Source organism: Eschscholzia californica, unplaced genomic scaffold (assembly GCF_041429995.1).
Source record: "Eschscholzia californica isolate CP2 unplaced genomic scaffold, dmEscCali1.0.p SCAF_2, whole genome shotgun sequence".
Lineage (NCBI taxonomy): Eukaryota > Viridiplantae > Streptophyta > Magnoliopsida > Ranunculales > Papaveraceae > Eschscholzia > Eschscholzia californica.
In genome coordinates, this window is record NW_028238309.1 from 2,781,304 (window position 1) to 2,912,553 (window position 131,250).

Genomic DNA, 131,250 nt, shown 5'->3' on the forward strand with positions numbered 1-131,250 from the left:
TTTGCAGAAAGAAAAGACTTGTTTTTTCAGTTAAAAGCCCATCTATCGCAAAAGGCAAAAGCCGAAAATTATTGGCTTCTTGCTTTAAGCCATTTACGTTGTAAGTCTTCAAGAGGAAATTATCTTGTCACTCTCTAAAATTGTTTCTCATTAATCACAACAAAATAGTTTTTTCATTGTTTTCTCTATATATAATGACACAAGTCAACCGAAAAGTCTATTTGTACAACAAAAGCATTTGCAATAATCGTATAACCAGTGTAGCGTTTTTCTAAGTGATAGCCGTAAGTGGTTAATTACATATTTCCCAAGGATATATCATGGTTAAGGTCGGTTTATAGTAATGTAATTTCGACATAGATTATGTATCATTAATTTGATTTAATTCAAATGTAACTTGGGTCCTTGCATTAATTTTCAGAAAAAGATATTACATACTCCAAGTATACATATGAATATCTCAAAAAACACATCACATACTGGTTATACTACAAGATTTGCTAATTATATAAACCCTAATTTCCTAGCTTATTTTTGCACCAAAACTTTCACTTTTTTGGAGTATTTTTGTATAGAAAATTGATACATTGAACACAATGCATCTATAATATCCGAAAAAGTTACTTGTCCGATATCGATCGATAGAGTTTCAAGATGTTAAGATGACTGCTGAAAATAAGCAAAAGCCATAGATTGAAGGTCTTGGTGATGATCATCATTTTGTTGGAAAGTCCATTTCTTGTTGTTCATTTGCATGTCATCAAAAGAAGCCATGACAACATCAGAAGAAGAATCTTCATAACTAGTACTCATGAATTGATGCTGATAAATATTATTTTCTTCATTAGTTGTAGTTGATTGATGAGAATATTGATCACTCATTTGGTTAGAATCCACCATGACTTCATTCTCATAGTTAAACATTATTGTCTCATCACTATTGAAGTCATTAATAGAAGGATTTTGATCGAATAATTGATGCTCGATGGACATTTTCGACTCATTTAAATGAATCAAACCTTGAATATCTTGTGGGTAATTAGTAGGAAAATGATCTGACCCATAGAATAATTTTTCTTCTTGGTTAGGTATTGCTATAGTGATATTATTTGACCCACCATTTACCATTCCTTGAGTTGCTTCTTGTGCTTTCAGAGTAGCTATTTGAGCTTGTAAACTAACAACCTAATAAAAAATATCAAAGAAACAACATTAGAACGGCGATATATTATTAGATAAATAGATGTTTAAATTGATACTTCACCTACATTTTTATTGCAATAATACACTGCCTAAACGACGTATTTCTAATTAATCATAATTCGGGTATGGATGAGAAAGAAAAAAAATATTTACATGCAAGTTCTTTTGAGGAGATTATGACTAATGAATATAGTGAATTTAGGCCCAATGAGAGATTCATTATGGATTAGGGTTATGACAATTGGGAAATGACATTCTAACTATACTATATAGTCATATAGAAATATTGCATGTAATCTTATATTGGATATGAAAACTATGTATACCTGTTGTTGAAGTGCAAAAATATGAGCAACACATCCATAAATAGGATCTTGAATCCTAGCTTGAGCTTCATATGAGATTGTGACGGCGGCTTCACAACGGTCGGCGATGGGAAGATGCGAGAGAAGTTTCGAGACATTGCTTGCACCGAAAACTTTGTGAATGGCAGCGAAATGTGTAGCTCCTTGTTCATGACAAAAATATGGAGCAAAAACACAACCTCTCACACACTTTCTCCTAAGGAATTTACAAGCTCCACAAGGAGAACCAAATCCTGTCATTCTTACTACTCAAATTAGGGTTAGGGTTTCTTAGGTCTAAATGTGATGAATGTTTTGCTTTTAACTGAATTTGAAGTGCAAAGTAAACTCAATGGACATGCTTATATAGGAGTTGGGTATTTGAGGAGTTTGATTATATCATTAATGAATACTTAATTAGTGTTGGTTCCCTTAATGGGTTACAAGTTAGATTAATTTATGTAAACATCTCATCCATAATTTTTAATACCCACATGAGAGATTCCATTTAAACATTCTTATAATGATAAGTGAGCTAATTAATGTTAAACAAATCTCACCCATATCTATTTTCTTCATAAGTTGGGGTTAAAATTACCTCTTATATTGTGTTGTATCCCTTAATGATAAATGACGAGACTTGTATTAATTCACATAACTATATCAAGGGGAAAGCTAGTCCAAGTATGAGATGTACAATATTGTCTATATAAATACTATGTTGTCTTATTATTAACAAGTAACTATTCGGTATATGCACCACTTTCTACTGAGATGTCATTCAGTAGGTTCGATTTTTTTTTTATATCACCAGTGTGAAATTTTCTAATGATTATTGATATTAGGCAGTTGTCTGTGTGATAGTCCCACATGGCTCATAAGAGCGTCCGGAGTTTGGGCTATAGGCAGACGTTCAAGTTTAGTAAGTGTCGAAGTTTTTTGGGTGGTCTTGACTCTTGTGGAGCCTTTGTCAAAATTGAATCCCCGTACCTAGGACATGTACCTCCAGACTCCGGTGTCGAAAACGAGCACAATATTATATGCAATTTTGGAGAGAGAAACAGAGAGATATTTAAGTTCACCTAGACAAACTTTTTCACTCATCCAAATCTCTCATGTCTCAATCTAGCTTTATATTTTAGCCATAAAAAGTGTAAACCTTAGCTAGGTTTCATGAGTGGGCTATCCTAGAGATCAAACAGGCAAAAATGGTAGTAACTAGGGTTTGGTTGGTACAATTGCTCAAACTGGTTCTCATTCCAAACCTATTTTAGTGCTGGAAACATAAGCATTTTGTTCTATTTGTTTGTGTACTAGAACCAATAAGAATTAGAACTGTTTTAGTAATATGAACCTGATTGGACCGTCCAAATTAAACCCTAGTTTTAGAAGGAATTATTCTTAAACATGTCTACTTGTTGGCCACTTAATTAGGGAAGGTAGAAGTGATCCACTCTTCTAGACAAGAAGGCAAGATAATTTTATGGGGATTACTAAAGTAATTAATTAAAGAAAACAATTAGAGAGTTAATGATTTTTACCAGAATTTTTTATTATTAATTTGACAGTTTCATGCCCTTTTCTCTGTGACCCATATCAACCATTGCATCTTTGCATTATTAGGTTATAAATTACAAAATAATTTCAAGTGTTTTATCCATTAAATAATTATAAATACTAATTTTTAATTAGTACAAAACAATATTTAATTAAAAATGTACTAGATATTTTAGGGAAATGAAATCCCCTTCTAATTAGCATTATTTCGGGAAAATTGATAGTTTTTGTTTTACTCATAAAATAATCAACTTTTCGTGATGAATTAAAATATCTAGTAATAAGAGTAAAAATGAAGCCAAAACAAGCTGCCTCGATACAGAAGAACTAAATTTTGAGAAAAATTATGATGAGATTCTGACTTTGAAATTTGTGTGATGCGTTTAGTACAAAACAATGAGTGTGATGAGTTTAGTGCAGAAATCGAAAGCATCTTACAACGATAAATACAAAAACCAGCATAAGATCCTATGAGGTTAATTTTTCTAAAAGTTATGTTCTTGAAATCCACTCTCGTCACACAACTCAAAATTTAAGTGTAAACCCCTTTAAATATTTCAAAAAAATTTATTAAATAATTCTTATTTGATCTAATTTTCATTTGGCTATAACTAATAATTTTAGTCAGTAGATCAAATATTAAAAAAAATTAATCAAACACTATGAATTATTTGTGCAAGTGGTTAAAATTAAACGAAAAATAATTGTAAAGATAACAAAAAGAAAAGGTGAAGAACTTATAAGGAATGTAAAATATAAAAAACAAAGAGAAATACGTGTCGTGGGGTGACAAAAATATTTACTACTTGCATATAAAAAATGATTAACATGTTTTTGTGGAGGAAAACGAAAACTAATGTCCTCAACTTATCGCTATTGAGTATTGTCTGGAAGAATAATAAATAAATAATAGAATTCTAAGTTAATAATAAATCATGTAATTTCCTTAGTTTGAGAAGTATGAGGTGAAAATTATTTAAGAATTAATGGTTAATGATTAGGTAACAAGAACTTGCACGCCCCACCATCTGATCCACCATGATTAGTGAGTGGATTTTTCATGCGCAACCCATATCTCTAAATTAAAATAGTTTTAGTTCCACCATAATATAAATAAAATTACTGATTTATATTTTATTTAGGATATTATTGGTTATAAAGTTTAGTTCAAAAATAATTACCATAAGGTGGATTGAAGTTTCACTAGCAGTAAATTTTTTTTTGAAAAATGACAGTTAAAAGCACGTCAGAATTGCATACACCAAATTTTCCATGTACTGGAAGATGACCATATCGACTAAGACATATGTTTATCTAGCTAGATTCTAGATAACCAATCTATTACGTATCTAATTAGATGGAAAAACGATTGGTGAAAGTTGATGTCATTTCTCGAAATACATGAAGTCCTCTCAATGTCTATATAATCTATATATAGTTTGAACAATAAAACGGGTTACTTGTGTGAGTCGTGTCCCTCATTCTCTCTACCCAAACTATGTTAAATTGGAAAGTAGACATTTTCTGGTTATTACTCACTGCTGCATAAGTTGATACAATATCTTTTAAAACGATATACAATACATACATAATCATCAACTAACTATTGTTTTTACGAAAAATATATTTGATTAAACTAGAAAAACAACGAAAAATAACAATAATTCGATCAGAACTAAATAATGTGTTAAGCAGGCTAGTGATCGACGACCTAACTCTATTATCGAAGGATATTAATTGAAGTTAAATACTATTTTATTTATTGTGATAATTGGGGTATAATCCCCATAATCACATAAACTAAAATTTAAACCCCATAAACTTTGATGGAAGAACTTCATAGTACCATACTTGGTGTATGGAAGAATACATCATTTATATATATAAATAACTGTAACTGACTCACCGCACGTGCCAAAGTAATCCACGCCCAATCATGTCTGTACTCATTACTCTATCTATTAAAAGGATGATTGCCCGCACGAGCGACCACTCTGTGGGTCCCTGTTTCCACGTCAGCTACATCTTCTCAAATCTTAATTAGTCTTTTGATTAATTGTTCATTATTGATTAATTCCAACCTCATTACTCACCTTAAACAGCTAATCTTTATACAAACGGATAAAATAACAGTCTAATTTTGTTATTTTTATTCGAATTTGTCGTTGTCAATAAAATCAAAAGTCAAGTTCGTCTTTAAAATGTTGATTATTTCTTGTGCTAAAATCCTAATTGGAGTCAAATTTGGTTTTATCAAGAAAAGAAAATAATATCAGTACATGTAACGTGTTGATGTGAATCCGTGACTCTCTTAGGTGAGTCAAGCCGACATGGAATTGGCTTGTGGGGACAACGAGTATATTTCTTATTTCTTAAAGTTTATGCATTGAAAAAAAAACAATAAACGCCGAGTGTTTAGGTCACGAAATGTCGAAACCTATAATTAACTTATCTTAATGTGACATTTCTCCAAAGATTACTTAACTTATTGAGTTTAATTAGTTTCTAGAATATAATTTGGGCTCCACATGTCTATATTACTTGACCAAATAAGACAACTTCCAACATAGAGCTTGGATGTTTCAATTTATTCTAACTCTTCTTACACTTGTAAGATCGTACCCAGCAATCCTTACGAATATATCAAGTAAGGAAGATCGAAAGACAATATAAGTGATCATTTTAGGGGTGAAAAATTCGTTATGAAATTCAAAATAGAGTGCATTTAAGTCATTTTGCTAGATATTATAAAAAGAAAACATAAAGCATTTATTTCTAAATACCCAACTCGTTTTGTTAGATATTATGGAGAATTTCGGTGAAGTGTAAACATCGATCTAGATCTTTATTGTCGATTATAAACACAATCATGATATTTTTGTATGATTAAATTTGTTAGGACCTAAGAAGAAGAAGTGGAACCCTAAACATATAGAGTAGGATATTGTGGCATTAATATATGATCGAGGAGACAAAAATAGTACATATTGCTTTATTCAAGTTTAGGTTTGGATATTACATTATATTAATAAATTTATGTGTATTTATATTTGGTTGAAATTGACATGGTGTTTGAAGAGGGGGCAGGTTTTCTAAGTCTTACTTCATTCATGGTTTGATTTAGGAATTAGGTATAAGATGTTTTTAGTTGAGATAATCATTTTTTCACAAGAAACTTTAGTAGAAGACAGATATGGGTGATTGGGATGGATGTTTGTTTTGTTATAGACAAAGGAAATCAATGGGGTCATATCAACAAGACTTGAAGCCTATTAGAAAACTAATTGTATAAATATGTAAGTTCTAGAACATTCTAGTAAAAGTGAAAGAAAATATTTTTTCATATCATAATGCTACCGATTGAAATGTTGGTTTAACTTCATTTGATTTTTATTTTTGTTAAGAGTCAACTAACCAACCTAAAGAAATTTAGGCGCCTTCTGAAACTTTTTGAACATCTGGTATGAGGACGAACTTATGGTTAATTGGTATTATTTAGGTGATAAAGTTTGGCCCTAGCTTTAGTTCGACTCTTATCCTTTTACTTTGTCAATTGCTGCTATAACATAATCTCATTCCTTCGTGGCTATGATAGACCACATGGTGGTTAATTTCGATTACAAGTCTGAATATTTGTGCCCAATGAAGTGGTTGGCTATTAATTCGAAACTGAAGTCAAAGTCGCTTAGGCCTAGCCATAAAGAGGTTCCCCATGGCCCATCACCACAATGACAATAATGGGCAGAGGCCTCTCGAGGGACGGCTTTTTCGTTACGAGGCTGGCCCATGGCCATCACCATAGCAATATTTAAAATTGAAAAGTTCTTAGGATTTTATAGAGACCCCTCTATAGCCAAAATTCATGAGAATCTGAAGCATAAGGGTTCTATTCTTGCAAGGACAAACCTATTAGGCATGAATTATCGTAGTATAGTCCCATAGTCAGGTAGTCAGCTATATATATATCATTATAAAATCTAGTCGATGTGACAAGCTAGTTTATCAAGAGTTCTTTTTACGGGTTATAAGAGCCTCCAATTATTATGGAAATTTGTTTTTACTGCATCGGAGAGATCAGGATTCGAGTTTTACTATTTATATAAAAATAATCGATGAAAGGACCATGTATAGGATTAATGTGAAATGGACTGGCAGGATGTCTTTATGTCTTCAAGTTAGATGAATTAATGATGCAAGATCAGGGGTTGTGTTGATCATACTCACTCTTAAATCTTGATAATTTATAGTATCTTCATTTTAATAAATAAATTTGTTTTATTTATAATGACAATTTTATTTAAAAGGAAATCCTCTTATAATTAAAAAACCAAGTATAATTTTTTGGTTGTATATTTGTAAATTTTCTCTTATTAGTTAATCAACTCAAAATAGAGATAGAGGTTTAAATAGTCGAAACAAACACATTAATCGAATATTTATTATTTTTTATTCGCAAATAATTATTTTAGTAATAAAATAGTTTTTGAAGCATTAATTTGTAAATGTTTACTTTTTTTTAATAAAATAGTTGATACATATGAGTTTACAGGTATCAAAAATAATTAGATTATTATAATTTTCCACCTTGGAGAAATAGTTACCATTGAGGCAAGTATTTTAAAGCTGAAATCACAAAATATAGTTATTAGTCTGAATTACAATTCGTTTGTTGTTCCACTCAACAACATACATATGGAGGAAGTTGTTACATCAGCACCAGCAATGTCTGCAATGTCTGAGATATCAAATTTGAAAAGGTTCAATTGCAACATACTTCAGTAACCTTTCAATGTCGTCATGAACATAATGCTTAAGTCGACTTATATGCATCTTCAAATACCATAAAGGAATTTATTTAATAAATATATAGTATCTTTATTTAATAAAAAAGTTTTCTTTACTAAATAAAGCTATAGTTGTTTAAAAGTAAATATTTTTATAGTTTAAAAATAACTCATTGAGTCATGTATATATAAATTTATGTATATAAATTAATAAATTTAATAATACTACTAAAGATTAAAATAATTGGGAAAAAATTATTTATCGAATATTGATAATTATTATTATAAGAAATAAGTACTTAATATTATTAAGCATTAATATTTTTCTTAACTATTTATAGTAAATATGAATCCGAATAATGAGCATATAATATGAAAACACCTATAAAAAATTGATATTTAAATCTATAATCGGAAAAACGAAGAGATATAAAATGGTGTTGAATTTTATATTAGTTACCTTGGGCAATGAGCTGAAGATATCACCCAGAAGGAATCGTGATAGCTAAGGTTACTAACTTAGAAACATAACTCATCTTGTTAGTAACAAACAATCAAATTTTCTAATATTTTTTTTAAATATATTATTTTCGGATAATATATTTAAAAAGAAATAATATCTATTTCTATAAATAAAATTAAATGTAAGTAGTTTAATTTATAAATATTATTGTAAATAGAGAAAATTTATTTAAAACTAAATAAATAAAAAAAATATTTTATTAATTATGTTATTTTGTCTAGGTAGATTAAATAAACAAATATAAATTTTTGGTTGTTATAAGTACATAAAAAAAAAAAAAGGGTCCGTGGGTAATAAAGACCAAAATAATGTTCAAAAAAGGTTTATGATCTAATCTTCTCAAAATATGGATATTTAGTCCTTTTACATTATGGACGTAATAGCCCATTCTTTATGAAATAATTACCGTTCATGTCCCTACTACAAAAATTGCGGGATTTTTAATTTTCCAGGGTGAATTTGGAAACTACATCTAATGTGGGCGTGATTTGGGGATTTAAAGCAGCTAACGTATAAATCCGAAATTGATTTTTCTCTCTTTTCTAACCATTTTGGAAAGCAAATCTATTTTCAAATCTATTCAAAACAAAAATCTTAACCAAATCAGTTTTCTCTCTCTTTACAGATTTGGAAACCAAATCAATTTTCTCTCTCTTACTATGTAATTTTTTTCGAATCAAATCAATTTTCTCTCACTTAACTTTCAGACTTGGAAATAGAATATTTTCTTGAATCAATTAAGCGTGATTTGGGGATTAGTATACAAAACGCATATATCACTTTCTCTCACGTAACTTTCAGATTTAGAAATAGTAAATTTTTTTGTGAACATTACAGCAGCATTTGTTTTAGTTTTTGCTCATACATAAATACAACTCGAATACAAATTATGAACATTACAGCTCGAACATTACAGCAGCATTTGTTTTAGTTTTTGCTCATACATAAATACAACTCGAATACAAAACGCATATATCACTTTCTCTCACGTAACTTTCAGATTTAGAAATAGTAAATTTTTTTGTGAACATTACAGCAGCATTTGTTTTAGTTTTTGCTCATACATAAATACAACTCGAATACAAATTATGAAACAAATACGTAAATTATGTGTTATTTATGACAAGGAAACCATCATTATTCTTGTATACAACGTAATTTATCAAACGTATGTGGGTCATGTTCAATAAATTATAAATAATTTCTTTTACATTACTCATCGTTTACATTCTGAAACAAAAAAAATACAAAATCTTCTCTGGTTCAAAAATGGTGCCCATCCATGTACTCTCTATTTGTAGTCTTGAGCAGGACACACAACAGTTACACTATATGTCGAAGAGCTAATCCATATGCTTTTGCACCACCAGGAAACAACTGACCAACTTCAGTAAATATTCTATCCCAGCCATCCGATTTTATTTTCGTTGACTTACTTTGATTTGATGATTCTGTTTGAAATTCCATCTGTTATATCAAATTTATACATATAGTTACACATACGTTAAACAAAAAATCATACATTATATTATAAATTACATGTACAGTTCCGTAAATTATGTATAATGTTTGTCAAATTTTAACAATATTTGAAGGGTTTGAGTGGTTTGGTAAGCTTAACAAGGCTACTGTTTTGGGTGAAAAGTACGCGTAATGGTAAATAAATAATACATAATTGATGTACACTTATTTCAAAGTACATGAGATTTGGTAGTGAAGCGAAGTTGTTCTACTAATGAAATGAGTACTGTTTTGGGTTTAAAGTACGCGTAATTTTCAATAAATTACCCATAATTCATGAACATTAATATAATATTTTTGATATTCCTGATAAAGTATGGATAATTTGTTACAAGATACATATATTATGTTTTATGTTATAAAAACATCGTACGGAAGATGTTTGAGTAATTTACTATAAATTATGGAAATTTATCAGAAACTACATGTAATGTAGATTCTGTTATGAAGAACCGTACGAAAAAACGCCGGTTTCATAAATCTGTACGGATTGAAAATGAGATCTGAAGAACAAATGTGAATATCATTAAGCTTAAACAACAATCTAAAGATATATGATATGATGATAGATTGCAATAATAACATACTCGATTTGAAGGATTCAGAAAAGAAAATAAACATCAAACATTCGAAAATTAATGAATTAGTAAACAAATCTTTGAAATTTTTACTCAAAATCATATATGATCAACTTTAGAGAGAGATAATCTGTTATAATAAACTAAAACAGAATATAAAAACTTATAAAACAGATGAAAATTGACTTTAATAATGTGTTTTACCTGATTAACGATGAAGAAGATGATTTCAGCAGCTTGATTATTTGATGAAGAAGATGATTTCAGCAGCTCTAATGAATATGAAACGAAGAAGAAGATGATTTCAGCAGCTCTAATGAATATGAAACAATGTTTCTGATTTAATGGAAGATTTCCAGAAGATTAAGATGTAGAGAGAGAAAGAAAACTATTATTTTGGTTTCGATTACAGATTTATAATGAAGATCACGATTTCTTTATTTAGAAACGTGATTGGAGAGAGAAAGTGGGAGATAAAAATGGAAAAGATATTTGGTGAATTAGAAGATAAATGTGTTTGTATATTTAAGGAAGGTTAGTGTAGGTATTAAAATTTATTACATATTCTAGGGATTTGTGTTTTCTCTCTAGATTAATCCAAACGGACTAGATATCAATTAAGATTAATATTTTGGTTTTTAAACCCTTTATGGGATTAGGGAGGATTAAAACTGCTATTAGGAGGCGTTTTTTTGGTCTATATGCTCATAAATTCTAAAAAAAATTGCTTAATAAATATATAGTATCTTTATTTTATAAAAACAAATATCTTTACGTAATAAAACTTTAGGTAATTAAATACTTCTATAATAGGAGTAAAAAACTCTATTTCACACAAGAGTATAGTATATGAATTTCTTCGACATGTTTGGTGACCTCTTCTGACATCACTAGATTCTTTTTTTTTTCAAAAACTTAGGATAACACTGTAAAATGTATATCTACTAGAAGTCAGATTTTAATTCTGAATTTTGATTAGCGATTCTAGTTATCAGGGGCGGACCCATGTGTAGTCCAGACTGGGCAGTGGCCCAGCCTGGAATTTCTACAATTTGATGTAAAGATTGAACAGAAATGAAGGACGGTCCTTTTTCGAAGTTTTACTTTTTGATGTAAAGATTGGACAGAAATGAAAGAGTAGCTTAGTGGTTGGTTACTTAACCAATGCAGTGAATGTCACGGTTCGAATCCTTGGAAATGCAAGTTGGCCCAATTTTTGCTCATTTTCTTCTTTGTTTTGTCTCAATTCTCAAAAATGAGTCCTATATTTTTACCAATTTCGAAAATAGGCCTTAAAGAAAACATTTTTTTATTATCTTTTCTCTTTTGTTAGTGATTAAGTATTATCTTAAACCTTTTACCTTAAAGTTTTTAATAGTATTATGGAAGATAAAGGTTATTATAAGGGAGAACAAAAGATTTGGTACTTTTTACCACTCTCATTTTCGCCTCATATTTAAGGTCAATGTCTCTTCTTTTCATCTTCCTCTTGGAGAAGACGAAATTTTTTTTGTAGAGAGGGACTAGTCCTCCGTTGGCGAGCCTCGTTCTCCATCTTTTCTCTTTCTCTCCTTCTTCAAACTAATATCTACTTAGTTTCAGATAACAAAATATCAAGATTTGTACATATATGCATAATAATTTGTGAAATTCGTACACATGTACATAATATTTACATGCTTGATTTATAGTACTTTAAGCTTGCTCAGGCTAACTGGAAATCCTGGTTCCGCCTCTGCTAGTTATGATAAAAATGTAGTTATACTCAGATAAATGTAGTTCAACTAATCAACTATTTTGTTCAGGTGGATGATTGTTGAGAATATGTTACTATTCTATTCATGGCATAGTCGGCATTGGCGCAGGTAAATTTTTCGATTTATATGTTATCTCGTCTACTAAGTTACTCTTATTGCATTATTTTATACATGACTATAAATCCCCTCCTACTTAACAACCAATAACACGAAACACTATAACCCTTGTCTTACTTCTTGATTTTAAAGTCGTAGACTAAAGTTACAGTGTGTGCTCTATTAGTAAAATAATACTACGAAATACCCCTAACAAACATTTAGTACTCATCTATGGTCGTGTTATTCTACAATGTCTGATACATGCATGTTGTGTATTTGTTTCTCAACATAAGTGTACTCTCTCTCTCTCTCTCTCTAACTCACTCTCTAACTATCGCAGTAGTTTGCCTTCTGTGCTCTTTGGTGTTCTTAGAGCAACTCTAGTCCAAGTTGGTGGGGTTGAGTCCCAGCTGATCTCTTCAGACGACCCAAGGTTTAGGGTTGGCTGAAGGTCCCCAACATGATCGTTGGATTTTCTCCAACGACTACATTTTTTCAAAAAAAAAATGTAAATATAATTACTTTTTATTTTTTTTTATTTTTTTTTATTTTTCAGTTTTAATTTTTTTAAACTCTAACAAAAACTCACACATTAATAATTAAAATACATCTCACCAACGTGCCAACCCTGAATAATTTCCCAACCTTGAAAAAAAATATTATTTTGAAAATAGTTCAAACACGTGTTTCGTACATACAAGATCACGCACGTTTTTCGCACACCTACAAAAAGTCTATACACTCGTTTCCCACATGCACGAATTTTAGGCCTAGAAAGGAGTTGCGGCTGAAGCTGAATTTTTGATGTTGAGCCGAGACTACAAAGTTTGGGTGAAAAAGTGATTTTTTCGGCCTGAGACAGACTGGGGTTAGAATTGCTCTTGTGAATGGCTTCGATTGTTTTCAATTTTGACATCAAATCTCATGCTAGCTAGCAGCCTTTTTCGCGTTGTGAATTGTTGCTATTTGTTGTTCTATTTTCTTCTTTTCACTTGTGAATTGTTGCTACAACATAATCTCTTTGTGTCCCCGGTTTACATAAACAATCCAAGATTAGATTAAACTATCATCAAATCTGAGGGTGACGGCTTCATTGGCCTGGTCACCATAGATCCCATGATGCTTTGAACATCCCTTAAAGAAATAACATGAATAATTTCCCATTAGGGGAAATTTGACAGACACTCCCTAGAGTCTTTCACATCCAAATCTAGAAGCCATAGTGATCAAGCTTGATTAAAAATCTGGATTGTGCCAGTGGTTGGAAAGCGTAGATTAATCTCTCGAGGAGCGGCCTTTTCGTAATGAGGCTGACCCATGGCTCATCACCATAGCAATATTTAAAATTGGAAAATTCTATAAGCGCCTTCAGAATTTGATAGAGACCCCTCTATAACCAAAATTCACGGGAGTGTGAAGTTTAAGGGTTCCATACTTCTATTCTTGCGAGTTCATCGAGAATACAACTAATAGAATATAGTTGACCACTATATAATACACTTTGCATTATCACAAGATATGCTAGTATAGACCCACACTCAGCTATATCACGATCGACGACACAAGCTATTTATCAAGAGTTTCTTTTTATGGGTTTTAAGAGATTCTAATTGTTACTGAAATTTATATGATTTTACATCAGATATATTAGGATTCGGATTTTACTGTTTATATAAAAATGACCATAGAAGGACCATATGTCGGATTAGAGTAAAATGACTGGCAGGACGTCTCTACGTCTTCAAGTTAGACGAATTAATTCTTACCAGATCAGCTATTGTGTTAATCTTAGTCACTCTTGAATCTTGATGATGAACTCTCAGCCGTTCCATCTTCCAACATAGGAAGTAAAGTAGGTGGTAAAGCAAACTGTGAAAAAATCAGAACTTGAAACTTTTCGAGGCAACGCGAAACTCGAGGCGGCTTTCACCTCAACAAAAGCCAAGATTTTGCCGTTAGAGCATACCCATTGGAACACAGAAGGAGAAATTTTCTTTTTTGAAACCAAGGGAACCATTTCCATTAAATAGTGACAAAATCACATTGTTTACATGGATGATACATCATTCTTATTTCTCTCCTATGAAAACTTCATGAGAGTTACATACCTTTAAATACAAAGTGCCTCATGAAGAGAAAGAAATGGGACTAGACACAGACTCAATAAAATGACCCTAAAGGTCGAGAATGAGAAGACCCTGAAGGTCGTGAATGAGAAGACCCTAAAGGTCGCAAATAAAAAGACCCTAAAGGTCGACAAAAAGAAAGATAATACAAATACTAATACTAAAATAACCACCGTAATCTACACCAGAACGTCGTCGCCATCATCGGAAAACCGCTTTCATCACCGGAAAACCGTCTTCATCGTCGGAGAACCGCCCCCATCACCGGAGAATCTCCACCACAGGGAAACCGCCGTCAATGCAACCACCCACTGCCCCATATCTTAACTCACCGGAAAACCGCTTTTGTCGCCAGAAAACCGCATTCATCATCGGAAAACCGCCTTCATCATCGGAAAACCGCCATCACCATAGAAACCACCCCCAATGCTAAACACCACAAACCAACACCACCATCACGGAAACCACAAAGTCCCCCACCACCACCATTAACCACAAACAACCCTCTTCTCCCCCACCACCCCACCACTACCATCATTCACAAAGGAGAAAGTCATCATTCTTAGACTGCCGAAAGCGCAAGACAAACAATACCCGCCCAACCCGCTAGATTTTGGAGGGCGGACTTGGCTCCCTTAAATAAGCTCCACCAGAGCTACAAGCCCAATCTTAAAGCCTGCTCATATAACTCAATTTATATGGGACGTCAAATCATTACGTGAGGATCCCAGTCCTAATGATTACAAAAAGTATATCTTTATTTATTTTTTATTATTTTTTGCAAATATCCTCTGTGCTCTTACTTTTTGTTTTCAATAAATAATTTCTTTTAGTAGATCTGTAATTTTCTTTTCATGTAGATCTTGAGGGGGGTAGTGGAGCAAGACTTTCGCGGACTCTTGATAGTCCGCGAAAGTCTGAGGCATTCAAATCCAGACATTTGAGAGTCCACGAAAGTCTGAGGCATTCAAATCCAGACATTTGAGAGTCCACGAAAGTCTGAGGCATTCAAATCCAGACATTTGAGAGTCTATGAAAGTCCGAGGCATTCGATTGTAGACAAAATATGTCCTAGACTTTGGTGGACTTCATAGTTTGATGAATTTGTGAAGGATTTGGGACAAATTTGGAAGCCAAAATGTCTTTCAAAAAACAAGAGACATTTGAAGTCCATCATGTGATAAAAAAACAATAATAATATTAAAATAATAAATGTCTACCAAATGTCCATCAATGTCCACAAATATTCACAGATGTTTACGAAAGTCGAAAAATATATTTTTGAAATGTTAGTATAAATATATTATTTCATGTGATTAAACAATAATAATAATATTAAAATAATAAATGTCTACCAAATGTCCATCAATGTCCACAAATATTCACAGATGTCTACGAAAGTCGAAAAATATATTTTTGAAATGTTAGTATAAACATATTATTTCATGTGATTAAACAATAATAATAATATTAAAATAGTAAATGTCTACCAAATGTCCATCAATGTCCACAATATTTACAGATGTCTACGAAAGTCGAAAAATATATTTTTGAAATGTTAGTATAAATATATTATTTCATGTAATTAAAAAATAATAATAATATTAAAATAATAAATATCTACCAAATGTCCATCAATGTCCACAAATATTCACAGATGTTTACGAAAGTCGAAAAATATATTTTTGAAATGTTAGTATTAATATATTATTTCATGTGATTAAATAATAATAATAATATTAAAATAATAAATGTCTACCAAATGTCCATCAATGTCCACAAATATTCACAGATGTCTACAAAAGTCGAAAAATATATTTTTGATTAGCACAAATATAATATGCATTACACATTTTGTCAATGGACTCAAGATCTTAAAATGTCCCCAGGACATTTTGTCTATGGATCAAATGTCTTGAAATGTCTATAAAGACATTTTGTCTACAAACTCTCAATGTCTTGAAAATGTGTATGAACACATGTTGTCTATAATAACTCATCCGAAATGTCTTGAAATGTCTACGGGACATTTTGTCTATGAAAGTCTGTGAAAGTCCCGCTCCACTACAAAGAAGAAACTATAAGATTTTTTTTAGTTTTGATATAGATTTGTAAAAATAATTTCATGTAACTTGCATGTAAATGGATAATGGATCTGGATCTCTCTGTATCTCTATCTCTCACCTGTATCTCTCTTTAGCTCTATCTCTCACTCACTCTGACTGAAAATAAAAATGTCGAAGATGAATATATGTATTTTCATGTCTAATATTTGTGAGATTTGTATATTTTTCTTTTCATATTAATCTATGAAAAGTTTAGGATCTTTCCATGAAATAAAATTAACAAATTTTTTGAGGTTAGGGTTATTAACGACTTGTTTTTTACAAAAACAAATTTCTCATATTTGAAGATGGTCGACCCGATATCCGACCTAACCATTATGCCCGTCGTGAGCTAGTACCAACAACGGCCTTTGTGGGAGAAAACATGATTTTTGCTTGGTCTGAGCCCGCTCGCTATTGAGATCGATATATGGTACACGAGACGCCTGAGCGCGAACTAGAGGTACGCGAGCTCATCTCGATTTCCCAATCGTAAGTGTCGATGAAGATTTTCTTTCCTAAATGGCAAAGTAGAGACTATCTAAATTTTTGCATCTCCAACGAAAATCTCTAAAATAACTTTGTTTGATGTACATGTCACTCTTAATAATTTGAAAAAAATAGTAAAAAAGAAAGTTTTTATAAGTTTAAATTTTAAGTTCGATGAGGTGGCATTTTAAGAACTCAAGAGAACACTCTAATTTTATAAATGTCTCCAGAGGGTGCTTGTAATAATGTCCACAAATCATCATGGAGCATCTAATAGAGTATGTTCAATGAGAGAAGATTTTCTAACAAAAATTCTAAATATCTTAAGTGACACTTTAAATTTTAGAGTTTGAGCGTCTCATTAGAGCATACTTTTATTGGGACAAGAGTTTCTTCCTTCATCATCCAATGCCATATTTTTTGTGTTATTTTTATATTTATTATGTACTATAGATTTTATTTTTGACAAAATAGAAGATTTTCTTTGTCTAGCAAACTAACGTTAATTTGAGTTAACGACCTAGTGTAATTTTTATAACCATAGTCTTAAATGTATTGAGTTAAATTTTCTTGTTGACGGAATCATGAATCTGCGGATTCATAAGTCCTTCGGATTCATGATTCCACGGATTCAGGAATCCAAGTAATATTTTTTGTTTTATTCGTCAACTGGTAAGAATCCTATGATTTATTATTATTATTTGAGTATTTTTAAATGCATCTTTAAGAAAAATACTGAAGAAATCTTGTTCTCGAAATTCGTTTTTTTAAATATCGTTTCATTCAAGAACCCTCCTTTTTCTAGAACTGTTTTCTTAATTTTTTTCGTAAACAATTTTTTTTTTCAAATATTGTTCTCTCCGACAGCCGTTTTTTCCTCGAAAACCCTTTTTACCGAAATGATTTTTTTCGGTAACCGAGATTTCAAATGAAACTTTTTTTTCACGAAAATCAATTATTTTTTCAAAATGTTCGGTAAAAACGTTCTTCATGAAGTAAAAAAAAAATTCAAGAAATTTCAGTTATTAAAAACGGTTTTCGAGAAAAAAATTATTTTTCGGTAAAAGGATTTGGAGAAGAAAAAAGTTTTCAAGAAAAAATATGTTTTCGAAAAAAAAAATCGGATTTCAGAAAAAAAGTAATTTGGGGAAGAATCGATTTTCGGAAAAAAAAACAGTTGTGGAAAAAACCGGATTTAGGGAAAAAACGATTCTAGAAGGAAAAAATGATTTTCGAGAAAAACATATTTTGGAAAAAAAACGATTTTTGAAAAATTAAATTGTAGAAGGAAATATTATTTTTGTTGATTTTAAGTTTGAAATCTAGGTTTATTAATCTAAAATCTTAGCAAATTCTACGAGGGTAGGGTGGGATTTTAGTCCAATACAAGTTATGGAATTAAGAATCCTTAAGATTCAAGAGTTCTAGGATTCTTGGTAGCCAAATAGACAAAGGAATCCTGAATCCTACCAAATCTCACTTTTGATAGGAATCCTATTTAGAAATCCTGCGACCAAACACAACATAGTGTATACTCCATTTGTAACATAATACTAAGACATACCCCCTAACAAACATTGGGCATTTATCTGTGCCCTATCCTGAAATAACTCATCCTTTTATGGTAGTGTTATCAATATCTATTACTCCCTCAGTCCCAAAAAGAATGACCTATTTTGAAAACATAACTTTTTAAGGGAACATCATTAATTGGAGTTTGACTTTAAAAAATAACATGATTTTTCCAATTGTAACCTCATTAACTTTTGTAATTTACAATGAAAAGTTGAATTTACTTTTAAATAAAGTTGTCATTAAATATATAGTAATGGGTATTGTTGGAAAGAGTGAAAAGTTCATTTCTTTATTTTTAGAAACGGGACACTAAAATGGGACAACTCAAAATAGAAATTAGGTCATTGAATATGGGACGGAGGGAGTATGTCTAATGATACGTGTTGTGTATTTGTTTCTCAATAGAGGTATGTCTCGTCTCTCTCCCCCTATAACTCTAGTCGTAGTTCCCTTTTTGTGCTCTTTGGTGTTCTCATGGATGACTTTTGTTGTCTTTGATTTTCGCATTAAATATCATGCTAGCTAGGAGCCTTTTTTTGTATTGAGGATACATCATCTTTTCTCCCATATCCCAGCGGTTTCACCTCTACTTATGTTTATCACAATTTATATTTTTGATATTTTCTGGCTTAGATCAGTGTTCGTACCCAATATTGTCATTGACTCCGTTTATCAAATGGGCAACTTTTTTTTTCCTCGGGAGTCGAGAGGGCAGTTTCTCTTTACAGAATATTGGTCGGAGTAATATGAAATATATCGTTGGGAGTATTACTAGAGATGTTAGTCTTTCTTTCATCTCGAAGGGCTACTATGATCTTAATGTATATTATTTTAAAAAATGATTAGTTAGGTGTCGTTTGACAACCAAAAGTAGAAGTTCTTTTGTTTGTAGTAGAAACTCTTTTACTTCAAAAAAATATCAAAAATATGTTTGGCAAAAATGTTACTTATAAGTTAAAAAGACAAAAAGTTAGTTTGGTAATGTAATTTATTTTTCTATTTTTTTTCATGAAAATACCTAATTTCAATTAAATTTATTTATGATTTTTATAATTACTCTTTTGGAAGAGGTGGTGGTGATATTAATAGTACTGGTGGTGGAGGCATGATGGTGGTGGCGGCGGCGGTGGTATGGGATGGTGGTGGTGGAGGTATGGGATGGAGGTGGTGGATGTATGGGGACGGTGTTGGTGGAGGCACAACGGTGGTGGAGGTTTGGTGGATGTACGGTGGTGGAGGTATGGTGGATGTACGGTGGAGGTATGGGATAGCGGTGGTGGATGTATAACGGTGGTGGTTGAGATACAATGGTGATGGTAGGGGTACGATAGTATAACGATACAATGGTGGTGGAGGTACGGTAGAGGTGGTGGTTGAGATACAGTGGTGTGGAGGTTTGAGGTGTGGTGGTGGTGTATAGTGGTGGTCGGTGGTGGTGATACAACAGTGTGGTGGGATTTTAGTTGTGGTGGTGGAGCGGAAATAAACAAAGAAAAAGTTTTGGTAAAGTAAAATTCGTGCACATGTTCAAGAAAAGTTGCTTAACTTTAAAGTCAAAGTTGAAAATATGAACTTTAAAAGAAAGTCAAATTGTAACTTAAGTAAAGTTGAAAATTTTCACGTTACCAAACTAATTTTTTTAACTTTTCTACTTTAATAAGAAAAAAAGTAACTTATTTCAGCGTTGCCAAACGAAACTTTAGCACGCTACAAAATGTAAATATATAGTTTAAGTACTTTCTAACGGTACAGGCAGTAGGATTTTGACCTAAGAGAAGCAAAGTTATATTCCCAATTTGTGTTTTCTGCAAACACAATAATTAACAATTTATTAATATTCATTAATCATATTAATAAGTAAACATTACAAACCCCATTGACTTCTACGAGAGTTTACGTTTTGAAATGTATGCATAATCGACTCATTTTCAATTTCAATAAAAAGTTCTTTTTCAATAAAGACAACTAAACTATCATTCAAACACGGATTACTAATCTCGTTTTTAAGCGTGTGTTGACTAACTTCATGGCTGAAAAAACTCTTTCATTGGTGGCAGTTGCGACCGACAAAGTAAATGCTAAAGTGATAAGAAAATAAACTAAATGATATGTTTTATGTCTCTTAGTTTCCACCAATTTTCTTGGAAGAGTTTCGATCTCATTTAAATTTGAGAAATCATTATTCTGCCTCATATCGTAAATGTAGTTATCTAGCTGAGAACTAAGCATCATAGTGTCAAAACTTCCAAAATCTGACGGATAAAACTCAGCAAGACGCATCAACTTACTTTCGTCGAAAAGGGAAAAACCATTAGATGGACTCAAACATGCCATACAACGGAGAAGTTCAATATTCTTCTCAGTAAAAAGAACATTTAATTCTTGAAGCTGCATATCAACAACGGTTTAGAAAATATCTACTTGATAACGGTACAAGTTTGAAATATTTTGTGTGTTTCGCCTACTTCTCCCTTGCACTGTATATGAACCATCAAGATCAACAACTTCAATATTATGTTTTTCACAAAAGTAGAAACACTGCAAATCAATGATGACAACTCATGATCTCGTACGTATTGGATTCTAGCTTTTGACGATTCAACAAAATCCAGCAGTCACAATATCTTGGTATTTTCTTTATAGTACTTGTGACAGTTTATTTATAATTCCCAACAAAAGCTTCATTAATTGTAAACAGAATACGAACTCAAATGTTTGCATCTTTGATAACAAATCCGTTGCTTCTCTCTTTTGATCTGCTTTGAGAGAATGTGTTGCAATAACTCCAAGAACATCTATAACCAAACTGAACATGAAAGGTTCTAGCAAAGAAGACAAGTTGTTGTAGTGTGAACCCCAACGACTAGCTCTAGATCGCTCAAGATTTGTTTCTTGGTTTAAACATTGTCCATTTATAAGCTCTTTGAGTTCATTTGCTTATGTTTCTGTATTATGTTAAGCATACTTTGGCTCTTACATGATTCTCCAATAACATATATCATTTGCCCGACCAAATGGAAAATTATAATTTCATACTTACATGATTATCAGCTAGAGATACCAAACATAGTTGCAATTGATGAGCAAAGCAATGAACGTAATAAGCACATGGATTTTGTTGTAAAATAAGGGTTTTAAGACCATTATACTCTCCTTGCATGTTTCTAGCTCCACCATATCATTGGCTTCGCAAGCGTGAAATACATAAATCATACCTGCATATATAAAAATGAATCTAGTGCCTCTTTCAAACTTTTAGCACAAGTATCCATCACATGCTCAACCCCCAAAAGTCTCTCAATAATACGCACTTCGATATTCACATAATGAATCACAATAGCCATTTGCTCTTTGATAGAAATAGCTTGTACTTCATCAATCAAAATAGAAAAGGGTGCATAACCGATATCACCAATAATCCACTTCATAGTTTTATATGCACACGAGTAAGTAATATCCTTTTGAATAGTAGGAGTAACAAATTTTAAATTCCAGAAGCATTATCAAATGTAACTGCATCAATTTCTGAACAATTTTGAGCAAGAAGCTTTAGAAGTTCAATGAAATTACCTGGATTGTTTGAAGTTTCAGATTCATCATCTTCGTGAAATGTCCGTCTTTGTTCTAATAGATACCGAGCAGCCTCTACAGTAGCATTTAAATGAGTGTGGTATGACGTTTGAGCTTGCTCTAAATGTTTTCCCATCGTTGAACTTGATTTTGTTAGTAAGAGGTAGAAGAGAAGTGATTTGGAGTGGTTTGGAGAAAAAGAAATAAGAGATATATATTGACTAAGAAAACTTAATTATGTAATTAGGTGATTTGGTACTTGAATTAAAGTTTATAGGATGGGTGGTTTGATAATTTATGGTTAATGGGTAGTTATTAAGTATGGTAGTAGTAGTAGTACAATTTAAATAAATGAGTCTAACAAGAAAAAAACTGTACAAGAACGGAGTATGCTTTCAACAACAACAACTAAAAAAAAAGTATGGGGCAGAGATTTTTGGGTGAGACTGTAAAAGTGGTATATTTGGAGGGGGCAAGGCCAGAGGAGTCCCTCACCCTCTCTCTCTTCATTATTTCCCCAAGCATTAACTGGTCAGTCATTTAAGTGTTGTTGATGATGACAGTACAAGAGTAGTTGGCTAGCTAACTGCACCACCATATTAACAACCGTCACCATCACACAGACACCCATCTCAATTGATCCATTCTGGACACTTCTAGGCGGCCCATTTCATTGCTACATGCGCTCACTATGGAGGGGTTTATGGTGGGGTGGGGGGGGGGGGGGGGGGGGGGCAAAGGCTGCTTATAACAATAAACTATTGGCTCATTGTACTGTCACAAGATAAAAAAGGATGACCCTTCCTTATCAATTATCATTTGGAAAGTTGGGGATGGAAACCTCAGGGAGCTTAAGAAGTGGTTGGAGAAGATTTAAACCTTATGATGAAGGAGATGTTTGGAGTTTTAGCTTTGATCACCCCCCCAAGCTATTGTCAAAGTAGACTCTAATTTAAGTGGTACAATATGAGCTAGTCTTACTTTGACTAACTTTAATGTCTTTAGAGTAACAAGTAACAATGTTTAGTAACCTTTAAGGTTAGTTTAGTTCAACAAAAAAAAAACCTTTAAGGTTAGTTCAAAAATGTGAGATGCCCAACTATATTTTTCGAACATTTGATGTCCCAATCACTAATATTTTAAATTTAGATGTCTCTAACACTTACTCAAATCTTTTTGAACTTCTAGAAAAATAAAATAAAAAACCCTATTAATATCCACAAAATATGTACACGTAAAACTGGGTAGTCACACAAAACATAAATTTTGTGCACAAACCTGATGGGGAATCTTCTATGCCCCCGCCACACTCTCTTTCTCCTTTCACTGTTTCGACGAAATCCTCCTTGAGAATTTCTAGTTCTTGATTAAAGGTTTCAGACTCATAGAGGGTTTCAGACTCATAGAGGGTTTCAGACTCATAGCGGGTTTGAGCATCCAGAGGCATTTGAAACATCGGGTTGTGCGGGTCGGGCACCAAATTTCAATGGCAATTAGAGTAAGCGGGTTAATCGAGGGTGCAATTTTGAAATTTACCTTGTTCATTGCCCGCTCAAACCCATTAAGAAGCTCGGGTAATTCTGGTATTGGCGAGCGGATGAAGCCATAACTTGAAAAACTCACTTCTTCCTCTCCTTTTATAAAGTCTCCAAGCATTTTTCATAACTCTAAAGAGGCAATGTGGGACTAAACTAGAAGTTATTTGTGTTGCTCCGTTTGAGAATTTTATTCCACATTGAAAATTATTGAACAATTGTCATAGGATTGTCGTAATATAAACTTATCTCACTCCTTGTTCCCTTCAAGCCAAGCACACAACTTCATTAACACACGATGAATTCTCTTGGGAGCATGCAATGCATTGGGTGTGTCTGATTACCCTTAAACATATTAACCATCTCAACTAGGCCTGAGACACATGGATTGTTAGACTTCATCAATTGATGCTAAGTGATCGCACGCATGGGCGGGTGTCTGAATAGAAGTTTTAACCTGAATCCTTCCATCAAAACTTCATGGGTTGGGGGATCATAGACGACTTTCCCACCCCTAGTCCTTGCACATTGTCCCTAAAGACTGTCATAAACCTAAAGTTTATAGTAAGATATATTGTGAAATACTAATTGCTGCATCAAGAACCCCAAAAGGTTTTCAACAAAAAAAAAAATCCCAAAAGGTGTGTAAGCTATTTTGTCATTGACATGAATTCATAAACATAAATCCACACATACAATTCCAAACCTAACCCCATAATTGAAAATTCAAATATACTAATAATAATTTATCCAAAGTCTTGTATGTCGGGTTGTCGGCCATCTTTGATAACGTCACCCACAACCCACCCACTTTCTTCCCTCACATGCTTTAAAATCCATCTTATTTTCAACTCATCAATTTTAGACCGTCAAGATCTTATCAAAGTCCACTGTCATACCATTCAATAACCGTTTGATCGTTAAGGAGTACAGAACAATTGTACAACATGATACACTGAATCACATCTGAATTTAGATCAGATCTCAATCACCATCCCACGTGATTAGTGATTACCATCATCTTTTCGAATTCGAAAAAATAAGGACATTCTTGAAAATATCAAAAGCTTTCAAGGGTATTTTAGGGTTTTAAGTTAATGAATGACTTTCGGTTACGGGTCAGAGAGTCTGACCCATATAAAAAAGTGAACCTCAAAAGACTTTTTTAACAGACAATATCAAACCCAATGTTTTCTCTTCTTCTTCTTTCTTCTTCTCTCTTGAATTCAGAGGGAGAAATAATCTAGAGAGAGAGAAAGTGAGGTTGAGTTTAGTCTGATCATTCAAAAAATGGGTTTCATTTCGTTTGCAGGGAGAGTGTTTTTTGCTTCTGTATTCATCCTCTCTGCATATCAAGAGTAAGTTCATCAGCTACCCTTTTCAGTGTTTTCTTTAGATCTGTTATTGGTCAACAGGATTAGGTTTTAAGAATTTTGTTATGTTAGGTTGTTATAAAGATTGTAACTTTGACTATATTTGGTTCTTGTCTTGAATTATGAGAACTATATGACTATATATTGGATCTTATGTGGAAGTTCAAATTTTAGTTTTTTTTTTTTAATGTTAGAGATCTGTTTTTGCTAGCATGATATCCTCATTGCTCGAGTCAGATTTCATAATATTTGTTTCTGTTCGGAATTTACAATATTTGTTTTTGTCTTAATCATTCAAATGACTGATTAGGTGGGCTGATATTGGGATCATTTGAGTCAGACAATTCAAATTCGGAAAGATAAATTCTAAGTTTACATGGGTTGGAGGGTTAAAGTGGTCTAGGTTCAGACCAACCCACAATCCTACCCTTTGAGACTCTAAGCATACAGAAATGTTATTTGGGCTGAAAATATGGGACGACCATAGTCCGAAAGCTGAGATGGCCGACTCCTATTGGTCCGGTCTCTATAAACATCCAGACTAATGGGAGCCGGCCACATCAGCTTCCGGGATGTGATTGACCCCATTTTCGGACCAAATATCATTTCTCCTAAGCATAGATCTCCGTCTTAAGACTTGTAGAACCAAAACTACCAAAGATTAAACTACATTACTCAATTTTATTGATCAAACTTGATTGAATAAAACAACTCCTAGATCCCCCTTATATAGACTTAAGGTTTCCTTGACCTAATCAAACTCAAATAACAACTTTTACCAAATAAAATACTAGTTTCCAAAACTTAATCAAACTCCAATTAATAACTTGTAAATAAATAAAATACCCTAATCTAAAACTTACAAAAGTTCACTAAATATATAAAACTGCTAAAAGTAATAATTCTCTACTAACAAAAATATCATTACTACTAAAATAACTAGATCTTAAGATATCTAAGATATTTGGAATATCTTCTAAAAATCTCTCATTCGAACGAATTAAACAGAGTGACATTCAGACAATGTTAAAAAAAACAAACATTATGATGCTTTAAGATCCATTTTGTTTTGAATTTCTTACAAAGTGACTAGTTTTAAGTGGTAAGTGTGCTTAGGCATATGAATTTGACTCCTTTGTATTACTTTGTCTAAACTAATCTGTTTGAGTAATTAGACCTCTTGGTGGAGTCAGATGTTCAAAGTGATATTCAACTTAGTAATATTTAAATTGCTAGCTTAAAGTTATGGATCCTGCACTCCTACCACACGATTCAAAATTAGCTTCACTAGAATAGCTAATCAGTCATGAGTAGGATAAACTTTGTACCGATGATGAGTAAATTGGGTAGATTGCCTCGTCTAACATAATAATATCGTTTGTAGGTTTAATGAATTCGGTGTTGATGGTGGCCCAGCAGCAAAGGCTCTTAAACCAAAGTTTGACATTTTAACAAATCATGTCACCCACAATCTCGGACTTCAAGTGCCGGAAGTTGAAGTAAGAAATGCTTTTCATTCTCTCCAAAATTGATTAATTTGGTAGATTTAGTTGTCGTAATTGTGCTTCATCGACATTACTATAATTTTACAGATCAGACATTTAGTTGCTGCGAGTATAGCATTTAAGGGGATTGGAGGCGCTCTTTTCATCTTTGGCAGCTCTTTCGGAGCTTATCTCTTGGTCTGTAGCCTGCCTTTTTCGCTTCTGTATTTTTTCTTTCTTGGAAATGTAGGATTACATGAGTACAATAGACATCATACATCATGCATCAAATGACTTATACACCCCCCCCTAAAGGGTATCAACACTACCCTAAAACCCATTATACACTAATTTACTTTTATTTATGCCTTAATTACACGGATTACTAAATGATGGATTTCCACCCCTGCCAAGTCTCGATCCTGTGATCTCCAGATTTTTAGAGCGACCCACTATACGCCGCTTCTATATCTTGATTATTGTTTAATTTTTCTCTCTAGTTCTTTCGTCACTACCGTTGGCCTACTAAATGTTGATCTTGTTATACTTTGTGTAGCTTCTGCATCAGGCTATCATAACTCCTATCGTATACGACTTCTACAACTACGACAGTGAGAAGAAAGAATTTATCAAACTTTTTGTTAAGTTTACAGAGGTTAGATTCATTGATACTCTTTGTTAAGGAAATCGGTTTGTTTATATAGTTCAATCATTTAATTATGGTACTTGATATCTTTTGCAGAATTTAGCATTGTTTGGAGCATTGCTCTTTTTCCTTGGGATGAAATGCTCCATCCCAAAGAGACAGGCTAAAAAGAAGGTACCTAAGAGTAAAACAGTCTAAAGAATGAAACAATTAGAGATCAAAGTATAGATTTCAGGCAGTGCATAGATCATAGGGATCAAGAACATGCTAAATGTTCGAAACCCCATTATTTCTCTCCATTCTTGTAACAGAATTTCGACGAGTTTTTGTTTATTTATTATGTTCCATATCTGTATTTTACGAGACATCATCTGAAATGTCGAAATCTTATGAGTTCATTCGTTATTAAGGGAACAAAAGAAGTGTGTTTTCAATAGCTCTTCCATGTGATACGTGATTGTGTTTTACTCATCTTGTATATCTCTTTTATTGTCATTGTTTTTGGCTGGATGCCTGTTGATTTGGATTCAAGAGGACTGGTAGTCCTAGTCTTGAGGTGAGAACGATCCCAAATGACTGAAAATGTTGTCGTTTTAGTCACTTTTATGTCCCCGCAACGGTCATTTTTGTTATTTGATTAGGTGTATCTGAACTAGATTGTTAGTGTCTTGAGATACATTTTACCACTCAATCGAAGTGGACTTCACAAGATATGCCCTATCTAAATACAATCTACCACGACCGCGTTGGATTAGGGTCTAGGTATGCCGGATTAGGGTCTAGGTAGGCAAGTTTTTAATTTAGTCATGGGATTTGAAAATGATGAAGATCAAGAAGGATTTGAAGATGTCGAGAAGATGAAAGAACAGGGGGAGAAAGAAGGAGTATTTAATTTGATATTAAAAAGGGCATTTTGGTAACACATGTAAATCTAACTGACTTACTACGAAACTCGGTAATTGGAGGGGGCAAGTCAAATTATGAATTAAAAAAGGGGTCAGTTACAAATTTTTTATATTTACCTACTTATTTTTGGTAACTATAGGATTAGTCATATTTATTAATGGTTTAATCAAAATCAAATCAACCATAATTAGTGATCATTTGGAAATTTCCAACTTTTATTCTTCATTTTGGGGCCCTCATGAATGATTAATCAACATTTATATTTTTCCCAATAGTACTGCATTAATCTTATGTGAAGATTTAGGGCAATTTATTAATCCTAAGTGAGCATACGAATTTGCCAAATATAACGCGAGAAGCATTTTCCTTCACTATAAATTCTTGTTCTTAGGAGTGTTCTAGTTAGTTCGTGCAATTGTAGAACGATCTTATCAGAGGGGATTTAGGGTTTTCTTTTTTTAACAGAGTAAGGTTGGATACCGATTTATTAGGTATTTCATTTGTTTCGATATTTTGCTCAACATGGCCACACCATCTGATGTTGATCGAATGGAAAAGTTGAAAGCGTTTGATGAAACAAAAGCGGGAGTCAAAGGACTAGTTGATGCTGGAGTCAAGAAGGTTCCTAGCATTTTTATTAGACCTCCGGGTGTAGATGAGAAATCTACAACTCCTGACAAAATAAATATCAGCATTCCGACCATAGATCTTGGAGGAATATGGGAAGATGAAAATCGTCGAAAAAATATCATTAACGAAGTGATAAATGCGACAGAGAAGTTTGGGTTTTTTCAAATAGTGAACCATGGAATTCCAATGATTGTTCTAGACAAAATGTTAGAAAAAGTTCGACTGTTTCATGAGCAACCGGTAGAGGTAAAGGCTCAAACCTATTCTCGTGATTTTAGATCAAGTTCTATTTATAATAGCAATTTCGATCTTTATCAAGCACCCGCTGCTAACTGGAGAGACACCTACTATTGTGTCATGTCACCTAATCCTCCTAAACCTGAAATTCTACCCTCTGTACTAAGGTACACTTGAAATCTGACTTGAGATCTGATTTGATTTTTTATTTGAAAATTTTACTTTTAATATTTTATTTTACATGTTGTCGTTTAATCTGTAGGGATGAAATAATTGACTACACAAACCATGTTCAGAAACTGGGTTCTTCACTATTCGAGTTGATATCGGAGGGTCTTGGTCTAAACCGGAACCATCTTAACGACATCGATTGTGACAAGGGTATCGGGTGTTTGTGTCACTACTATCCAGAGTGCCCAGAACCCGAACTCACAATGGGCTCAACCAAGCACTGGGACTCTGTTTTCCTTACTGTAGTTTTGCAAGACAATGTTGGTGGGCTTCAAGTACATTATGAGGGTCAATGGATCGACGTTTCTCCTTCACATGGATCTCTTGTTATTAACGTTGGCGATCTTTTACAGGTAAACAAACAGTTTTTAACCACGTTTTATAACCGTTTCCAAAATGAACTGTCCCCGAATGTAAGGCTTTCAAAACTTGAAAGTTTGAAGTGTTACTTAACTATTTTCTTTTGGTGAATGCAGTTGATATCGAATGATCGTCTGAAAAGTGTGGAGCACCGAGTAGTGGTAAATCGTGCACACGCACGGGCGTCGATTGCTACTTTTTTCCATGGTACGTTTTTGGCGGAACCAACGAGGAAGTATGGCCCTATCAAAGAATTACTATCGGAAAGCAACCCTCCTATATACAAAGAAACAACAGTGAAGGAATATGTTACATATTTCAACGCGAAAGGATTTGATGGAGAGTCTGCCCTGACTGCGTACAAGCTTTCCAGTGAGACTAATAATTAGAAGATCTTTTGTTTCCGAATCCGTTCAAGAAGGACATGAATAAAGCATGCATATACATTTACTTTGATTAAAATGTTATCAATTGATCGTGGTTAATGCATGATATTTTCTTCGTACAATAAGTATATGTAAGTGATGTTTGTTTCTCGTTTAAACTTAATCCACGGTAAAAATTACATGGGTGCTTCTAAATGCACTGGGCCAAAAGGCTGTTAGCATCCAAAAATTTTATTGACTCGGGTCAATGACCATTGACCCGAATACTCTATAAGCACCTGTTTTTAGTGTGGGTGACGTTCACCTTCGTTTGCTTTTTTCCATCTTCTTCCAATTCTTCCAGTTACAACAAACAAGACATCTTATAATACCATTTCATTACAATCTGCACATCTATGAAACCCACCTCCATTTTCTTCTCCCTCTTCTTCTTCTCATCACTATCTTCTTCATCATCATCTTCTTCGTAGTAAATCTTACAACTACCTGAACAGGTCTCACAAGGCACAAACCTCACATCCCCACAAGCTTCACAAACTGCCTAGTTGGATTTTCAAGAGTTTGAGATTGGAAATACAGTAATGTGTCAATCTGGCAAGGCATGAGTCGAATAGTTTGCACATCAATCAATTTGTTTCAAGCTCTAATTTTGCATGCGTTGGAAACTCCATTGATGCGATTGATTTGGGGTGCATATGTTGTTGAACAAGTCACATATACAAAATTCAAATTTAGATGAATTAGATTCAAATACTAAAAACCCCCACCATAGAAGCTACAAATTTTCATATCATCGTGCTTTAAGGACAAGATAGATTTTTCGCCTTTTCATCAATACAAGAAACTGAACAAAAACACATATACAAAATCAACAAGAAGAAAAGAAAGAGTGAAGAGAGATTATCTCAACATCTATCTATATTCTTCAACCAATTCTAACAGATTTCAAACATTTCCTATAATTCTCCCTCTAATCTCACACCACAACAACTCAAATGAATTTCAACACAGTAAAAGCTACCAGAAACAGAAAATCACCATTATCGATTACTCGCTTTCTTTCTCTTCTTTCTTCTCCTCACTCACAGCAGCAACCTCAGTCGTTCCAATTTTGCAGCAGTAGCTGATTCCACCAGATTATCGAAATTCTCTGTCTTCCCTAATACAATCTCAATCTAGACGACAAACAACAACCCATTTTTGGTGAATTGGAACCCTATGGTAAGAGAAGCTTCGCTTCAGATGATCTGGTACCAAGTTTGCTTAGAGAGAGAAATTTTGAAATTGGGATTTCTGGTTGGTTTTGTGAGAGAGATGAATGGAAGGGTTAGGGTTAACCGAGAAAGGGACTAGTGCCTACATAGTTTGTTGGTGCTAATAGAGAAAGGAGCGGTTGGGCCTGGTGCTAACAGAGATGGATGCTAACAGCCTTTCGGCCTGGTGCCTTTAGAATCACCCAAATTACATATCTTTCCGCAGAATCATTCGAATAGTCCAGATTTGGACACCAAATCTGTAAACAACAATATGTGAAATTTTTTAAGCATTGAGATATTTTTTTTGAGACAAAATAACATCCGTTGATTGAAACTGTGGAATTAATATATTTTGTATGGAAATAAATTTCATCTGCAATTTGATGAAAGATGAAAAATTACATCTCTATAATGTGTATTGGCATTCCGTTCATATATTTTGGATGGCATGGTTTTGGAGGAGTGGAGTAGGAAATATAGTCCTATCAAAGAATTAGAGAGAAACAACCCTCCAACAATACATTATGTTTAAATAACTAGTTTATCTCATTTTTGTTTTTTTGATGAGGCTAGTTTATCTCATTTGAAAAATTTATAGATAAATATCCATGATTTTTAATTTCAAAATGTGAGTTTGTTATATTGATTTTGGTAATCATCACTTTCAAATTTTCACCTATTTAAAAATCAATAATATTTCTTTTATTATAGAAATATCAAAATAATATATTTATAATACCTAGAAATAGTAAATTTGATTGTTGCTATATATGTTTAAATCCATCAATCACATTTAAATGGGTAAATTAATAAAATTAGTTATCAAGTTAATGAAATTAATTTTCCCTAAAAAAAATCATTTTTAAAAGAGTTTTTCTTTTTGACCTCTTTTTTTGGGTACGACTTCCTTATTGTTTTGAAAAGACTTTAGTTGATCAGTCAATTAGTTATCAGATCTAACACGCGTTAGTCATCTTAATGACAATGTTAAGTCTGCTTTAATATTGAAACTGTGGAACTAATATATTTTTGCAAACTAAATCAATGCAACACGTAAGTGTCGTTATTCTTAATTAGTCTAAGCACCATTTTCAAATTAATAAAAATAATATCTCTTTTTTAAAAAACAACCTAAACTCTGTGTGTCTCCTCTACTAGATAACTCTTTTTATAATCTCCGAAATTGTGCAAATGCTGGAAATTGAATTTTAACATATTAAAAACTGAAAGAATTTATGAATATACAGGTGCCCTAAATTCTTTCCATGTTTAATTAGTCAATTGTATAAGTTTAATTCTCTTTACTTATTTTTAGATTCCAAGATATAAAAATTTAAAAAGAAAAAAATCTACTATATCTTACCATTTATTAGACCAAAAGCCCTTTCCTCCCTATAAATTCTTATTTGTGGGAGAGGTTCGGTTTGCTCTTGCTACTACTAAATTATCTCACTCCAAAGAACTGAAGATTTCTCTTTCCGCAAAGTATCTTGTTCAAAATGGGTACCTACGTGGTTGATTCAACCGAATCAAAATTTGATCGAATGAAAGAACTGAAAGCGTTTGATGAAACAAAAGCCGGAGTAAAAGGACTAGTTGATGCAGGAATAGAGAAAGTTCCTAACATTTTCATTGGAGTTCCAGGTGTAGAGGAGAAATCTACAACCCCTGATCAATTGAATATCAGCATTCCGGTCATAGATCTTGGAGGGATATGGGAAGATGAAAATCGTCGAAAAATTGTCATCGATGAAGTTATGAATGCCTCAGAGAAGTTTGGGTTTTTTCAAATAGTGAATCATGGAATTCCAATACTTGTTCTAGACAAAATGTTGGAAAAAATAAGATTGTTTCACGAACAACCGGTGGAGGAGAAAGCTAAGAATTATTCGCGTGAACGTAAGTCAAGTTTGTATAATAGTAACTTCGATCTTTATCAAGCACCCGCTGCTAATTGGAGAGATACCTACTATTGTACCATGTCTCCTAATCCTCCCAAACCTGAAACTCTGCCCTCTGTACTAAGGTACTTTTTTTTTATATCTGAAATCTAACTTGAAATCTGATTAAACTTTAATTTGATTTGAAAGCTTATATGTTAAATGCCATAAATAGTGGTTTCTTACTTTTAGTATTTTACGCGTGCATTATCATTTTGTAGGGATGAAATAATAGACTACTCGACCCATATACAAAAATTGGGATCTACTCTGTTCGAATTATTATCCGAGGGTCTTGGGTTGAACCAAAACTACCTTAACGACATCGGTTGTGACAAGGGTTTCGGGTATGTGTGTCACTACTATCCAGAATGCCCACAACCCGATCTCACAATGGGCTCAACCAAACACTGGGATCCTTTCTTCCTCACTGCAGTTTTGCAGGACAGTGTTGGTGGGCTTCAAATTCGTTACCAGGATCAATGGGTTGATGTCTCTCCTATACATGGATCTCTGGTTATTAATGTTGGTGATCTCTTACAGGTAAGAAAACATTTAGCACGGTTTTTAAGCGACGGCCAAAAAACTGTCACTACTTTGACATATTGAGGTTTTATAAGCGATACATGTTCATTTCTTTGGTGATTATACTACTGGTTGGTGCAGTTAATAACGAATGATCGACTAAGAAGTGTGGAGCATCGAGTTTTAGTGAATTGTGCACATCCTAGGGTTTCAGTTGTGACTTTTTTCCATAATACGTTTATGGAAGAATCAACGATGAGATATGGTCCTATCAAAGAACTACTGTCAGAAAATAATCCACCTATATACAAAGAAGCAACCATTAAGGAATATATAATTTATTATCATTCGAAGGGATTGGACGGAAAGTCTGCTCTAAATAAGTACAAGCTTTCTACTAGGACAAATAATTGAAGGAACGAATATGTTCAAAGTGATTTATAAGAAATGTATTACAATTCATACATGAATAAAGCATCCCAGTTTATTTGTTTGATTAATGATATTTTTTATTAAGCATGGTAATATGTTCGAACAACTAATATTTGTGATGTAATTGATGTTTATTTTGTGCTCAACTTTTGTTTGTAGTATAAATTATATCAAGATTTGTCGAGCTGATAAAGTTAACTAAAATTGACCACTAATTTAATAAATAACACAAAAGTGAATCCTTGTTTAAAAAAAATATACAAAAGTGAATCCTAAATAAGATAGCTACAACTTTTTTTTTTATGAGAAAGATAGCTACAACTTCCATCAACAATGAGAAAAATGACCAATAATTAAGTTCTTGTAGTTACAAAACTTGAAATAAAACTTAATAGCAACGGTTGAATCTTTTCTGTGGAGTATTGTGTTGGGTTTACACAATGGTTGGGCCCATTTGGGTGATTCCATGGTTGGGCCCATTACCATCTAATAATTAATTGAGAGTGAGCCTCACCCACTCACTACTAGTCAAGACTATTTGTCTAGTTAGCACATGGGTGGGCTCCACCTCTAGAAGGAAGATGGCATTCAAAGCTTTCTTTCTCTAGACAATTAATGTCCCACATATCTCAACTAGTGAAACTAAAGGTGTCTTATAATAAGTTGCTTGACAACTCATTGTAAAGCACATGGTGGTGTAGAGAAGGCTCCCACACGCGCGCGCACACATGTGAGGCATTTGGGCATTTAACCAATTTGGACTCTTTGGCTATTTGGGCTATTTAGGCTATTTGGGCTATTTGGCTATTTGGGCTTATGGGCTTATGGGCCTTTGGGTCGTGGCCCGTGAACCCGTGAGCCCGTGTGCCCGTGAGCCCGTGGTGAAAAGACTCTTTTGCCACGAAGAGTAGTTTTACTCAAACTCGGATTTTGACTAAGTCGGCGGGATTAACCTAATCAGTACTTGAGTATATCTCTAACTGATTTCGTAGGGTTAATCAGTTTCCGAGTTTATCTCCCACTCCCTTAACTTCTCTACCACGTTTCCTAGGCGGTTAGGGTTTTCTCAGAGGCTATATATACCAGCCGAAATCAAAAGAGAAAAAGAACTCATTATCGACTATGTTCCTCTTTCTGATTGTTCAAGTTTCGAGTTCTGTTATCTCCATTACTGTCTCTGTTAGTGCAGACAGAGGAAGTAAGCTGTGGTCAATCCTTGGGGAGTGATCGGAATCAAGTAATTAGCACCCCGGTTACTCCGAAATCACTTTCAAGGCAGTGGCCTCCATACCACGACACAGTAAATAAGTTCTTTTCTACCCGACAGTTCCATTGATCTACTCAATATTTCCAACAATTTGAAAGTGATTTTCTGATCAATGGCTGCTGTTAATCTCAAAACCCTACCTGATATGTCAAAGATGATCCCTCTTGATGGAACTAACTACAAGAGGTGGTCACAGAAGCTGCTTATCTTCTTCGAACAACTCGAAGTCGATTATATTTTGTTCGAAGATTTATCCACTGTTTCTTCAATCGACATCGATATTACCCCTGTTAAAGATAGGTCTTCTACTTCGAATGGTAATGTTGTCAAACAACAGAAAGACAACAAAATCGTTCGAGGACATCTGCTGAATCATATGGATAACAAGTTATTCGACTTGTTTGTCAACTATAAATCTGCTAAGGATATCTAGGATACCCTTCAGAGGAAATATGGAGCTGACGATGCTGGAAGGAAGAAGTACATCGTGGGAAAGTGGTTACAGTTCCAAATCAACGATGACTCTTCAATTATGGAGCAGGTTCATGTCTATGAGAACCTGGTTGCTGAAATACTTGCTGAAGGCATGAAGATGTGTGAAATCCTTCAAGCCAATGTTCTGCTGGAAAAGTTTCCTCAATCCTGGAGTGACTACAGAAACCATCTGAAGCACAAGAAGAAGGACATGTCTCTTCAGGAGCTGATCAGTCACATGAGGACTGAAGAGGCAAATCGCCTCAAGGATAAGTTTGCTAACCTCTCTTTGAATTCCCCTTCTACTAACTTGGTTGAATCTGTTCCCTCTAGAAACAAAGACAGGTCCAAAACTAATAAGAAGAAGAAGAAGTCTGGAAAGAGTAAGACTGGAGGAGTCAAGTCCAACTCGAAGATCCAGAAATCGAAAGGTCTTTGCTATGTCTGTGGAAAATCAGGACACAAGGCATACCAGTGCAACCAGAGGAAGGACCAACGCTCAAACGTTGTTGTACTGAATATCGCTGAACCTGAAGAGATCATTGCTGCAGTAGCTGAGACTTGTTTGGTGGAAAGCAAATATGAATGGGTGCTGGACACAGGAGCTTCTAGGCATATGTGTGCAAACAGAGAGATGTTTCAGACCTTCGAGGAGATGAACGATGGATCCAGCGTCTACATGGGCAACTCTGCAAAAGCTGGAATCATGGGCAAAGGAAAGGTTCTTTTGAAACTCACCTCTGGAAAGAATCTGTCTCTGAACGATGTTCTCTACGTGCCCACCCTAAGGAGGAATCTCATCTCGGGATCTCTTCTCAACAAAGCTGGTTTAAAATTAGTCTTTGAGTCTGATAAAATTGTAATTTCTAAGAATGGGGTCTTTGTTGGGAAGGGATATCTGAGTGGGGGGGTTTTTGTAGTGAACGTCGATTCAGAAATTAATAATACTTCTAGTTCTGCTTATATCGTTGAGTCTTCTAATTTATGGCATGGTAGACTAGGACACATTAATTACGCTTCTATTAAGAAACTTAAAGAGAATGGAATCATCAGTACAGACGATCATGATGATCACACTAGATGTCCTATATGTGTAGAAGCTAAACATGTGAAACTGTCCTTTAAGAATGTCACAATTAGAAAGACAGAACTTTTAGAACTAGTACACTCAGACTTAGCTGACTTCAGAAACCTAGCTATCAGAGGAGGCAAGAGATACTACATTACCTTCATAGATGACTACTCTAGGTACACGAAAGTTTACCTCCTGAGGTCTAAGGATGAAGCTGAAGAAGCTTTTCTGAATTATAAGGCTGAAGTAGAAACCAACTAGACAGAAAAATAAAGAGGTTTAGGTCTGACAGGGGAGGAGAGTATAACTCTAACACTTAAATCCTTCTGTGAAAAACATGGAATCATCCATGAATTTAGTGCTCCTTATACGCCACAACATAATGGTGTTGCTGAGAGGAAAAATAGGACACTCAAAAACATGATGAACGCCATGCTTCTAAGCTCAGGATTACCCGATGAACTGTGGGGGGAGGCGATCTTATCTGCCTGCCACATACTCAACAGAGTACCTCACAAAGGGCTAGACAAAACACCTTACGAATTATGGAAAGGTTACGCACCTAATCTGAAATTTCTAAGAGTGTGGGGGTGTCTGGCCAAAGTGGGTATACCTGACTTTAGGAAAGTCAGTGTCGGACCAAAGACCGTTGATTCTGTATTCATTGGTTATGCTCAAAACAGTGCAGCATATAGATTCATGTTATTGGAAGATGAAACCATAACAGAATCTAGAGATGCTGAATTCTTTGAACATGAGTTTCCTTTGAAACTACCTGTTGAAAATATTCCCATGAATGATTCGTCGCTTACTAACTTACCCACACACGAAGAAGTGCCTAACAGTATGCTTCCATCTAGCTCTTCCCCTGATGATGTAGAAGATGGAACAGAACTTAGGAAAAGTAAGAGACGTAGGATAGAGAAAACTTTTGGTCTCGATTTCATTACTGCTTTTCTATCTGAAGGTGTAGACTGGCTTAACAATCAATTTGTATCTAGTTTCTTAATTGAGGCTGATCCAAAGACTTATCATGAAGCCATAACTTCAGTAGATGCAAGCTTATGGAAAGAGGCCATAAAAAGTGAGTTAGACTCTATCCTAGTCAATCATACGTGGGAGCTGGCTGACTTACCTAAAGGGTGTAAACCCATTAGCAGTAAGTGGATCTTTAAGAAAAAGATTAGGCCAGATGGGACCATAGATAAGTATAAAGCTAGACTGGTGATCAGAGGCTTTACTCAGAGAGAGGGACTTGACTACTTTGACACCTACTCCCCAGTGACTAAAATCACTACAATTAGGTCTCTTATCGCGTTGGCTGCCATGCATGACCTGGTAATACATCAAATGGATGTTAAAACGGCCTTCCTGAATGGAGATCTAGATGAGGAGATTTATATGTCTCAACCAGAGGGATTCGTAATCCCTGGTCAGGAGAGCAAGGTATGTAGACTGAAGAAGTCACTCTATGGTCTAAAACAGGCACCCAAGAAATGGTATGAGAAATTCGATGATACCATGTTGAGCAATGACTTCACTGTGAATAACTCAGACTCATGTGTATATTCTAAACAGTGTAAGTCTGGATATGTCATCATATGTCTGTATGTTGATGACATGCTCATCTTTGGTGCCAATGAAGATGATGTGATTGAGGTAAAAACCTTTCTGTCATCTAAGTTTGAGATGAAGGACTTAGGAGAGGCAGATGTCATACTAGGGGTCAAAATCAAGAGAACCCGAGATGGCATCTCTCTAAGTCAACCTCATTATGTTGAACAGATATTGAGAAAGTTCAACTCCTATGATGTGAATCCTGTGAGAACCCCCTATGACCCTAGCACAACTCTGGTCATGAAGAATGGAGGACCAGGTGTCTCACAATCTGAGTATGCTAAGATCATAGGAAGTGTGATGTTTCTGATGAATCACACCAGACCTGACATTGCGTTCGCAGTAAATAGACTCAGTAGATACACACATAACCCTAGTGAGGAACACTGGAGAGCACTTCATCGCCTGCTTAAGTATTTAAGAGGCACAATTGATCTAGGCCTGCATTATGGAAAGTTCCCAGCAGTGTTGGAAGGCTACTGTGATGCTAACTAGGTCACTGACAATGACGAAGTCAGTTCAACCAGTGGTTATGTTTTTGTGTTAGGTGGAGGTGCTGTATCATGGAAGTCTTCCAAACAGACATGCATAGCACGTTCCACTATGGAGTCTGAGTTTATCGCTCTTGAACTGGCAAGTCAGGAAGCAGAGTGGTTGAGGAGTCTCTTGGGAGACATACCACAATGGGGAAGGGAAACTACACCAATTTCCCTTCATTGTGACTCACAGGCTGCCATTGCAGTTGCAAAGAACGATGTGTTTAATGGCAAGAAGAGACACATCAGGATAAGGCATGTTGCAGTTAAGCATATGCTGAAAAATGGTGTAATAGCCTTGGATTATGTGAGGTCAGAACAGAATCTGGCAGACCCACTTACTAAAGGCTTAACGAGGAGACTAGTTCTCGAGACGTCTAAGGGAATGGGGTTGAAGCCTCTGTGCTGATTTTCCATTCTTGTGACGTGGAGCGGAGTCAGCTAGAATAAAACTAGCAGAGCTCCATTGAGGGGTCAGAGTTTGACCTAAGGATGAGCCTAAGGCTCTTAATGTATTCATAGCCCTTTGTGGTGGTTCTAATGAGACGGACTTGATGAATACACCGATAGCTAATATATTCATTACCGTAATGGTGGTCCTTTTGAGACGGACTATATGGTGTTTAGCTGCTGATGATGATGAGGATGAACTTCCCAAAGTTCTTAATGATTTCAGACCCGAGTAAGGGGTCAGAGCCTACGATGAGGTAGACTCACCGAGATCACCTACGTGAGCCCGAGGGTGTAAGGCCGCCCTCTATGAAAGACAGACAGCAGTCTTCTTAAAACCTCACCAGTCCCAAGGTATGTTCAGGGCCTACTTAATGAACATGAACGAATCGCGGAGAAAGCAGAACTCACCGGGTATCGTATGTGTTGTGGGGGTCTCAGCCAGAAATCTCCAAGTTCAAGAGTAATTTCACTTGGTTGCTTTATTTTTGGTTGTTGCCTCACTCCACTATGTGTCAATTCAAATCGAAAGATATTGAACACCTAAGTACATGTCCCACTTCCAGCTTAGCAGTCAGAAGTCTTTGATAGCATCTTGTGGGGGATTGTTGGGTTTACACAATGGTTGGGCCCATTTGGGTGATTTCATGGTTGGGCCCATTACCATCTAATAATTAATTGAGAGTGAGCCTCACCCACTCACTACTAGTCAAGACTATTTGTCTTCTAGTTAGCACATGGGTGGGCTCCACCTCTAGAAGGAAGATGACATTCAAAGCTTTCTTTCTCTAGACAATTAATGTCCCACATCTCTCAACTAGTGAAACTAAAGGTGTCTTATAATAAGTTGCTTGACAACTCATTGTAAAGCACATGGTGGTGTAGAGAAGGCTCCCACACGCGCGCGCACACATGTGAGGCATTTGGGCTTTTAACCAATTTGGACTCTTTGGCTATTTAGGCTATTTGGGCTATTTAGGCTATTTGGGCTTATGGGCCTTTGGGCCGTGGCCCGTGAGCCCGGGGGCCCGTGTGCCCGTGAGCTCGTGTGCCCGTGTGCTCGGGTGCTCGGGAGCTCGGGAGCTTATAGTGAAAAGACTCTTTTGCCACGAAGAGTAGTTTTACTCAAACTCGGATTTTGACTAAGTCGGCGGGATTAACCTAATCAGTACTTGAGTATATCTCTAACTGATTTCGTAGGGTTAATCAGTTTCCGAGTTTATCTCCCACTCCCTTAACTTCTCTACCACGTTTCCTAGGCGGTTAGGGTTTTCTCAGAGGCTATATATACCAGCCGAAATCAAAAGAGAAAAAGAACTCATTATCGGCTATGTTCCTCTTTCTGATTGTTCAAGTTTCGAGTTCTGTTATCTCCATTACTGTCTCTGTTAGTGCAGACAGAGGAAGTAAGCTGTGGTCAATCCTTGGGGAGTGATCGGAATCAAGTAATTAGCACCCCGGTTACTCCGAAATCACTTTCAAGGCAGTGGCCTCCATACCACGACACAGTAAATAAGTTCTTTTCTACCCGACAGTTCCATTGATCTACTCAATATTTCCTACAATTTGAAAGTGATTTTCTGATCAATGGCTGCTGTTAATCTCAAAACCCTACCTGATATATCAAAGATGATCCCTCTTGATGGAACTAACTACAAGAGGTGGTCACAGAAGCTGCTTATCTTCTTCGAACAACTCGAAGTCGATTATATTTTGTTCGAAGATTTATCCATTGTTTCTTCAATCGACATCGATATTACCCCTGTTAAAGATAGGTCTTCTACTTCGAATGGTAATGTTGTCAAACAACAGAAAGACAACAAAATCGTTCGAGGACATCTTTATAAAACAAGATATGCAAGTTGGAGAGATACTTTTGCTTGTCAAGTTTTAGCTCCTGAACCTGTTGATCCTCAAGAACTACCAGAAATCTGCAGGTATATATATAGATCGATAAATAGATTTGTAATAGTCCCACATCGCTTATTAGAGCTCGCTGAGCTTGGGTATAGGTCTATGGGTAGGCCCGTATAGCCTTCACCAGATAAAAAATTCAATACCCATTGGGCTTGAGCTTGGGCTTGGGTATACAAAACGAGACTAATATTGATAACTGCTAAAACTTAAGAGATTACTTTTATGAAATCTTTTCTAATATTGTTTTTTTATTTTTATTTTTTGTTTTGTAATAGAGATATAATATTGGATTATTCAAGGAGGGTGGTGAATTTAGGAGATACTCTGATTGGGTTATTGTCAGAGGCCATTGGGCTGAAAACAGAGCACCTTAAGAACATGAACTGTATTGAGTGTATGACAATTTCCTGTAACTATTATCCAGCATGCCCTGAACCAGAACTAACAATGGGTATAAGTAAGCATTCAGATCCAAGCATTTTCACTGTTCTTCTTCAAGACGATATCGGGGGTCTTCAATTTCTTCATCAAGACCGATGGGTTAACATCAAACCTATACCTGGAGCTCTAATAGTGAACATTGCCGATCTTCTTCAGGTATAAACAATTGTGGTTCATATTCTTAACTGGAGCAGTATACTTTAATGGGCGGTTCTATATTTGTCTGTACATAAAACCCTCTCACATGAGAGGATTGTGGGTGTGTCGGCCCAAGTATCCAACCCGAGACTACTGAAGTCTCAACAAGTACCTAAATTGTCCTTAATTTTGAAGCCCAACCCCATCCCCATCCCCAAGCTGAGCCTAGCCGAGAAGCCCAATGTACATGGGTTTCTATTGAACAACTCCCTACAACAAGAGTACTAATTCATATAAAATTGCGTTTTTTTTATGCAGCTCATCAGCAATGACAAGCTTAAAAGTGTCCAACACCGAGTATTGGCAAATCGAGTTGGACCAAGAGTATCAATGGCGTGTTTCTTTCAATCTCCAGGAGTTACATCCGGAAACGTTTATGGTCCAATCAAAGAACTATTATCAGAAGATAATCCCCCTGTATATAGAGATGTGTTGCTTAAAGAATATTTTGAGTATTACGGTTCTAAAGGACTGGATGGGACCCCTAGCCTAAATTACTTAAAATTGTGAATTTGTAGGCGAGTGGAAATGTGATCGAATGTAACAATTATATGTGATTTTTCTATTTGTGTTTTATGAAATGAAGATAGAGGGCATGTTATCGCCTTCTTTCCTTCCTCACTTGTACCACCTGACATTTTTTTTGGTTAAGGATTGTACCACCTGACATGGAGATATGTTTCCGCTCTTTAGACTAGTTTTTTTTTGGACTTTACGTCTAATTTTTTTAGTTTTCTCCCCATTATGAATTTTAGCCTACTTAACATGCCAAAGAGGACATATCCATAATGACCTCTTCAATTTTATGCCCAAAATGTAAATATAATATTCTATAGTTATGGGACTAAATACTTGGAAACTAAGGGTATTTTAGATAAGTCTTCTAGAAGGTTTGCATCTAACCAAACTCTCTTGAATCAAAGGTACATATTGGGACACATAACTCCTTTCATTATCCACAAAAACAATATGAGCCTTTTATATATGGGTCCTTCTAGCATGTGTGATTAGAGCACATTCAAATATGATTTGTTTCTATTTTTACAGACTCTAAGATTTCTAATATAAAAGTAGAAAACTCTATACGAAGTCCCATTCATCTATCTCGCTTTCAGAAAAAATACGTAATGGGGATTAATCATGATTATGATTTTTTTTTTTAAATTGAAAGGAGTGATATCTTTACTATGCTTTACATGACATCCCAACTAGGTTGGCACCTCATGAAGCATCTATCATTAGATATCATCACCTGATATTATTAATAAATGAAAAAAAATTACAAATAGAGGGGGGGACTTAAAGCCTGACCCTGATAACGAGAGATCTCATAACGTACCTAAGAATCAAAGTCATCTAAACCTACACGAAGAAATACCATTTACATCTTTGTGGACATAGGGCAGAATAAAATTAGGCGCAACACTCCACCAATTAGCAGTTGCCAATGAGCAACCTTCATTTGCTAGCCGGTCAGCAGCAGCATTTCCTTCTCTGTAAATATGTGAGACTCGAAACTCCATCTCTCTAATCCGATCTAAAGTGTTTCTCCAATGGTTCTGCAGACACCAAGGAACTATGGAGGTGTTATTAAGTGCCTGCAGAATTAACATAGAATCACATTCCAGCCAAATCTTCTTTCAACTTCTGGTCCACGCCATATTTACAGCATGTACTACAGCCATCAACTCTGAGTAGACGGAGTTTTGAATACCCAAAGGTATTGCAAAACAACCTAATACAAAACCTCTGTTATTTCTAAATATCCCACCACAACCAGAAACCCCTGGATTACCTCTCGATGAACCATCTGTGTTGACTTTTACCCAGCTGGCTAGAGGCATGTGCCAATCAACTTGAATAATTTGAGGTGCTTTTCTTGGGCGACCTGTCACTTTAAAATAACGAAGAATAGTAATTTATCTCATTGAATTTTGCATGGAACCGCTAACCAGTCGCCCAGACTCAAAAGTAAGACGACGAATGACCGAGATCGCTTTGGAGATATCCGGAATGGTATTATCAAAGATGCAAGAGTTTCTGGTCTCCCAAATAGTCCAGAAAGCCGAGATTACTGTTGATAAATATAGGCCTTCAACCTGCTCTGAGAAGCCAGCTGTAAAGACTCCCTCAATTAATTCTGAGCCAGTTGAGTGTTTGATATTACGACCAAATACAGAACCGACCCAAGCCCAAAGCTTTGATGCAAATGTACATCCATAAAATAAATGAGATATACTCTCTCTCATCTGACCACAGAGGGAACATCGAGATGCTAAAGAGCAACCCATTTTCATAAGAATGTCTTCAGTCGGAAGGCGATTATGCATAACTCTCCATACTAAAAGCTGTGTTGACCAAAATCCACACCAGGGCCCTCGACACCAAAAGCGCCCATTAAGACGTCAAACCCAGCGCAACACTCTCGGGCCCAGCCCAGAAGTCTCTTAATGGGACCTCGTCGCCTAGACCCTAAAACTCGTGTCCAGCCCAACCACGTGCAAAGAGTCTCCACGTGCACAGAACTCCACACGCCTGAGTCTCCACACGTCTGGCGCTTGACACGTCTAGATCTCCATGCACCACGTGTTAAAGATCATTTGACGATGAGATCCTCGACATGTCACATATGCCCATAATGACATAGATCTCAAGCTTGGTCAACGTAACCTCAGAGACAATTATCCCCCATCAATGACATGCATAACATGGTAACGTCTCACATAAATGTGAGACCATGCGCATGCACAATCAGAGTAGTTGCCAGAGAACATGCACAACCGTTGTGCATGTACAGCTAGTGTACACGTCACCATATCCCAGGTATCTTGCCATGCACTTACTCCGTAACGGTCAGCATTTACTCCTCCCAACGGATCATTCCTCACGCCTATATAAAGAGGAGCTCTTTCACTTCAGAGAGGGGGAAAAAACACATCGAATACAGAGAAAAGCAACCCATACTACTTCTTCTCCCCCACTCGCCCTCTGTTCTTCGATTATTCTCGACACGTTTGCATACAAGTTCACCTGGTTCTGGTCCTCGACTCTACTAGACGCCTCAAGGGTGTAAAAGCTTATCCTTGCTCGACGCTTCCTGCTCGACGCTTCCTGCTCGACGCTTCCGGCTCGATGCTTCCTGCTCGACGCTTCCGGCTCGACGCTTCCTGCTCGACGCTTCCTACTCGACGCTTCCGACTCGACGCTTCCTGCTCGACGCTTCCAGACGTCTTCGAGGAGATCACAACCTTCTTCTTGTTTGACGCTACTGGTAACATCTACTCTCATACTTCCGATCATTTCACTCCCGTAGATTCGAACTCCGGTCATTCTACGAGCCTAGCCACTCTCCGATTACGCATCAACGGTTATACCCTCGGCTATTCCTTTATTATTCATTGTAATACTTTGCTGACTTGACCGTCGGAGGGCCCTTGGCAGGCACCATCCCGGTGTCCCCCCAAGCCTTCACGGGTTTGTTTGTGTCTGTTCACCTTCTTTTGCAGGTTTCTTTCACACGTTGCTGGTGCCCATCAATCAAGAACTCGACGTTTGGAATTCCAGAAGACGTTTCAGCTACCGACCTTCTGACTTCCGACCCGTAGACTTCTCACCGTCTACAGTTTGGCGCCCACCGTGGGGCACCTCAGCAACTAACAACGAAGACAATCAGCCAAATGGAAGAGAACATGACATCTGCTCCTCTTGACGTTTCTGCTCAACTTGCTGCACTTACCGCTCAAGTACGAGAGAACTCTGAACGCTTCAAAGCGTTGGAAGAAGAGAACCTGTTGGTTAGAGCAGAGAACCAATTATTCCAGGAAAAGATTACCGAACTTTCTATGATGACTCCAGGAGGTTCCAGAATTCATACCTCGAGAAATGCCAGACCAGTTCCTGCAAGTACAGAAGGAGCAGGCCCCTCGAGTCAAGAAGTTCCTGTAACGGCTGGAGGATCGACTCCAGTCCCTACCGCTACTCCTGTCACACCATTGCGTGTCACCCAGCACACGCATCAAACTCTTCCAACTACTACACCCTTTTACTCTTCTCTCCCATATACTTTACCTACTATGTATCCTATGACAAACGGATCAACTCAAGCTAATGTATCTTCTGATTCGCTTCCGTTTGCGTTTACAGGTACTCCTCTAGAACAGGCAATGGCAAAGAAATTGGCAGAGATGGAAGCATTGATTACACGTATTCCAGGAATGCCCACTCCTTTCAAAAAGAGTCTTCCTCACAGTTACGCTGACTCGCCCTTTGTCGATGCTATCGCGTTGGTGGAGATGCCAAAGAAGTTTTCTTTCCCAAACATGAAGATGTATGATGGTACGTCTGACCCAGATGACCACATTGCCTCTTACAAGCAGAGGAGTTCACAGCAGCTATTCTAAGAGACCTGCGTGAGGCATGCATGTGCAAAAGTTTTGGGTCTAGTCTCATCGGACCAGCATTACAGTGGTACACAAACCTCCCAAATAACTCGATTGCATCATTTGCCCAGTTGACGGACACCTTTGTCGAACAATTCGCCAGCAGCAAAAAGTTGGAAAAACTTTCTGGTGACTTGTACCGAGTCCACCAAAGAAGAGGAGAACCACTACGTGACTACGTGGGAAGATTTAACAGGGAGAAAGTATCTATCCCTTATTGTAACCAAGAAACTGTTGTAGACGCCTTCAGAAAAGGTCTTCTACCAGATGGAGAGCTTTACAAAGAACTCACAAAGTTCAACTGCACTACAATGAAAGACGTGTTAGCAAGGGCGTGGGTAGAAATTCGTTGGGAAGAAGACGAAGCTCACCGAAACAGGTCATACTCGTATGAAGGAAGAAGCAGTGATCGACGCTCTAGACAGTCCGACAGAAGGACCGATCGTCGACATGCAGAACCATATCCAACATCCAGAGGACCCTTGTCCCGAGAGAACAGGAAACCATCCAACACCCCCTCTGGACGTCCAAGTGATAAGAATCAAGCGCCTGTTCGCTCCAAAATTCCAGAATACAATCTCAACATTGAACCTGTCGAAGTAGTCGCTGTAATGAAAGGAATGGGCAATGTAGTAAGATGGCCCGCCAAGACAAAAACTCCTAGTGATAAGAGAGACAATACCAAGTGGTGTGAGTTCCACGCTGACCACGGGCACATGACCACTGATTGCATAGCCCTTCGACTAGAAGTAGCTGAACTCTTGAAGAGAGGTCACCTCACTGACCTATTAACAGATAAAGGGAAACATACTATAGCCCAAAGAGATGTTCATCCAAAGGAACCAGAGGAACCAACTCCAACAAAAACATGTTTGGTTATCACAGGAGGATCAGAAGTAAGCGGAGTCAGTCATTCAGCCGCCAAAAGAAGTGCACGTGTAGCGGTCAACCCAGACGCTCACTCATCTAAAACGTCTTCACCTGTCTTCACAGACCAAGTTCTCAGCTTCCCAGACAATGAAGCATCAGGGCTCGTCAACCCTCATCATGACGCTCTCGTTATCTCACTTACTATGTTCTTGTTAAAAGAATACTTGTCGATAATGGTTCATCTACTAACGTGTTGTTTTTACATGCATTGCGAGGAATGGGATTGGAAGAAACGAGTATATGTCGCCGACCCACCATTCTCATCGATTTCAGCGGCGAGCAAAAGTACACGCTCGGCGAAATTTCTTTACCTGTTTTTGCAGGTGGAATCAACATGAGTACAACCTTCGTAGTACTCGACAGTCCCTCTGCCTACAACATCATACTTGGACGTCCTTGGATCCACAACATGAGAGCAGTCCCATCAACCTTCCACCAAGTTATAAGGTTCCCTACTCCGTGGGGGGTGCGTGAAGTCAAAGGCGAACAGAGCACGTCTCGAAACTGCTACAAAAACACCTTGAAGACGCCCAAAGCTCCTTTATAGCAATTACAGACAGAACAACTACTCCATAGTGACCTAGACAAGCCAACTATGGAGGAGTTGGATGAAGTACAGATTCACCCAGAGCTGCCGGATCATAAAATACAGATCGGTTCAAGACTAAATCCTACGCTCAGAGAAAAGCTAGTAGAATTCCTCACGCTTCACCATGACTGCTTCGCATGGTCACACGCTGACATGACAGGTATTGATCCTCAAATCATAGTTCACAAATTGCAGGTCGACCCAAGTTTTTCTCCTGTCAAGCAAAAAAGGAGGAAGTTTGCTCCAGAGAGAAATAGAGTTATCAATGAAGAAGTTCAGAAATTGATCGATATCGGATCAGTACGCGAAGTCAACTATCCTGACTGGCTCGCTAATGTAGTAGTGGTAAGAAAGAAGAATGGTAAGTGGAGAGTCTGCATCGATTTCACCGACCTCAACAAAGCATGTCCGAAAGATTCTTTTCCATTGCCACATATTGACATGCTGGTCGACGCTACCTCTGGCCATGAACTTTTGAGTTTTATGGACGCCTTCTCCGGATACAACCAAATCTTGATGCACCCTGAAGATCAAGAGAAGACGGCTTTTGTGACGGAACGAGGTATCTTCTGTTATAAGGTGATGCCCTTTGGGTTAAAGAATGCAGGAGCCACTTATCAAAGACTCGTCAACAGAATGTTTGCCGAAATGCTAGGTGATACCATGGAAGTATATATTGACGACATGTTAGTCAAGTCTTTGGAGGCTGAACAACATTTGGATCATCTCCGCCAGGCCTTCGACGTCCTTAAAAGGTATAACATGAAACTAAACCCTGCTAAATGTTCATTTGGTGTTTCCTCTGGAAAATTCTTAGGTTACATGGTGACACAAAGAGGAATCGAAGCCAATCCAGAACAGATACAAGCAGTCATGAACATTCCATCTCCCACTTGCATAAAAGACGTACAGAATTTAGCAGGGAGAGTCGCCGCACTTAGTCGCTTCATATCAAAATCTTCTGAAAAGTGCTACCTTTTCTTCGCCACCCTACGCAAGTCAAAAAACTTTGAGTGGACGCCAGCATGCGAAGACGCACTTCAACAACTCAAAGCGTACCTGACCTCTCCACCCCTATTCTCAAAACCCAAAGAAGGTGAGAAACTTTATGTTTACTTGGCTGTTGCAGAAACGGCAGTAAGCGCCGTGCTAGTACGAGAGGAAGATAAAAAACAACTTCCAGTTTACTATGTGAGCAAGTCACTTCTAGACGCAAAGACGCATTATAGCCAGTTGGAGAAGCTTGCACTTGCACTGGTCCACGCTGCTCGTAAACTCAGACCTTACTTCCAATGTCACTCTATGGTAGTGGTTACAGAATTCCCGCTAAAGAACATTCTCCATAAACCAGAACTCTCTGGACGCCTTACCAAATGGGCAGTAGAGTTGAGTGAGTACGACATCTCATACCAACCAAGGAACGCCATCAAGTCACAGGTACTAGCTGATTTCATTGTTGATTTTTCACCTAACATATCGGTGCATGCAGAAAAAGAATTGTTGTGCTTAACCGACAAAAGCGAGCAGAAGTGGAACCTATCAGTAGATGGTTCAAGCAACATGAACGGTGTAGGGTTGGGGATAGCTCTGACTTCTCCCGAAGGAGATCTAATACAACGAGCTATCCGTTGTGCGTTCAAAGCAACAAACAATGAAGCTGAGTTCGAGGCACTTATAGCTGGACTTACACTTGCAAAAGAAATGGGAATCCAGAGAGTAGATGTTAAGTCAGACTCCCAACTCATTGTCAGCCAATTACAGGGAATTTATCAAGCACGTGACGCCAAAATGACTGCATACCTTGCTCACGTAAAAGAGTTACAAACTTCCTTCAAAGAAATGAACATAACACAGATACCTCGTCTAGAGAATGGACACGCTAATGCGCTCGCTAACCTCGGTTCTTCAATTCAAACAAAGGTAACTCAAAATATTCCTCTAGTTTTGCTTGAGTGGCCAGCAGTATGGAAAAATCCTACTTCAGAGGTAGCCGCTACGGATCAAATCGATAGCTGGATGAATCCCTTGATTCGATACTTGGAAAATGACGAGTTACCAGAAGACAAGGGAGAAGCGAGAAAGATTCGTGCTAAAGCTGCCCGATACACCATCCTAGATGGGCAACTACTCAAGAGGTCATACTCTGGACCTTATCTCAAGTGTATCACCCCACAAGAAGCCAGGTACGTCCTCACTGAATTACATGCAGGAGAATGTGGGAATCATTCCGGAGGACGCAGTCTAACAACTAGAGTACTCACTGCCGGGTACTATTGGCCAACTATGAGGTCAGATTGTATTGATTTCGTAAAAAAGTGTGATAGTTGTCAGCGCTTCGCACCCACATCTCATCTCCCCCCAGAACGTCTCAACTCAATACTATCTCCTTGGCCATTCATGAAATGGGGGATGGACATAGTAGGAAAACTTCCTACAGCACCTGGACAACGGGTGTACATGTTAGCTGTGACGGACTACTTCATCAAATGGATTGAAGCAGAAGCATTCCACCAAGTCCGTGATAGAGAGGTAAAAAGTTTTATTTGGAAGAATGTCATTTGCAGGTTTGGCGTTCCAAAAGAAATTGTGACCGACAACGGTTCGCAATTCATTAGTTTCGACTTTCAAGATTTTTGCAAATAATGGGGGATCAAACTAAACTTCTCAACTCCGAGATACCCCCAAGCAAATGGACAAGCTGAATCTTCCAACAAAACAATCATGAACACAATAAAGAAACGATTGAAGAAAGCCAAAGGCGCCTGGGCAGATGAACTACCAGGAGTCTTATGGGCGTACAGAACCACTGTTCGAACTCCGACAGGAGAAACTCCTTTCTCACTCGCTTATGGCTCAGAAGCCGTCATACCAGCAGAAGCAGGACTTCCTTCTACCCGTTACCAATGGACAGAAGAAGAAAGTAACTGGCAACAACTCAATCACAATCTCGACACGCTCGATGAAATTCGTGATATGGCAGCCATTAGAAATGCAGCTTACCAACAGAAAGTAGCACGTCATTACAACAGAAACATACGAGCTCGAACGTTTAAGGTAGGAGATTGGGTACTTCGAAAGGTGTTCCAGAACACCAAAGAAAGCGGCGCTGGAAAACTTGCACCTACTTGGGAAGGCCCGTATCAGATCACTAAAGTGGTAGGACAAGGCGCGTATAAAATTCAAGCACAAGATGGACGTGACATAAACAACAGTTGGAATGCCGTGCATCTCAAACTGTATCATTTCTAAACTCTATTGTTACTTTTTTGTTTTCTCTCCTACTTGTACATGTACTGACTTAGGCATCGGAGAGTCGGTGGGATTTCCACCGACTATAGCCCCTCAACGGAAATTGTGCAGGTAACAACATCTTCACATCAGTATACGTTTCACGCTCACAAGAACACGTCGAGAGGAAATGGGAAGTAGTTTTCGCACTCTAAACTCAAATATTCCATCTTTCGCTTCTCTTTTAGTACTTGACTAACTTGAGCGTCGGAGGGTCAATGGCTATGCCATTGACCACTTGTTTCTTCCCCCACAGGAAATCGAAGACACCTCTGCCGAAGGTTAACACAGCCTAAGTCCAGCACAAAGTTCAGTACTACACTTAGGCTGGGGGGAACACACTCATGATGTATTTTCACAGGACAAAGAGATGTGGGAAAAAACAGACGAATGAAGAAGCAACAATTGAAGAAGCAATAAAATGCACATACAGACATGTGAAGAAGCAACATTGCACGTAAAGACATATGAAGAAGCAACAGATGAAGAACCAATAAAACGCATGAAAAGACAACACAAACCAGGTGTGAATGTACAACAAACTCAACTACAAGACAATCCGTTTGTCTGTCTACATTCGCAAGCATCGACAAAGTGGCAACCCGATTGCTCATTTTCTTTACATGTACTTAGCAACCCGATTGCTCATCTGTTTTACATGTACTCGGCAACCCGATTGCTACCCTTCCTATAAAAGGGTTACATACGACAACCCGATTGTCTTGTACTCGTACTAACGCACGAAATTTTCACATGTATCAATAAAGAATTTCCTGAGGTATTATTCACTTAAAATCTAAGTCTCTTACTTCTGCTTGTCTTTTTACATGCACAAAATACTTGCACAGATTCGGCATGCTCCACATCTATAAAACATAAGTCAATATGACTCATAAAAGGCAACCCGTTTGCTCATACAAAGAACGTTCACACCTTGTGTGTACAGTATAAACGTAAACAAAATACTTCATTCATAACATAACAAGTGAGAATCAACGTCTCACCAAGTTCGAGTTGAAATACTTAAAAAGAATGGGGCAAAAACACACCCATTCACGAAGTTTATCAAACTAGTACTGAAGCAAAAACAGACAAGCAAAGAAGGAAATAGAGTCCACGACTCGAAAGACATCTCTAGTCAGAGCAAGAATCCAAGCTGTAATCAACATCCTTCAGGGCCTCATAACGCTCAATCTCTCCTTCGAGGTCCCATCCTGTATGCTCGTTTGCGACGTACTGCTTCATCATCTCGCCTCGAGCTACTGCCACAGTATTGTAAGTCATCTCTTTAAGCACTCCCGCACACTTCTTATGCGAGATCTTCAGCTTGGAGTACTTGGCCTCTAACTCCTCATAGCGCCCTTGCATGGATCTCTCCGACTCTGCGTGGCGACTACTCTCCGCTTCGATCTGCGCGTTCAAAGAACTAATATGTTCCTGGGCGTAGTTCGCACTCATCATCGCCTACAACAAAGAATATGGACGTTAACACCTACAAGTCGGGAAGCCGATGATGTAACAGACGTCTGTTCTAACACTTTTTGAACTACAAACCTGGTAACCACTAAGCGCCGTCTGCTCCAACGCCTTCTGAACACCTATCTTCTTAAGATAAGCTTTATCACTCTCAGAAGTTAAGGAGCTAGAAACACGTCGAAGGGAGGATGGATCTTCGAACACCGACATCGAGGAGGAAAAATCCACATACATCGCTCCAGAGTCTGCCTCATGCGTATTAACTCTCGAGGAAGAGGGCCCAATACCAGAAGTAGGGGGATGAACGAGCGCACGCTCGGGAGACGTTTCGACCCTCGGCTTTTTCGTTGGAATTTTCTTCTTGGAGGCCACCTCCTTAGCTGATGGTACCTTCAAACTCTGTCTTGGAGCCATGTTTCCACCTGTAAGAAACAAAGGAAACAGCTGAAGAAAACATCTACACACACGGAGGAAACAGGTAAAAGTCAGACGCATGGAGCAAGCTGATGAACGCAAAAAGCAGAACACGTGCCCTGTGCACGTCTAGGACCTACGGACTCAGTCCCTCCGAAAACCAACCTTCTCCAACTCCTCCTCAATGCGGGCTCCTCCCAGAAATTCTGGAGCCTGACTATCTGATCGTTACGAGAAAATTCGTGCAAATTCCCGTCTGCTAATTCTACATTACACAGAGCAGATGTCAGAGTAAAACACGTGGAACAAAACACGTGAAACAAAACACGTGGAGCAAAACAGGTGAAACAAAACACGTGGAGCAAAACACGTGAAGCAAAACACGTGGAGCAAAACACGTGGAACAAAACACGTGGAGCAAAACACGTGGAACAAAACACGTGAAGCAAAACACGTGGAGCAAAACACGTGGAACAAAACACGTGAAACAAAACACGTGGAGCAAAACATGTGCAACAAAACATGTGGAGCAAAACACGTGGAGCAAAACATGTGGAGCAAAACACGTGGAGCAAAACATGTGGAGCAAAACACGTGGAGCAAAACACGTGAACCAAAACACGTGGAGCAAAACAGGTGAAACAAAACACGTGAAGCAAAACACGTGGAGCAAAACACGTGGAACAAAACACGTGGAACAAAACACGTGGAGCAAAACATGTGAAACAAAACACGTGGAGCAAAACATGTGCAACAAAACACGTGGAGCAAAACACGTGGAGCAAAACATGTGGAGCAAAACACGTGGAACAAAATACGTGGAACAAAACACGTCGAGACGAACACGTGGAACAAAACAGGTCGAGACGAACACGTGGAACAAAACAGGTCGAGACGAACATGTGGAACATGTCGAGACGAACATGTGGAACATGTCGAGACGAACATGTGGAACATGTCGAGACGAACTGATCATACAAACATGTGAAACATGTGAAGACGAACTGATCATACAAACATGTGAAACATGTGAAGACAAACTGATCATACAAACAACACTTACTAGCATCCCGCCATTTGAACGGAGCATTCCCGTACTCGCGTGGAGTAAACACACCATCCCTCTTTACAAAACAAGAGCACGTACAGACGAACCACATTAACTTGAGGTATTTTCTATACTACTTAAAGGTTGAATAATTTTTTCTCATTTATGAACAGATATACGCCAGGCATCATACACGCATCCTCCTTATGAGTACGTGTACACCTCTATGCGCATTACAAAGTCTACGCATACACTTACGTGTACTCCAAGTCTACGCGTACACCCACCTGTACTTCAAGTCTACGTGTACATCTACGCGCACTACAAGTATATGCGTACACTTACGTGTACTCCAAGTTTACGCGTACACCTACGTGTACTCCAAGCCTACGTGTACATGTACGCGCATTACCAGTCTACTTGTACACCTACATGTACTCCAAGTTCACGTGTGCACCTACGTGTACTACAAGTTTACATGTTCACATGTATAAGAAAAGTAGTATACATGTCAAGATCTACAAGTCTTAGTATCAACAAACATATTAAGCGAAAAGACAAACACGAAATAACGGGTTCATGGGCATCCACATGTCGCAACTTTACAAGTCGCCAAATTCAAAGAACTTTCTGCGCCAAGGAATAACAGAGGAGACACCCTGCGTGCTCTAACAATTACAATTTCTACGCCATAGCAGAAAACAATCTCCCATGCATCCGGACGCGATCGGCTCAGATGCCACTCGGTGCGAACGATGCCACTCGGCGCGGACGACGCCGCGCCATGAGACAACGAGGTTCGGCCCCGTGCCACCAACGAAGTGAAGTCCTCCACGCTGCCAAAAAGCGTGGACGTATCCTCCACGCGGTCATGCAGCGTGGAGACGTCCCCCACGCTGCCAGACAATGTGGAGAGGTCCCCCACGCTGTCCGGCAGCGTGGAGAGGTCCCCCACGCTGTCCGGCAGCGTGGAGACGCCCCCCACGCTGTCCGGCAGCGTGGAGACGCCCCCCACGCTGTCCGGCAGCGTGGCGCCCAAGCTGTCCGGCAGCGCAAAAATACCCTCCACACTACCCAACAGTATGGAGAAGTCTTCAATCCCAGTTCGTCGCACAGAGGACCCACACCGCTTTCGCTAACTCCGGGCAAAGTTCCTGATTGACCCGCACAAAGCAGTTCCATATTGTTATCTGAGCCCATGCGACTGACACGGGATCTATCCGACTTAGGAGGCCACCTCTTCGGATACGCATCTACTCTCTAAGAAAATAAAATATTTACTTAGAGAGTGGGGGACAAACTGTGTTGACCAAAATCCACACCAGGGCCCTCGACACCAAAAGCGCCCATTAAGACGTCAAGCCCAGCGCAACACTCTCGGGCCCAGCCCAGAAGTCTCTTAATGGGACCTCGTCGCCTAGACCCTAAAACTCGTGTCCAGCCCAACCACGTGCAAAGAGTCTCCACGTGCACAGAACTCCACACGCCTGAGTCTCCACACGTCTGGCGCTTGACACGTCTAGATCTCCATGCACCACGTGTTAAAGATCATTTGACGATGAGATCCTCGACATGTCACATATGCCCATAATGACATAGATCTCAAGCTTGGTCAACGTAACCTCAGAGACAATTATCCCCCATCAATGACATGCATAACATGGTAACGTCTCACATAAATGTGAGACCATGCGCATGCACAATCAGAGTAGTTGCCAGAGAACATGCACAACCGTTGTGCATGTACAGCTAGTGTACACGTCACCATATCCCAGGTATCTTGCCATGCACTTACTCCGTAACGGTCAGCATTTACTCCTCCCAACGGATCATTCCTCACGCCTATATAAAGAGGAGCTCTTTCACTTCAGAGAGGGGGAAAAAACACATCGAATACAGAGAAAAGCAACCCATACTACTTCTTCTCCCCCACTCGCCCTCTGTTCTTCGATTATTCTCGACACGTTTGCATACAAGTTCACCTGGTTCTGGTCCTCGACTCTACTAGACGCCTCAAGGGTGTAAAAGCTTATCCTTGCTCGACGCTTCCTGCTCGATGCTTCCTGCTCGACGCTTCCGGTTCGATGCTTCCTGCTCGACGCTTCCGGCTCGACGCTTCCTGCTCGACGCTTCCTACTCGACGCTTCCGACTCGACGCTTCCTGCTCGACGCTTCCAGACGTCTTCTAGGAGATCACAACCTTCTTCTTGTTTGACGCTACTGGTAACATCTACTCTCATACTTCCGATCATTTCACTCCCGTAGATTCGAACTCCGGTCATTCTACGAGCCTAGCCACTCTCCGATTACGCATCAACGGTTATACCCTCGGCTATTCCTTTATTATTCATTGTAATACTTTGCTGACTTGACCGTCGGAGGGCCCTTGGCAGGCACCATCCCGGTGTCCCCCCAAGCCTTCACGGGTTTGTTTGTGTCTGTTCACCTTCTTTTGCAGGTTTCTTTCACACGTTGCTGGTGCCCATCAATCAAGAACTCAACGTTTGGAATTCCAGAAGACGTTTCAGCTACCGACCTTCTGACTTCCGACCCGTAGACTTCTCACCGTCTACAAAAGCGATCGTCGAGGGGGTATATATTGTCGCCAGATTTTCTTACCCCACTCTACTGCTGAATGGCGAGGACGCATAAACTCATAAGCATCTTTAAAACTTAACTCACCTGAAGGTAACAAGTCCCAAACTAACTTGTCTTCATGTTGTGTTATAGGGATTACAATATCCTCAACTTGCCTCGCCAAGTCTGGAAAATGTAACTCCAACATATTCGGAATGGACCAATTACCGGACGTAATGAAAGAAGAAACTGTAGCTTTAAGGCGACTATGAAGTGATTCAGGGATTCTTAACATTTCAACTATGGTGGAGTCGAGCCATCGGTCACACCAAAAATTGATTCCTGTACCATTACCAATAAGCCACCTTGAATGAAGAGAAATAATACCAATTTTATTCTTCAATCCTGGTCAAATTGAGGAACATTTATACGAAGTAAATCGCCCAGATGGACAAAATCGAGCTCTCATCCATTTGGCCCAATGAGCCGAAGTGGATGCCATTCGCCATGCTAATCTAAGCAAAGCCCCTTCATTCAACGTAAAAATGTTTCTAATACCAACACCTCCTTCTTCAATCGGAGCACAAAGTTTATGCCAAGCAACAGTTATTGACTTTGATTCTGAGATGTCACCGCTCCAAATAAAATTACGGATCCAAAGTTGTAGCTGAGATATAATGCTGCGAGGCCAAGAATATACCGATAAAGAATATACCAACATGCTTAAAATAACGGAATCGACTAACTGGATCCGTCCCATCATCGATAGTGTTTTACCTTTCCAAGCACTAAGTTTGAGTTTCACTTTGTCTAGTAATGGTTGTAAATGAATTTTCCGAGGTTTCCCTTTGAATATGGGGATGCCCAAATAAGTGAAGGGAGAAGTGCCTTGTGGTATACCCAGAATAGAAGAGACAATGGGGATTCTGTGTCTAGCTGTAGACCCAATAAGGAAAAAAAAAAATTCTTTACTAACCACTTGACCAGAGATCGCCGCATATTCCTCAAACAAAAGTGTCAGGGCCTGTAGATTATATCGTGTACCTCGACAAAAAACCATAAAATCATCAGCATAAAAAATATGCGACGGAGCTGTACACCCTTTAGGTGAAGAAATCAGATTCAATTTACCATCATAAACTAGTTGAGTGATACCCCGAGATAAAACATCCTCTGCAATGCAAAACAAGAGAGGTGACAAAGGGTCTCCTTGGCGAACCCCTCTAGAACACTCAAAAAACCCTGCAGATGTCCCATTAATACTGACAGATAACTTTGCAGAATGCAGGATCGCTGATATCCAAGAAATGAAACTTGCTACACGTCACCACTTTAGTCAACATGTCTGCGGGATTCTCTCTCACTTGCCTCCTACTTCTTTGTGTTTTGTTTGCTAAAAAAAAAAAAAAGTATTAATTGTTAGAAGTTGAATACATGTGAATGACAAGATATTGTCAGGACTCAATCTATTTTTCTTTCCAGTTTTTAATTTGCCAAGAAGATACAAGTGTCCCCCACATGAAAGGATAGGTTTTTTGAATCATATTTTTACCTTCTTGGGCCACAAGAAAAGGTATCATACAAATCTTTTTTTTTTTTTTTTGGTTTAATCGATTTCAAACATTATATTTTGGTCAAGATCTATTGTTTTTTTTTTTTTTTTTTTTGTTGAAAAAACAAAAACCAGACCAAAGAATTACAAGTTCAGATCATCAATCATGTTCTCCAAAGCTCCCCACATCTTGCTGACTTTGTGCTTCCTACTCCACTTTGCAAGAGCGTCTGCTTTGTCATTTGTTTGTCTTGGGCCAAACTGGAATTTGATATTGGCGAAGTGGTGTCTGCGATCCCTGATTTGTTCTATATTGTGTTTTGACTGCCAGTTGATAGTGTTACTGCCGTCCTGTATCTTTGTAATCAAGTTTTTGTTGTCGCTTTCGATAATAATGTGGTTCAGGCGAAGCTCCTCCGCCCAAATGACCGCGGTCAGGATAGCATCGTGGATGATGATTCCGATACCAGCTGGGACTGAGAAAGTCTTGAAAGAGGCGTCAACATTAATTTTGAGGAAAGGAGGTGGCGGTGGCAGCCATTGAGGCTTGACTGCGTTGCTTTTAGCAATCTGTTGCAATGGTATTTTTGTGGCATAACTTTGAATCTGTTGAATAAGTTGCATAGGTTTGATTGCTTTCTTCCCGAAACATGATTCGCATCTCGCTTTCCAGAGAAACCACATTATTTTTGCAAATTTCTCCATCGTCTCGTTTTCCAGCGTGGACCAACTCAAGATCCACTCAGTCACCGATTCAATACCATCAGTTCTAATGTTATAGTGGAACCAGATTGCCCTGGCTAAGTTGCACCGAATAAGTACATGCGTTGCTGTTTCCCTTTCGTTGCAGAAGGTGCAGCCAAAGTTGTTGCCAATGAAAGATCCTATTTTGTCTTTAACCGGGAGACTGTTGGTGCAGCATTTCCATAGGAACAGTTTGATTCTGGGAATCGTCCTGATGTTCCAAATGAAAGCCCATTCCTTTGTTTCGGGTGTGCATGTACCCGATCTCAGGTGTCTATACATAGATTTTATAGTGAATTGACCAGAGTCAGTAAGAGTCCATACCTGTTCATCCTCTGCTGTAGGGTGGAGGTTGATGCTAAGAATTGCATTGCATGTTTCGTCATCAAAGTATCTCTGGAGAAGGTCCGTTTTCCAAGTGTGATTATCAATTAATTGGTCCACCGTGATTAGCGGGCAGTTATTGTGGTTTGGGAGAGGCGGCACATGTTGGGGAATCCAGAAATCCTGCCAAATATTGATGTTGGTACCTTGGTTGACATCCCAGAAGATAAGTGACGATAGTTTGCCGATGGGGTCTGCCAAGGATTTCCAGACCCAAGAATGATTCTGTTTTGGGGGAAGGGGATGTGCAGATTTTGGGAAGTATTTAGCTTTGAGGAGTTGAGCCCAAGGCGCCAGCGGAGATTTGAGAAGGCGCCATCCCAGTTTGCATAGGAACGCTTCATTGTCAAGAGTTGGCATTCTGAGGCCTAGCCCTCCAAATTTGCGAGGATTACAGATTGCGTTCCAGTTGATGGTGTGAATGGTTTTTTCTTTTCCCCACCAGAATGACCGTTGGATGGTCTCTATGCGTTTGCTGATGCCTTTGGGGATGGCAAAGCATTGCATCTGATATCGGGGAACCGCCGCGGTAATAGACGAGATGACTACTGTGCGGCCTGCTTGGGAGAGGAGGTTGGTTTGCCACTTTGACAGTTTATTCTGAATTTGAGCCACCAGCGGCTCGAAAGTTTGCTGTTTCTTGGCCCCTATGAACAGTTTCGTGCCCAGATACTTGTCTAAATTTGAGGCTTGGTGTACTTTGAGGGATTTGGTAATGATACGTTTGAATTTGGGGTGGGTGTTTTTTGAGAAGAAAATGGTGGATTTGTTGTAGTTTATGATTTGACCCGATTCCGACCCAAACACCGAGAGGATGGTGATCAGGTTGTTGATGTTGTCTAGAGTGTTCCTACCAAAGATGATGCAGTCATCAGCAAACAACAAATGGTTGATAGTAAAGGTGGACCTCGGGGTGGAGAAGCCGATAAATTTGTGTGGACTGTCCGGGGAATCAAGCAGACGACTCAGGCCTTCCATGGCCAAGGCGAACAGGAAGGGCGAGAGAGGGTCGCCTTGTCGTAAACCTCTGGTCACATTGAAAGATGGACCTGGTCTACCATTAATCAAGACCGCCATCGTGGAGGTAGATATACATGCATGAATCATACGAATCCACCTTGTGTCATACCCCAAATTAACCATTATGTCCTCCAGATAGTGCCATTCTACTCGATCAAAGGCTTTGGACATATCCAATTTCAGGCCAAAGAAACCTTTCGAACCTCGTTTATTCTTGAAAGAGTGGATGATTTCCTGGCTAATGATAATGTTGTCCGTGATTTGTCGCCCCGGGACATAGGCGGCTTGAACTGGGGAGATGATTTCTGGAAGTGTGGATTTCAGACGGTTGGCCAGGATTTTGGTGATGATTTTGTATGTTGTGTTGAGAAGACTGATGGGTCTGTAGTCAGCTGTGGATTGGGGAGCTTTGGTTTTCGGGATGAGGCAAATATGAGTATGGTTGGTAGTGGGAGGGAGAGTGGCGGTAAGGAAAAAGGTTTTGATCATCTGGAGGACGTCAGTTTTGACTGTATCCCAATTGGATTGGTAGAAGAAAGGAGGGAAACCATCCGGTCCTGGGGCAGCTTCGGGCTTTAAAGAGAAGATAGACGCTCGGATTTCCTCCTCATTAGGGGCCTGAGTGAGGTAATTGTTCTGCGAGGCGGATATTTGGGTGGTGAACAGAGATTTGATAATGCCAGTGTCGTTGAGTGGTGAAGTGGTGGATATGTTTTTAATGGTGGTAGTGAAGAGATTGGAAATTTCCGGAATATCCGAGCACCATGAGTTATCGTCTCTTAAGATGGATGATATGTGATTTTTCCGGTTTCTGGTGATTGCTTTGGCGTGGAAAAATTTTGTGTTTCTGTCGCCCAGCTGGATGTGAGCCACTCTGGATTTTTTCCTTCCAGATGCTCTCTTGAAAGTTATAGGCCTCCTCAAGCTGGGCCGTGAGTTTAAGGAGATGATCCGGGGTGGTCGGGGATTGGAGGAGGGTAGTAAGTTGTTTGATTTTCTGTTCAATGTGCCCGAAGACATTTTTATTCCATTGAGACAGTTTGATGGCTAGATGGTTGAGCTTTTGTTGGATCACGTGGTGGGCCGGGAGCCAGTTATCCATGATGAAGTTTTGGCAATCTGGATGGGACATCCAAGTACGGAGAAATTTGAAGGGTTTGGCACTTAGATGCGAGGGGGGGTGGGTGGAAAGTAAAATAGGAAGGTGGTCTGATCCCACCCCCGGAAGGTGAGTAATGCGAGTAGACGGATAAATGGAAATCCAATCCAAATTAGCTAGAGCTCTGTCAAGACGTTCTTGAATCAGGGTTCCGTGGAATTGCCGATTGGACCAAGTGAATTGATGTCCACTGAACCCTAAGTCATGAAGACCCATCTCGTGAATATTTGAAACAATCTTTCTGGCCATGAGAGGAATAGGTTTGGGGGTGCCGCTTTTTTCGGAGGGATGCATAATGGTATTCAGATCACCGATAACCAACCAAGGCGAGTGATGTTCCTCAGAGATGTTCCGAATAGCTTCCCAGGGTTTGAGCTTGTCTTTGTTATAGGGGCACCCATAAAAACCCGTGAGCAATAAATGTTCATTTTGGTTATCCAAGTTAATAGATACATGGATCATGTGTTGAGTTGTCTGAAGCACCGTAAGATCGATATCTGACTTCCAGAAAAGAACGAGACCTCCCGCTTTGTTAATCGGTTCTACTGTAACTTTTTTGAAGGTTTTGTGAAGATTGAGCAGTTTGTCGATGTTCATGTTCATGCATTTGGTTTCTGAGAGAAAAATAACATCCGGATTGTGTTCTTTTAGAATCGTCCAGAGGTGTTTCCTGTTGAGGAAGCTTCCACACCCCCGGACGTTCCAGGCCAGAATGGCCAGAGGGCTCGGGTTCGGGTTATTGGTTTTGGTTAAAACCGGGTCTCGGCCAGAGGACAGGCTTGCTGAAGCCATTCCTACACACACCCAGGCCCAGAAGAGAGAAACAAAAAACAAAAAAGCACCAACACTAAAAACAGAAAGAAAACTACTATCAACGGCCTAAAGCAAAACAAACCGAGAGAGGGCCCTCCACTAACTAAAGGCACCCTCGCCGAACACACCCCCAAACAGGGGACCAACCAAGCCTGGTGCACTTAGCAAGAGAAGCAAAAAGGTGGGGACCGAGCCACCACACTACCACCTACGTGGCCAAACCAACTCTTGCAGTTGCACCAGGGAACAAAAACAGACTAAACAAACTAGAAAATACAACCGTCAAAACAACAAACAAACTGAACAAAAAACAAGAAACGAGACTAGACAGGTGGTATAGAGGCGCCGTCCGCCTCACGAGCATTGGTAAGATCAAGGGATTGGTAAAGCAGGTTGGATTCATGAAGGAGACTACGGGATTCTGCATCTTCCACCAACCGGGCCCGAAGCCGAGGGGATTGGGTGGATTCATCGGAGGAGCTGATGGACAGATGGGATGAACCTGGTCTGACTCGTTTGCCCCTGGCAGTGATATTCCGGCTGATCAGGTGGGTGCCGCTAACAGGGGATGGTGGGGGTGCCCTTAAGATTGGTTCTTCCTCCTCGAAATTCTGTGGTTCGACATCGTCGTCCTCCATGGGTTCGTAACTTGAGTCGTCTCCTTCGTCAGAGGGAGGGATAGGAGCTAGTTCAGGGCAAGGACCGATTGGGTGTTCAATGATTCGACAGGTTTGGCAGATCGCACCCGGAAATTTTTGGTAGCTGATATTGATAGAACACTCCCTATCAGCGAAGAGGAAGTTGATGACTGCCAGCAGAGGGGTTCTCACATCATAGAGGAAGTGAACTTTGATGACCTTATTGTTGATAAAACCTAAACTCCGAGGCTTGATCTCGATAATTTTGCCCATTCGCTCAAAAATCACATCCAAATCCTCCTTATTTTGAATAGCCAAAGGAAGCTTGTAGAGAGTGCACCACATGGGTTCAAAGAATAGGTCATCCACCTCCTCCTCGAGAGGGTTCAAAGAATAGGTCATCCACCTCCTCCTCGAGAGGTAGCACTACTTGTTTAAGCACAAGTAATCTTCCTCGAAGGATCCAGGGACGACCAGCATTAAGAGTGTTGAGGACAAACTGGCTCTTAGGTTTAATGAGGAAAGAATTGACCGGTCCCTCCAACTGCGAGTAGAAGCAATCTCGGAAGAACACCGAGAGGGGGAAAAGCATCCTCCTGATTTGGGCTAGGGAAGTGTTTTCTGGGCAGCACCACCGAGCTACCCAACCCTCCTGAGTTTCTTGAAGATCATGGTTAATGGAAGGTTTTTGGTATCTAAGAGATAGATGACCTCGGGGGGAGATTGCGAAGTGGGTGGCCATTAGGTTAGCGGGTGAGAGGATGAAAAAGGTTCTGTAGAGAGAAGAGGAAGGAGAGGAACAGAAGGTATGAGGGTTGGTGGTTGAGGAGAGTAGGGGAGTTTGGAGGGGTATAAAAAGGATCATGACGAGAAGAATCCAAAATAAGGCATGATCGCCATGCATGCTCATGTATTGGCCAACACCTACCACCTGTCTCGTCTTACTCGTCGGACAAGACGAGTGACATCTCGAGATACAGAAAGACTAAAGGAAGAAGAGAAGACAGAGGAGACTCGAAGACTACCAGCGAGAACCGAAACGACAAAAGAAGAAAAACAACCAAAAAGAGAGAGAAAGAAAGCAGTTAATACTAAGAAGTCGAAGGGGTTTTCGGGAGACTGACCTTGAGTTGCGTACTGTGGCGTGGGTGATGATATCTCGCGTTTATTGCTTCACCTGCATTGATTGACCTCGAGGTGATGCTCCACCAACGAGCGTGATACCGTCTAAAGAGCCGCTCTCCTGCATGCAATCAATAATGAAGTTGGTGGGAGTAGCACCGGCGACGATTGGGTGGAAAGGCAATCAATCCGACTGTAAATTGATTGTTCTAAGACTAGCTAAAGGAATAGTGAGTTCCCAGGAGGATATTGAGTGATTCTCAAGGAGGCTGGAGACTCAACAGGGGAGAGATTTGGGTTTCTGATGGCTGGATCTGATCGTCGGCAGGAGTGGAAAGGAGAGATAGGGCTGACGTCAGCCGGGAGCTTCTCTCTCCTCAAAAAACTCACATCCCAAGATCTCGTATCATACAAATCTTGTCAATCAAGCAACTAACCCATAACACCTCTTAACAAAAAAAAAAAAAAACTAACCCATAACACTCTGTGTAGTCAAAACTTTTCACATATACATAGTCGGGCCCAAAAATCAAAACCGAAATTAATTCAAATCATAGTGAATGGCCAAGATTTTCGAGTCTAACATCTCATTTGAAGATGGTGGAAGATCTTGGCCTTTGAAGATGGTGGAAGATCTTGGCCATCCAAGATCAATTTGGTCTGTCATTGGTAAAGTTTTTCGGGTCGTCTATCATTTTCGTAATCATTTACCCATTACTATTTAAGTACACAAAATCCTTACTTCCTTACCAAAATTAGAAAGAAATCAAATTCTAACTCAATCCCAGCAATCACTCCAAATGGGTCTAACCAATGTCTTGGAAACCTCAAATTACGATCGACAAAAAGAGTTGAGAGAATTTGATGAAACAAAAGCTGGAGTTAAAGGACTAGTTGATACTGGAATTCGAAAAATCCCACAAATGTTTATTAGACCATCAGATGAATTAGCTTCTGATAAAGATCTAACAATTTCTAATGATAGTTTCAAATTTGAAACACCAGTTATTGATCTTCAAGGTGTGGAAAATGGTAGACGAAAAGAAATCATTGATGAGATTCGAAGTGCTTCGGAAACTTGGGGTTTCTTTCAATTAGTGAATCATGGGATTCCTCTAAGTGTAATGACAGAGGTGATAAATGGTGGAAAAGCATTTCATGAACAAGATTTGGATATTAAGAAGAAATATTTTGTAAAAGATGATCTTACTAAAAGAGTTCAGTATAATAGTAATTTTGATCTTTATAAAACAAGATATGCAAGTTGGAGAGATACTTTTGCTTGTCAAATTTTAACTCCTGAACCTGTTGATCCTCAAGAACTACCAGAAGTCTGCAGGTATATATATAGATCGATAGATATATTTGTAATAGTCCCACATCGCTTAGCAAAGCTCCCTGAGCTTGATATAGGTCTATGGGTAGGCAGGCAGGCATAGGCTCGTATAGCCTTTACCAGACTTAAAATCCAGTACCCATTGGACTTGGGTTTGGGCTTGGGGTATTAAAAGCGACACTAATACTAATAACTGCTAAAACTTAGGAGATTGCATATTACCTCCTTTTATGAAATCTTTTATAATATTTTTTTTCTATTTTTATTTCGAAACAGAGAAATAATAATGGATTATTCAAGGAGGGTGGTGAATTTGGGAGATACTCTGATTGGGTTATTGTCAGAGGCTATTGGGTTGAAAACCGAGCATCTTAAGAACATGAAATGTACTGAGAGTATGACAATTTCTTGTAACTATTATCCAGCATGCCCAGAACCAGAACTAACAATGGGTATAAGTAAGCATTCAGATCCAAGCATTCTCACTGTTCTTCTTCAAGACGATATTGGGGGTCTTCAATTTCTTCATCAAGACCGATGGGTTAACATCAAACCTATACCTGGAGCTTTAATAGTGAACATTGCCGATCTTCTTCAGGTACAAACATATGTAGTTTATATTCTTAACTGGAGTATTATATTTAAATGAGCGTATCTATATTTTGTTTGTACATATAACTCTCTCACGTGTGAGAATTGTGGGTGCATCCATGTTAGCAGCCAACGCAAGGGCAGCCTTCTCATGTGAGAAGGTTGTATGTAAAATATATGATTATTATATATTAATTTATAAGTATATCTCAGGCGGCTACAAATCCCAACAAGTACCTACAATGTCTTAATTTTAAGTCCAAACCCATGCCCTTTCGCAAGCCTATGTATTGGCTCAAGCCCAATGAACATGGGTTCTGTTGAATGACCCCTTACTACAGAGTACTAAAATTATATAACTTTGTGTTTATTTTTGTAATGCAGCTTATCAGTAATGGCAAGCTTAAAAGTGTCCAACACAGAGTACTGGCAAATCGAGTTGGACCAAGAGTATCCATGGCGTGTTTCTTTAATTCTCCAGGAGTCACATCCGGAAACATTTATGGTCCAATCAAAGAACTATTGTCAGAAGATAATCCCCCTTTATATAGAGACGTCTTGCTTAAAGAATATTTTGAGTATTACATTTCTAAAGGACTGGATGGGATCCCTGGCCTAAATTACTTAAAATTGTGAATTTGTGGGCGAGTGGAAATGTGATGGAATGTAACAACTATATGTGTGTTTTCTATTTGTGTTTTATGAAATAAAGATAGAGGTCGGAGATACCGCCTTCTTTCCTTAGAGATATGTTTCTGGACTTTTGACTAATTTTTTCGAACTTTTGACTGATTTTTTCAGTTTTCTCCCAATTATGAAATTAGCTTATTTAACATGCCAATAAGGACATATCCATAATGGCCTCTTCAATTTGATGCCCAAAATGTAAATACAATATTCTATATCTATGGGACTAAATATACTTGGAAACTAAGGGTATTTCTAGTTCAACAAAAAAAAAAAAAAAACTAAGGGTATTTCAGATCAGTCTTCTAGAACTTCAACAGGAAAAAAAAGATAAGTCTTCTAGAAGGTTTGCATCTAACCAAACTCTCATAAATTAAAGGTACTCATTGTGACACAACTCCTTGTAGAAAACCACCCAGACAAAAACATATGAACCTTTTATTTCTAGCATGTGTGATTAGAGCACATGTCAAATATGATTTCTTTCTGTTGTTTAACGAGTCAAAATTTGTATACATATTAAATTTCCGATATAAAAGTAGAAAATCATATACCTTACAGAAGTCCCAGTTTTCCATCTCGCCAGAAAAAAACACAAAAAAAAATGGAGATTAACCATGGTTATGATCGAATGAAAGAATTGAAAGCTTTTGATGATACAAAAGCGGGTGTTAAAGGACTAGTTGACTCAGGAATTACAAAAATTCCTCGAATCTTCATTCGACCACTTGAGGATCAGCTAACACAAGGTCTGGATTTACTTTCTGACAAAGATAGTACCCATTCTCAACTTGTTACTCCTGTAATAGATCTTCAAGGTCTAGCTAAAGATGATCAAATTCGTCGTAAAGAGATTGTCGACGAAGTTCGAAAAGCAGCTGGTACATGGGGTTTCTTTCAGTTAGTAAATCATGGTGTTCCTGAAACTACCATTAGAGATATGCTTGAAGGTATAAAAAAATTCAATGAGCAAGATTTAGAGATGAAGAAAGAGTGGTGTAATAGAGATCAAAGCAAGAAAGTGAGGTTTCATAGCAATTTTGATCTTTATAAATCAAAAGCTGCTAATTGGAGAGACAACTTGTATATCTGCACTTATGATCCTGATTTAATCAACCCTCTTGAGTTACCAGATATATGCAGGTAATGATTATATTTTTTTCGTGTTTTTTTCATTGTTCAGAACCTAACTCTTTTGAATCTAAATCGTCTGACTCTAATGGATTCAAAATTAGGTCAAATCAGTCATTCAACGAGTCAGACATCACCAGTCAGACAAAAACAATCATTCTGAAATCCAACTCGAGTTAATTCAAATCTCGAGTTTGATTTCTGATACAATTTCGAGAGACGACAAGCATCACCTTCTCGAATCAAATTCCACTCTTTCTTACTTCTTATTTTGTTCTTGTACTTTGTGAAATGCAGAGTTGAAACCCTAAATTACACAAAGCATGTTATGATTCTGGCAGAGACTATATGTGAGTTGTTATCAGAGGCTCTTGGGCTCAAACCAGATCATCTAAAAGAAATGGATTCTATGAAGTACTTGGTGTTAGGAAAAATAACCTAATTAACTTGTTCAGGAATATGAAGACAAACGATGCGAAAGTAAAAGTAGAGACACCAAGATTATTTAACGTGGCAAAAAACCCCTCCAAACTAGAAGGTAAAAAACCACGGGACCTAGTCCAGAAATCTTCCACTATAATTAAATAATGGGTTACACAACTCTTCAAGATGTGTAGAAACACTCTTGGACAACTCTTCACCAAACCTATGGTGGATAAACTGAACAAAGAAACAAAGAAATAAAATCTCTTACTCCTTAGGATTTGAACAAATCCTAGATTCCTAAAGGTTGAAGAAGATAACCACAAACTAAATTGCTTCACAAGATTAATAATCTTCTTTTCTTCAAACCAATATTCTGCTCTTTCAATCTCTCTTGAAAGAACCACTTCAGAAATCTCTCTTTCTCTGACTTCTTTTTGTTCTGGAAGTTGTTGTGTATAATCTCTTCCCTTTCATTCCCTATTTATAATAATAAATAAGGAGGTTTACCAATAGAAATAGGAATTCCTTTTTAGGCTTGAAAAAATAGAAGTTTCTATTTTTTCCCCAAACAAGGAATAAGGGAAATCCTATTCCAACTAGGAGTCCTTTTATTATAAGGAGGGACCCCAACAAACTCCCCCTCCCGACTTATGAAGAGGGACCTACCATCCCCAAACCTGCAACACTGCTACATAGCTCATGTTTGCCTTTGGGTAATGGTTTTGTCATCATATCTGAACCATTGTCTTCAGTATGGATTTTCTCGATCTTCAACACCTTTTCTTCAAGAACATCTTGGATCCACTGGTATCTCACATTTATATGCTTGGACTTGGAATGGAAACTAGAATTCTTACTGAGGTGGATGGCACTCTGACTGTCGCAATGAATAACATAATTATCTTGTTTCATACCAAGTTCTTCTAACAGTCTCTTCATCCATAACATCTCCTTGCAACATTCTGTAATGGCAATATATTCTGCCTCTGTAGTAGATAAAGCTACACACTTTTGTAATTTAGATTGCCATGACACTGCTCCCCCTGAAAGTGTAAATAAGTAGCCTGATGTGGACCTTTTAGAGTCTACATCTCCTGCCATGTCTGCATCTGTGTAACCGACTAATACTGGCTTATCATTACCAAAACATATACGAGCTTTAGACGTACCCCTAAGATACTTCAGAATCCACTTCACTGCTAACCAATGCTCTTTGCCTGGATTAGCAAGAAATCTGCTTACTACTCCAACTGCAAATGCAATGTCCGGTCTTGTACACACCATTGCATACATCAAGCTTCCTACAGCTGAAGCATAAGGAATTTTCTCCATTTCTTCTTTCTCACTTCTAGTTGATGGACACTGATCACGAGTCAACTTAAAGTGACTGGCTAATGGACAACTCACTGGTTTTGTCTTGTCCATATTGAACCTTTCTAGAACCTTCTCAATGTATCTTTCTTGTGATAGCCAAAGTTTTCCAGCTTTCCTATCACGAGAGATATGCATGCCAAGAATTTGTTTTGCTGGACCCAAGTCTTTCATATCGAAATACTTGTTTAGTTCCTTCTTTAACCTGCTAATTTTATTAGCATCCTGACCAACAATCAACATATCATCAACATAAAGTAGAAGTATAATCAAATCTCCATCAGGAAATTTATGAACGAAAACACAATGATTTGAAGCCGTCCTGTGATACCCTTGATCCTTCATGAATGATTCAAACTTTTTGTACCACTGCCTTGGTGCTTGTTTCAGCCCATATAAACTCTTCTCTAACTTACAAACCAAGTGTTCCTTACCTTTAACTTCTAACCCAGTTGGTTGTTCCATATACACATCTTCCTCCAAGTCACCATGAAGGAAAGCGGTCTTGACATCTAGTTGTTCAATTTCTAGGTTCATACTTGCAGCCAATCCCAATACTAACCGTATCGAGGACATCTTCACCACCGGAGAGAAAATCTCATCAAAATCAATACCCTTCTTCTGCCCAAATCCTTTCACCACTAGGCGTGCCTTATACCGTGGTTGTGAATTTCTTTCTTCGGTTTTGATTTTGAAAACCCACTTATTTTTAAGAATTTTCTTATTCTTAGGTTTTTCAACCAACTTAAAAGTGTTGTTCTTATGCAATGATTCAATCTCATCTTGCATAGCTTTCAACCACTCCTTCTTGTGTTCATCATCTATGGCTTCTTCATAACACTGTGGTTCTCCACTATCTGTAACCATCACATACTCGTGTGGAGGATACTTGGTAGATGGTGCTCTATCTCTAGTCGATCTTCTCAATTCAGCTGGTGGTTCATGTTGAACTTCCATTTCCTGCTCAACATCATCACCCATAGGAACATCTTCATGATTTTGTTCTTCACCTGCATTATCATGCATAACCTTAGAAGAGATATGTGGATCTAGATCAATGAGATCATTACTATGATTCTCATGCTTCTCAACTTTCCCAAAGTCCTCAATAGTTTGATTTTCAAGAAAGACCACATCTCTACTTCTAATAATCTTCTTATCGACTGGATCCCATAACCTGTATCCGAACTTCTCATCTGCATACCCTAAAAAGATGCATTGCTTGGCTTTATCTTCAAGCTTTGCTCTTTGATCTTTAGGTATATGCACAAAAGCCCTGCAACCAAACACCCTTAAGTGTTCATAACTGACTTCTTTCCCAGCCCACACTCTCTCAGCTACATCTCCATCTAATGGTGCTGAAGGTGATAAATTAATCAGATAACATGCAGTACGCATTGCTTCACCCCAGAAGCTTTTAGGCAGCTTTGCTTCTGAGAGCATACATCTGATCCTCTCCACAATCGTGCGGTTCATGCGTTCTGCTACACCATTTTGTTGTGGAGTTTTGGGAACTGTCTGTTCATGTCGAATACCATGGGTTTTGCAATACTCTTCAAACGACCCGATGTATTCTCCTCCATTGTCAGTGCGAATGCACTTCAATGGTTTTCCTGTCTCCCGTTCTACCATGTTGTGGAAATTCTTGAAAACTGCAAGTACCTGATCTTTGGTCTTTATGGCATATGCCCAAACTTTCCTGGAAGCATCATCTATAAAAGTAACAAAATACAAAGCACCACCAAGTGTTTTGACCTTTAAAGGTCCACAAACGTCAGAATAAACAAGCTCCAAAACACTGGATTTTCTTTCAGATGCATTCCTTTGAAAGGAAACTCTATGTTGCTTTCCTACTAAACAATGAGAACAAGTGTTTAAATTTATACCTTTTACGTTCGGTAAGTCTTGTCGTTTAGCAAGGATTTGAAGTCCTTTCTCGCTCATGTGCCCGAGTCTTCTATGCCAAAGATCAGTGGAAGAATTTTTTTCAACTGCATTCAATTCTCCTTTACACAGTTTTACTTGAGTCCTGTATAAAGTACAACACTTCTTCCCTCTTGCTATCACCATTGACCCTTTTGTGAGCTTCCACTTTCCATCACCAAAGTGACTGTGGTACCCTTCATCATCTAATACTACGGTAGAGATTAGGTTATATCGAAGATCTGGTATATGCCTCACATTCTTAAGAATCAATGTACTCCATGTGCTCGTCTCAATTTTCACTTCTCCAATTCCTACGATTTTTGAGAAACCTAAGTTTCCCATCCTGACTTTGCCAAGGTCACCAGTTCTGTAAGAGTTAAAGAAATCCTTACATGGAATAGCATGATACGAAGCACCTGAGTCAACCAACCATGTCGTTTCTGGTTCTGACTCAGCCATACTTAAGCAAGTGTCTCCACAACCTGAGAGTAAGATAATGTCATCACCTGAGGCAACTGCCGCAACATTATCTTGTTTTTCATCATCCTTTTTATTTTCCTTCTTTGGTTTCCTGCAATCACTCTTGTAATGACCCATTTTTCCACAACCAAAACATCTAACTTCTTTCTTTGGTTTTGATCTCCCCCTTGACTTATCACGGTTATGAGGTTTTCTACTTTTACCTCTCCCCCGTCTTTCTGTAACAAGTGCCTCTGAATGAGACTCGTCTGACGATGATTTCCTTCTTGTTTCTTCATTCAACAAACTACCTGTTACGTGATTCATACGCATTATGCCATCAGGAGCAGAATTGCTAAGAGACACCACCAATGTCTCCCAACTATCTGGTAAAGAATTTAGAAGAAGTAAGGCCTGCAACTCATCATCCAAAACTAACTTCATTGCAGAAAGCTGGTTTACTAGACTTTTCATCTCATTCAAGTGTTGAGCAATTGAGGTTCCTTCTTTATATTGTAATTTTCCTAGCTTTCTGAACAAGTAAGCCTTTTTGGCAGCTGTCTTCTGATCATACAATTCTTCTAATTTCCTCCATAGACTATAAGCGGAAGTCTCCGTCGATACATGATGAAAAACACTGGGTTCTACCCATTGTCGAATAAATCCAACAACCTTACGATCTAATACCTTCCAGTCTTCTTCATCTATCTTCATCGGTTTTGTACCGTGATTTTCAATGGGTGCAGCTAGGTCTTTGCAGTATAACAAATCTTCCATTTTTGCTTTCCACATCAAGTAGTTTTCTCCATCTAAACTAATCATGCGATTAGTATTCACTTCCATATTTCTGAACAATAAATTCAACCTTAGCTCTGGTACCACTTGTTAGGAAAAATAACCTAATTAACTTGTTCAGGAATATGAAGACAAACGATGCGAAAGTAAAAGTAGAGACACCAAGATTATTTAACGTGGCAAAAAACCCCTCCAAACTAGAAGGTAAAAAACCACGGGACCTAGTCCAGAAATCTTCCACTATAATTAAATAATGGGTTACACAACTCTTCAAGATGTGTAGAAACACTCTTGGACAACTCTTCACCAAACCTATGGTGGATAAACTGAACAAAGAAACAAAGAAATAAAATCTCTTACTCCTTAGGATTTGAACAAATCCTAGATTCCTAAAGGTTGAAGAAGATAACCACAAACTAAATTGCTTCACAAGATTAATAATCTTCTTTTCTTCAAACCAATATTCTGCTCTTTCAATCTCTCTTGAAAGAACCACTTCAGAAATCTCTCTTTCTCTGACTTCTTTTTGTTCTGGAAGTTGTTGTGTATAATCTCTTCCCTTTCATTCCCTATTTATAATAATAAATAAGGAGGTTTACCAATAGAAATAGGAATTCCTTTTTAGGCTTGAAAAAATAGAAGTTTCTATTTTTTCCCCAAACAAGGAATAAGGGAAATCCTATTCCAACTAGGAGTCCTTTTATTATAAGGAGGGACCCCAACACTTGGCACTTAACTGCAACTACTATCCTGCTTGCCCAGAACCTGAACTTACTCTAGGAACAACTAAACATACAGATCCAACCTTTTTCACTGTTCTTATAGAAGACAACAGTCCTGGACTCCAAGTCTTTCATCAGAATCGTTGGGTCGATGTGAAGCCCATTCCGGGAGCTATAACAGTAAACATCGGTGATTTTTGTCAGGTATATGTTTCAAGAACCGCATTGTTATTATGGTTTGTTAAAATGAGTAGTGGGTATCTTTCATAATATTTAGGAACCCAATATAGGCTGCTTCTCGAATATTGGTTAATAGCGGACCTTTGCCAGGCCAGATGGATTGTACCTGCCCATACTCCTTGAGTATTGCTTCACAAAGGGTTTACCGGGGTAGATGAGATGCATCTGTCCTTGCCCTTTGAGTATCGGTTCACAGCGAGCTTTATCAGGCCAGATGGGAAGCATATGTGCAACGCCCCCTGAGTATTAGTTTATAATTGGCCTTTCCCGGTTCACAGCTAGCCTTGCCAGGCCAGATGGGAAGCATATATCCAATGCCCACCAAATATTGGTCATAATTGGCCTTTCCGGGCCAAACAGGAAGCATCTGTCCGTGCCCCCTTCAGTGTTGTTTCACAAGGGGTCTTGCCGGGCCAGATGGGAAGCATCTGTTCATGCCCCTTGAGTACTAGCACGTAACGGGCCTTGCCAGTCCAAAAGGAAAGTAGCATCATACCTAGGGACTGGCTGTGTCGTGGTGTGGTGGCCCGCACAAAACCTTCACAAATTTGAAAGACTCTGGGTCTGTTTTATAAGACGCAAAATCCCTCGCCCATTGAGATTTCAGTCGATGTGGGACATCACTAGACCCATTGTGAAACACTATCCTCAAATATAACACTACTCTGGAGCTGAAATTATAATAACAGAAATTGTCGTTTTGAATGCAGCTTGTAAGCAATGATAAGTTCAAAAGCATGGAGCACAGAGTACTTGCAAATCGAGTTGGCCCAAGAGTGTCTGTCGCGGGTTTTTTCAGAGCCAACTTCGACGAATCAGCAAAGCTTTACGGACCAATCAAGGAGCTACTAACAGAAGATGAACCACCAATATACAAAGAAATCATGCTTAAAGAGTATATTGACTATATCAGATCTAAAGGGCTCGACGGTGTCCCCGTCTTACGCCACTTTAAGTTGTGAAAGCCTTTTAAGTACTTTCTGTTTACAATTTAGGGAATAAAGTATAATGAAATACAAATATGGCTTCTGTGTTTTGTCGTTTCGTTTCTTCAAAATTCAAGTGGTGTATGTTGGGTGCTTTCCTTGTTCTTACAAGAAGATTAACAAGAAGATAATTGCTAAACTTAAATTGTATTGAAATAGATGCTATTGTTGAATGTTGTTTTTGTTTTTTGCTTGATATCTTCTCATTACAAAGACATCTATTTATATAGATCATAGATGATAGACATAACTATTACAATAACTCCTAGACTCTTAGACTTACAAACTCCCAACTTTTGATTTTCTAAACTCTCAAGTCTTGATTGACATGACTCTTGACTCTTGAGTAACATAACTCTTATGTAATTAAAAACATACTTAAAACATAGATAATTATTTTTCTAGAAATTACTAATTACCTTTCAACACCCCTTCATAATTTGTAATTTTTAAGAACTTCTTGAACTTCTCAAATTTCTCACTATTGATGGACTTCGTGAGAAAATCAGCTGGTTGATCATTCGTTCCAATGAACTTTAATTTTATCTCCTCTTTGTTTACCAAATCTCTAATGAAATGGTGACGCAATTCAATGTGTTTCGTTCTTGCATGAAACACTGGATTTTTTGTCATAGCAATTGCTGACATGTTATCACAATGAATGAGAGTAGGTTGTTCTTGAGTCTGAAGTAAATCAACGAGAATTCTTCTCAACCAAACTCCTTCACATGCTGCCTCAGTAGCAGCAAGATATTCAGCTTCAGCGGAAGATAATGCCACGGTATTTTGTTTCTTTGAACTCCATGAAACAATATTTGTTCCGAGACAAAATATGTAACCTGATGTACTCTTTCGATCCTCTAAAGATCCAGCCCAATCACTATCAGTATAGCCAACTAAATTGTTATCTTCTTCTTTCTTATACAAGATGCCTTGTTTTCTTGTACCTTGAAGATACCGTAGAACCCTTTTTGCTGCTGCATAATGAAGTATACTTGGCTCATTCATAAACCTCGATATAAGACTAACCGAGTGCATTATGTCTGGCCTTGTATTTGTGAGGTAAATCAAGGATCCAACAAGACTTCGAAATAATTTTGATTCAATTTGTTTTGCTCCATCGTTGACTTGTAATTTTTCATTCAATGCCATAGGAGTAGACAACGGATTGCACTTGTCCATCTGAAATTTTTTCAATAAATCATCAGTATATTTTTCTTGAGAAATAAATATCTCACCTTTTGATTGCTTCACTTGGATCCCAAGAAAATATTTCATAAGACCCAAGTCAGACATCTCATATTCTTTCATCATTTTGTTTTTGAAATCCTTCACCATATCCATGCTTGAGCCCATGTAAATTAAATCATCAACATATATGCATACAATAAGAAAATCATTTTGGCCTTCCTTCTTCACATAGAGTGATGGTTCACTTGGACTTCTTTGAAAACCATTCTTCTGAAAATAATCATCAATTTTGCTATTCCACGCTCTTGGTGCTTGTTTAAGCCCATAAAGCGCTTTTTGAAGACGATAGACTTTGTCTTCATGTTCTTGCAATTCATAGCCTTGTGGTTGTTCCACATAGACCTCTTCTTCAAGTTCTCCATTAAGAAATGCTGATTTTACATCTAGTTGATAAACATCTAGATCAAATTGTGCTGCCAAGGCTAGAACTGTTCTTATGGTTTCCATTCTTGCAACCGGTGCAAATGTTTCATTGAAGTCAATTCCGGGTTGTTGTGAGTAACCCTTTGCTACTAACCTTGCCTTATGTTTTTTGGACAGAACCATCTTCATTAAATTTTGTCTTATAAATCCACTTAAGGCCAACAACTTCCTTGCCTTTTGGTAGGTCTACAAGTTCCCAAGTTTTGTTCTTTTCTATTGTAGCAATTTCGTCATCCATGGCGCTTCTCCAAACTTGTTCATTTGCTGCTTCATGAAAAGTTTGTGGCTCACTAGAGAAAAAAGCTACATCACACGACTCATATATATCTTGTAATGCCCGTGTCTTTCTTGGTGGTGAATCTGGACTGCTTGGCCTTGTGGCACTTGATGAGCTTGATTGTGAGTTTGTGTTTGGACTAGATGGTGGAGTCTCACCAACTTGTGGTTCTTCTCCCTCGGTTACTGAAGGCTCCAAAATTTCAAATGAATTTGGTGCTTCAGAAGAACTTCCCCAACTCCAAGCTGTCATTTCATCAAATACAACATCTCTTGAAACAATCAACTTGTTAGTGTTAGGATTAAAAAGTCGATAGCCTTTAGATTCATCACTGTAACCAGCAAAAATAAGTTTTTCACCTTTCTTGTCAAATTTTTCTCTTTCTTGAGAAGGAACCAATGAATATGCTATGCATCCAAAAACTTTTAAATGATCAATTACTGGTTTCTTGTTGTGCCAAGCTTCAAATGGTGTCTTGTTCCGAACAGCCTTTGTTGGTGAACGGTTAAGAATGTAAATTGATGTGTTGACTGCTTCAGCCCAGAATTTGTTAGGAAGATCTTTACCTTTTAACATGCTTCGAGCCATCTCAACGATTGTTCTGTTCTTTCTTTCCGCCACTCCATTTTGTTGTGGGCTTCTTCGAACGGTGAGCTGCCTTTGTATGCCATTTTCTTTGCAATAGTTCATGAATGGACTGTAAAGATATTCACCTCCTCGATCCGTTCGGAGAGACTTAATTTCATACCCACTTTGCTTTTCAACATACACTTTAAATTGAAGAAATGCTGAAAAAGCTTCAGATTTTTGGTTAAGAAAGAAAATCCACATCATTCTAGTAAAATCATCGACAAATAAGATGAAGTATCTCTTATCTCCAAGTGACGGAGTCCTTGTCGGCCCACAAATATCTGAATGTATCAATTCAAGAGGGTCTTTGGCTCTATAAGATGTTTTAGGAAATGGGAGTCTATGTATTTTCCCATATATGCATCCTTCACAAACCTGATTTGTCTTTTCAATAGAGGGGAGTCCAATCACCATATTCTTTTGTTTAAGCAAATGCAATCCATTATTATTCAAATGACCATATCTCAAATGCCATAATAATGTTTTATCATCATTTTCACTTTTGAAGGCAAATGTGTCAACTTGTGACATGAAGAAAGGAAATACCTTGTTTTGGTTCATGTCAATTTCAGCCAAGGTTTTGTTATTTTGTTTGCTGAAAATTCTACATTTTCCATCTTCAAAATATAGTGAATAACCCTTTTGCAGCAACTGTCCAACACTTAAGAGGTTTTGGGTCAAGTTAGGAACATATAAAACATCATGGATTAATTTTTGTGTACCTCCTTTTGTATCCACTGCAATGACTCCCTTACCAATTACATTTTGAAGATTGCCATCTCCAAGCTTCACTTTTGACTTGTGACTTTGATCAAGCTTCACAAAGATATCTTGATTTCCCGTCATATGATTGCTGCAACCACTATCCAAGTACCAAATGTTGTTAGTTACATTTTGGGTATTCATACAAGAGAAGAGTTGATGTTCCTCCTCATCTTTGATAAAGTTTGCTTCTTCCTTATCTTTAAACCAACAATTTGTATAGGAATGGTTTGCATTTTTGCATCTTTTGCATTTGAACCTGCAATCTTTAGTTTCATGATTAGATTTTTTGCAAATTCGGCAAGAGGGGTTTGAATTACCGGATTTTGATTGCCAATTTTCCTTTCTTTCTTTACCACCTCCTTTTCTACCTTGCTCGGATTTAGAAAATTTCTTGTTTGAGAAATTATATCTTGATTGGAAAGCTTGCTCCAAAGGTTGATTTGTTGATCTATTGATTCTTTGTTCATGTGCTTGAAGAGAACTCATAAGTTCATTCATGGTATATGTAGATAGATCTTTTGATTCTTCAATAGCTGCAACTACATGATCAAATTTTTGAGGAAGACTACGAAGGATTTTTTGAACAATTTTCTTGTCCTCAAGTATATCTCCACAACTTCGAATTTGATTAACAATTGTAGTCACATGAGAGGAAAATTGCTGAATATTCTCACTCTCTTTTTTTTTGTTTGTTTTAGTTGTGTTGCATCTAGGGCTTCTTCATCATATCCATCTTCAATGAACTCCCACAAATCTTGTGAGATGAAAATTGTCTTCATTTGAATGCTCCAATAGTCATAGTGCTCACCATCAAAAACAGGAACTGAAATTGATGAGAGGTTGAAACATGAATTGTTTGTCGCCATTGGTTTAAAATGAGATAGATGGCTCTAGATACCAAATTTGTTGGGTGCTTTCCTTGTTCTTACAAGAAGATTAACAAGAAGATAATTGCTAAACTTAAATTGTATTGAAATAGATGCTATTGTTAAATGTTGTTTTTGTTTTTTGCTTGATATCTTCTCATTACAAAGACATCTATTTATATAGATCATAGATGATAGACATAACTATTACAATAACTCCTAGACTCTTAGACTTACAAACTCCCAACTTTTGATTTTCTAAACTCTCAAGTCTTGATTGACATAACTCTTGACTCTTGAGTAACATAACTCTTATGTAATTAAAAACATACTTAAAACATAGATAATTATTTTTCTAGAAATTACTAATTACCTTTCAACAGTGTAATTGTTCTCATTTTCTGAATCTGAATCATCCAACTCAAATGAATCTTAAGTAAATCGAAATCAGTCAATCAAACAAGTCAGACGATTCAGGAGTCCGACTCCAATTCAAACCTCGAGTCAGATTTCCTATCTGACTTAGAAAAAACAAACACTACCACAACAGTATTATCAAAAAGGTAGAAATCGTCTACCACAGTATTTCAAATATTGGATAGTCAACAAGTCAATCAATGAAAGTCTATATTGTCTGCCATATTTTATTTGTGGTAATTAATCACTTATCCATGAACTATTGCTTTCTAGAATAATAAAAAGAAATCAAGTTCTTACTCAACTACGAACGATCATTTGGTATTCATCGTAAATGGGTCTAACTGCTAACACTGAACCCTCTAGCTACGATCGCCAGATAGAGTTGCAGAATTTCGATGAAACGAAAGCTGGTGTAAAAGGACTAGTAGACGCTGGAATTGTAAAAATCCCTCAGATATTCGTCCGACCACAAGAAGAATTAACTGCAGACAAAGACTTGATAGTTTCTGATGACAGTTTTGAATTTGAGACTCCGGTTATTGATCTTCAAGGTTTAGAAGAAAAAGAAAATCATAGACGAAAGGAAATCATCGATGACATTCGAAGTGCATCAGAAACTTGGGGTTTCTTTCAGTTGGTGAATCATGGAATTCCTGCAAGTGTAATGGAAGAGGTGCTCAAAGGCGGACGTGATTTTCACGAACAAGATATAGAGATCAAGAAACAATTCTATACAAGAGATGATCCAACAAGAAAAGTTCAGTTCACCAGCAACTTTGATCTTTATGCAACTAGATCAGCTAACTGGAGAGACACCTTTGTTTGTCAGTTTTCAACTCCTGAACTCGTCGATCCTCAAGAACTACCCGAAGTCTGCAGGTATATAGATACATATGTAGATTCTTCTCTATTATGTTTATGAAAACGTCGTTTCTGATCTGGGTTTCTAATATTAAACAGAGATATAATAATGGATTATTCGAATCGGGTGATGAAGTTAGGAGAAACTCTTATAGAGCTATTATCAGAGGCTGTTGGGCTTAAACCAGACCACCTTAAGGGCTTGAACTGTACTGAATGTATGACTATTGCCTGTAACTACTATCCAGCATGCCCGGAACCAGAACTAACAATGGGTATAAGTAAGCATTCAGATCCAAGCTTCCTCACTGTTCTTCTTCAAGACAATATCGGGGGTCTTCAATTTCTTCATCAGGATCGATGGGTTGCTATGAAACCTATACCAGGAGCTTTAATAGTGAATATTGCCGATCTTCTTCAGGTATATGTCTCATGAACTAGTATTATTTATAACTTGATATCAATCTCTAAGACTATATGTTAAAAATATCTCACATGTTAGAGTTGTAGATATTAAGCATCAATATTTTCACTTCTTATGCAGCTCCTCAGCAATGACAAGTTCATAAGCGCCGAGCACAGAGTACTAGCCAATAGAGTCGGACCAAGAGTATCAATGGCGGGGTTTTTCCAAGCTTCTGTCGTCACATCGACGAAGAGTTACGGACCTATCAAGGAGCTATTATCCGAAGACAATCCCCCTGTATACAAAGACATAACCCTTATGGAATATTTCGAGTATTTCACTTCGAAAGGCCTAGACGGCGTCCCTGCCTTAGATTACTTCAAATTATGAAGCTTTGGGTGAACTTGCAATTTGAATTAAATGGTCCGAATAAATGGTAGGTTTGATCAGATATGTTCTTACTGTGAAGCCTTTGTTTCGTAAATTTTCTTGAGCGCAAGGAGTATAATAACGCCTTTAGATTTATGTAGTAATGAATAATGTGTGCTTTTTACTCTCTTTTTTGTTGCACATGTGGTTTTTACTTGCTCTCTCTGCTTCTTCTTTCTTTTTCTCTCTTAAACTCAAGACGAGGCAATGCTCATTTTTAGGGTGTTTATCACCCACTTCTTCTTTTTCTCTCCCTCTCGCTACCCGCCCACCCCCCATCATTCTTCTTCTTCCTTATTCTATTAGCTTCTCTCTATTTACTTTGTCGGCAAAGGAAGGTTGATTAACATTGTTTTAGGCATCAATTGTGCCGTTAGTTCAAACTCATACCGGCATTGTCTTCTTTTGCTTGCATCGCGTCTAACCAAAGTATGTTATAAAAGGGATTGCCTTTAACAACAAACACCGTTGCCTATGAGACTTCCCAAAAACACAGTCTATGAGTTAGAATTTCAGGTCGGAGTTTCAATCATACCCATCTTATCCAGCTCAGTTAGGCCCATCAACGAGCGAGGAGAGTCATCGAGAAACATCATTTGATGTCTGAGAAATTAACCCAAGCCCCGCCAAATGATTGATCAATCGACAGCACTGCGTTGAATTTCCAAGCAGAGATAGTGACGAATATAACTTATCTGTTTCCTGAACTGACTACAACCACTCAATTATGATAAGCTAAAGATTTGATACTAACCAAGAAACATATAGACAAAGATGGCAATAACTATCAAGAAACGTATCCAAGTTGTTCAAGTTATAAATCCTAAACCAACTAAAAGAGTGTTTGTTGTTTTCTATTTGAATTTATCATTATTTCTTTAGACTAACATCTTCTAGATGATTTCAACAAAAAAAAGGAACATGTTCTAGATGTGAGATGACAACTTACTTTTAATCCACTTCCTATTTTTTTGTGGTCCATCTCAAACCACATAACTTGTTAGATAACCAATCACTCAAACCTCATAAACATGTTCTTGTTTCATTCTTTTAGAGCAATTACTAACTAGAAAGTTGTCAAACTATCCCATCCCAAATGGAGATCATTGGTGTTGGAGAACTCCATTCTTATGATCGAAAGAAAGAATTAGAGGCTTTTGACGACACGAAAGCTGGTGTCAAAGGACTAGTTGATGCAGGAGTTCAAAAGATACCTAAGATCTTCGTGAGACCAGAGGATGAGTTAGCTGAAGACTTTGTTTCCGTTGATAGCAGTCAATTTAAGGCTCCGCTTATAGACCTAGAAGGGTTGCTGAAAGATACTCATAAACGTAAAGAGATTGTTGATGGAATTCGTCGCGCATCAGAGACTTGGGGTTTCTTTCAATTGGTGAATCATGGAATCCCTGCAAGTGTGATGAACGAGATGATTGAAGCAGGTCGGAGATTTCATGAGCAAGATGTAGAAACAAAGAAACAGTTCTATTCTAGAGATCAGACTAAAAGAGTGCAGTATAATAGTAATTTTGATCTTTATACAACAAGATCTGCTAACTGGAGGGATAGCTTAGGGACTCGTCTACTGTTTCCTGATCGTCTCGACCCTCAGGAACTACCCGAACCATGCAGGTATACTTATATCTTCAGTTTATTAAATCGCCTATTTGCATATAAATACCAATTGTTCCATAATCTTCCTCTCATCTTCATTCAGGGATATCGCTTTCGAGTATTCAAATCATATCGAAAATCTTGCAGAGACTCTTAATGAATTACTATCAGAGGCTCTTGAGCTTAAACCGGACTACCTTAAGGGCATGAACTGTACTGAGTATTTGTCAACAGCTTGGCATTACTATCCAGCATGCCCAGAACCAGAACTAACTCTGGGTACAAGTAAGCATTCAGATCCAAGTTTCTTCACTATTGTTCTAGAAGATGAAGTTGGTGGTCTTCAGTTTCTTCATCAGAATCACTGGGTTACCATCAAGCCTATTCCAGGATCTTTGGTAGTAAATATTGGTGATCTTCTTCAGGTATGTCTAACAAACAAGTATAATAAGCATGATTTTCATAGACTGAATCATATAAACATAAAAAGTAAATTGTTAGTTTTCTTGGTGCAGCTTATCAGCAACGACAAGTTTAAAAGCGCCGAGCACAGAGTGCTCGCTAATCGTGTTGGACCAAGGGTGTCAATAGCAAGCTTTTTCAGAGCTAGTTCTGACAAAACCACAAAGCTTTATGGTCCTATCCAGGAACTATTATCAGAAGATAATCCACCAAAATATAGAGATGTACCGATAAAAGAGTATAATGACTATTACTTTTCGAAAGGGCTCGATGGGGTTCCCGCCCTTAACTACTTCAAACTCTGAACTTTAGGTATATGCTTATTATATTGTCTCTGGGTTTCTTATAATTGGAGAGATAACCCAATAAATAGAAACTCATGTATAATTGATGTATTCACAAAGATTATGCTTTTGGGTTTTATTGTTTAGTATTTCGAATATGATTTCAATTCCTTGGATTTCAATTCTTTGAAGTTTGAACCCAACTACTATTTTGTGATCAACAACAGGTGGGCTTAGGGGTGTACTCGACCCGAGCTTTTAATGAGCTGCTCGAGCTTGGCTCAACTACTGCTCGTGTTCGACTCGAAGATTAACCACTACGAGCTTAACACGAACCCAAAATCATGATCGTTTATGTAAACGAGCCGAGCTTGATCATTCTGTAGTGTATCCCGAACTACTCGTGAACAGCTCCTTTTACATACTATTATAATAGTGTAGTACGTAATTACGTATTAGTATTGAAACATGTACATAAAATATCAACCATTAAAAGATTATTGTAATATGAATCTTTATTATTGTACGTGACAAATGATCATTGAAGTATTTTGATAATTTAGGAAGTTGTTTTAATTTGAAGCATTTTGATAAACGAGCTCAAAAAAAAGCGAGTTCGAGCTCTTTCAAACTTATACGAGTCGAGCTCGAGCAAGTGGACAATTACTCGAACGAGCTCGAGCTTGAGCAAACAGTCAAGTACACTGACCGAGCTTGAACATCTTACTACTCGGCTGGGCTCGACTAGAGTACACCCCTAGGTGAGCTCAGCTGGTCAAAGCCTACTGGTGCAAGGAGGTAAAGGGTTCAATTCCCTTCTACCTATGCACCTCTCAGGCTTTCACCGCAAAAGAAGCGAGAGAGAGTTGCTTTTTTTTCCGCGAGTATTACTTAGAACACAACTGAAATCAAAATAATTTGAAATCACCCCACCAACTCCAAAAAAGGAAAAGAAACTCTAATTGAAAATTACACGATGAAAGTGCCAAGTGCAGGAATTCTCAAGAACATATTTCTTAGTTTTGCAATTATCAGGTATATATGTGTGAAGAACTAGTATTATTTTTTGAAACTTTGAATGAATATATTTATTTATATCAATCCCTGGGACTTTATGTTATATTTATCTCAGATTTTAGAGTTGTAAATATTAAGCATAGATTTTTCACTTTTTATGCAGCTTATTAGCAATGACAAGTTTATAAGCTCCGAGCACAGAGTACTGGCCAATCGTGTCAGACCAAGAATATCAATAAAGGGGGGTTTTCCAAGCTTCTATTGTCACATCGACGGAAAAGTTATGGACTTATCAAGGAGTTGTTATCTGAAGACAATCCCCCTATATATACAAAGCCATAACCCTTATGGAATATTTCGAGTATTCCACTTCGAAAGGCCTAGACGGCGTCCCTGCCTTGCATTACTTCAAATTATGAAGCTTTGGGTGAACTTGCAATTTGATTTAAATGGTCAGAATAAATGGTGGCTTTGATAAGATATGATCTTAATATAAAGGCTTCGTTCATTTTCGTAAATTCACTTGAGCTCAAGGAGTATAATCATAATCGATTTTAGATTATGTATTAATGAATAATTTGCGCTTATTACTTACTCTATCCAGTCTCTTCTTCTTTCTTAAACTCAATCGATAAAAAAACATAGTCTACGGCAATAGTTAGAATCTCGCGTCGGAGTTTCAACCATGCCCATCTTATCAAGCTCAGCTAGGCCCATGAACGAGCGAGGAGAGTCATTGGGAAACATCATTTGACTACTACCGTTCAATTATGATAAGCTAAAGATTTGATACTAATCAAGGAACATATAGACAAAGATGGCAATAACTATCAAGAAACATTCACAAATTGTTCAAGTTATAAATCCTAAAACCCCTAAAAATAGTGCTTGTTTTCTATTTGAATTTATTCATCATAATTTCTTTAGGTAGCATGTTTTAGATGTGAGATGACAACTTACTTCCAATCCACCTCCTATTTTTTTGTGGTCAATCTCACACCACATAACTTCTTAGATAACCTGTCACTCAAATCTAATACATATATGGTTCTTGTTAGTTGTTACATTGTTTTGTGCAAACCTTAGATAACTAGAAAGCTGTTGAACTATCTTATCCTAAATGGAGGTCATTGGTGTTGGAGAACTCCATGCTTATGATCGAAAGAAAGAATTAAAAGCTTTTGACGACACGAAAGCTGGTTTCAAAGGACTAGTTGATGCAGGAGTCCAAAAGATACCTAAGATCTTCGTGAGACCAGACGATGAGTTAGCTGAGGACGTCGTTTCCCTTGATAGCAGTCAATTTAAGGCTCCGCTGATAGACCTAGAAGGGCTGCTGAAAGATACTCATAAACGTAAAGAGATTGTTGATGGAATCCGTCGTGCATCAGAGACTTGGGGTTTCTTTCAATTGGTGAATCATGGAATCCCTGCAAGTGTGACGAACGAGATGATTGAAGCAGGTCGGAGATTTCATGAGCAAGATGTAGAAACAAAGAAACAGTTCTATTCTAGAGATCAGACTAAAAGAGTGCGGTATGATAGTAATTTCGATCTTTATACAACAAGATCTGCTAACTGGAGGGACAGCTTTGGGACTCATATGTTGTTTCCTGATCGTCTCGACCCCAAGGAATTGCCCGAAACATGCAGGTATAGATATATCTTCAGTTTATTAAGTTGCCTATTTGTATATAAACACCAATCATTCCATAATGTATTTGTCATCTTCATTCAGGGATATAGCTTTCGAGTATTCAAAGCATATCGAAAATCTAGCAGAGACTCTTAATGAATTACTGTCAGAGGCTCTTGAGTTAAAACCAGACTACCTTAAGGGCATGGACTGTACCGAGTTTTTGTCAACAGTCTGGCATTACTATCCAGCATGCCCAGAACCAGAACTAACTCTGGGTACAAGTAGGCATTCGGATCCAAGTTTCTTCACTATTGTTCTAGAAGATGAAGTTGGTGGTCTTCAGTTTCTTCATCAGAATCACTGGGTTACCATCAAGCCTATTCCAGGATCTTTGGTAGTAAATATTGGTGATCTTCTTCAGGTATGTCTAACTAACGAGAATAAGCATGATTTTCACTGACTTAATCATATGAACATAAAAAGTAAATTGCTTGTTTTCTTGGTGCAGCTTATCAGCAACGACAAGTTTAAAAGCGCCGAGCACAGAGTGCTTGCTAATCGTGTTGGACCAAGGGTGTCAATAGCAAGCTTTTTCAAAGCTAGTTCTGACAAAACCACAAAGCTTTATGGTCCTAGCAAGGAACTATTATCTAAAGATAATCCACCAAAATATAGAGATGTAACGATAAAAGAGTATAATGACTATTACTTTTCGAAAGGGCTCGATGGGGTTCCCGCCCTTAACTACTTCAAGCTCTGAATTTTAGGCACATGGCTATATCTGTCTCTGGGTTTCTTATAATTGAAGAGATAACCCAATTAGTAGATAACTCATGTGTAATTGATGTATTAAGAAAGATTATGCGTTTGGGTTTTATTGTTTAGTATTTTGAATTATAAATGGATTTCAATTCTCAGAAGTTTGAACCCAACTACTATTCTGTGATCAACAACAGGTGAGCTCAACTGGTCATAGCCTACTGGTGCAAGGGGGTAAAGGGTTCAATCCCCTTCTACCCATGCACCTCTTAGGCTTTCACCGAGAAAAAAAAAAGCGAGAGATAGAGAAATGCCTCTTTCCGATAGTGTTATGTAGAACTTAACTCGGAGGAAGATGTCACATCTTCCTCACCACATACCTTTTATGAAATCAAAGAAATTGTAATTGAAAATTACAGGATGGAAGTGCCAAGTGTAGAAATTTTCGAGAAGAGCATATTTTTCAGTTTTGCATTTAATTTTTCAGATAGAGTTGGAGAAACAAACTAAGCAAAAGTACTTCAACTACAAAGCCATGAAACTAATAACAAACAAGATGAGTCAATACCAACTTCTTCTTCCTTACTCAGTTCTCGCCAAGTGGAGTGATTTTCTTGTGTAATTTCAGTTTCAATGCAAAATTCATGAACCAAATCCAATGAACATTGAAGAACAACTTCCCTTCCATTATCATTAGTATATAGGTAATGTGTTGATTTGTCTTATACAAATCTCCAGTTTTATGGAGTAAACTAAACAGAAAAGTTGGAAACAGATACTTGAGCAAATAGTCATGGCAGAATTCAAATTTGGGCAAACTTACAGGAGGTTTATACCACATCTTCTCATGACTCTGACTCAGGTTTTTGTTCCAGTTCTCCTTTTCCTCACTAAAGCTTCCTTGAATCATGGGATGAATGTGTATATCTTCGTTACTTATCGACTTACGACAGCTGCTTTTTTCGTGTTTCCATTCGCTTATTTCCTTGAAAGGTAAAAACATAACTTTTGTCATGATTTATGAATGTTAAGAACAAGCAAAATGATAATAGACTACATGACAATTTTCTTAACATAACGAAGAAGATATCAACTTGTTTATGCAAGGAAAAGAAATGAGAAGATAAGATCTTCTTTAAGAGCCAATACTGCAAAGGGTAGAAAACGATAGAAGTTCCTCATCGAACTTTTTCTTTGTTTCGTTTTTTCTTTCTTGCAGAAGAGTAAGGCCCAAGTTGACATTAGCACTATTTGCAGAGATATTTGCAATTTCCCTATTCGGGTGAGGAGACCAATTACAAATTTCAATCATATATAGTTGATCTAATAACAAAGCAATTAAAACAATTTCATATGATTACAGAGTTACTCCAACTATGATCTTCTACTTCGCTGGCTTTAAGCATTGCTCTCCAACTATTTCGGCGTTACTCTTCAACACAATCGCTCCTTTAACTCTTATAATTGCAGTTACGCTTAGGTCAGTACCTGTTTTGATTTCATATTGAAGATCTTTCCTCACTACACAAGAAAAACGCCGAGATGTGTTTCATATGTAGGTTGGAAGCTCTCAAGTTTAGGAGTTCTAGAGGAATGGCTAAAGTTATTGGGACGGTGTTTTCCTTGGCTGGTGTCGTGATCATGACATTGTACAAAGGACCTGGAACAAGAACTTCTTGGGGTGCCTTAATCAATATCGAAGGAAAGAAGAGTATCGTGCATGAGAATCAGATTCTGGGTTCGATTCTAGTTCTTGCTAGTTGCATATCATCGGCTATATGGTACATCATGCAGGTACAAACTCTAAGAATCTAGAACGACAGTATTTTCTCAGAACTAGCATTGAAGCAACGATAATTATGAAAATAGCTGAAAATTAATGTGAATAGGCGATGAAGGTAACACATACTAATGATCGAACTGCACATTTTAGGCAATCACATTAAAGAAATATCCTGCGCAACTTTCACTTACTACATGGATGATGTTTATTTCTGGAGCACAATCAGCAATTCTCGCGGTGATCATTGAACATAAACTGAAATCATGGGCAATTGGACACGGCATAGACTTATGGGCTGTCATTTACTCTGTAAGAGATAGTTTACTATGAAATCTATGATCTTGATAAATAGTTGGATTATTCATCATTCATGTATCTCTTATCATATGGCTGATGCATTTCAGGGAGTGGTGTGCTCTGGCCTAACAATATTCATCCAACTATTCTGTACAGAAAAGAAAGGTCCAGTTTTTGTTTCCATGTTTAACCCCCTCGGGACAGTATTTACAGCAGTTCTAGCTTACTTTGTTCTTGGTGAAAAAATGTATATGGGAAGGTAAAATAATGTTTCATATCATCGTTTCTGCCTCTTTCTCTGTTTATCAGTTTGTTTTTCTAATAGTTCTTCGACTATTTTAGTTGCATTGGAGGAGTTATAGTAATCGTTGGTCTCTACTTGGTATTATGGGGTCAAGAAGAGGATATAAAACCCAAAATTAGCGCCGAAGAAATCGAGATCGGCGCCAAAGAACTTGAAATTGGACCTCAAGACCCGTCTAGTCTGAGGCATGAAGAGCCCAAGGAAGCGAAGATACAAGTAGTTACTTTAGAGTGAAGGGAGCAATGTTAAGGGAATAACTAAGAGTTGGAGTGCTGCTAAAGAACACATATGTCAGCGTGTCGCATAAGTTGTACTCCGTTTCCTAAATTATTTTTGATTTCGACTTAGCTGATACAGGATGACAATAGGTTGTTCGTTAAGTAAATTTATTTTTCATTTCTAATGGAAAAACAAATCATTTCTATTTCAGAAACAACATTTATCTGCAGCATTTACCATATAAAAATCAAAACTCATGAAAAAAATCAACGAATTCAAGATAACCATGAAAATTTTCTCCTCGAAGATCGATAGAAATGATAAATTTTATAGAAGAAATGAGAAAAACTTGCATAACATTGTCTGTCAAATTGTTCCTTAACTAGTTCAAAATTAAGGCAAGTCAAAGAGATCGACTGATTTACATGTCCTAGGAGGGCAAAAGTTTCAGTCAAATTAAACAAGAACCTGAGTGCTGCAAGGAACCCTTGTTAAAGTACTAAGCCACAGGAGGCCTGAGAACATGATCTTGGGATGTGTCGAGAGCAGTTGGAGGAATCCATTGCCACATAGGAAAACCACCATAGTTGGGGTATGCCATCATTTTGTTAACTCCAACTTGATATGCTGCTGGGTGTGGTGATACAAATCCAGCTGGGACAACATTCATGGATTTAACCTGTTGCTCTGTTCTTTCTTTGTCCGCCTTCAGTACAAGTTTCTCTTCACGAAGTTCATTTTTCTCTACCTGAAATAACGACAAACATATATAAGAGATTCTAGTGGAACGAAGTCTAGAAACTACTGTACTTGTCATCAATCAAAATGGATAAGGTATAATTTCCATTTAAGGACTTGGGGTGTGATCAATTTGTTTTTTTTTTCAGACTATCATCCATCTCTCATATGATAGAATGGTTTTTTCGCTTACAAATAACATCACAATCAATCTCATAGCTCAAGTTCTGCAAAATGGTAAAGTTCATTCTGATTCAAGTTCTGATTTTGGTAGAATTTCGAGTACTAAGCACCATTATGAAAATTGACACCATTGGTCATCTCTGATGTTCCAGATCAAATGGTTTCTGTATGAAGAAGATATTCGTAAAGGAGAAATACCTTTAGATGTTTAATCTCCTCTTGGAGTTTTTCATTTGCATCTTTAAGTTCTTGAGTCTCACTTCTTAGCTGGTTTAAGACCCGAATCGCATCATTGAGTATGGCAGACTTGTCAGTTTTAGCAGGTCGCCCTGGCTCCAAAATATTGCTCAAATCTGTAAACCTGCATAAAGACCAAGTGAATTTTCTCAGTATAATACTTCCTAATCAACTTAAATTTTTCTAAGAAAACATATCAGAAGTTCAGAACTGTATACGGATAATTCTTGCTGGATTGACCCTAATCACTCTACCACATTGATAACATGGTACTTTCTCCTCCAAGAGATTGTCTTAGAAATAGACTGAGATCTTAAGAAGAAGGACAAAAAAAAGAGACCCGTAACAATAACAAGCATACCTATCGTTCATCTTGTCCCTTCGCATTTTCTCACGGCATGCTTTGGTTCCTGCCTTACTACATGACTCAGTACTTCCCCTATACATATCAACGCCTCCACGGTAAATTTTCATCACAAGGTTAGGCAAGAGATGTCTAAAATTATAACATCCCCTTAGTAGAAAAATAACTTTAATGTCCAAGAAAAAGATGTACCGTTTCCTCGAGCACTCGTTTTCTTGAGAAAAAACAGCAGCAGGTGAAGCATCAAGTTCCATACAAGCACTACAAAGCCAAACCACCAAAAACATATAAGAGGAAGAAAAAGTATTAGCTGAGAAGTAAGATTCATCCCACAAGTACTTCAGCAACTATGATGAAAAAGTCATGAAAATCTGTAACTTGCTGAATCAGATCACAGATTTCAAACAAACTACTGAAAGCGAACTGATTGAGTTCAATTTGCAAATAAAAGATTAGGGTTAGGAGTTATGCTCTAATTTCTTTAGATGCTTGAAAAACAATACAACTTTTTGGAAAGACAAGATCTTTCATTTTTCTATGCTGATCCCAAACCCAAACACAGATTAATACTCATAATTCGGACTAGAAAAATAGCTGATCATTACAAAAAAAAAATTAAAAATTCTCTGAAATTAACATTCTCAATTCAGACAACCAGTTTCAATAACAAAGATAGAAAAGCTATTTTCTGTGCAAAAATGGCGAGATAAACAGGACAGAGAGAAAATTAAGAAACCCTAAAACAAAAAAACGAAAATTAAGCAAAAACTATAAAAACAAAAGAAAAAAGTTGATACCTTTCATTACTCCAATAGAAATCAGTTGATGCTGCTTCTTCCATGATACAATTATAATCTATTAGATTCCAATTACCATCCTCCTGAAATGAATCCATCTTCTTCTTCTTGTGATCTTCTTCTTGAACAATCGAAACAACAGAAACCCTAGAATTGAAATTTGTGAGTACAGAGAACCAAAAAAACTTCCTCTTTTCTGTTATAGACCGCTGTTTTGCTGGGAAAGATTTGGGCGGAAAGTGAGATGAAGACCGCGAATTTGTAACTACAATGACGAAAATACCCCCTTATATTATCTACCAAATGAAAACAAACACAAGGGTTTTTTGGGGATAAATGTAAAACAAAAAAAGGATAATTATTTGATTTTAATATGGGCAAAAAATTGATGACAAAAATAAAAATAAAGGATGAGGCGATGTCCACGTAGGCATGCCTTAGTCAACTAAAATATGAAAATAATATTTCACCCAAGTTGATGATTTAACAACCCCACTATTATAATTAGCATCTAATTATATACATATTATAAAAAGTGCAATCTATACATAAAAAATAAAATAAACATTTTTGGATAAGTGAAAGCATTGAATGTGGTTTCTGAATAATAAAACATTGCACACGTCTCACCCTCACGTCACCATGTCAGGTTAACAATAAAAGTTTTTATATTTTTACCATGACGACGGTGTAGAAAAATGTATTGCAAAATTTTTTTCGTAATTGAGAGTTATAATATTATACATAATATAAACGTAAATATTATCAAAAAAAAATTCTTTTAGGTCGAAATGATCAAAATGTTGATTTAGGATAGGTAACTATTGATATTTGTAGGGGAATATCCACCTTAAGTTTTAAACAGAGGATTTGAAATATATTTGTAAGGGAATATCCAACTTCCTGCCTAGCCCCTAGCTTTATCAAAAATTCTCCCTTCGCCGGAGAAGACGATGAGGTGGCGAAAAGATGAGGTTGCAGAGAGAGAGGAAGAGATGTAGGGGAGATAGTTGATGACTGGTTAACGACATTCTAACGGCAACTGAAAAAAGAGGCTATCTGAGAATTTTTAATAAAGTTAGGGGTTGGACGGGAAGTTGGTCACAAAGTTAGGGGCTATTAGGGAAATAACCCTTAATGTATTCTTGCAAGAGTGAGATTGTAATTTTTCCCCTTCTTAATACCATTTCCCTACTTAATAGATAACCATTTGCTACCTATGAGGATTCTCTTCTCCAATTGAGGTGATTGGATTCACACAAATGAAAACCAAACACTATAAGTTTTTTCTTAAACAACAAGTAGAATTCTTCCTTTCTATTATATTCATTGGTACTAGTCATTGATATTGTTGAAATCATCTCCTCTCTTTCGTGAGATTTTTTAGGACATTTTAATAAGTTGTTAATAAGTTGTTTAATAGTTGGTTTTTTTGAATAAATAAAATATTGGAAAATTCCTAACTTGATTGACCTATTCCTCATCATCACTTGAGTGGAAATTTGTAAGAATCTCATCCTTTCAAATTTGACCCCTAAACATGATAAGTCTCTTACAAAAATCATGGGTGGAGATTTGGGATTGAGGTGTCTTAATCAATTGCCCAAGTAGTCTCGAAATCGCTTTCCAAAAATGTGGACAAGGTAACCAAATTAATTTTCTGGGATGTTAATAAAGGTACTAACATTAACATATGGTATGATTATTGGATTCCTAATCACCCTCCCCCTATATGTAACACTAATAATTGTACTCTCTCTATGGTTTCTCAACTTATTACTGATAACCACTGGAATATTAATATTCTAAACCAATGTTTCAACCAAGAGATATGTAACTCTATTTTGAGTATAAATCTGCAGGAAAATCTTGATGATACAGCTCGATGGACGCTTACAAGATCAGGTAAATTTACAATTAAATCGATGTACTATTATCTTAGAACGGAAAATAATGTTCATGAAACAAAGGAGTGGAATTTTATTTGGAATCTCTCAGTCCAACCGAAAATCAAACTATTCCTCTGGAAATGTTGTACAAACAGCCTGCCAGTTCGAGGTAAAATTGGTCGATTTATTGGTCAATCTTCTGAATGTGTCTTTTGCCCGGCTAATGAATCTCTTGCTCATGCCCTTTTACATTGTGATTTGGCTACTGTGGTTTGGTTTCATTTTGGAATTTTTTCGAGATGCATTGATAATCTTACTGACTGGATCATAACGTGAAAAGCTCTAGATGATCAACTTTGTAGTCTTTTTTCTAATATTATTTGGCAGTTTGGAAAGCACGATGTGATAAATGCTTCTCTAAGGTGAACATCCTCCCCATGATGGTGATAGATCAAGTGGAAAGTACACCAAACCTCCTCAGAAAGCAGTCACCTTCACAACCATCAGTTCGTTGTGCTATATGGTCTCCCCCAGTTGCTCCTTTCACCAAAATTAATGTCGACGCCTCCTTTTTGGAGGGTACAGCTCTAGCAGGGATTGGAGGTATTATGTTTGATGAGCAAGCTAACTTTCTAGCAGCAGCAGCAAGTAATTATAGAGGCCAAAATGCGGAAGAAAGTGAATGTTGGGCTATTATCAAAGCTCTTCAATGGGCTACTTTCCAGAAAGTAGGGTACCTTCATATTGAAAGTGACAACTGCAACTTAGTGCAATTTCTCAACGGGTCACAGGTGGATATTTGCTGGCAAGCAGGCAAATTAATGGCCAAACTCCGTCAGCTTGAAGATAACTTCGCCAAAGTCATTTACACTCACATCAGCAGAGAAGGGAACCAGAAGGCGGACATCTTAGCTAAATGGAGTCGCTTGCATTCCGGAACCTGGATTTGGAAAGAGCTTACGGACCTTCCAGAAGTCTTACGGGAGTCTCTAAGTTAGTTTTAGTTTTTCGTTTTTCTCCTCAACAAAAAAAAAAGAAAAAAAAAAAGTAGTCTCGAAGAGGAAATATGGGGCTGTTGGTGACTTTGGTGTGTCTAGTTCTTTGATGGTCATTGGCTTCAAAGGATTTCAATGGCCATATTCCAAGTCTTAAGGTGGTACCCACAACACAAATCACATTACACTTTTTTTCTTTTGTTGAAAGAAATCAAATCACACTTTAATAATGGTGGATCCTTCTTTCAACAAAAAAAAAAAATAGTAATGGTGGATCTTTTTGAAATAAAGACCACCAAATAAAATCTTGTGGCATATTTATAGGGAATATTGCTACATATATTATATACTCGCCTAGATGTTTTGCCAATCTTGGATTTTTCTTCAAAATCTCAATGGTATCAAACATTAATCTTAAAAATCTTATTGGAAATAGTCTTAATACGGTTTTTGTCACCATCTCAGGGCCGTGTGGTGGGGGGTGCGGGCCGTGCGCCCGCACAGGGCCCCCCACCACATGGGGCCTTACTAAGTTAATTTTATCTTACCTACATGCAAACTTTTACCCTTTAAACAGATTTTCAACTAATAACTCCATGTAGGTATATTAGCGCAGTGGACAAGTATGTCTGTTCGGAACCAGTGGACAAGTATGTCTGTTCGGAACCAGTGGCCAGTGGTTCGAACCCTCCTCGCCTCAATCTTTAAGTTTTTTTTCCCTACTTCAATTTAGTAGTAAAGGACTTTCAAATTGCTAACAAATAACAATGATAAAAGATTACCAAAACTAAATTTGTCTTTGTAAATATAAATTCTCATTTTTTTTGCTTTGCTAATTCGATAATGTTTACAATAAAAAGTAAACAACATTTGCAATTTTGACGGTTTTTTTCAATTAATGAGTGTGTATTGTAAAAATTCTAGAAAAAAAAAAAGAAGACAATTTTCTATTTTGTTCTTTAGTACTATTGATAGTGGATTGAAAAATAACGAAAAATCATCTCTAATTTATAAATTTTATCAGATTTTGTTTGTATGGTTATATGAATTTAAAGTTAATAAAAAATTAAATAAAAGATGAATTTTACGATCTATCTTCTTTTTGTAGTTAAATAATTCGGAATTCTTCATTATTTACCATGTAAGAATATTTATATTCAAAAAGAATGTGAGAACATTTAAATTTTATGGATTGTTGTATAAAAGGCCCCTATTAGAATTTGGCACGGGACCTCTAAAATCTCAGGCACGACCCTGCACCATCTACACAGGTCTATATAAAATGGGTACACGGTACAACCATATCTAGTCTCATATTAGACATAGACTACACTTTAATCCATGATGTGCTAGCCTCTAGCTATCACAGTACAAATATCTCAGATAGGAATAGAATTTGCCTTCCACTAAATATGAAAGAGGAGGAATCTTTCGCGTCGAACAGGTTTGGGGAGCATATTCAAAACCTATCCTTGTGATGTCAGAAGTGTAGGATATTTTACTTTGTTGAAATCCAGAGAGTTCGATGTTATTCAACAATTGCATAATTTCGCCTTACAAGTTAACATAATTGCACCTTGTTTTCTATTGGGAGAATTTTTTTACTTGAATAAGTTGTAAACCAGACTTCATTCCCACATTCAGCTAAGGAGTAACCTTCTTTATAATCTTCCATTTTGCTTCCATGGTGAAAATGGAAAACGGAACCCAAACTAACATCAATCACCCCTATCTTGAATATAATTGTCACTTTTTTTTTGAGAAATCGACAACGATACAAGACATTGATACGTCATGAAGTGTGATAAGCACGATAATCGCCCTAAGTTAAACTAATAATGAAAGAGGCATAAAACCGACAAACTTATGACGTTATTTATACCTTTAATAACCTGGGAATCGTACCTGGGACCCCAGGGTTTTGGAGTTTATGTCAACACTATCGACCACTTGGGAAACCAAGTGTTGACATAAATGTCGGTGTTGAAAGCAAAATTGACGAACTATTGTTCATTACTCTACTTATAATTCTTGTTCTAGACATACTAGGAGATTAAAGTATACAAAATTTTCATACCTCAAAGATTTTGTTTAGAGAAGTAATATAGCATCTGTTTCTCAAACCAGTCTTATTAAAAATGGGAGCGTATGGATTAGTTCGACTTAGAAGTTGGCACTAAGTAACCACTACAACCATTGCTGACATTACTGAATCACATAAATAAAGAATGCTGAAAAGAGAGTAAATCATAAATTGTGCACAATCAAGGAGGAAACCCTGTAATTGATATATAACAAAGAGGCATAACCCTTTAACCCAATTTTACAGGGTTTGTATATATATACATTAGAAAAGAAGCTTTTCCTAAATGCTTCTTGTAGTCAGTTATCTGTTAAATATAAAGAAGCAATACAGTGGTTAGAGAGTCAAGTCGAATTTTGTTTCCGTCCCAACCAGAATGCTTCGAGCTGGCTCGTTAATCCTGATCACAACCAGGGCTTCTTCCTTACACAGCCTCTGCTAGTTTTCTTCGCAATGAGTTTATACTTGCCGTTTTATTGATACTGCAAAATAACACATAAGGTAATGTTAAATACTGCCTTAGATTTTTCAGTTCAAAATGAAACAATCTCATGAGAAAGTCGGAAGAAGACAAAAGTATATATCGACTAATAATGCTTACCGCAAGGTAATATCACCACTATAGGTGACTTTTTCCGAAATCCATTCTGGAACTAGTTCTTTCAAAAGGGTTAGCTGTTCTTCAACTTCTTCTGAAAACCAGAGTTAGAAACATTGGGTTAGTGTCAGGCTTTAATGATTAGAACTTGAAATGATTTCATAAGCTATATGATTTGAAATACTTACTTCTATCAATAACATCACAATGACCTGCAATGATCTTGTGTATCAGGTCTTGTTTCGTAGTAACACTACGATTCATAGACTGATATATTAAGTGAATCATATCAAACATCTTTGGAAGACATGCAATTGTTCGTTTCCTCAACTTTGCACGAGTAATGTCCGGGTCTTGCTCCTCCATTATCTTTTTCTCGTTCTCTCTTATCTGCACAACAATCAACCTGATTAATCATCCATAGTTGTAGATCATTAATAAATAAAACGATAAGACGGGTCTTATTTACTTGATAGCTGATGCTAACTTACCGATTGCACAAGTTCCTCGGGAAGGAGTTTGACATTGGCCAAATCAACAGAAGATCTTCCGTCCTCGCTTATCCTTTCCTTGGCTTTAGCGTTCTTAACAGGCGTGTTGAATAGCGACATCCTGGGTGGGCGCCTAACTAACTTGCTCGGTGAAGCTGCAGAATCGTCATCTTGATTTTGACGGGATCTCTTGGGTGTCCTCAAGTCGGGCGTGATGGTCATCAACCTTGCTGGGGTTGAAATGAGTTTTGCAGGAGTTCCTTCGATTGAATCAGTATCTTTTGAATTGTCATTATCATACTTCGGTTTGATCTCAGCAGAAACTGAAAGAGGACTTAAAGGGGGTAGTCTCCCTCGGTTAGAACTGCCAGTCGATGTGTTTCTAATGATGGGTAGTAATGAAGAACTTTTGCGAGGAGATGGAAGCACAGAACAAGGGGACTCTTTCAAAAGATTGTTCTTAAAGGTTACGCCTGATACTTCTGGATTTGATGGTTGCATAGGAGTTTCTTGAACTAGGTTAGTTTTCTCCGATTCAAAAATTGGAACCTTCTGTGAGAACCGCCTCTGGAAAGATTGAGACAGGTGGGAAGCCATAACTGAATTTCGTAGAGGAAGACATCCTGATGATGATGATGATGATGATGACTCGACAGACGACAACCGGTTGCTTCCTTCATTCACGTCCAGAAGGGCTTGTTTTGTTTGATTGAACGGTGTCGGTAGTGTATCCTCCGGAACTTCATCGCCCTGGTCAAAGAAATGCATTTGGTAAAGATTAACTTCGTTTCGAACAAAAGAGATTAGGGAATTCGATACAAGAAGAGACAATCTATCATCATAGGTATCACTGCATCAGTCCCAACTCCCCAAAACCCAAAACTACAAATTCAATGTATAACAAGTCAAGAAGATAAAATCAACACAATTGAACTAACTATTGTTGATTACATCACTATAGAAGCTTTCAGTATGACATCGAGTTAGATAATCAACGACATCCTAAAGCTAACTCATAAAAGATAGAGATTTAATCAACGACATACTATATTACCTTTCTAGAAGAATATACGGGTTTCTACATAAATAATCAACACTAAAACAACTTCATCGAAATGTTCAAAACCACAATAGCTACGAACTTAATGCCAATAGGTAGCTAGCCAATTATGAACCCCAATCTCAATGCATAAAGTATTCTAAAGAAGATGAATAGATAAATGTCAAAACCAAAAATGTACCTGAGGATGGGATTTGAAGAAATCCACCAGCCGAGAACGAAACTCCTTTTCCAAAATCGAATACCCACTTTTCCCTTTCTCCACCATCTCAAATGATTCAGTTTGCAAACTGATATGAAGATCTGGTCTCATACATAGTGTGTGTTCATCTTGTAATAACACCTTATTCAGTACAATTGCTTCGGGCAAAATGTACTTCAATTGAGCTAAATGGGTATAAGAAAACCTCCTAAAAACAACAAAAAAAAAACATCAGAATTAGATAAATTCAGAAAACCCTAATCAATGGTTTATCCAACTACAGAAGAAAAAACATGTACCTGTCTGTTAAAGATTCAATTTTGGGGGAAATATTTGTAAAAGAAGTCATTTTCTTCCTCAATAGAAGTAACCTAATTGAAATCAGCATGCTTTTAAAGAACTCAAACAATAGTTCATACCTGAAAATCAGAAAATCAATTACAAAAATTAGGGTTAAAATCAGTTGAAGGAAGATCGAATCAGAAAATCAATTAGGGTTAAAATCACTGAAAACCCTTACTTCTCTGGGAGTTTAATTGAGGGTTTCTTTTGCAACTTTGACAAATCACTGACAGATTCAACCGGATTGGGTTCGTTTAGAGTTTCTTCTTTTTGTGATTTGTGAAGATCTTGAGCGCACTTCCTCACTTCTTTTACTGAAAGTGCTATACCTTGATTTCTGCTTCGTCGTCGTGGAAGTTGAATCGATTTCTGTGGAGTAGTCAGATCTGAAGATTGAGATTCATCTGGTGAAGATGATTTTGAGTTTGATCGGAGAATTTTCTTCGATCTGAAGGTAGTAGCAGGTGACGGCGATGACTTCATTTTTAGAGAGAGAAACTAGAGAGAGAGAGAGATTAGATGGCGGGAGATTGCATTCTGGGGGAAGGGTTTATTAAGTAGTCATGATCTTCGCGCGGAATCGTCCTTGGGCTAGGCGCGAATCTGAGCTGGCAGATGACGTGGCTACTAGCCAGGTCAGCTTTCGCGCCAAAACTCTCCCGCTAGATTTGCATTCGGGCGGGTAAATTAATGTTCACGTGCTTAGCACGTGAGCTAACTGTTGTTAGATTGGATCCGGTAGGACAATGACAAAAGCCCAGACTAAGGTGCTGTTTGTTTTTTAAAATTTTCAGATCTGAAATCTGAATAAGGATCAATTCAGATTTCAGATGTTTGTTTTTCTTAATCATTGAAATCTGAAATGCTGGCTGAACTAAGTCCATGTCTGAATGGGCTGAAAAATAACCCAGAATTTTCAGACTTCAAAACAAGTCTGAAAAGAGGATGGAACTTCTGAAATGTGTTCAATGACCGTTCTACCCCCGTGAAAATAGTAAATGCCTTTTGTGTCTCCCTCTTCATCTTCTCCACACCAACACCATCACTGACTACAACAACACCACCACCGACTTTAGAAACACAGATCCAATCACCACCAAAAAACACAGATTTAATGACCACCTGAACCCAAGAAACACAGATCTGGTCATAAGTTTGACAAATATGATCCAACACAACACCTACACAGATCTGGAGGGTTTAGATTTCTCAAGCATATGTTAGAGAGAGAAAGAGATGGCGAAAGAGAGACCCAAAGAGAGATGTAACCTCGATTAGAAAGAGATAGAGATTCGAGGAGAAGCATAACCTCGGTTAGATAGAAAGATCCGGCGACGTCCAGAGAGAGAGAGGGATCCAGTGAGAGTATAACTTCGGTTACATAGAAAGATCCGGCGACATAGAGAGAGAGATAGAGAGAGAGAGAGATGCCAGAGCCTCCCATCGGCTAGAGAAAGAGAGTTGAAGAAGGAGGCTGCTGGTCTGAGAGGAGAAAGGAGATAATACCCTAATCTAGGGTTTTTATTATTTCAATAGAAGGGCAAGAAAAATTAGGTTTTATTGTGGTCAAATTTATTAACTAGGGGTATATACGTCAAAACCAAAATTCAGATTTCATGATTCAGATTTAAAAAACAAACATCTTAATAGTAAAATAATTCAGCTAATTCAGATTCAGCCATTTCAGTTAAGCCAATTCAGATTCAGCCAATTCAGATTCAGACGTACAAAAAAAACAAACAACACCTAAATGTTGGTTACTGGATCGGAGCCCGATTCTTACTCCCAGCCCAGCCCAGCTCAGACCAACTCATTTGGGGGATTGGGGGCGGAATTCAGGGTTTTTTGAGGGTTTTACTTTGACACCAAATTCTTCTTCTTCTTACTTCCCACACATCTTCACAATCTCAAGGTATTCATCAGCAAAATCTCGTCCGCCATGAGAAAAGCTTCGTTTTTTCTTCTATCAAAGGTTAGTTCACATCATAGAAAAACCCTTTCCTGCAGTTTTTTTTCTAGAGAGTTTGTTTCAGGCATCAAACCCATAGCCAATAAGGAAAATCAATCATCTTTTTCACATACCCATTACAAATCTTGCAACAGAACCCATGGAATACTATTATCAAACCCTAATTTTAATCAATTTTCGAACAACCCATCTCGAAATTTTGATACCCAAGTTGATAAACCCCCTCAGTTATCATCAAGACAGAGAAAAAAGAAGGAGAAATCTGAAATCGAGGAAGAGTTTGAGTCAGCAACATCAACAGATGATATTATTAGAGCTTTTGAAGCTATGGAGTCTGCCTTTGATGAAAATGATACAAAGCTTGGATTAGCTTGCTTAAAAGTGGGTCTTCAATTAGATCAAGAAGGTGATAATCCTGATAAAACCCTAGAATTTGCTAATAGAGCTTTAAATATATTTGATAAAACTGATAAAGGGTCTTTACCAGTAGCTATGACTTTGCATTTAATGGGTTCTGCTTGTTATAGTTTGAAAAGGTTTAATGATAGTTTAGGGTATCTAAATAGGGCAAATAGGATATTGGGTAAGTTAGAATCTGATGGTTATGGTAAAGATGATATTGGTCCTGTTCTTCATGCTGTTCAGCTTGAATTAGCTAACGTAAAAACGGCCATGGGTAGAAGGGAAGAGGCTCTGGTTAATCACAAACGGTGTTTAGAGTTAAAGCAAAAGGTTCTTGAGCCAAATAGTAGAGAGATAGGTGTAGCTAATAGAGAATTAGCCGAAGCTTATGTTGCAGTTTTGAATTTTAAAGAAGCTTTGCCTCATTGTATGAAGGCTTTAGAAATTCATAAAGATCAATTAGGGGAAAATTCGGTTGAGGTAGCTCATGATCGTCGTCTTCTTGGAGTTATTTATACTGGGTTAGAAGAACATCAGAAGGCGTTAGAGCAAAATGAGCTCTCTCGAAGGGTATTAAAGAATTGGGGTCTTGATTCTGAACTTCTTCGAGCAGAAGTGGACGCTGCCAATATACAAATTGCTTTAGGGAGATATGATGAAGCGATTAATTCTTTGAGGGCTGTTGTTCAACAAACAGATAAGGATAGCAAGACTCGAGCTTTAGTTTTTGTAACAATGGCTAATGCTTTGTGTAGTCAGGAGAAGTTTGCTGATTCAAAGAGGTGTTTAGAGATATCCTCTGGTATTCTCGACAAAAAAGAATCAGAGTTTCCACTTGAAGTTGCAGAGGCTTACATGGAGATAGCTATGCTTTATGAGACAATGAACGAATTTGAAACTGCTATATCTTTGTTAAAGAGGTCACTAGCTATATTGGAGAATCTCCCACAAGAACAACATTCTGAAGGGAGTGTATCTGCAAGGTTAGGTTGGTTACTTTTGTTGACCGGTAAGGTTCCGCAAGCAATCCCATATCTGGAGAGTGCAGTTGAAAGGTTGAAGGATAGTTTCGGGTCTAAACATTTTGGTGTTGGATATATCTATAATAATTTAGGGGCTGCATATTTGGAGCTAGATAGACCTCAATCAGCAGCTCAGATGTTTGCTTTGGCAAAGGACATCATGGATGTCTCACTTGGTCCTCATCATGCAGATTCAATCGATGCATGTCAGAATCTTTCAAAAGCTTACAGTGCCATGGGAAGGTATATTACTTTCTTTATAGTTTATATGTCTCTTTATGTGGTGGTTTCATACTTTTCATATGATTCATACTTTTCATATGATTTAAACATGGTGCAATACTTGCTTAGTCAGTACTTAACATTTTCAACCTCAACCCGTTTTTTCGTACATGTTTATTTAGAGGAACGTTAATCATCATATATTTGTAATGAGTCGAACGACTGAAATTAAGCCCCACATGGACAACGGCGAGTCGTGACCGAGTAACTAATATCTAGGTTTTCTCCACTTATTGCCAATTGGTTTTGTCTGTTGAATTGAATGCCCACAAACTTAATATGATATTGTAGCTAGGCTCATACATGATATCAAGGGTACATGGTCCCAATGAAAGACGCGTGTTAGGCTCAAAGAATGCAAATAGTGAGCGGCGTCTGAGAATGATAACAGGTGGACAAGGGGAAGTCTCGTGACCAAGTAAATCATATCTAGGCCTTCTCTACTCATTGGCGGGTTGGATTTAAGTTGGCTGCCCACAAGCTTAATAATGACTGCTTAACAAAAAAAATCCTTCTTTATGCGAGTCACTGATGCTCTTTGCTTACATACAATATATCTCATAAAATTGACCTAACAGAAAGGCAATGTATTGTTGATTGTCTCATTTTATTGCATGTCTTCGTTTTTGGTGCATTCTCATGAGTAGATTAACAGATGAATAGGAAGTTACCCAAGTCATGTCTATGGTAGCATGGGTTTCTGAATACCGACAGTAGTGGTTTGGGTGTAACAGATGGAGGAATCCCATACTCCTATCTAAATTACCATGGTTTGAGGATATCTGTGTGTGAGGTTTTGAACAAAATAACGCAAGTGATGTTGCAACTAACTTGTAGGTTTTCCTCAACTCAAGAGTTGTAGTGACTACTGTCTATATTAAGTACTCATATAGTCATATGAACATCCATTAAGAATTAAAGGGAACCCGATTCCATGGATAAGAAATGAGCGTCGATAAAATAATCTGTTAATATTTTTTGTCGAGGTGAAGTATGTGATTAATATTTCTCACTGCTATGTCTTGTATTTAGCTATACACTTGCGATGGAGTTCCAACAGAGAGTGATTGATGCATGGGAGAACCATGGGCCTAATGCTCGAGATGAAATCAGAGAAGCTCATAGACTTCTTGAGCAGTTAAAGAAGAAAGCCCACGGATCATCATTCGAAGATGATGAGATGAAGGCTTTACCATTACCTCGTGGTGCCGAGTTTGCTTCAAACAGAAGGAAACCAGCTGATGTTCAATTTAGTTTCAAGTGATAATAACGTACTAGACATCTTACTCGGAACCCCCTTTCCCATGACTTATTTCCTCTGTTCCCTTCACATTGATGTGATTTATAATGGAAGCTCTTTGGTTCCTTGAGAAGTTTAAGATTTATATCAAGTTTGTTGTCATGTACATTGATTCCCTATAGACACTCAATTGTTACTTAAAACTACTTATACTGTTTTTTTATCTTAATGCTTGGTGGGGATGTGAAATAACAACAGTATTACATGATCTGAAACCTTCTACGTTTGCGAAAAGTAGAAGAAAAACCATTGGTGAGACAATTGCGGCTGGCCTGGCAAGCATGGGTAATAGCTAGGTCAGCCTATGTCCAAGATAGGCCGGCGGGGTTAGGCCAGGCGTGACCTCACCCAGTTATTTGGCGAGCAGAGTAATGCCAGCATGGCCTCGTCTGGCTAATATTGTTAGGTCGGTTTCTGGCCTGCCTCCCTGTCTTGTCTGGCTAGTCATATATGCTAGGAAGGTCTAGCTTGCCTCGGGTCGTCTCAGATAGGTTGGTCCAGATCGAGCAATTGTAGCTTCGTCTGGCTAGTCATGCCAGGTCAGCCTGTGGCCTCTTTTGGGTCGTCCCAGGCAGACTGTTCGAACTCGAGCAACTGTGGCCTTGTCTGGCTAGTCATGTTAGGTTGATCAGTGGCTTGCCTTGGGACGTCCTAGACCGGGTCAGCTCGAGCACCTTGCTTTGTCTAGCTAGTCATGCTAGGTTGGTCTGTGGCTTACCTCGGACAGTCCCAAACAAGCTGGTCTAACTTGGTATTCAGAAAATAATAGAGTGAAGTTAGAAGAGGCTATAACTCAAAGCGTATTCTACGCCTACACAGTATCAACTGGATGGATTTTTTCTCTGGTGAACAGTTGATTTCTATTTTGTGTCTGAATTAGGTCTACTTTTGTAGCTTCATTTGTCATTTTCCAAATTATAAACCATCACTATATATCTATTATATATAGCGTAATGGCTTTTTTTGAGATGGACCGTCTTCTTCTATGCTAAAAGCTATTTATGTCTTAAATAATAACAAAAAAACTGCCCACATCTTCTTCTCCTTAAAATCTCTCTACCAATTCCATTCTAACTACCCAATCTCTCTACCAATTCGATTATGCACAATAAATAATCCCTTAACTTTCTCCCTAAAATCTCTCTCTATCAAATTCGGTTGAAACTACCTCATCCAAAACTACAATCTCCCATAACTACATACTATATATATATATATATATATATATATATATATATATATATATATAAACCTATCTCTCTCTTCATCATATTTCCATTTTAAACATCTTTATCATTTTTACTATATATTTATCACTCTTCTATAATATAATTATTAGAAAATTCGTGCACGTAGGACACGGGTTATATCCTAGTATATATATATATCACTCAGATAACTCAAAACTATGTTGGTCAATTCTTCCTAAAATGAAGGAAAAAGTTTAGTCTTTTCCATCCCACAAATTTCCTAAGGGAGAAGAAGAAGGTGACGAAACAACAATGACCTAAACATTGATTCCTCCACAGGTTACAGCCGCAGCACCTAGACACATATTTTCAGTGGACCCCTCAAACTACCACCTTATTTTATCTCATATTATTTCCAACCACATCTTTAGAATCATCCAAAATTCCATTTCCACTGCTTATAAAATCACTTTTAACAACAAATACTAATAAAAATAATTATAGAATCAAATCAAATTCAAACTGTCCGAAAAAAAACATATTGAAATCCTTCTAGAATCTGACATGAACGATTGGATTTTCCCGACTATTGAGAGAGAGAAAATTGGGCAGAATCTGATCAGTCTACATTTGACTCTAGCTAGATTTTGGTACCTTTTGTCTAACATATAATACAATTTTTCATAAAAATAAGCACGTGAGTTAACTATTAAACCCTAATAACTAACTAATAGAAAGACAAGTTGATTCTTAAAGTAGAGAGACATGAAAACGAACGAACAAATCAAAATTATAAAGCCATCGGTTTGACCATTTATGTGACTATGTCCATTGTACTCAATTTCACCTTTCTATTTCCATCACGTGCCACATTTATTCCCCCTCTCTATTTACCTGACACGTGGAAAGATCCCTACCCTAAGATATATACTCCACCCCATTTACCCATATATATAAATTGCATAAAACAAACTAATCTCATATTTCATGCATGCAATTTTCACTCACAAGTCATAACTAACTAATTTCATGGAAGGAGGAAACTCAAACAACTCAAAGGGAAAGAGTAGTGATAAAGAAGGAGAATTTCGATATCGAGGTGTAAGACGTAGACCGTGGGGGAAATTTGCAGCTGAAATACGTGATTCGAACAGACAAGGTGCAAGAATCTGGTTAGGAACGTTTAATACAGCTGAAGAAGCGGCACGGGCTTATGATAAGGCCGCTTTTGATATGAGAGGTTCTTTAGCAATTCTTAACTTTCCTAATGAGTATAATATGGGTTCGTCTTCTTCGGGTTCGAAAGGGAAATCTAGTGGGTCCTCCTCTGGTAAACAAGTTTTTGAATTTGAATACCTAGATGATGAGCTTTTGGATGAACTTCTTGGGTATGAAGATGACAATCCTAATGCCAAGAACAAGAAGAACTAGTTCTCTCTATATATATATAGTACTGAACTTTACTGTAATGATAATTTACAGTATAGTAGTAAATAATTCATATTAATGAAATTAACTACTATCTACTGACTTGTGTTTCACTAATTTTTGAAATTAATAAAGAAATCATATCTTACTTAAATATTGAAATTCAAAATATATTGAAACTGAAAGCAGGGAAAGAAATGGGGCTTATTAGTCAAAGAAGTCACAAGTCAATGTAGGAACTTTATTTTGATTCAAGGGTTTAGGGGTTTAGAGTCAAAATCAATTGACCCCTTAAAAGAATTCGGCCTTCCTTTGACTTCAAAATTTTGCAGGTTTTTATAAAACTTTGGAATTTATTTCACCACTAGGCATATGTTAAATGCTAAATGTACTTAACATATTAACTTAACTCAATTTTTTTTTCCTGTTGTGGTCAAACATTGAATTTTTTTGTCTTTTAGTGAAGGTGAGTCATCGAGTCATAAATTAAGTCATCTTTTTTGTCATTGTAGCACTCTCCTACAGAAGAGTTAGCAAAGAAAGAGACAATACTTCGGGCGCGACAAGAATTCAGCAAAGAAAGAGATAACTGCCTTGCAGAAATTATGTAAAACATGCTACAAAATAATATACATATTAAATGTTCATTTGATCATTATGTTATCCAAGTCCACTGATCTGAGTTTAGTAAAAGTTTACTTTTATTCATCAAAAGTTAATCTTCAACTGACAAAACTAGACCTCTCGTTATCACAGTCGGTTAATCTCCCTTTAAAGTTAGGTGTCTTCCGTCACTCTTAAAAATTTATGACTAAGACAAACGTTCCATCGTACATTTGCTCTGATGGGATATTCTATTGCGTTCTCTTTCTTTTTTCTCTTGGTGTTGGACACAAGGTGTTATTACATGGCTTGAATATATAGTGAAGACACATCATACACAGTAGAGTTATGTCCTTTTTGGCTTCCTATTTTGTGACCAGCTTCCTTCTTGACCCTCTATGTTTCATAAATTCAAATATGACACATTTTTTTTAATGTAAGTGTCATAACTACTTTTCTTATAAATATTTTCTCAAAATAAAATTAATTAGAAAACAAGAATTTTCACCTCACTTCTTTCTCCACCTCACCTTTTTCTCCACCTCACCTCTCCCTCTCTCTCCACCCCACCTCTCTCTCCAACTCACCTCTCTCTCCAACTCACCTCTCTCTTTCTTTCTCAAACTCACCTCTTTCTTCTCCGACGAATGTTGCCGGCCGGAAAATTTTCTGTCCGACGACCTTCGTCGGAGAAGAGAGAGGTGAGTTGGAGAGAGAGTTAAGGTGGAGAGAGAGGTGAGGTGGAGAGAGATATGAGGTGGAGAGAGGTGAGGTGGAAGTGAGGTGGAAATTCATGTTTTCTATTTAATTTTATTTTGAAAAAAATATTTATAGGAATAGTATTTATGACATTTACACTAAGAAATGAGGTCATATTTGAACTTATGAAAAATAAAGAGTCAAGAAGGAAACTGGTCACAAAGTAAGAGTCCAAAAAAGAAATAACTCCAAACACTATGACTGTCATCCTTTAAGATATATGGGCTCTAAAAGCTCTATAGAAAGATCCTTACCGTCATCTTACATTCCTATTTTTTACTTCATTCGAGTCTTAATTACATGAGATAAATTATGAGGTAAAATTCTTCTACCAATCTTTAATTATCGGAGTTCATAGATTAAAAACGGCGTGCCTAACTACTGCACCAACCTATGGTGGAAAAACTCTCGTTTTCAAGCTATGTATTGCAAATATATTTCGTTTCGATAATGCTTAACGGGCCTATGGGTGCCGCTTGAAATCGTTCTAGAAGTTTCTAGGTTGTAATAAGAACATTCCAACTGTAAACCTTAAGTTTCATGGTTGGTCCCATTATAACCGTACCTTAAGTTTTTGTCGACATTTAAGGAGCATAGTTTGAATTCTATGATAAGACACCAAGTAAAAGAATTTACTTTTCCATTTTGGCTTATAAAAATAAGTTAAACAACTTTCATGGTTCTTGAACCAAATCGAAAGAAAATCACGATTTTTTTTTTAAATTAATATTTTTATTAACATTCAAAAGTAGATATTTCTGTTATTTATTTTATAAGAAAAAATTCATCCAGTTGTTTGAACCATAAATTAATAGTTAATTTTTCTTTTTTAATATCATTGTGGAATCTAACTGTATATAAGTTTGACCTGAATTTACTTGTAATTATATATGGAGATATGTTCTAAATTTCGGGGTCGATATTGATTAATCACCATTTATTCATCTACTACAGTTGTTCATATAATTCAAGCATCTAGTTAGAAATTTCTAGTTTGTATCTTAAACCTAGCACTAATTTTTTTAAGGAGACAATAGAAAAAAGTCAAAGTGTGGTATATACTTAGGGGGTTAGAATCCATAGTTTTTTGTCTTTGGATTGTGCGTCAAATTCAGTGGGTGGAAAAGATAACCATCGTCATCTTATTCAAATTATATTAAGAAAAAATTAAAATGATCATGTCACGTATCACGATGAACCAATAACTTTCAATTCGAAATTATTGATTTCAAATTTAAGATAAATTTGTTGTTATATATCAGTATTTAAGTAGCCCACCTCGTAAAATAAATATAAATACTGATAATACCGTACGATGATTTTGTTTACAATATTATATTACCTTTTTTTTTCTCTCTTCTGGTGATCTGTTTTTGCTTCTCTCCATATTTTTTTCTTTACTCTCTAGATAAACATTATCTACTTATTTTTATAATTTGGATGAAATTATCTAACCAAATATTATATTATGCAAGTTGCATGTAGTTCTTAAATTGTAAATGAAGTAATACAATGGGCTACCACTACATCCTACCCTTGAGATATCTCCCCTCACAATTTCAATATTGTTTTCTACATTAAACCATCAATTTAGGAGAATCGATGTTTATCGATGTGGGACTATTTTTACCTCACTTCTTACCTCCAATGCCCCTCACACGTGATGTACAAAGCTGATGTCAGAAAATGGCCTTCCGTTATATCAGCATGAAAAAGGAGGTTGATGCATGACATCCTCTGTTATGTGTGAATATTCTGTGATGTTGAGTCTGATTCTTTCGCCTGGTCCTCCTTCCAACTCTGGTTCCTGCTCCTGCTCTTTGCTCCAAGCTCCAACTATTCTTCCTTGCTCCTGTTTCCTTAATTCCAGGGGAAAACCCTGCAAAGAGTTCGACAATCGCTTTGACGCTCAAGACAGTCAGGGTGTTCTTTACAGTAAAAGATTGAATATTGATTGAACCTTTTGGGAGGCGAGTATGTGTTACTCAGAGAAAGTGAACCTGTCTTGTGGAAGATGATGGGGCCCCTTTTATAGGCAATGTTTAGCCGTCTTTGATTAATGGTTGTGGTGAGGCGGTGGCCGTCAAACCGTTAGAAAAGTTTCCTCTTATTCGTATCTAGGGTTTCTCTTAGAGTCTATCTCGGATCTTAGATAAATAGAAGTTCCTAAGTTCAAGGATACTTCGTAGATATCTTGCCGAAGTGATAGATCTTTGTGAGATACTTTATCCTCTCAGACTCTTGAAGCCCAAGTTTGCTTAAACACTAAAGATCTGTAACCGACTAGGATTCTTTAGGGAGATTCCGAGATTGAGTCGGTAAGCTGTTGGCACTTTCCTGTCTCCCCAGTTTAGGACGTGAGACAGAGGCATAGCTTACACGGACCCCTCTCATTCCTTCAGTGATTCTAGGGTTGATCTATATGTGTCGGGGGCGAAATAGAGTTGATGAGCTTGTCCTAGCCGACCTCCCAGTTAGGGATGTAGGTGGCGGAGCGTCGAGGACTTAGCTGTTCCGTTGTCTTAAGCCGGGTTGACTCGTTGGACTTTAGGTCAGGGCTTGACTTTCTGACATCAACCAACGTCTGGACATATTATACATCATCATACAGTAACGTATTTTTTTTTGTTGAGAGTGTAGTAACAAGTTGGTCCTTAATTTGTATGAATTCGTTCTTAATATTTTAGAGCACTTCTTTGTGAAGAATATTTATGGAAAACAGAAGCAAAAACATATATACTATAAAAGTTAACACTAGAACAGACTCAGTATTTGTCTATAAGAAAGTAACAATTTAAGTCTTAATAACTATCGATATTGTCTGAGTTTTTGCCACTTCCACACAAGTCTAACAAATAAATGATTTTGTTCTTCACAAAAAATTTACGACCTCACTAAAAAAATCACAACACTTAATAAGTTGGAGCCAGTTGTGTAGATTCCAGATACCCAACTAAATGAAGTGGAATTATCACTCGAGAAATCATCATATAACGGGATTACTTACCACTCTAAATTGAAATTTATGAGAAAATTTTGCTATTTTTACCTCAATTAATTGGATAAAATTTGTTTCTCACCGATTAAGTGTGAAAGGGTGAGCACAAAAAGAAGTTTATCTAGAAATAAGTTGTCCTTGAAAAGATACACAAGTCTATTAGTAAAAGAATTAGGGTAAAGCTTTCTTTTTGGCAGTTGTAGGCCAGGTAATTAAACCTAATTAATCTTGAAAAATTAGTATTAATCGTACCCGGACTAATTAATAAAGCAAGAAAATACCAAAATATCAATATATTACCATAGTAGGACCACCCTATTAGTAGGCCAAATCTCTGACCAACTAACCGGATTAGATAGTAAGTATGGAATGGTGCAGTGGTAATAGAGTAAGGTGATGGTTTTCCAATTCAAAAAAAAAACTAACCGGATTAGATTATAAAGTATATAATTTGCAACTTGCAAATATGGGGTTCAATGATTTGATCCACTCAGACCTGACTCTATTTGATAGAGAATAAATACTATCTCATTTATTTAGGTTTTTTCTCAATAATAGGTGTTGTTTTTTTTGTAAATCTCGATCTGAAATCTAAGGTGATTGTATATGTAATTTTTGTTTTTTTGCATGTTTTTATCTTAAGATCTTGAAACTAGTCTTTTATGTCTAATGCACATGTTTTTAGCTTTCAAATTAAGTCTGAATTCGAGAAGACTTGTTCTAAAGTCTAAATTCGAGAAGACTTGTTCTAAAGTCTAAATTGATTTGAAAAGTAAGTATGCGCAAATACTCAAATTGTAAGAATAAATTACATATTATTTATTTCAGATTTCAGATTTACAAAGACCATCTAAGTTTGATCTATGCATCCAAAAAGCGGCCAAGCTATAAATTATCCGAGACTCCTCTAATTGCCAAGATAAGATATTAGGATTTATTTATTGTTTGTCCCATGATAAGTGACCAATTCGTCTGTTTTCCGCAACAATAAATATTTTTATTTTCTTCTAAATATATTTCTAGTTTTATTGCTTTGTAGATTAAATTAAGAGAATACCAAAAAGGAGAAAGTAAGGAAGAGAAACATAGAGAAGAGAAGAATCAAAATTTCATTTATTAGTCAATAACTGGTCTTTGGTCTTTCCTCGTGTGCACGATCTTACTAACATCACATAATTGGAGCTAATTGATGGAGAATTTGGCTAAAAAGTAACCACTAAAAGTGATTAAAAATTGTTTGATGATATAGTTGAAACATTCTAGATTAGACCCATCACTCATATGGCCATATGTAACAATGGATTTGACCCTGATTATTAAAAAGAAAAACCCTAGGATTCTAGAGTTGTTTTAACAATGAAATAAATCAGGTTCATTAACCACATTCTTGTTCACAGTTTAGAAAGCTAGATTGACATTTTTTTTATATTCTTTTTTTCTTTATGTTAAATAAATATCGATCTTATATTATAAATCCACTTCATTTAAGAGTAATTAAAGAAGTAAGAACACTCCAATATGGATTAATTAGATTGGATTGAGGGACCATCCTCTTTTTCCATTTTCTTCGTTTTGCCTTTTCGCCCTCTCGAAAGGTTGTGTATGAAAATAAATAAAATTTATTTTGTATATTATTTTTGTATTACATTTAATTAACAAATTTTTTTTTGAAACAATACGAAACCATTTTTCATTCATAAATCACAAGTTACATGAATGATAATTCTTATTTCTTTGAGAACTACATGAGAGTTACATACCTTCAAATGTAAAGTGTCTCATGAAGGGAAAGAAATTGACTAGAGACAGACACAAAGATCCTATAGATCAAGAATTAAAGACCCTAAAGGATCGACAAAAAGATCCTATAGATCGAGAATTAAAAACCCTAAAAGTCGACAAAAAGAAAATTACAACAATAATATTAAACTAATAAAAGTGAAATCTAGATCGTTGTTTTCTCTTGACTTGTAATTTCATCTTCAATCTTCTTGAATTGTTCATCGTAGAATTCAGCGATATTAAATCTTCTTTTCTCACTGACATCTTTATCCATACTTTCATTCCTTAAACATATAAAATCACCAACAAGTGGATTAAATCCTTCATCGAATTTAATTTTTGTAACTTTAAGAAATGAATATGTGATCCATGTTCGAGAGAGAAGAAAAAGAAGAAGAGGAAGAATCCAATAAGACGAACTGTGTAGAATAAGATTTGATTCCACAGAATCTCTCTCTGAAACCTACACTCCAAGATCTTATTATAGATATAATATAAACAACAAAAAGTTTTAATTAACAAGTTTATGTATCTGAATTGTTTTCATCAGACTTTATTACGTTTCTGACTATCAAACACTTGATAACCCCAAAATAAGGATATCAGACAACTCACATTATATCATATGTAGGACATTAACCATGTACATTTAGAGTTGTAAATTTTACTTGCTTATAAACCCCATTATATTATAATAATTATTCATGCAACATATTACAAGTATAATTTAAATTATTTGAATAGTCTGACTTGTCTAAACTTAAATTTGAATAATCTAACTTAAATCAATTTGAAATCGCTCTAAATAAGTCATTCTGATAAGTTTAACTTCATAGATCAAACAAAAAGAATTCAAATATGAGTAGAATCAATCCAGACATCAAATCATTTTTCATAGAAAAGCAAAGCGAAAAAACAACAAATACTATCCTAGACATCAATCTTCAACCGTTCTAATGAAAATAAGTCATCGATGAAGAAAGCACCAGACACCATGAATATTGGGGTTGGACTGTCACTAGATAAAAATATATCACACACTATTTGTACAAGACAGACCACCAAGATTGAACTATAATACGACTTAGTTAGTTACTCTTGTCACTTCAACGTCAGGGTCACTTTAAAGTCGAGTACTATCAATTTTTTGTTTATTTAGTAAGATTTTAGCTGACATCTGTTATTTGTAGATCTGAATCTAAAAACTAAAATGATGGTAAATGTAATTCTAAATGTCTTGCATGCTTTTATATTATAATTCTGAAACATGTATTTTATATGATTATATCCAATATATATGTTTTCAACTTTCGAAAGAAATTGAAAAGAAAATTTGTTTTAAAGTATGAATTGATTAGAAAATTATACATATACAAGTACTTAAACAAACCAAAAAAAGAAACATCTCCAAACACAAATAAATGGACCAAATAACGTGTACCTGTAACAATCACCCTAACATCAACCGTAGCTAAAACCCCATACAAGGTTGGAACCCGCGGTTGGCCCATGATAACGATCGTTTTTTTCTTCCCATTTGCCATACGTATCCACCTTTTGTATTGTGGTACGAGTCGTCTTACTTTTATTATTTTAGATTTCATAATGTTAGTTACAAACTGAACGAAGAAACAACAAACTTAAAAAACCCATAATCAAAAAAGTATTTGATATCCAGGGGCGGAACCATGTGGAGACCAGGCTGGGCAGTTGCCCGGCCTGATCTCCACATATAACTAAATGTACCATTATTTATTGTAGTTAACAGTTTGCTTTAATGGTGAAGTCTATATGCTTCCAACCCCTAGACACAGGTTCAAATCCTGCTGCCTGCATTTTTTTGGTTCTTTTTCATTTTAAATTGGTTTTCTTTTTTATTTTCATTTGGGTTTCAAACAGGGATCCCAAATTAAATGACCAATTGTTAAAAAAAATCTTGTTTTGCTTGGGTACACTCTTGGCTAAGTAATATTTTCTACTTCAACTGTCATTGAATAGTTATAACACGACAACCTTTTAATAAAATTATGTGACTTCTTTGTTCATATTTTAGTACACAATTGGATTATTCAGTGTTACATTAATTAGTAAATTTAAGTCAAAAAATTACTTCTATTGTTTTATTTAGATTGTTAAGATAAATGTAGAAATCATGATATGAAAGGATGTTCTTAAAAAAGTTATTTTGTGTTGTATCGTGTAAGGTCATACGTATTATATGTAGAAGTTTACTTTATAGATACTTTAGGCTTGCCCTCTCTAGTATTAAATCCTGGTTCCGCCCCTGTTGATATCAACTAAAGTAAGTACATGTTTGATAATCATATACCTACCTATATATAACTTCTTATCTAATTTGTATAAGTCCACAATTGTTTTTACCCTAGATATGAAATGTTACTCAGAAGTCTTTATTTCATAGACTCAGATTCAAAAGGCAAAGGGAGGATGACTTGGGATTTTCATAACTTTTTCTCTCTTACAAAGAATGGTGTAGTTTTTAGGCAGAATATAATAATAAGGTGATGACTTATGGACTCAACCAAATTGGTCCTCAAAATTTGGATACAAGAATATCTCAACCTCACTTGACCATCTCCTATTCTGCTGACTTTACTTGACCACTAGATCAAGACTCAGCCGCCATGCTTTTTTCAAACACGTGCGTTAATTCATCCACTTGCCTCCAATCCTAGTAATTATTTTGATTATTTAGTGGGTAATCACAACCCACATCAAAAACTTCCAAAGACATCCCACCTTACCTTATATTTCAACCCTAGCTCATTTATGGGTCCACCCTTTTTTTTTTCTTTAAACTTAAATTTCCATTTTTGGTCCCCAAATCTTTTCCTTCATATTTATACCTCATTTTGGCCCAACATTTCATATCAAAACTAAACCACAAGTTCTCTTCTTCTCTAAGCAAAACAAAAACCCAAACACAAAAACAGAACAAAAAAATGGACTCATCATTTTTCCAACCTCAATTTCTTGAATTTTCCCCTCAATCATCGGTCGGATCGCCAGATTCCTTTCCGTGGTTCAATCAAGAATACCTTCCGTTTAACGAAAACGACTCTGAAGAAATGTTACTATTTAGTGTTTTGGCTGGAGTTTCACTTCCCAATCAAATTAAGGAAGAAGAAGTTACTTCCAATGAGAAAAGAGAAGAAACCACTAAAACAAAAGCTTATAGAGGTGTAAGAACAAGACCATGGGGTAAATTTGCTGCGGAAATAAGAGATTCGACAAGAAATGGAGTAAGAGTTTGGATTGGAACGTTCGATACAGCCGAAGAGGCAGCTTTAGCTTATGATCAAGCTGCATTTTCAATGAGGGGATCAATGGCTATACTTAATTTTTCGGTCGAACGAGTCAAAGAATCACTTAGAGAAATCAAATATAAGTGTGAAGAAGGGTGTTCTCCTGTGGTGACTCTAAAGAAGAAACATTCATTGAAGAAGAAGACATCTAGAAGCAAAAGAAGAGAAGTAAGAAATACAAAAAATAATTTGGTTGAATTTGAGGATTTAGGAAGTGAATATTTAGATGAATTATTAAGTTCATACCAAAGTACAAGTTCCTCTTCATCTTCTTCTTCTTGAATCATCTTACCCTTAGCAAATTTCTTCTTGTTTTTTTGGTTTTGGTAGAGCAAGAAAAAAAAATCTAGGGTTGAGATGGGATTCTAATTTATCCCAAGGATATTTTTCTTACTATATGAGTTAATCTTTTATTTTGTAGGTAATTTGTAAAGTTTAGATGAAGTTTGGAGTTAAAAGTGTTTGCATTATTATGTAGGGGTTCAATTATTATTTTTTCTCAAAGTAATATAAGAACTAATAAGTATAAAGTTATCTTGTTTTGGGTACAAAACTATAAAGATATAAAAACAAGAGGTAGTGGAATTGATGTAGAATAAATATTTAAATAATAGTTATTATTTGGATATCCAACCTACTATTTTGATATTAATATCAATCATAGTCATTGATGTATACATCTTGTTTTAACCACTAAATTGTGGTTTGGAAGTGACCTAAATGGTTTGTAGGCTAAAAACTCTCCAAAAATTTAGTACTTTTAATTGATATCACAAAATTTTAATGTCATTTTTCAAATACACAAAGATGTTTTAGTTCATTTTTCTTTTTTACTATTTTTTTTGTTTGATTTATTACTATCAACTTGGCTTGCCTATACAAATGTCTCATTAGTTCGATTACAAAAAATTAATATAATTTATATAAATTTTGCAATTCGATCTTTGGTCACTTTGATAAAACATTCAACTTGTCTTTTTCTCTTAGGTGTGTTTTTCGTTCAATTTTTCTATAACAATAAAAGTCAAACACTCAACAATTAAAGACAATCAAATAGACATTATTAATTTTCTATAGTATTTATGTGTTTGTGGTTGGGATATTTATGAGCCTAGATTTAGGGAGATGAATAAAAGGATATTTTTTTTTTGTTGAAAGCAAATACATTAACTTAAGAGTCTTTTACAATATCCAAAATAAAAACCAACATAAAGGTAAACAAAGTACAACGACATAAAACCGAAAAGAGGAATTGTACAGAAAAGCTTCGTTTAGTGATGCTTCCTTCATTCTGTAGCTTATAAGCCCTATAGCTCTTCAAGAGGATGATATGCCAATTGGTCTCGAGAGTCCTTCCGATTAATAGAAAGATGAAACTAGTACCTGTTCTTCTGGTTGGTTGAATGATGAAACTGTTATCTAAATTCCTGTAACATTGAAGATGGATTAAACAAACACTTATAGTTCCAATAAGAAACAACAGTGTCTGCAAGATGGAACCAAAAGATGATTCCGAGGTATCCCGCCAGTATTCTCCATGTACAGAGACCATATCCGCTTGAGTTCTACCTAGTAGAATCAGGTCAGACACCTGGTAAATGGGATCGCCGTCATAACCCGAGTATAAATACCCTGCTAATCCGACAAACGATCGCAAATGAATTGCGACAAAGGGTGGAAGTGAAAATGTTACAGAACTTTGATAGAAAGTTAAATCAATTTGATAACCAGATTCAAAGGTAATTAACAAAAAGTGGAGTGGAAGAAAAACAACAGAAACTGCACGGCAAAGTTGGAGAAATATATTCGAGATATAGTGTCGTCCGGGGTCGAAAGGAAAGTTAAGATGTATTCTATTTGTTATTCGGCTGATCCAGAGGCCAACGTGGCCAGCTACTGTTCGATTAATGTTCCTAAGCTGATTACAGTTAATGATGGATGAAACTAACATGGAAATCTGATCAAAACTACCGCAAGTAGATCGACGATATGATAACATTATGTAACGAGGATTAGTGTTGTGAACGAAGTATGCATAAAGGTTCACTATGACCGGACGGCCGACAGAATTGAAATCAGATATTAGGATTCTCTTCGGAATGATGAGTACCATATATAAATAAATCAGGAAGAAATTCATGAGCTTACAGATCAAGATGCAACCGGCATGCAACATGGTAAAGGTATGAGTAAAGTATCTTTAGGCTTCTAACTTCTAACTGACCAGATCAAAAAATTTAAAATGAACGTGAAGCAAAATCACAATAAGAAAGACTCCCCTCTAGGTTGAATGAAGCTAAGAACTTAACAGTAGAGATAAGAGGACTTCCCTGATGTAGTTCATTGTGGTTGCAGAAATAAGATTAGAGAGCGTTTGTGTCTTGTCGATACCCCTTGACCTCGTCTATTAAATAAGAAGATAAAAAGGTTCGAGAAACTCCCCTTGCATGTGTGTGACGATGCTTGATGGTGGATACTTTCTCTTCTGTGAGTGTTTCTTTAGAGTGGAGGACAAGGATGAGACCCTCAATCAGCAGTTAGGGTTAAATAGTTTTGAAACCACAAATCTAGATCTAGGTATTATGTAGTAGATAGAAGTGGGTAGGTTACTATGTAGTAGATATATATGCTCCTGGTGAAGATACTTGGATGAGAAGGATCAGGTGGGTGGATGTTGAAGTAGGTCGTGAATGTTAGGGTTACTTGGCTGAATAAAAAACTAGATCTACATGGTTTTTTGTTGGTGGAAGAGGGTGGATTACTTGTAATAGTTAGGAATAGATGATTAGGTGATCTTTGAGTTGTGATTTAGGTGAGGAATGGAGATTGATTCTGTGATAGTATTATGAATTTGGGCGTTTCTATTAGGGTTTGGGTGAAAAGGGGAGAGAGCAAAATCGCAAGATGCTGATGTCACGCGAGATCTTCTCTCTCCTAAAAAAAACCCCTTAAGTTTCCTCCTGATGAATAACAGGATATATTACTTTTTTTTTAGCGTCCAATAAAATATTCATGGACTTACATTTTTTTTTTAGTACTACAACTTTTCAAAATATATAAATAACATGTTGTTAACAATATTTTTTTATCTAATTTTTGTTTTTGAATATAAACTAAAGCCCAACACTATACAAAGAGACCTAAAACTCAAATTTATTATTTATACCTTTAATAACTCAAATTCGATAATTATAGATTCCACTTCTTGTGAAAATCGAATTTGAGATATGCAGGATTTTGGAGTTTACGTCAACAGTATCCACTTGACATCAAAGTATTGATTTTTTTTCTTTTTTAATTATACCCTATAGTATATGCAAATTTTAGTTGCCTTTTTTTTTAGATGTAAGTGTGGGATCTAGAATTTGATCATCACAATCTTACACCTAATCCAATAAAAAAATGTCTAAGTTTGCACAAAGGATACTCTTATAAAAGACTTATTTTTAAAGGAAACTTTTTTATATTATTGGTACCACTTGTCACAAAAAAAAAACCGAGGATGATACTAGGGTAAGGGTGGATCCATGGGGGTGCGACCCCCTGGATCCTCCCGAAAAAATGTATTAGTAGTAATATCTTTTATATATATATATGTATGTATGTGTAATTGTGTATCTAATGATATATATACAAGTGACACGAACAAGGTCTTGGCTTAGTGATTAAGGTACAAGTTGTAATTCTTTATGACGGTAAGCTCATGATAATAGTCCTCCTTTAAGCATTTTAAATTTTTTTACACATACATGTTTTTAACTGTATACCAAACTATGCACATATAAATAAAAACTAGAGCGGGACTCAGTGGTTTATGTGTTGTTTTCTTGTGGACGAATGATCCTAAGGTTGTGGGTTTGAATCCAACTTCATACATTTTTTATTTGCTTATCACTTTTACTTTGCCAGTTGCAACTACCTCTGTTTAAAGAGCTTTTTCAGCTATGAAGTAGTTAAAACACGCTTAAGAAACAAATTGTATATCAAACTGTGCATGAATAAAGATGATAAAAACTAGAGCGGGGCTTAGTGGTTTATGATGTTGTGTTCTTGTGGGCGAATGATCCTAAGGTTGTGGGTTCGAATCCAACTTCATACATTATTTACGAGGCAGCATGATCATTTCTCAAAGAGTTTTTTCAGCTATGAAGCTAGTTAAAACACGCTTAAGAAACAAGATGAGTGACGCGGGGCTGAATGATAAGTTTAGTAGTGATCTTTATTGAAAAAGAAGTTTTTAGTAAAACTGACAATGACTCGATTATGCGAACATTACAAAATATGAAATCTCGTATAGGTCAATTGCGTTTGTAATCGTTGATGTTTTATATATACGTGTTTTTTTTATATATACGTGTTTTTAACTGTATACCAAACTGTGCATGTATAAAGATGATAAAAACTAGAGCGGGGCTCAGTGGTTTATGATGTTGCGTTCTTGTGGACGAATGTGAAGGAGTTGAAGGAGATGTCCTTCGACCAAGATGGCAATGCGAGCAATTTGTCGGATAGGATAATTGATGTGGAAGATCATCAAGTCCGATTGATTTAGGGATCGTTGAGTTGTAGCTAGAGACCAACTACGATCGTCGAATTACGAAGTAATTCGCGGCTAACTTCGATCGGATCCTACAACGGGTTACACATAAGAGTGTCAAATTGATCTAGGATATGACTAGTGGGAGTGAGATATAATCATGGGAGTGTCCCATAAACATATCTCATAGGCCTAAAAAGGAATTAGGCAAAGATAGTACAAAAAGGCCAAAAACAGGGTTTTTGGGCCTAGGCCGATTCGGGCACTTTTAGGCCTCGGATTGGGCTGATTTTTGGAGGGACGTTTCCTTATGTTATGAACATTAAATCTGCCAATTTTGGCTGGGTTTGGACGTCATCTCCTTAGGGAATTGAGAAAATACCAATAGTTGCTATTTTCGACTATTTCCCTAAATCTTATTCTAGAGGGTGTTTTGGGAAACCTAAAAGGAGGTGGATTCTTATTAGGGTTCTATATAAACACTCTTAGGGCAGAGAATAAGGTGTGAAATTTCTCTCTAAGCTTTCTTACTCTACCACATCAAGTAGAGAGGAGAAAGTGAGCTAATTCCCATTAACTATCTATCTAGTCAAAGAAGAAGGTGTTCTTCTTTCCAACCACCATTGGTGTGCTAGCTATACAACAAGGTGGGAGATCAAATTGATTGCTCGTGTCCCAAGTAGAGGAGCTACACTTGAAGCTCTTGGTCTTCTTCAATCAATTCAACTAGTTCGAGGGAAAAGCGATTAAGGTAATCCACTATCTCCATTAGATTAATTATTAGTTTTGCATGTGATCCTGGGAATACTAGTGTAGACATTAGATGTCTTATTTCCGCTATAAACACTAGTAGAAGGGTGTAAATCCCTACAGAATGATCCCTATAGACATATAGTGAATATTATATTTGAAAATCTCACCTAAGTAGGAATTGACCTTCAATAATGACTCATCTGTATATGGATGAGACTGTCTATATCAAACAAGCATATGCTAGCAACCTAGAGGTCCAATACCAGGCAATGTCACTTCCCAAGTTTGTGAATTAATGTTCTTAATTATCAGAACACTGTTCGTCAATAGCATTTTCTTTTGAATTATTATGCTTAGTTGTTTATTTAAACAACGTTAATTTTTTTTTTTTAGAAAATGATCAAAACTAGATGTATACTTGTATAGATAAAACTGCCTCAAAAATAGCCAAATTTTACATGAAAAGTCCCCCTCTCTATCTAATACTATAACATATTTATTAGCCCTTATGACGATCATTTTGGATAAACATAAACTACATAAAAACAAGTTCGTATTTATCGTTTATAGTGATTTCAGATAAAAACATTTATAACTAATATCATTTGTAGTTTCATATGTAAACGAAATAACTCTTTAACAAAACGAAAACGAGAACTTAATTGAGAACTCTTAATTAAGATTAATAAATATTGTCAATTAGTTATATAATTGGCGGGATGGAATAATCAAATTAATTGGGTCCATTGAGAATTCATGATTCATATAACTTTATATACTTTTTTTTTTCGAAATTAAACTTCATATTAATAGCCAAAGGCTTAATGAGTAATACATATGAAGCTAAGGAAAAGCCAATCAAGTATTCACACGCAGTGTAAATACTATGACAAGTGTGAAGGAGGATGTAAAAAAAAAGTGTGAAGGAGGATGTAGCACCGATTGAGCTGTCCAGTGTGCGTGACTATTTTCTGCGCGTGGGATTGCACGAATGGAGACAGATTGGAATTGAGTCAGATTGGAAGCTGTGGTGGACGATATAACTTTATACTTAGATACACTAGATTACATAATAACTCTATATGTCAAGGTTGTCAAAATACCAATTAACTAATATGTAATCGATATAGCACAAAGTCTTCTTCTGGGACAAACAACAGTTTATGTTCAGAAATTAAATTAAGCAGTTTGAGTACTCGTCCGTAAAGTATTTTACAAAATTAAAACTCCACTTGAAAACTTGGAATAGTGAAGTGGTTCAAGGAAGGTCAACATACAAGTTGAATCAAATCAAGGAAAAATGACTAAACAAAACATATTAGTGCATCCCTAACTATCAACAACTCATTTTTCATATTTTATAGATCAAAAGTGGATAATGTTCATTATTTGTGTTGAATATAAGAAGTCAAGTTTTAACTATTAAATCAAACTTGATTAGACTTTCAAGTTCACCCCTTAATTAATTATCTGATTATTTCATATTTACAATAATCTATTTTACAAGGTGAATTCCCAATCTATTTAGACAATAGTGAGGAATATATATACATAAACATCAAAAACTTTTTGCACAGTACTAGGACTGTTTTTGCCCCCCTTTAGGGTTACACAAGTTGAATCATATTTTTGAATGACATTTTCTTCCTCAACTTGCATGCCATTAAATACCAAATCCTTTTCTAATCACAATTATAGTGGTGGGGTTAGCAAGCTAATAGCATCGATGTAATCCACAAAACCCCGACCCAGGTCTTAAGTTTTCGGTGGAATCATAGAGATTGAGGATTTATAAACTATGGAATCCAAAGGTTAAGCTTCCGTCGTGCGATGTTGTTTTCTAGATTAGGTTGAATTTTTCACACCTAAGTTTGCAGCAATATATCTAGTACTTTTGGACAAAAAAGATGTTGCTTTTGGTAATATTGTCACATCTAGGATTCTTTGGTCACTTATTTTGTTTTTCTACTTTCACTTGTAAGACATAATTTATAAGAAGCCTATGTGATTTAAAGAGATCCTCTCATATATATATATAGAGAGAAAGAGACACCGAAAATTTCACAGCTTAATCAGTAGATTGGAGGAGGTGGTGCAACAGGATGGCTACGGCCTACGTGCATATGGTGCAGGAGGTCCTACAGGTGCCTTCTCCCGACCCGGAAGGTTAGCCGCAGGAGGTGTGTTGGTCCATACCTGCTGGATCCTCGACGTGATCCGTCTCTTCCCCATCCACCTCCTCGTCCCATCTTTCGGAACCCATCACTACTCAACACCTCCCACCGAGGCCCCACATGGCGGAGGTTAACAAATGCTGCTTCACCGTACCCATCATCGCCTCTTCCCTCGGAATTCGAAACAACCACCCCACAAATCAGTAACACAAGCAAAAGACCTGTAAGTGGTGGAATTGCACCCATTGCTGCAGTCTAAAAAGCAAACAACAATCCTGAAAATCCACAATTTGCTAACAAACCTTATGCAGTTCTTATATAGAAGACAAAACACGGATAAATTAAGATCTAACAAGTCAAATGCGTGTGAATTGTGAAGTAAACCAAAAGGAAAAGAAAGGAGATGCAAGGAAAAAATAGATGGTGTAATGTGGTCCAGAATTATAAGTAGGACAGAAAATAGGTCTTGATTTTCGGCTGATTAATGGGAATACCCATAGTCTTCTTGCATACACATTAAGTTCACAATTTGATTTGTACTTGTATGACCATTTTGAGCAGAAATGGAAAATGAGACTTTTGTAAATCTTGATTATCCATGCTAATAAGAAGAGTGGTTCTAGTACACTACTGATTTTTAGTGAAGAACTATATATAAGGATTTGAAGAAAAATTGAAATGAACACGTAGACCTTCACAGGCGACGCTATTAAAGTGCATTCTGGGGATCTGCAGTGACGTGGCCGAGATTTTCGTGGCCCGGTGCGAAAAAAAATTCGGGGCCCTTCTTATGATGTGAGAACTAAAAAAAATACATGTGATATAACAGATGAATATTCAAATAATTTGTCTGAACAATTTTTTCCATAAGATATCATAAAATACATATGTTCATGTAAAAAAATACTACTATCTCAATTGTTACATAACATTCAAACTATATAAACTATATTCAATCTGATCACGTAAATATAAGAAAACAAATTATCTCACTATTTGAAAGTTGCGAATTTTATAAACTAAAACAAATATTAACATAAATTAAGCATGACACCAAATTAGATGCCACAAATAGAAAACAAGATTGTATTGCATAAAAAATATTATTAGAAAAACAACGAAATTATGTATACTAGGAAGATAAGACATGAAAACCTATTACATAATAGAGAGAGAAAACGAGAGGTAATAATTATTAATTAGAGACTGGAGCGGGTGAGCGGCCTTTAGAATTTTTTTTTTTTTTTTTTTGTTGAATAGGCGGCCTTTAGAATATCAACACGTATCATGAATTCATTAAAGTGAACTTTGTATTTTGGGTATGGGGCACCTGTAGAAGGTGGAACACTATTAAACTGTAAAATAGCGTGGAACGCCTATGGAGACTAGGCGTAGAATCTTGAAAATACAGGCTTGGTAGTCTTTAGAATATCTATGAGGAGGGTTATGAAATCATAAAACTGGGCTTTTTATTTACTAAATGGGGGCGCCTACATAAGCTGGAACATATGAAAACTTTATAGTGATATGGAAAGCTGGAACATATGAAAACTTTATAGTGGTATGGATGCCTATAGAATCTGAAACTTAATAAAACTTACGTAATAAAGAATGCAAGGTTGGGAGAGGTTTCGAACTTGGGACTTCTGATGCATAGAATTTGCTACAGACCAACTACGCTACATACTACGTTGTTAAATAAATTGGCCCGGCATATAGAAGTTCGATCTTTAGCATAACCGAAAATGGGGCCCCTTGGTAGAGGGGGGGCCGGTGCCGCCGCACCTGTTGCACCCCCTCACCGGCGCCGGATCACCAATTCATCCACATAACATCAGATGACACAGAGGCCTATAACATCAGCGAACGAACAATATTATATCTACTTGGAAATGAATATCCAGTATTCCAAATTTAAGTTTACACGGCATGATCTACTTGGAAATGTGTTCTCTCAGTATATCTCCAAGTGATCAGACTTTCAAGTTCACCCCCTTAATTAATCTGATTATTTCATATCTACAATAAATCTATTTTACAAAGTAATTCCTAATCTATTTAGACAATAGTGAGCAAATCCTTTTCTAATCATAATTATAGTGGTGGGTGGGGTTAGCAAGCTTATTGCATCAACGTTATCAATGTTTTGATGGCACTCGTACATTATCTAGTAGAAATATTCAAATATTTCGAATGAATCTCATTCAACCATTGAAACTGCTTACACAGACATTCTAACTGATAGAAACATTGAAGAAATGCTGGTACTAGCAGTCTAGCAACTTATTCTTTCCTTTTTTGTTATTAAGAGAGAATTAAGAAGGCAAGTAGAGCACTACGACAAAATGAACACGAAATGCCAATAAGTGAATTATCTCGTTATTCGTTATTTTCATGTCTTTTCCTTGCGTTCACTTACCACAACAAACAAGTGCAAGTGTTTTCCTCTGGAGTAGTTAAATACTATCACATAAACCACTTGATAGTTCAACTAATAAAAGGATACCTGTGAGAGGCAGTTTTTCAAATTCAAATTGGAGGTCGGTGGTGATGCATCCAATTTGAGTCGGTGGTGATGCATCCAATTGGAGTCGGTTTGGTGAAGAGTCGGTTTGGTGAAGAGTCGGTTTGGTGAATCCTAAACCAAATTGGATTTCCAATTTTGGAAATTGCTCAAAATTGACACTAAATTAGTCGGCTTATAATTTATATAAATAGGGGGTCTTAGAGTGCTTCTAATTATCACCAACACAAGCAACAACAACTCTTCTTTAGAGAGAGCTAAAGAGAGAGAGAGCAAGTGAGAGAGAAATTTTTGTTCATAGTTTTGAGCGGTGTTAAATTTCTCGGTCGTCGAAGATTTAGTATAGAAGGTTAATTCTATACGGTACCATCTTGGGACGAACTTGCGGGTTGTGTTAGTCGTCTTCATCTATCCTTCAATAAAGATTTCTTGTTCGCTCGAGGACGTAGGCTTTAAGCCGAACTTCGTTAAATTCTGTTCGCATATTTGATTTTGACTTAGCTTTTCGATTAATCTTCATAATCGGATCAATTTCTAGGATAGGTTCGATAGCTTCCGCGACTTTTAGTTACAACAATACCTATGTACGAGTAGTGAATAGACACCATCAAAACATATATGAAAACGTAAAAACATAAACTACTCCGTAGTTCAACTGATAAAAGGATACCAATGTACCCTATTTTCTTAGGGGGGGTAGTGGAGCGGGACTTTCACAGACTTTCATAGACAAAATGTCCCGTAGACATTTCAAGACATTTCGGATGAGTTATTATAGACAACATGTGTTCATAGACATTTTCAAGACATTGAGAGTTTGTAGACAAAATGTCTTTATAGACAATTTAAGACATTTGATCCATAGACAAAATGTCCTGGGGACATTTTAAGATCTTGAGTCCATTGACAAAATGTGTAATGCATATTATATTTGTGCTAATCAAAAATATATTTTTCGACTTTTGTAGACATCTGTGAATATTTGTGGACATTGATGGACATTTGGTAGACATTTATTATTTTAATATTATTATTATTATTTAATCACATGAAATAATATATTAATACTAACATTTCAAAAATATATTTTTCGACTTTCGTAAACATCTGTGAATATTTGTGGACATTGATGGACATTTGGTAGATATTTATTATTTTAATATTATTATTATTTTTTAATTACATGAAATAATATATTAATACTAACATTTCAAAAATATATTTTTCGACTTTCGTAAACATCTGTGAATATTTGTGGACATTGATGGACATTTGGTAGACATTTACTATTTTAATATTATTATTATTGTTTAATCACATGAAATAATATGTTTATACTAACATTTCAAAAATATATTTTTCGACTTTCGTAGACATCTGTGAATATTTGTGGACATTGATTGACATTTGGTAGACATTTATTATTTTAATATTATTATTATTGTTTAATCACATGAAATAATATGTTTATACTAACATTTCAAAAATATATTTTTCGACTTTCGTAGACATCTGTGAATATTTGTGGACATTTGGTAGACATTTACTATTTTAATATTATTATTATTGTTTAATCACATGAAATAATATGTTTATACTAACATTTCAAAAATATATTTTTCGACTTTCGTAAACATCTGTGAATATTTGTGGACATTGATGGACATTTGGTAGACATTTATTATTTTAATATTATTATTATTGTTTAATCACATTTGGTAGACATTTATTATTTTAATATTATTATTGTTTTTTGATCACATGATGGACTTCAAATGTCTCTTGTTTTTTGAAAGACATTTTGGCTTCCAAATTTGTCCCAAATCCTTCACAAATTCATCAAACTATGAAGTCCACCAAAGTCTGGGACATATTTTGTCTACAATCGAATGCCTCGGACTTTCATAGACTCTCAAATGTCTGAATTTGAATGCCTCAGACTTTCGTGGACTCTCAAATGTCTGGATTTGAATGCCTCAGACTTGAGAGTCCGCGAAAGTCTTGCTCCACTACCCCCCTTATTTTCTCTCTTACTAATGATACTAATCAAACTAATTCTTCATATATCGATGGGGCAGGTACATCCCAACTTCAAAGTGGTCAAAGTCGTGGGTAAAGGGGTGCCACTGTTGCGGTGGCACAGGGCCCACCTTTACCCAGGGCCCATCTTATTAATCTACTGTTAAAAAATTTAAGTAGGTAAAAGTCATGAGATTTGTAGGTTTTCAATGGTAATGGAACAATGGGAGAGTTGAAGTGACATTTAAAAATGTCAAGTTAGGCTATGACATGCCTAATTAATAGGCTTTTGACTCTCGCTCTCTCTCTCTCTCCCCCTGCTCCATGACTCTAATTTCCAATTCCTACATCTTATTAAATAAATACGGGAGTGCTACATGTACAAAGTCTTTGACAAACTTCTTGACTTAATGACTGATTTTCACTAAAAGACAAAAGTTGATCAAAGTTTGACTTTGATCGGGACTATTCACTTAGCATTTTGTCAAGAATCTTGTCAAAGATTCTTTGTACATTTAGCATTTCCCAAAGAAATAATTTTATCTTGTTTTTAATTTCATTCAAATCTTAGACTTCTTCGTTCTTTTTTGATTAATTTTTCTCTTTTTACTAAGGTATTATCTATGACATAAGTACAAAATTTTCATGCTTATTTCATTACCAAATTTATATTGAACCAAGTATATGTTCGCAAAATTCAATATATAGAAAGAAATTAGAAAGAACACAATATCATCTGCGACATTCTAAAACTCCGGATAATCTCCTCTTCTCATTCTTCCCCTAATATTATTAACTTTTTATTTTTCAAATTTGTGTAATTTATTTTTCACTTATTTAATATTATCTCAACTTTTGTCGCAGAATAAATAATATATATTATATTTTGTTGATAAATGAGTCTTAATTTATAATATTCACATCGAAAGTGAATTTTTGACTAGGATGAGGACAAAGATGTAATTGATGATTTTGTTTCAATAAAATGCAAGGAGAAAAAATTCCAAGTGAGAATAAATAACAGATATTATATTTTGTTGATAAACGAGTCTTAATTTATAATATTCACATCGAAAGTGAATTTCTTACTAGAATGATTACTAAGACGTAATTGATGATTTTATTTCAAAAAAATGCAAGGAGAAAAAAATTCCAAGTGAGAATTGTAAGTGAAATTTCCTTAGCATTCATTCATGGTGCCCCTGAAAGTGGTCAGGTGGATACACTTGAAAATGATACAATGCCTCCTTCAATTTCGCCTACAGTACACGTCTCTTCTTCAGCACCACACCATCATCCAATGGTAATTCGTTCTCGGCCAGGTATACAAAAATCAAATCATCGTTTAAATCTATGTGTATCGACTAAACATCCGATTCAAGCTACTTTTATGTCTACTCAATTTTTCTGAAATTCCAATTGAACCTACATGTTATACTATTGTTTCGACTAATCCTAATTGGTGTTCAACCATGATGGAGGAATTCAACGCTCTATTAGATAATCGAACATGGTCTCTAGTTCTACATAATCTTAATATGAATTTAGTTGGGAGTAAATGGGTATGTCGTATCAAAAGAAAATCAGGCAAATCTATTCGGTACAAAGTCCATCTCGTCGCTAAGGGCTATTCTCGGAAGTATGGTTCAGATTATGAGGAGACATTTTCACCTGTTATAAAACCAATTACCATTCGACTTGTCTTTAGATAAGTCTGAATTCCCAATCCATCAATTAGATGTCAAAACCGCTTTCTTGAAAGGAACTTTTGATAAAAAAGTTTACATGGTCCAACCACCTGGATTTCAGGACAAGTCTTACCCCAATCATGTGTGTAGATTACATAAAGCTCTTTGTATGGTCTAAAGCAAGCCCCTCATGCTTGGCTTCATCCTTTCACTGCTCATCTTAGGGAAGTTGGTTTTGTAGGGAAGTCTGATTCTTCTTTATTTGTCAGTTCCTCACAATCTAGCGTTCTCAACTTGTTATTATATGTAGATGATATAATATTAACAAGTTCTGATCCAAATCTAATTCAGTTAACTGAATCTCTAAAATCCAAGTTTGCAATGATTGATCTAGGAGACCTCCATTTTTTTCTTGGTATGGAGGTTAAAAGAAATTCTTCTGGTAGTCATTTGACTCAAGATCCATACACATTAGACATCCTTCATTGAGTTGATCTCCTAAATTCAAAACCAGTTTCTACTCCATGTGCTTCTAGGAGAAAACTTAGTGCTTATGAAGGGGTTTTATTTAAAGATGTTACTTTATATTGGAGTTTGGTAGGGAGTTTACAATATTTGTCAATGATGGGACTTGAAATTACTTATTTTGTTCAGCAAGTTAGCCAATTCATGCAACAACCCACGAACGTTCACTATTTTGCAACTAAAAGAACATTGCGTTACTTGAAAGGAACTCATGGTCGTTCTATTTTTTTCATCTAACAATGATCTATAGGTTAACTCATTTGAAGTTCGTGGTTTTAGT

At 36.8% G+C, this 131,250-nt stretch overlaps 16 protein-coding genes and 2 pseudogenes across 22 annotated transcripts; 15 read left to right on the forward strand and 3 right to left on the reverse strand.

Moving 5' to 3' along the window:
• Positions 1-657: 657 nt before the first annotated feature.
• Positions 658-1,808, reverse strand: LOC147555251 (LOB domain-containing protein 29-like). The gene is made up of 2 exons (XM_086657574.1): positions 1,530-1,808; positions 658-1,185 (listed from the first exon to the last, which is right to left on the reverse strand). Exons 1-2 carry the CDS (start codon positions 1,806-1,808, stop codon positions 658-660), a joined length of 807 nt encoding a protein of 268 aa, XP_086513700.1.
• A 23,093-nt stretch (positions 1,809-24,901) lies between these two features.
• LOC147555252 (uncharacterized) lies at positions 24,902-27,705 on the forward strand. Its single transcript, XM_086663604.1, has 5 exons — positions 24,902-25,124; positions 26,524-26,638; positions 26,732-26,821; positions 27,180-27,278; positions 27,366-27,705. Exons 1-5 carry the CDS (start codon positions 25,057-25,059, stop codon positions 27,465-27,467), a joined length of 474 nt encoding a protein of 157 aa, XP_086519730.1. The 5' UTR covers positions 24,902-25,056; the 3' UTR covers positions 27,468-27,705.
• An 879-nt stretch (positions 27,706-28,584) lies between these two features.
• On the forward strand, positions 28,585-30,136 carry LOC147555253 (1-aminocyclopropane-1-carboxylate oxidase homolog 1-like). The gene is made up of 3 exons (XM_086663602.1): positions 28,585-29,209; positions 29,305-29,626; positions 29,750-30,136. Exons 1-3 carry the CDS (start codon positions 28,698-28,700, stop codon positions 30,020-30,022), a joined length of 1,107 nt encoding a protein of 368 aa, XP_086519728.1. The 5' UTR covers positions 28,585-28,697; the 3' UTR covers positions 30,023-30,136.
• A 2,586-nt stretch (positions 30,137-32,722) lies between these two features.
• On the forward strand, positions 32,723-34,234 carry LOC147555254 (1-aminocyclopropane-1-carboxylate oxidase homolog 1-like). The gene is made up of 3 exons (XM_086664220.1): positions 32,723-33,301; positions 33,437-33,758; positions 33,882-34,234. Exons 1-3 carry the CDS (start codon positions 32,775-32,777, stop codon positions 34,152-34,154), a joined length of 1,122 nt encoding a protein of 373 aa, XP_086520346.1. The 5' UTR covers positions 32,723-32,774; the 3' UTR covers positions 34,155-34,234.
• A 6,941-nt stretch (positions 34,235-41,175) lies between these two features.
• Positions 41,176-42,800, forward strand: LOC147555255 (1-aminocyclopropane-1-carboxylate oxidase homolog 11 pseudogene; annotated as a pseudogene). The gene is made up of 3 exons (XR_015233513.1): positions 41,176-41,525; positions 41,781-42,102; positions 42,403-42,800. The product of XR_015233513.1 is annotated as a 1-aminocyclopropane-1-carboxylate oxidase homolog 11 pseudogene (transcript).
• Positions 42,801-48,108: 5,308 nt separating this feature from the next.
• LOC147555256 (uncharacterized) lies at positions 48,109-51,531 on the forward strand. Its single transcript, XM_086657594.1, has 4 exons — positions 48,109-49,008; positions 49,102-50,390; positions 50,904-51,168; positions 51,463-51,531. The coding sequence occupies exons 1-4, from the start codon at positions 48,109-48,111 to the stop codon at positions 51,529-51,531; spliced, it is 2,523 nt and encodes an 840-aa protein (XP_086513720.1).
• A 13,447-nt stretch (positions 51,532-64,978) lies between these two features.
• LOC147555257 (1-aminocyclopropane-1-carboxylate oxidase homolog 1-like) lies at positions 64,979-67,008 on the forward strand. The gene is made up of 3 exons (XM_086662582.1): positions 64,979-65,676; positions 65,950-66,271; positions 66,649-67,008. The coding sequence occupies exons 1-3, from the start codon at positions 65,138-65,140 to the stop codon at positions 66,898-66,900; spliced, it is 1,113 nt and encodes a 370-aa protein (XP_086518708.1). The 5' UTR covers positions 64,979-65,137; the 3' UTR covers positions 66,901-67,008.
• Positions 67,009-67,360: 352 nt separating this feature from the next.
• LOC147555258 (1-aminocyclopropane-1-carboxylate oxidase homolog) lies at positions 67,361-75,180 on the forward strand. The gene is made up of 4 exons (XM_086662581.1): positions 67,361-68,094; positions 68,380-68,498; positions 73,783-73,985; positions 74,732-75,180. Exons 1-4 carry the CDS (start codon positions 67,556-67,558, stop codon positions 74,981-74,983), a joined length of 1,113 nt encoding a protein of 370 aa, XP_086518707.1. The 5' UTR covers positions 67,361-67,555; the 3' UTR covers positions 74,984-75,180.
• A 4,700-nt stretch (positions 75,181-79,880) lies between these two features.
• Positions 79,881-81,464, forward strand: LOC147555259 (1-aminocyclopropane-1-carboxylate oxidase homolog 1-like). The gene is made up of 3 exons (XM_086662579.1): positions 79,881-80,518; positions 80,600-80,921; positions 81,045-81,464. Exons 1-3 carry the CDS (start codon positions 79,971-79,973, stop codon positions 81,294-81,296), a joined length of 1,122 nt encoding a protein of 373 aa, XP_086518705.1. The 5' UTR covers positions 79,881-79,970; the 3' UTR covers positions 81,297-81,464.
• A 341-nt stretch (positions 81,465-81,805) lies between these two features.
• Positions 81,806-85,301, forward strand: LOC147555260 (1-aminocyclopropane-1-carboxylate oxidase homolog 11-like). Of its 4 annotated transcripts, XM_086662584.1 has the most exons (5): positions 82,132-82,175; positions 82,253-82,964; positions 83,050-83,371; positions 83,462-83,720; positions 83,920-84,250. In XM_086662584.1, exons 2-4 carry the CDS (start codon positions 82,432-82,434, stop codon positions 83,711-83,713), a joined length of 1,107 nt encoding a protein of 368 aa, XP_086518710.1. In that variant the 5' UTR covers positions 82,132-82,175; positions 82,253-82,431; the 3' UTR covers positions 83,714-83,720; positions 83,920-84,250. The 4 variants fall into 4 exon arrangements, with proteins under 4 accessions (XP_086518711.1, XP_086518710.1, XP_086518712.1 ...); XM_086662585.1 differs by lacking the exon at positions 83,920-84,250 and having other exon boundaries at positions 81,806-82,175; positions 83,462-83,874; XM_086662586.1 differs by lacking the exons at positions 82,132-82,175; positions 83,920-84,250 and adding an exon at positions 84,873-85,301 and having other exon boundaries at positions 82,182-82,964.
• Positions 85,302-85,517: 216 nt separating this feature from the next.
• LOC147555261 (transcription factor bHLH104-like) lies at positions 85,518-92,339 on the reverse strand. Of its 2 annotated transcripts, XR_015234803.1 has the most exons (7): positions 92,030-92,339; positions 91,425-91,493; positions 91,230-91,307; positions 90,830-90,992; positions 90,179-90,458; positions 87,931-88,092; positions 85,518-86,139 (listed from the first exon to the last, which is right to left on the reverse strand). XR_015234803.1 is itself a non-coding variant. In XM_086662589.1 (6 exons), the coding sequence occupies exons 1-5, from the start codon at positions 92,125-92,127 to the stop codon at positions 90,210-90,212; spliced, it is 657 nt and encodes a 218-aa protein (XP_086518715.1). In that variant the 5' UTR covers positions 92,128-92,339; the 3' UTR covers positions 87,773-88,092; positions 90,179-90,209. The 2 variants fall into 2 exon arrangements, 1 of the variants encoding a protein (XP_086518715.1); XM_086662589.1 differs by lacking the exon at positions 85,518-86,139 and having other exon boundaries at positions 87,773-88,092.
• Positions 85,600-87,268, forward strand: LOC147555262 (1-aminocyclopropane-1-carboxylate oxidase homolog 11-like). Its single transcript, XM_086662587.1, has 3 exons — positions 85,600-86,362; positions 86,448-86,769; positions 86,857-87,268. The coding sequence occupies exons 1-3, from the start codon at positions 85,830-85,832 to the stop codon at positions 87,106-87,108; spliced, it is 1,107 nt and encodes a 368-aa protein (XP_086518713.1). The 5' UTR covers positions 85,600-85,829; the 3' UTR covers positions 87,109-87,268.
• Positions 87,804-89,924, forward strand: LOC147555263 (WAT1-related protein At2g37450-like). The gene is made up of 7 exons (XM_086662580.1): positions 87,804-88,100; positions 88,327-88,389; positions 88,471-88,587; positions 88,667-88,901; positions 89,041-89,199; positions 89,295-89,446; positions 89,530-89,924. Exons 1-7 carry the CDS (start codon positions 87,901-87,903, stop codon positions 89,723-89,725), a joined length of 1,122 nt encoding a protein of 373 aa, XP_086518706.1. The 5' UTR covers positions 87,804-87,900; the 3' UTR covers positions 89,726-89,924.
• A 1,486-nt stretch (positions 92,340-93,825) lies between the features above and the next one.
• Positions 93,826-94,968, forward strand: LOC147555264 (uncharacterized). The gene is made up of 2 exons (XM_086660964.1): positions 93,826-93,934; positions 94,306-94,968. Exon 2 carries the CDS (start codon positions 94,356-94,358, stop codon positions 94,914-94,916), a length of 561 nt encoding a protein of 186 aa, XP_086517090.1. The 5' UTR covers positions 93,826-93,934; positions 94,306-94,355; the 3' UTR covers positions 94,917-94,968.
• Positions 94,969-97,182: 2,214 nt separating this feature from the next.
• Positions 97,183-103,158, reverse strand: LOC147555265 (CDT1-like protein a, chloroplastic). Its single transcript, XM_086663083.1, has 8 exons — positions 101,436-103,158; positions 99,868-100,451; positions 99,647-99,766; positions 99,327-99,555; positions 98,086-98,835; positions 97,783-97,984; positions 97,598-97,688; positions 97,183-97,478 (listed from the first exon to the last, which is right to left on the reverse strand). Exons 2-8 carry the CDS (start codon positions 100,170-100,172, stop codon positions 97,421-97,423), a joined length of 1,755 nt encoding a protein of 584 aa, XP_086519209.1. The 5' UTR covers positions 100,173-100,451; positions 101,436-103,158; the 3' UTR covers positions 97,183-97,420.
• On the forward strand, positions 101,526-104,853 carry LOC147555266 (Tetratricopeptide repeat (TPR)-like superfamily protein). The gene is made up of 2 exons (XM_086663084.1): positions 101,526-103,325; positions 104,397-104,853. Exons 1-2 carry the CDS (start codon positions 101,629-101,631, stop codon positions 104,626-104,628), a joined length of 1,929 nt encoding a protein of 642 aa, XP_086519210.1. The 5' UTR covers positions 101,526-101,628; the 3' UTR covers positions 104,629-104,853.
• Positions 104,854-106,883: 2,030 nt separating this feature from the next.
• ERF14 (Ethylene-responsive element binding factor 14) lies at positions 106,884-107,285 on the forward strand. The gene has a single exon (XM_086657603.1). It carries the CDS (start codon positions 106,884-106,886, stop codon positions 107,283-107,285), a length of 402 nt encoding a protein of 133 aa, XP_086513729.1.
• A 9,033-nt stretch (positions 107,286-116,318) lies between these two features.
• Positions 116,319-117,383, forward strand: LOC147555268 (ethylene-response factor C3 pseudogene; annotated as a pseudogene). The gene has a single exon (XR_015235280.1). The product of XR_015235280.1 is annotated as an ethylene-response factor C3 pseudogene (transcript).
• Positions 117,384-131,250: the final 13,867 nt, after the last annotated feature.

Bases quoted from the DNA above. Each gene is read 5' to 3' on its own strand.
- LOC147555251 (XM_086657574.1), bottom strand. From the start codon at position 1,808: ATGACAGGATTTGGTTCTCCTTGTGGAGCTTGTAAATTCCTTAGGAGA. The intron at 1,186-1,529 runs GTATACATAGTT...ATTTTTTATTAG, and splicing joins TTTTTGCACTTCAACAACAG to GTTGTTAGTTTACAAGCTCA.
- LOC147555252 (XM_086663604.1), top strand. From the start codon at position 25,057: ATGGGTTTCATTTCGTTTGCAGGGAGAGTGTTTTTTGCTTCTGTATTC. The intron at 26,639-26,731 runs GTAAGAAATGCT...ATAATTTTACAG, and splicing joins TTCAAGTGCCGGAAGTTGAA to ATCAGACATTTAGTTGCTGC. The intron at 27,279-27,365 runs GTTAGATTCATT...TATCTTTTGCAG, and splicing joins TTTTTGTTAAGTTTACAGAG to AATTTAGCATTGTTTGGAGC.
- LOC147555253 (XM_086663602.1), top strand. From the start codon at position 28,698: ATGGCCACACCATCTGATGTTGATCGAATGGAAAAGTTGAAAGCGTTT. The intron at 29,210-29,304 runs GTACACTTGAAA...TTTAATCTGTAG, and splicing joins ATTCTACCCTCTGTACTAAG to GGATGAAATAATTGACTACA. The intron at 29,627-29,749 runs GTAAACAAACAG...TGGTGAATGCAG, and splicing joins ACGTTGGCGATCTTTTACAG to TTGATATCGAATGATCGTCT.
- LOC147555254 (XM_086664220.1), top strand. From the start codon at position 32,775: ATGGGTACCTACGTGGTTGATTCAACCGAATCAAAATTTGATCGAATG. The intron at 33,302-33,436 runs GTACTTTTTTTT...ATCATTTTGTAG, and splicing joins ACTCTGCCCTCTGTACTAAG to GGATGAAATAATAGACTACT. The intron at 33,759-33,881 runs GTAAGAAAACAT...TGGTTGGTGCAG, and splicing joins ATGTTGGTGATCTCTTACAG to TTAATAACGAATGATCGACT.
- LOC147555256 (XM_086657594.1), top strand. From the start codon at position 48,109: ATGGAGGAGTTGGATGAAGTACAGATTCACCCAGAGCTGCCGGATCAT. The intron at 49,009-49,101 runs GTACAGAATTTA...ACCCTACGCAAG, and splicing joins CTCCCACTTGCATAAAAGAC to TCAAAAAACTTTGAGTGGAC. The intron at 51,169-51,462 runs GTACTTCGAAAG...GAAATTGTGCAG, and splicing joins CGTTTAAGGTAGGAGATTGG to GTAACAACATCTTCACATCA.
- LOC147555257 (XM_086662582.1), top strand. From the start codon at position 65,138: ATGGGTCTAACCAATGTCTTGGAAACCTCAAATTACGATCGACAAAAA. The intron at 65,677-65,949 runs GTATATATATAG...ATTTCGAAACAG, and splicing joins GAACTACCAGAAGTCTGCAG to AGAAATAATAATGGATTATT. The intron at 66,272-66,648 runs GTACAAACATAT...TTTGTAATGCAG, and splicing joins ACATTGCCGATCTTCTTCAG to CTTATCAGTAATGGCAAGCT.
- LOC147555258 (XM_086662581.1), top strand. From the start codon at position 67,556: ATGGAGATTAACCATGGTTATGATCGAATGAAAGAATTGAAAGCTTTT. The intron at 68,095-68,379 runs GTAATGATTATA...TGTGAAATGCAG, and splicing joins GAGTTACCAGATATATGCAG to AGTTGAAACCCTAAATTACA. The intron at 73,986-74,731 runs GTATATGTTTCA...TTTTGAATGCAG, and splicing joins ACATCGGTGATTTTTGTCAG to CTTGTAAGCAATGATAAGTT.
- LOC147555259 (XM_086662579.1), top strand. From the start codon at position 79,971: ATGGGTCTAACTGCTAACACTGAACCCTCTAGCTACGATCGCCAGATA. The intron at 80,519-80,599 runs GTATATAGATAC...AATATTAAACAG, and splicing joins GAACTACCCGAAGTCTGCAG to AGATATAATAATGGATTATT. The intron at 80,922-81,044 runs GTATATGTCTCA...CTTCTTATGCAG, and splicing joins ATATTGCCGATCTTCTTCAG to CTCCTCAGCAATGACAAGTT.
- LOC147555260 (XM_086662585.1), top strand. From the start codon at position 82,432: ATGGAGATCATTGGTGTTGGAGAACTCCATTCTTATGATCGAAAGAAA. The intron at 82,965-83,049 runs GTATACTTATAT...ATCTTCATTCAG, and splicing joins GAACTACCCGAACCATGCAG to GGATATCGCTTTCGAGTATT. The intron at 83,372-83,461 runs GTATGTCTAACA...TTCTTGGTGCAG, and splicing joins ATATTGGTGATCTTCTTCAG to CTTATCAGCAACGACAAGTT.
- LOC147555262 (XM_086662587.1), top strand. From the start codon at position 85,830: ATGGAGGTCATTGGTGTTGGAGAACTCCATGCTTATGATCGAAAGAAA. The intron at 86,363-86,447 runs GTATAGATATAT...ATCTTCATTCAG, and splicing joins GAATTGCCCGAAACATGCAG to GGATATAGCTTTCGAGTATT. The intron at 86,770-86,856 runs GTATGTCTAACT...TTCTTGGTGCAG, and splicing joins ATATTGGTGATCTTCTTCAG to CTTATCAGCAACGACAAGTT.
- LOC147555263 (XM_086662580.1), top strand. From the start codon at position 87,901: ATGGCAGAATTCAAATTTGGGCAAACTTACAGGAGGTTTATACCACAT. The intron at 88,902-89,040 runs GTACAAACTCTA...TGCACATTTTAG, and splicing joins CTATATGGTACATCATGCAG to GCAATCACATTAAAGAAATA. The intron at 89,200-89,294 runs GTAAGAGATAGT...GATGCATTTCAG, and splicing joins TATGGGCTGTCATTTACTCT to GGAGTGGTGTGCTCTGGCCT.
- LOC147555261 (XM_086662589.1), bottom strand. From the start codon at position 92,127: ATGGATTCATTTCAGGAGGATGGTAATTGGAATCTAATAGATTATAAT. The intron at 91,494-92,029 runs GTATCAACTTTT...TTGGCTTTGTAG, and splicing joins TTCTATTGGAGTAATGAAAG to TGCTTGTATGGAACTTGATG. The intron at 91,308-91,424 runs GTACATCTTTTT...TGATATGTATAG, and splicing joins AACGAGTGCTCGAGGAAACG to GGGAAGTACTGAGTCATGTA.
- LOC147555264 (XM_086660964.1), top strand. From the start codon at position 94,356: ATGATGGTGATAGATCAAGTGGAAAGTACACCAAACCTCCTCAGAAAG.
- LOC147555265 (XM_086663083.1), bottom strand. From the start codon at position 100,172: ATGAAGTCATCGCCGTCACCTGCTACTACCTTCAGATCGAAGAAAATT. The intron at 99,556-99,646 runs GTACATGTTTTT...TGTTGTTTTTAG, and splicing joins ATTGAATCTTTAACAGACAG to GAGGTTTTCTTATACCCATT. The intron at 97,689-97,782 runs GTAAGTATTTCA...TCTGGTTTTCAG, and splicing joins TTGTGATGTTATTGATAGAA to AAGAAGTTGAAGAACAGCTA.
- LOC147555266 (XM_086663084.1), top strand. From the start codon at position 101,629: ATGAGAAAAGCTTCGTTTTTTCTTCTATCAAAGGTTAGTTCACATCAT. The intron at 103,326-104,396 runs GTATATTACTTT...TCTTGTATTTAG, and splicing joins GCTTACAGTGCCATGGGAAG to CTATACACTTGCGATGGAGT.
- ERF14 (XM_086657603.1), top strand. From the start codon at position 106,884: ATGGAAGGAGGAAACTCAAACAACTCAAAGGGAAAGAGTAGTGATAAA.